General features: G+C 48.1%; 2 protein-coding genes across 2 annotated transcripts in view; one reads left to right on the top strand and one right to left on the bottom strand.

Annotated features, from left to right (window-relative positions):
* MNAT1 (MNAT1 component of CDK activating kinase) overlaps positions 1 to 45,161 on the bottom strand; it is a 213,285-nt gene extending 168,124 nt beyond the window's left edge. The window contains exons 1-2 of the mRNA XM_060262868.1: positions 44,974 to 45,161; positions 44,032 to 44,257 (exon numbers count right to left, since the gene is read on the bottom strand). Coding sequence (XP_060118851.1) covers positions 44,032 to 44,120 — 89 coding nt within the window. The 5' untranslated portion in view covers positions 44,121 to 44,257; positions 44,974 to 45,161. The remainder of the gene's footprint in view (positions 1 to 44,031; positions 44,258 to 44,973) is intronic.
* Positions 45,162 to 61,516: 16,355 nt separating this feature from the next.
* Positions 61,517 to 114,501, top strand: LOC132589008 (homeobox protein SIX4-like). Its single transcript, XM_060261521.1, is given in 8 exon segments — positions 61,517 to 62,364; positions 98,722 to 98,764; positions 98,766 to 99,155; positions 99,157 to 99,202; positions 99,205 to 99,260; positions 99,263 to 99,377; positions 99,380 to 99,427; positions 113,679 to 114,501. Coding segments are annotated over 8 exon segments (2,343 nt in total). The 3' UTR covers positions 114,476 to 114,501.
* The last annotated feature ends 29,678 nt before the right edge of the window (positions 114,502 to 144,179 follow it).

The raw sequence follows: 144,179 nt of genomic DNA, 5'->3' as shown, positions 1-144,179 counted from the left end.
AGATGCTGACCTTTGACTTGGTCATAAGAACTTAAGAACATAAGAGAAGCCACGTCGGATCAGGCCAGTGGCCCATCCAGTCCAACACTCTGTGTCACACAGTGGCCAAAACCCAGGTGCCATCAGGAGGTTCACCAGCAGGGTCAGAACTCCAGAAGTCCTCCCACTGTTGCCTCACTACAACGTGCTGCTCGGTGCTCAGCTGGCACTTTCCACCCCCAATTCTCTTGGTCTGCTGCCCACGGTCCCGGCCTTGACCTCAGGGAGACCCTCATTTTGTTTCCTTGCCTTCCTGTCACATGGCTCGGATGTCATATCCTTGCGGCTAAGTGGGCCCCAAGTCTGGGAAGCCGACGACTATCGCTCAAGTTCAGCGAGAGGCACCGCGAAGTCTTGACAGTGAGCAAACCAGAGAGGTAAATGTCTTTTGAGTGTTTATACATATCCACCCTACAACTATTTGAAAAGAAACCGCTGGTACGTAAGAAAAATAAGACTTGCACAATAGGTGCGCCGTGCCAGGTTAAACACAGCGTTTACCCAAGGCGCAAGAAAGGCCACTTGAAAATCCATTAGCGTGCTGGGCAAATAGATACACTCGCACGCTTGCAGGGGGAGAGACATCATCTTTCAGTACATCTCTCCGGCTTGGGAAAGAGAGAGCCAGCAGCAGGCGGCCACTTTTGAAAACGAACCGAGGGAATGGCCCCAAAAAGACCTGCCCTTTCATCCCCGACACATCTCCCGACGTTCTGCTGAAACGCAGCCCGACGCTGATCGCCACTTACGCCAATGGGCACCAAGACAAACACAGGCTTGAGAAAGAGGCCCGTTTGACAACCAAGAATGCTGTTCCCAGCAGATGGCCAACTCCTTGTGTAACTTCCTGGCTGGCAAGAAAGACTCAGCCAGTTTCCCTGCCTCTCTGTGTAAGGCTCAAGAGCCCTACGGCTGTTTACTTATTTCGCCCGCACCACATGAGAAAACACTTTTGGCTCCCAAAGTCACCGATTTTAGTTTCAAAAGGAAAGGAAATCCATAACACTCATGACTCTCTAACTCTTTTTTTTTTTTCCTGGAGGGGGGAGAGAGATTTTGCAGGCCTGGACTTGTCTGCAAGCAAACACAGACCCAAAGCTAAAAGGTGTGTCTGCATTTACCTTTCTCAGTTCCCCAAAGCAATCACCTCTGGTTCTGGTCCTGGTTCTTCCTTCTCTGCATCTGTTTGGTGTACTGTAGGGGTCCCCAACCGCCGGTCCGTGGCCTGTTAGTAACCGGGCCGTGAGTTGTGTAATTATTTCATTATATATTACAATGCAGTAATAATAAGAAGTCAACGATGACATTGGATTTATATCCTGCCCTCCACCCTGAATCTCAAAGTCTCAGAGCGGCTCACAATCCTTTATCTTCCACCCCCAAAACAGACACCCTGTGAGGTAGGCGGGGCTGAGAGAACTCTCACACAAGCTGTCCTTTTCAAGGACAACTGTGCTAGAGCTATGGCTGACCCAAGGCCATTCCAGTAACTGCAAGTGGAGAAATGGGGAATCAAGCCTGGTTCTCCCAGATAAGAGTCCGCACTTTTAACCACTACACCAAAATAAAGTGCACAATTGTATCATCCCGAAACCATCCCCACCCCACAACCCGGTCCATGGAAAAATTGTCTTCCACAAAACTGGTCCCCGGTGCCAAAAAAGGTGGGGACCGCTGGTGTAGTGGTTAAGTGCGTAGAATCTTATCTGGGAGATCCGGGTTTGATTTCCCCACTCCTCCACATGCACCTACTGGTGTGACCTTGGGTCAGCCACAAGTTCTCTCAGGGCTGTTCTGCTCAAGGGCAGTTCTGGGAGAGCTCTCTTAGCCCCACCTACCTCACAAGGTGTCTGTTGTGGGGAGGGGAAGGGGAAAAGGAGATTTGTAAGCTGCTTCTGAGACTCCTTACAGGGCCTACTGGAAGCTCCAGAAGGATTGGCTACATCAGGGGTGTGTGGCCTAATATGCAAAGGAGGTCCTGCTAGAATTCCTTACAGGGCTCTTTGTACAGGGCCTACTGGAAGCTCCAGGAGGATTGGCTACATCAGGGGTGTGTGGCCTAATATGCAAAGGAGGTCCTGCTAGAATTCCTTACAGGGCTCTTTGTACAGGGCCTACTGGAAGCTCCAGGAGGATTGGCTACATCAGGGGTGTGTGGCCTAATATGCAAAGGAGGTCCTGCTACAAAAAAAAAAAAAGCCCTGATGGTCAGTATTGTTTTACTCAGACAGGCAGCGGCTCTCTGAAATCTCAGGCACGGGTCTTTCAAATCACCTACTGCCTGGTCCTTTTCACTGGAGATGCCGAGGATTGAACCTGGAACCTTCGGCATTCCAAGCAGAGGCTCTTCCGCTGAGACATGGCTCCTCCCACTGTGGCTCCTCCCTCCTCCTCTGCTGAGACGTGGCCTGAGGGACAGCATCCCACACCACACACTCCAATTAAAAATCCTCTAAATCAAAAGGAAATTGAGACAGAGAAAGGCAGCCATGAAGGACCTAGAAAAAAATTCTTATGGGCAGGGCTTTTTTTGTAGCAGGAACTCCTTTGCATATTAGGCCACACCCCCGTGATGTAACCAATCCTGGAGCTTACAGTAGGCCCTGGAATAAGAGCCCTGTAAGGAATTCTAGCAGGACCTCCTTTGCATATTAGGTCACACCCCCGGAGGTAGCCAATCCCCCTAGAGCTTGCAGTGGGCCCTGTACTGAGAGCCCTGTAAGGAATTCTAGCAGGACCTCCTTTGCATATTAGGCCACACACCCCTGGTGTAGCCAATCCCCCTGGAGCTTACAGTAGGCCCTGCATGAAGAGCCCTGTAACCTCTTGGAGGATTGGTTACATCAGGGGGTGTGGCCTAATAAGCAAAGGAGCTCCTGCTACAAAAATAGCCCGGGGTAAGGGCATGTTGCTGGTGACCAAGATCAAGTTAATTTGTCCTACAGTATTCCCCCCTGCTATGTATGTGGAAGTTGGACAATGAAGAATGTGGTGCTAGAGGGGAGTTTTACAACTACCCTGGGCCATCAAAAAGACAAAAGATCTGTGGTCAGGATGAGCAACACCTTCTAGCAAGAGGGGATTGGATAAGCATATGGTGCAGAAGTCCATCAGTGGCTATTAGCCACAGCGTATTGTTGGAATTCTCTGTCTGGGGCAGGGATGCTCTGTATTCCTGTGCTTGGGGAGGGGCACAGTGGAAGAACTTCTAGCTCAACTGGTGGACCTCTAGATGGCACTTGGGTGTTTTGGCCACTGTGTTCTTATGTGTGACACAGAGTGTTGGACTGGATGGGCCATTGGCCTGATCCAACACGGCTTCTCTTATGTTCTTATGTGTGACACAGAGTGTTGGACTGGATGGGCCACTGGCCTGATCCAACATGGCTTCTCTTATGTTTTTATGTGTGGCACAGAGTGTTGGACTGGATGGGCCACTGGCCTGATCCAACATGGCTTCTCTTATGTTCTTATGTGTGACACAGAGTGTTGGACTGGATGGGCCACTGGCCTGATCCAACATGGCTTCTCTTATGTTCTTATGTGTGGCACAGAGTGTTGGACTGGATGGGCCACTGCCTGATCCAACATGGCTTCTCTGATGTTCTTATGTGTGACACAGAGTGTTGGACTGGATGGGCCACTGCCTGATCCAACATGGCTTCTCTTATGTTCTTATGTGACACAGAGTGTTGGACTGGATGGGCCATTGGCCTGTAGCTGTTCTCAGCCCAGCAAAACCAAGCCTACCCAGAAGTTTTCTACAGCGTTCAGAAGGATCACATAATCCAGGGGTGTCAAACATGCAGCCTGGGGGCCAAATCAGGCCCCCAGAGGGCTCCTATCAGGCCCCTAAGCAACTGGCTGCTGGCTGCTTCCTTCTCCCTCTCTGTTGCTTCCTTCGGCACCTCAGCTTGCTTTGCCAGGTTTGCTCAATTGCCCAGGAGCTACAGAGCAAAGCCTCAATTCTCCCCATTGGTTGACACTCCTTCCCCTCCTGGTCCCCTGGGGAGAGAAGGAAAGAGCCAGAGCTTCCTTTGCCCAGTTCCCTGGATCCCAAAGAATAAATACAAAGAAAGCACCTTAAAGAGCAACAAGTGCTAACATTTTAAGCATGTTTTACTTTAAGGGGTTTTTTTAGTCATATTTGTCTGTGTCCTTTAAAAAGTTTACATCTCTGCTAAAGGTAAAGGTAGTCCCCTGTGCAAGCACCAGTCATTTTTTACTCTGGGGTGACGTTGCTTTCACAACGTTTTCACGGCAGACTTTTTAAGGGGTGGTTTGCCATTGCCTTCCCCAGTCATCTACACTTTCCCCCCAGCAAGCTGGGTCCTCATTTGACCCACCTCGGAAGGATGAAAGGCTAAGTCAATTGGAGCCGGCTACCTGAACCAGCTTCCGCTGGGATCGAACTCAGGCCGTGAGCAGAGGGCTCCGACTGCAGTACTGCAGCTTTACCACTCTGCGCCACGGAGCTCTTATATCTCTGCTACCTAATCCTAAACAGATACACACATGGCCCGGCCTGACATAGCCTGGCTCGACAAGGTCTCATTTATGTCAGATTCGGCCCTCATAACAAACGAGACTGATACCCCTGACATAATCTCTTCCAGTATATTGGCACAAAGTGAAGTCCTCAAGCGGGCGGAGGTTACAAGCATCGAGGCATTGCTGTTGAAGACGCAGCTGTGCTGGGCAGGGCATATCTCCAGGATGGAAAACCACCGCCTTCCCAAGATTGCCCTGCATGGCGAACTTTCCACCGGCCATCGAAATAGAGGGGCACCAAAGAAGAGGTACAAGGACTCCTTGAAGAAATCCCTTGGCACCTGTCGCATCAACCATCACCAGTGGTCTGACCTAGCCTCAGATCGCAAAGCATGGAGGCACACCATCCACCAGGCTGTCTCTTCCTTTGAGAATGCACGCATAGCTGGTCTTGAGGACAAAAGGAGATCAAGAAAGAATCGCACTGCTACAGCACCAACCCCAAATCAGACTTTTCCCTGCAGCCACTGTGGCCGGACCTGCCTGTCCCGCATTGGTCTTGTCAGCCACCAGCGAGCCTGCAGCAGACGTGGACTATTGCACCCTTCTTAAATCTTCGTTCGCGAAGTCAAGCCGAGAGAGAGGGAGAGATATTGGCATAAAGTGACTGATCTCCCTACAAGTCCCTACTTTGGCTACAGCCCAGATGGGGCCGCACGGCCTGAATCCCCCTGCCCCTGACACCCAATAAGTCACCAGTTCAAGACCAGCTGGGGGCTCAGCTTCCCACAGATACCCCACCATTTTTTGTATAAACCTCATCATTTCACCAGTTTACCAAGGGCAGTGACGGCGGAAATAAGGAGGGTGGGGGTGGAATTACTGCAAAGGCCACACCAGCAATTAGGTCCAATCTTTTTATTTTTAATATTTGATACATCACATAATAGCTTATAAGTGCTTCAATAAAGAATTAATGACTACGATTATCAGGGTTATAAAGGGACACTAAGTTATTGTCTAATAGAACGACAGAGTGAGCCCAGGAAAACTGTTTCTGAACTCCCCTGCACATGAACACACAAACTTGCCTTATACTGAATCAGACCTCCGGCCCATCAAAGTCAGTATTGTCTACTGGTAGCAGTTCTCTGTCGACCTCAGTATTGTCTGCTCAGACCGGCCGCTGCTCTACAGGGTCTCAGGCAGAGGTCTTTCTCATTACCTCCTGCCTGGCACTTTTAACTGGAGATGCCGGGGATTGAACCTGGGACCTTCTGCATGCCAAGCAGATGCTTTACCCCTGAGCCACAGCCCTTTCTTTGTCCTGAGCCACAAGAGTGAACTCAATGCAGGAAGGTCTATGCAGAAAACTCCAGGAACCATGAGGTGATTGATCTCAGAGGTTGAATTATTTCAAAATGAAACTATATATTTCCGTATTTACAAAATTTATATCCTGCCCCTCTGCCCCCACAAGGACCAGCGGGTCGACTAACATATTATAACATACATGATAAAAGTATATTTTAAGACCGTTTCAAACCAACCCACCCAGACGAAAAGCACAAACCATTAAAAGAACTAAATCAAAGTTAACATGCGTGTAAAAGACATAAAAACAAAAACGAAACAAATGGAACCAAAAGAAATCTTTGACTGCTGGTGGCGGAGGGCAAAAGGAAGGGACAGGTGAGTCTCTCTGGGGAGAGACTTCCAGAGTTTGGTGCCGTGACCAAGAAGGCCCTGCATAATCTTAGAAAGCAAGAGCAACTGAAACAAAGCCTTCAAAGACGACTGTAGGTTCATATGTGAGCAGGCGGTTCTTCAGGCATGTTCATCTCAAACTCTTGTGTACAGCTTTGAAGGTCAACACCAGCAGCTTGAATTGTGGGGAGGGACGGTGGCTCAGTGGTAGAGCATCTGCTTGGGAAGCAGAAGGTCCCAGGTTCAACCCCTGGCATCTCCAAAAAAGGGTCCAGGCAAATAGGTGTGAAAAAACCTCAGCTTGAGACCCTGGAGAGCCACTGCCAGTCTGAGAAGACAATACTGACTTTGATGGACCAAGGGTCTGATTCAGTATAAGGCAGCTTCATATGTTCATATGTGCCCAAAGCAAATTGGGAGCCAGTGTAGATGGCCCAAGACTGGAGTGATAAGGTAACTAAAACCGTATTTCTTGACTTTGTTTATTAAAAAGGGATTGGAAAAAAATGACTGCTGGTATACATCTAAGCAGGACTTTTTTTGAACAGGAAGGTAAGAAGAACATAAGAAAAGCCATCTTGGATCAGGCCAATGGCCCATCCAGTCCAACACTCTGTGTCACACATAAGAACATCAGAGAAGTCATGTTGGATCAGGCCAATGGCCCATCCAGTCCAACACTCTGTGTCACACAGTGGCCCAACCCCCCCCCCCCCCAAAACCCAAGTGCCATCAGGAGGTTCACAAGTGGGTCTAGAAGCCCTTCCACTTTGCCCCCCCCCCCCCAAGCACCAAGAATACAGAGCATCATTACCCCAGACAGTTCCAATAATATGCTTTGGCTAATAGCCACTGATGGACTTCTGCTCCATATTTTTATCCAATCCCCTCTTGAAGCTGGCTATGCTTGTAGCCACCACCACCTCCTGTGGCAGTGAATTCCACATGTTAATCACCCTTTGGGTGAAGAAGTACTTCCTTTTATCTGTTTTAACCCGACTGCTCAGCAATTTCATCGAATGCCCACAAGTTCTTGTATTGTGAGAAAGGGAGAAAAGGACTTCTTTCTCTACTTTCTCCATCCCATGCATAATCTGGTAAACCTCTATCATGTCACCCCGCAGTCGACGTTCCTCCAAGCTAAAGAGCCCCAAGCGGTTTAACCTTTCTTCATAGGGAAAGTGTTCCAACCCTTTAATCATTCTAGTTGCCCTTTTCTGGACTTTTTCCAATGCTACAATAACCTTTTTGAAGTGCGGTGACCAGAATTGTACACAGTATTCCAAATGAGACCACACGATCGATTTATACAGGGGCATTATGATACTGGCTGATTTGTTTTCAATTCCCTTCCTAATAATTCTCAGCATGGCGTTGGCCTTTTTTATTGCAATCGGGCACTGTCTTGACATTTTCAGTGAGTTATCTACCACGACCCCAAGATCTCTCTCTTGCTCAGTCTCTGCCAGTTCACACTCCATCAACTTGTATTTGTAGCTGGGATTCTTGGCCCCAATGTGCATTACTTTGCACTTGTCCATATTGAACCTCATCTGCCACATTGATGCCCACTCACCCAGCCTCAACAGATCCTTTTGGAGTGCCTCACAATCCTCTCTGATTCTCACCACCCTGAACTATTTAGTGTCATCTGCAGACTTAGCCACTTCACTGCTTACTCCCAACTCCAAATCATTAATGAACAAGTTAAAGAGCATGGGACCCAGTATCGAGCCCTGCGGCACCCCACTGCTTACCGTCCTACACTGCGAAGACTGCCCATTTATACTCACTTTCTGCTTCCTATTAATTAGCCAGTTTTTGATCCACAAGAGGACCTGTCCTTTTACTCCATGACTCTCGAACTTGCTAAGGAACCTTTGATGAGGAACTTCATCAAAAGCTTTCTGGAAGTCAAGGTAAACAACATCTATTGGGTCCCCTTTGTCCACATGTTTGTTCACCCCCTCAAAGAAATCTAAAGGGTTAGTGAGGCAAGATCTTCCCTTACAGAACCCATGCTTAGTCTTCCTCAATAACTTGTGTTCATCAATGTGCCTACTCATTCTGTCCTTGATAATGGTTTCTACCAACTTTCCCGGTATTGAAGTCAGACTGACTGGCCTATAATTTCCCGGATCTCCTCTGGAACCCTTTTTAAAGATGGGGGTGACATTTGCTACCTTCCAGTCCTCAGGAACAGAGGCAGATTTCAATGAAAGATTACATATTTTTGTCAGGAGATCCACAAGTTCATCTTTGAGTTCTTTCAGAACTCTTGGATGTATGCCATCTGGACCTGGTGACTTATTAGTTTTTAATTTGCAGTTTTAAACGCAGTTCTGGCTGGCTTGGTGCCAGAAGTCAAGGTAAACAACATTAGGGGTGTGGCCTAATATGCAAATGAGTTCCTGCTGGGCTTTTTCTACCCCCAAAAAGCCCTACATTCAAGGATATTTAAGGAAGGGCTCCAACAGATTTAACAGAAGAAGATAGAAGAAGAAGATATTGGATTTATATCCCACCCTCCACTCCGAAGAGTCTCAGAGCGGCTCACAATCTCCTTTACCTTCCTCCCCCACAACAGACACCCTGTGAGGTGGGTGGGGCTGGAGAGGGCTCTCATAGCAGCTGCCCTTTCAAGGACAACTCACCGAGAGCTATGGCTGACCCAAGGCCATTCCAGCAGGTGCAAGTGGAGGAGTGGGGAATCAAGCCCGGTTCTCCCAGATAAGAGTCCGCACACTTAACCACTACACCAAACTGGCTCTCCAAATCATTTCTGCTTCCTATTATTGTAATACAATAATAATACAATAGCTATATTGTAAACTTTAAAAGTCTGCATGCCTTTTAATCCTATGCTATTCTTCCAGGAAACCGTTCTCCCGTTTTCCGATCTATCTTCAAAACAACGCTATGAGGCAGGTTGAAAATAGTGTGGCTGGCTCAAGGTCAGCCAATGAGTTGCATGGCAGAGTAAGGATTTGAAATGGGGTTTCCCCAGATGCAGTCCAATGTTCTAACGGTTAGAACAGTTAGAATCTAACCCCTACATTAGCTCTCTTAACCTGGGTTATTCAGCTCCAGTTGGTGGTGGTGCTGCCCGCTGGGTGACCTGGGGCCAGTTACGGTTCCCACTGAGCTCTCTCAACCCCACCTGCCTCACAAGATGCCTGTTGTGGGGAAAGGAAGGGAAAGAAAGGGAAAGGCAATTGTAATTCTCTTTGGGACTCCTTAGGGTAAAGAAACGCTGGGTATAAAAACCAACTCTTCTTCTACCTTCTCCATCAATGCAGGACTTAGGGCTCTTTTTGAGCAGGAATGCACAGGAACACAGTTCCAGCTGGCTTGGCATCAGAGGGTGTGGCCTACTATCCAAATGAGTTCCTGCTGGGCTTTTTCTACCCAAAAGTCCTGTGTGAAGAATGGTGCCATCAGGGTATGTGGCCTACTATGCAAATGAGTTCCTGCTGGGCTTTTTCTACAAAAAACCCTGCAAAATACAATGGTGCCACAAGGGGGTGTGGCCTAATATACAAATGAGTTCCTGCTGGGCTTTTTCTACCAAAAAGCCCTGTGTGAAGAATGGTGCCATCAGGGTATGTGGCCTACTATGCAAATGAGTTCCTGCTGGGCTTTTTCTACAAAAAAACCCTGCAAAATACAATGGTGCCACAAGGGGGTGTGGCCTAATATACAAATGAGTTCCTGCTGGGCTTTTTCTACCCAAAAGCCCTGTGTGAAGAATGGTGCCATCAGGGTATGTGGCCTACTATGCAAATGAGTTTCTGCTGGGCTTTTTCGAAAAAAAAGAGAAGCCCTGTGAGAAACAACGGTGCCACCAGGGGGTGTGGCCTAATATGCAAATGAGTTCCTGCTGGGCTTTTTCTTCCATGAAAGCCCTGCTTTTAAGGCAATGGATTTTAGAATCTCAGCCCATGAAAGGAGAAGAGTGTTTTTAAAAGGCAGGAAAAGAATTTCTAAAAAAATACAGTCAGCAGGCACAGCATTTCACAACACTCTGGACAAGGAACACGGTTATGACTCATTTGCCTCCGAAGCACCCTGCCAGAAAAGGAATCCAGGAAATGCCCCAAGCTTGAGAAAGTTTGGAGGGAACAATTTGCTTCAAAGAGGAAATAGATGGCAATCTCTCCACAAGACTGCAGGTGCTTTTCTATTCAGACCAAACCTGAGAAAACATTTCCATGGGACGCAACAGGTTGCCCAACCGGCGTCTTCTGCCTCCACCTCCGATGCTCTCCAACGGCACCACCGTAGATGATGCTAAAGGACATTTCTCTTGGAAATCCCTGCATCGCTGCCACTATATTGAATGCGGGTACAGTTGTGATGCAGAACATGACTAGTTACCAGGGTTACCAGGTCCAACGCAGGAAATATCTGTAACTTTGGGGTGGAGCCAGGAGCAAGGGTGTGACAAGCACCACTGAACTCCAAAGGGAGTTCTGGCAAATCAGTTAAAGGGACTGAATGTAAAAGCCACATAGAATAAATGTCAGATGACTGAGAGCTGCAAGACTTGAACGTCAGATATCTGAAAGCCACAAGTAGGAGGAGGGGGGGAGCAGGAGGAGGGATAGAAGGAGAAGGAGGAAGAGGAGAAGGAGGGGGAGGGGAAGAAGGAGGGGGAGGAGGAGAAGGAGGAGGAGGGGGAGGAGGAGGAGAAGAAGATTGCAGATTTATACCCCGCCCTTCTCTCTGAATCAGAGTCTCAGAGCAGCTCGCAATCTCCTTTTCTTCTCCCACAGCAGACACCCTGTGAGGTGGGTGGGGCTGAGAGAGCTCTCACAGAAGCTGCCCTTTCAAGGACGACTCCCGGGAGAGCTATGGTTAACCCAAGGCCATTCCAGCAGCTGCAAGTAGAGGAGTGGGGAATCAAACCCGGTTCTCCCAGATAAGAGTCCGCACACTTAACCACGACACTAAACTGGCAAAAGAAGGGAGGAAGGAAAGAAATATATATGGGGAAGAGAGAAAGAGGTAGAAAGAAAGCAACTTTCACTTTAAATGCATTCTCCAAGCCAGTTTAAAGAGACAAATGCCTTCTCCAAAACAGCCAGTGGAGCACTGGGGGCTTCAAGAGCCACACGATACGTGTGGAAGGGCCACATGTGGCTCCCGAGCTCCAGTTTGGCCACCCTTACCATAAAGTCCACCCTCCAAAGCCAGCTATTTTTGCAGGGAAACTGAGCTTGGTCATCTGGAGACCAACTGTAATACCAGAAGACGATGTTCAAGTGCCATATGGAGGTTGGCGCTCCTACTTGTGGGTCACAATGCGGTGCACCTGCTCTAACAGACCCCTCCAAACATCCCATCTCGCCAGAGGAAAGTGACTCTTATCAGCGTTTTGAACAGGTGGGCATAGGTTACGGAGTGCCTTGGGAGGTCCCTCTCCTCAGCAGCACGCCATATGTCGCCCGCCCTTGACGTAACTCCTTGCCTCAATTACCACAGGAGGCACCATTTCTGGCCATCTGCACAGCCCCTTCCCTGGGGGGGAAAGGGTGGGGGAAGAGAACGGACACCCTCCCACGTCCATCACAATTAGCCATCTCCAAACATCTCCTTTTATCTAACCGATGAGCTTTCAGCCTTTAAAAACCACAAGGGGGGGGGGGGGCAGGAAGGCAGTAAGAAAGGTGCGAGGATTACACTGTTGTGTCAGGCTTCTAAAAATGGGGGGGGGGGAACAGGGTGACGCTGGAGATCGGTCTGTCTGTACCTCGTGTACTTGCAAAAGGTCAAGGAAGCAGGGAACATTTTGAAAGGAGCCACGTGTTTCAAAAGCCAACGAACACAGAAAATCCACGTCTTCCGCTGAAGGCCACAGATCTCTCATCTTCTCTAGAGTAACGAAAGGGGGGGGGGTTGTTTTCTGCTGCTGTCGCCACATTGGCCGAAGGACAGAAGTTTTAAAAAATAGTAAAGAATCCAGTGGCACCTTTAACACTAACAGATTTAACTGTAGCATAAGTTTTCGAGAAACACAAGATTTAATTGTAGCATAAATTCTCTTCGTCAGACAAAGAGAGTTGTGTTTCAGCTTGCATCTGATGAAGAGAGCCGTGTTTCCCGAAAGCTTATGCGACGATAAAATGTATTAGTCTTAAAGGTGCTGCTGGTCTCTCGACTATTTTGCAGCAACAGACTAACATGGCTGACTCCTCTGGATCGATGACCATGAAGTTTTCAAATGGCTCTGAGGAGACCAAGGTTCAAATCCCCACTCTGCCCCAGAAACTCACTGGTTGACCTTGGGACAGTCATGCAATCTCAACCCTAACCTACCTGGCAGGGTTGTTGTCAACTCGTGTGTTTTTACATTTATTTTATTTTGATCCCACCTTTCCCCCTACTTGGGACTCAAAGCAGCTTAGAACACCATTCTCCCCACTTCTCACGACAACCGCGTGAGGTAGGCCAGGCTGAGCGTTTATGCCCGGCCCATGATCGCCCAGCAAGGCTCCGTGGTAAAAGTGGGGATTCTAACCTAGGCCTCCCAAGATCCTAGTCCACTATTCTTTCCACTGCACCACACCACTCTCCAGGGCTTTTTTTTGTAGCAGGAATTCCTTTGTGTATTAGGCCACACACCCCTGATGTAGCCAACTCTCCTGTAGCTTACAGTAGGCCCTGTACTAAGAGCCCTGTAAGCTTTTGGAGGATTGGCTACATCAGAAGGGTGTGGCCTAATATGCAAAGCTCAGAATCTCAGTCCAGCACCGGCAATAACTGCTAAGTCAAGGTCTGTTTCCCGCTAGCTGCACCTTCCAAACGTCGCTCATATTGATGGACCCAAAAATCCCCGATGCACTCAGGATTAAACATGTCATTAGCCATCACCAGATAGACCTGCCGGGGCACGGAGTTGTCTACAAAACAGCTTCTTGCGCTCGCGAGTCGGTCGGTGCTGGACGGGCCTGTAAATTTGCTGGGAGGGAGGTCGCCCCTTGGCATCGGTGGCATGCATGCCCAACCCCTGTGGGCAGAGACGTAACTCTGGCAGCAGTCTCTTCTCTCCGCCACCTGTGCCCGCCTCCCGCTGCCATCATGACCCATCGAGTCTTTTCCTGTTCCCAGAACAGCCCCTGCAGATAGAGAGGCCTCTTCCATCACTTGACTTCCCAGTTCTGCCAAAACCCACTTTAAAGACCTACGAAGAGGTCGGTCGCCCTTCTCCTAGACAGCAGCTGGGAGATTCTAAATTTCTAAATTTAGGATTCTAAAGGTTGGGTCACCCTTCTCTCAGACAGCAGCTTCCAAACATTCGACTCACCGGCCTTCAAGCAGCGCAGAGCTAGCCCGGCAACAAAACTAGAAACTTTGTAGAATCTGGGGTTCAAATCAGAACCTGGGCCTAAGCTTGCCAATCTCCAGGTGGGGCCTAGAAACTTCCCAGAATTATAACTGCCCTCCAGATGACATAGATCAGTTTTCCTTGACAAAATGGCGGCTTTGGAGGGCGGACTCGATGGCCTTGTACACTTGTTGAAGCCCCTCCCCAAACTCTACCCTCCTCAGACTCCTCCCCCCAAATCCTCAAATCTGGCCCCCAATATGTGTATCAAAAAATCCACACAACTGAAAGAAACACAGATGAGAGAGAGAAACATAAAATGCTTTGTGCTGAGATCTCATGAGACTATAGCAGGGGGGGTCAGATCAGGACCACGAGCAAATCAAAAGTAGGTCTGCGACTTACAGATATACACCTGAACAACCCCTGAACAGCATACTCAAGATTGCTACAGCACAGACATAGTCTCCAGTTTTTGATATGATGAACGAAAGGTGTCAGTTATCAGACTGTTAAATAAACAAAATATTGCAAGAGTACTAATGCGTTATGCCTGTGTTATTTTAAGTTTTTTTAAAAAGATATTTAATTGTGTTTGTCTGTGTCCTCTACCTGCCATTACATTTCATGATACACAGGGCCCGGCCCGATAAGGTCTCATTTTATGTCAGATCCATCCTTCATAACAAATGAGTTTGACACCCCTGGGCTATAGGGTTGCCAAGTCCAATTCAAGAAATATCTGGGGACTTTGGGGGTGGAGCCAGGAGACATTGGGCTGGATCCAGGAGCAAGGTTGTGACAGGCGTAACTGAACTCCAAAGGGAGTTTTGAAACCTGGTGGTGTTTTGAGGAGAGGTACCAGATGCTGTGCTGAAAATTTGGTGCCTCTACCTCAAAACACAGCCCCTGCCCCAAATACTCACGGATCAATTCTCCATTATACCCTATGGGAATCGGTCTCCATAGGAAATAATGGAGTGCCCAGCTGACATTTTGCTCCCTCCCTCCTGCTTTCTGATGACCCTGAAGCGGGGGGAGGGCCTCCATACCGGGGGATCCATGCCCCCACCTGGGGATTGAAAGAAACAAATACTGTGATGTACTGGCCAACAATGTTAATCAGCCAGTACCATAATGCCCCTGTATAAATCGATGGTGCGGTCTCATTTGGAATACTGTGTGCAATTCTGGTCACCGCACTTCAAAAAGGATATTATAGCATTGGAAAAAGTCCAGAAAAGGGCAACTAGAATGATTAAAGGTTTGGAACACTTTCCCTATGAAGAAAGGTTAAAACGCTTGGGGCTCTTTAGCTTGGAGAAACGTCGACTGCGGGGTGACATGATAGAGGTTTACAAGTTTATGCATGGGATGGCGAAGGTAGAGAAAGAAGTCCTTTTCTCCCTTTCTCACAATACAAGAACTCGTGGGCATTCGATGAAATTGCTGAGCAGTCAGGTTAAAACAGATAAAAGGAAGTACTTCTTCACCCAAAGGGTGATTAACATGTGGAATTCACTGCCACAGGAGGTGGTGGCAGCTACAAGCATAGCCAGCTTCAAGAGGGGATTGGATAAAAATATGGAGCAGAGGACCATCAGTGGCTATTAGCCACAGTGTGTGTGTGTGTGTGTATTTTGGCCACTGTGTGATATAGAGTGTTGGACTGGATGGGCCATTGGCCTGATCCAACATGGCTTCTCTTATGTTCTTATGTTAAATAAAAGCATTTATAATAATAATAATAATAATAATAATAATAATAAATTTTATTTCTATCCCGCCCTCCCCACCTCAGCAGGCTCAGGGCGGCTAACAACATTTAAAAACCTTGTTAATATCTATTTGTACTTCACTAGAAATAACTATTTCACATAACAATATTATCACAAAGGTCCACTCCCACATTCCAATATTACAAAAAAGGTCCTATGAGCACCCGGATTGGCAACCCTATGATGCTATCTCACAAGACTGTGGCAGCCATTTTGGGGTTCCCTAAGCAACCAAACAACAAAGGTCAATAGGCAAGCATAATGATAGGAGGGGTGGGGGCGTGAAGAGTAGGAAGGAAACAGAGTGAAGAGAGAAGGAAAATTTGAACAGAAGACCAAGAAACCTCTTACTGCCTCCAAACACGCAACAGGCAGATTCCACGCAGCATTTTTACGTTTGACTTCTATCTTTCCTCAGTTGAGTTTTCTACGCCAAGATCGAAGACTCTAGCCCTCACATTTGTGCTTCTAAAATAAATCCTCAGCTATCAGCAGGCGGAAGACTATTTTCCTGAAAGGCCCCCTCCTCAGACCTTCTAGGGGCCCCCAAGGCACAGCTTTTAAGTTCCCATTCCCAGCACTAGACCTTCTCCCTATTCCCCAGAGTGTTGTATTTGTCTTTGAAAGAAATCTACTCCACAGCACATCTATTCCTCCGCTTTAGAGGAGGGAAAAAATATTACTTTGCACAACCCATTTTGGTACATTCAGCTCCTCCGCTCCCTTATTGATTGCCCTTTTTTATTTAGGCTCCAAGTAGTGGTCCGAGGAGACAGGCTTCGCATTCAATCAAGACGACTACATTTTGCTCAGGGCTGATTTAGACGCTCGCCTGGATCAAAATGGACAACCCCTGGTAGGAATTCTACAGATCTTACCCCACACGAGTGATCCCACTGCAAGGGGGAAGTCAGGTGTGACCCCAGCTTGGGCACTGGGCCCTAATTTAGCACCTTGAGCTCACAAAAGCCACAAAGCTTTATTTCCCACATCTGTCCAACAACTCACCTGGATTCCCAGGATGATAAGAATATAAAGGGGCTTGGCCTGCATTCTGGGAGTGCTGAACAGAGCTGCCAACCTCCAGGGGGTGCTGGAGCTGTGAGATGACAGCTGATCTCCAGGTGACAGCGATACGTTCCCTTGGAGAACATGGCTGCTTTGGAAGGTGGACTCTAGGGCAGGGATGTCAAACATGCGGGCCGAGGGCCAGATCAGGCCCCTGGAGGGCTCCTCTCAGGCCAGCAAGCAACTCACTGTCCTCTGCATCCTTCTCTCTCTCTCTTGCTTCCTTCTGCATCACAGCTTGCTTTTCCAGGCTTGTTCAATCGCACAGGAGCTACAGAGCAAAGTCTCTCTTTTCTCCATTGGCTGGCCAGCACATGAAGCAACTTATGTACGAAAGCTCGCAATGCCCAGCCATTTCATGTTTTCCCCTGGATCTTAGGCTCAAAGCACTGACCATTAGATTTCCGCAATGAATACCAATCAATCAAAAGTAGGTTTGCAACTTACAGGCACGCACCTGAATGACACCTGAACAGCATACTCAAGATTGCTACAGCTCAGACATTATCTCCAGATTTTGATGCAATAATTCAGAGCAAGGGGTGTCAGTTATCAGAAATTGTTAAATAAACAAAATATTGCAAGAGTGCTAATCTTTTTAGCACATTTTAAGGGGTTTAAACAATAATTGTGTCTGTGTCCTTTTTAAAGTTTATATCTTCACTACCTAGCATTACATTTTAAGGCAGGCATGGCCTGGCCTGACAAGGTCTCATATATCTCAGATCCGGCCCCCATAACAACTGAGTTCAACACCCCTGATCGAGGGCATTATACCTTGCTGAAGTCCCCCCCTTCTCCGAACTTCAACCTCCTCAGGCTCTACCCTCCAAAGCTCCAACCCAAAGCTGGCAATCCTAAAGAGTCCAATGGCAACTCTGTGGCTTTAGGGTTCCCAGTCTTCAGGTGGAGCCTGGAGACTGCCTAGGATTACAACAGCAGATGACAGAGGTTGATCTATTCCATTCACTTCATTTATATCCCACCTTTCCCCCCAATGGAGACCCAAAGAGCCAGTTTGGCATAATGGTGAAGTGCCCGGACTCTTCTCTGGGAGAACTGGGTTTGATTCCCCACTCCTCCATTTGCACCTGCTGGAATGGCCTTGGGTCAGCCATGGCTCTGGTAGAGCTGTCCTTGAAAGGGCAGCTTCTGGGAGAGCTCTCTCAGCCGCATCTGCTTCACAGGGTGTCTGTTGTGGGGAAGGGAAGGGAAAGGAGATTGTGAGCCACTAGGAGACTCCCTTGGCTAACAAAAGTTAAGGTATAAATCTAATCTCCTCCTTCTCCTCTTCTTCTGTTGTTCTCCTCTCCTCCACTTTATCAGTTCCCCTGGAGAAAATGGCTGCTTTAGAGCATGGGTTCTATGGCATTGGAACCTGCTGAAGTCCCTCCCCTCTCCAAACCCCGCTCTCTCCAGGCTCCACCCACAAATCTCCAGCAATTTCCGAGCCCAGAGTTGGCAACCCTACTGCAACAGATCCTCCTCCCTTTGACAGGATACCAGTAGATTCTGCCTGAAGTAGGACACGCCCTCAGGCTCAAAGGGAGAGAGGGAGAGACGGCAAGAATTCTGGGATGTGGGGGAAGCCATCTTAGACTTGGATACAGGCAGGGCTTTTTTAAAGAAAAAAGACCAGCAAGAACTCATTTGCATATTAGGCACACACCCTGGTGTCACCATCATTTCGCACAGGGCTTTTTTGTAGGAAAAGCCCCGCAGGAACTTATTTGGATATTAGGCCACACCTCCTCCTCCAAAATGAATGGAGGACTGCCAGTTATAATTATGAGAAACAATACAAAGGCTGGCAACTAAGTAACGCACACAATGCAGGGCCGAAAGGATTGCATTTTTTCATTTTAAAAACGGCGAGGGGAACAACCCAACTGCAATCCTTCACATGGCAGTGCTGCTGGTAAATTAAAAAAAAAGATTTTTTTCCCCCTAGGGTTAACATAGTTTGAAAAGCGAAAAAAAAAGAGACATGTTTCCCAACTGACTACTTCCGAACAAGTGATGGCTAGAACAAATCTCATTTTAAAGACCCCCTCCTATTTAAGCTGCGACCATTGCTCCTAACTAGGAATATTCCTAACTTCTCAAACCCAAAAGATGATATTTTCATCAGTTTTTTCTTTAAAGAGCCCAAAGGAGGATTCTAAGGAGGAAGAGATTGAGTTTATACCCCGCCTCAGAGCGCCTTACAATCTCCTTTCCTTTCCTCTCCCCACAACAGACACCTTGTGAGGTGGGTGGGGCTGAGAGAGCTCTGAGTGAACCGCTCTCAAGAGAGCTTCTCTGAGAGAACTGTGACTGACTCAAGGTCACTCAGCAAGTGCATGTGAAGGAGTGGAGAATCAACGCGGGTTCTCCTGGACTAGTGTCCGTGCTTCCGCACCATTACATCAAAATGGCTCTCTGTTCATCTCATAAAACCAAAAATACTGGAGTGACGGTAAAGATCAAATTTAAACAGCAACCCAACAATTATGAATAAAAGCAATTATGAATAAAGATGCCACGCAGTGGTTCAGCTCAAGGTCTGTTCCAGACGAAGACCCCAGGATTTATTATCTCCGTTTCAATTTTTTACATCTTCAACAGTGGAATGAGCTTAAATGAATTCTTCTGGACTTCAATGTTCGTGGAACTTACTCCTGAATTTTTACTTCGTATTTGTGAAATGCCACTATTAATTTTATGGCGCTTTCCACCCAATTTCAATCATTTCCCATTTTAAGTTAAATTGATTTCATAGGAATCAATCCTTCATTCTATGTCACACACGCCCCCAAGCTGGCTTCAACTTAAGAGCGCCTTCTGCTACCTAAGCGGCAGACAGGTGTGTTTGGTCTTTACGGCACCTGCCCTTTCTCCTCCCCCCTGACTTTTATGGGGAAGGCTTTATACCACAATCGCCCACCTGATGAATATACTGCAATAACCCTCCTAACGTTTAGCTCCGTGCTGGTGCCATAAAAGGAAACGCCCACTGAAAGCCGGCTTGTTAAGAATAAATGGTTACCATACGCACGCTAAGCTTTCTCCACAGTCTCAAGTGTTTGCCAACGGAACGAATGCCAGGGGTGTGTTTTAACATGCCATCCCAGAAAAAGAAGCACCTGGTGCCCAGGCACAAAAGGCTGACTCACCTGCCTTGCATTCGCTACCCTTTCAAAAGGAGAGATGGAGGACATGGTGTTCTCTCCAGCCAAACAACTTTCCCATGCCATCCCGAACAGGTGCGCATACACACAGTCATTTCTAAGAAAGGGAAACCTTCCCAAAGCAGAGGAGAAAGGCACACAACCTGCCTTTTGCCAAGCAGCATGGGTGTCCCCAGTGTTCTCTCTAACCTGAGTTCGTGTGAGCTAGCTCACCGTATTTTAGCCTCTGGCTCACACATTTTAGTCTTAGCTCAGCCTGCTCAGGAAACATGTCCCCTGAGCACACTAATTTATGCAATAGCTCACAACATTAAAGCTGGTAGCTCGCAAAGCAGAATTTTTGCTCACAAGACTCCACGGCTTAGAGGGAACATTGCTGGAGAAGCACTGTGGTGTAGTGGATAGAATGGGGAACTAGGACCCTGGGCCACCTGGGTTCAAACCCCCATTTCTACCATGGAAACTCACTGAGTGACCTTGGGCCTGTCACAAACACTCAGCCCAGCCTACCTCACGCTTTGGTGTAGTGCAGGGGTGGCCAAACTGTGGTTCAGGAGCCACATGTGGCTCTCGAAGTCCCCATCGCCCTGTCAGCTGGCTTGGAGAAAGCATTTCTCTCTTTAAATCACTTCACCAAGCCAAGTCAACCTGTGGTTTGGAGAATGCATATAAAGTTAAAGTTGCTTTCTTTCCATCTCTCCCTCCATCCTCCCTCCCCCATCTACCTTCCTCCCCCCCTCCCTTGTGGCACTCAAACATCTGACGTTCATGTTTTGCGGTTCTCAAAACATTTGACATTTATTCTATGTGGCTCTTATGTTAAGCAAGTTTGGCCACCCCTGGTGTAGTAGTTATGAGCAGTGTTCCCTCTAACCTGAATTAGAGTGAGCTAGCTCACAATTTTTCAGTCTCCAGCTCACACATTTTTGTCTCAGCTCAGGAGAAATGGTCCTTGAGCAAACTAACTGATGCAGTAGCTCACAACTTTAATGCCAGTAGCTCACAAAGCAGAATTATTGCTCACAAGACTCCACAGCTTAGAGGGAACGTTGGTTATGAGTGCGAACTCTAATCTAGGAGAACGGGTTTGATTCCCCACTCCTTCTCCACATGCAGCTGCTGAGTGACCTTGGGCAAATCACGTTCTCAGAGCTGCTCTCTCAGAGCTCTCTCAGCCCCACCCAGCTCACAGGGTGTCTGTTGTGGGGAGAGAAAGGGAAGGAAATTGTAAGCTGTTTTGACACTCCGTGTGAGGGGCAGAGTATAAATCCAATCTCTCCTCCCCCTCTTTTGTTGTGAGAGACTAGAGGAGAGAGAACGGTGTTCTAAAAGCCACTCTGAGGCCGGAGGAGAAACACAAGATATGAATAAATAAATGCAAATTTAAAAGATTTTTAAAAATAAACAAGGCTGGGAAGGGCAGCCATGAAAGAGCTAGGAAAGATACCTATGGGTAAGGATATGTCACTGGCAACCAAGTTCCAGTTACTTCATACCAGGGCGTTTTTTGTAGAGAAAGCCAGCAGAACATAAGAACATAAGAGAAGCCATGTTGGATCAGGCCAATGGCCCATCCAGTCCAACACTCTGTGTCACACAGTGGCAAAAAAATTTATATATACACATATATATAGCCACTGATGGACTTGATAAGAACATAAGAGAAGCCATGTTGGATCAGGCCAACGGCCCATCCAGCAGGAACTCATCTGCACATTAGGCCACACCTCCTGATGCCACCATTGTTTCACACAGGGCTTTTTTTGTAGAAAAAGCCCTGCAGAACCTCATTTGCATATTAGGCCACACCTCCTGACACCAAGCCAGCCGGAACTGCATTCCTGTTAAAAAAAAAAAAAGCCCTGCTTCATACCATAAAATTCTCTATTCCCTCTATAGATGTGAAAGTTGGATAACGAAGAAAGCTGACAGAGGAAAAAGTTGATTCCTTTGAAATGTGGTGTTGGAGGAGAATTCTATGAATACTGTGGACCACCCAAAAGGACAAATCAGTGAGTTCTAGATCAAATCAATCCTGAACTCTCCCTGGAAGTCAAAATGACCAAATTATTGTACTTTGGTTACATCATGAGAAGACAAGACTCCATGGAAAACACAATCATGCCAGGCAAAGAGGAAGACCCAACATGAGATGGATGTTCTCTGTCAAAGAATCCACAAGGACTCTCAGTTTGCAAAGATCTGCTGGTTTGGTTTGTTGGTTTCTCGAAAACATCTGGTTGGTCACCACAGAAAATGGAATGCTGGACAAGTGAGTGCCGAGGTCATAGTTCACCTGGGTCACCAAAAAAACCCTGGGGCCAGACCTGGATGGGTCACCATACCAAGAAAACATGGACTTCTGGGTCACCATACCAAAAAAGATTGGGAACCGCTGGGGAAACCATGTTAGCCGCTCTCACCTCCTTACAGGAAGGAAAGGATAAAAACGTAGAGTTTGTTTTTTTAATACACGAACTGGAAGAAACCGTGGCAGTAAAACGCTTTAAAATCTGCAACTCAGATTCCCCTGGCCTCCCCACAGCCGAAGGACCACACTTCGAGACCCGCTGCAAGCAGACACGTTTCAATACATCTTTTTAAACGTATTTATAATAAAATACAAGTGGCGAGCTTGCGTCTCTCCTTAATGCCTCATTCGTCTTTTTTATACCTACGCCAAAAAAGGGGAAGGGGAGGGGGGGGGTGAGTGCTAGGCAAGTAGAAACATATGTCCAATTTCTGCTAAGAATGAACCTCCCTTTTTTCTAGATCGCCCTTCAGATACCAACACAGGCTACGTTCGCCCAGAACGTTTCTGGTTGTTAAGTTTTATGTTGCTGTGCTCGCCGGCAGCGCCTTATATGGGGCCCCCTCTTCTTGAAATCTTTCTCGAAAATGCAAATCGAATAATGAATGGAGGTCTGCCAGTTATAATTATGAGAAACAATAAGAAGGTTGGGAACTAAATAATGCACACGCTGCGGGACCAAAAGGGTTGCATTTTTTCATTTTAAAAACAGGGAAGGGGACCAGCCCAACTGCGATCCTTCATGCGGCGACACTGCTGGTAAATTTTTTAAAAAGATTTTTCCCCTTAGAGTTATCCTAGTTTGAAAAGCGAAAAAGAAGACATATTTCCCAACTGACTACTTCCAAACAAGCGATGGCTAGGACGGATCTCGTTTTAAAGACCCCCTCCTATTTAAGCTGTGATCATTGCTACTAATTTGGAATATTCCTAACCTCTCAACCCCAAATGACCATATCTTATCAGTTTTTTAAAAAGAGCCCAAAGGAGGATGGACAAACACAAAAAAGAGGTAAAAGGTACGGTAGTCCCCTGTGCAAGCACCGAGTCGTTTCCGACCCATGGGATAACGTCACAACACATTTTCTTGGCAGACTTTCTACGGGGTGGTTTGCCGTTGCCTTCCCCAGTCATCTACACTTCCCCCCCAGCAAGCTGGGGACTCATTTGACAGACCTCGGAAGGATGAAAGGCTAAATCAACCTGGAGCCGGCTACCTGAACCCAGCTTCCACCGGGATCAAATTCAGGTTGTGAGCGGAGCTTGGACTGCAGTACTGCAGCTCAACATTCTGTGCCACGGGGTTCACTATTAAAAAAAGCACAGGCTCCTATTAGCTATGGGGTTGCAAAGAAGAAAAAGACTGCAGATTTATACCCCGCCCTTCTCTCTGAATCAGAGACTCAGAGCAGCTTACAATCTCCCGTATCTTCTCCCCTCACAACAGACACCCTGTGAGGTGGGTGGGGCTGAGAGGGCTCTCACAGCAGCTGCCCTTTCCAAAGACAACTCCTGCGAGAGCTATGGCTGACCCAAGGCCATTCCAGCAGCTGCGAGTGGAGGAGTGGGAAATCAAACCCGGTTCTCCCAGATAAGAGTCCGCACACTTAACCACTACACCAAAGAAGTATTTTGTTTTTCATTTTCATCTGGGATTTGATTCTACAAAATGATGAGACCGAGCCAGTTTGGGCTATGGGAGATCCATGTTCAAACGCCTGCTTTGCTGCAAAGCATGCTGGGAGACTGCTCTCACAAAGTATTTGAAAGGCTGTTCCAGTTGGCAGCAGAGGATACAACTTTTATATAGGGTTGCCAAGTCCAATTCAAGAAATATCCGGGGACTTTGGGGGTGGAGCCAGGAGCAAGGGCGTGACAAGAATAACTGCACTCCAAAGGGAGTTCTGGCCATCAAATTTAAAGGGACCGCACACCTTTTCAATGCCTTCCCTCCCTTGGAAATAATGAAGGATAGGTGCACCTTCTTTTGAGGCTCACAGAATTGGACCCCCTGGTCCACTCTTTTTGAAACTTGGGAGGGTATTTTGGGGAGAGGCACCGGAGGCTATGCTGAAAATTTGGTGCCTCTACCTCAAAAAACAGCCCTCCCAGAGCCCCAGATACCCGCAGATCAATTCTTTGTCGTACCCTATGGGAATCAGTCACCATAGGGAATAGCAGAGTGTCCAGCAGACATTTCCCTCCCCCGCCCTCTGCTTTCTGATGACCCTGAAGTGGGGGGAGGGCCTCCAAACTGGGGGAGCCTCTTCCCCCACATGAGGATTGGCAACCCTAACAGGTTTAAATGTCAGCCTTCTGTGTCCTCCCCATCTTGTCTCACCTTGTGGGTTCCCCGCTTGTGTGCTCGCAATACACAAGCTACTCCAAGAGCCAATCTGACGGCAAGATCGATATTTTAAAATCAATAAACGCGCAGAGTGCCAAGATGAAAGGCCAAGGGCAAGCTGGGACTCCTTGGTGTCTTCGGTCACGACTGCAGGTTGTAAGGGGAGGGACGGTGGCTCAGTGGTAGAGCATCTGTTTGGTAAGCAGAAGGTCCCAGGTTCAATCCCCGGCATCTCCAACTAAAAAGGGTCCAGGCAAATAGGCGTGAAAAACCTCAGTTTGAGACCCTGGAGAGCCGCTGCCAGTCTGAGTAGACAATACTGACTTTGATGGACCAAGGGTCTGATTCAGTATAAGGCAGCTTCATATGTTCATATAAATTGCTAGAGCATCCAGGAAAACCACAGAGTTTTACTGGAAGCTCCTAGAGTGGCCAGCGCGCAACGTCACCGGCACAATGACGTCACTACGAGTGATGTCATCGTGCGATATGCACAGTCCCCCGCCGGAGGATGCAAGCAACTTGGCATCCCTATTTACAACTGATCTCTAGCCAATGGAGATCAGTTCCCCTGGAGAAAGCAGCTGCTTTTGAAGGTGGACTATGGCAGAAGTGTTGAACTCATTTATCACGAGGGCCGAATCTGACATAAATGAGACCTTGTCAGGCTGGGTCATGTCAGGCCGGGCCATGCGCGTACCTGGTTAAGATTAGGTAGCAGAGATAGAAACTTTACAAAAGACACAGACAAACGCAATTAAAGATTTTTTTTTTAAGAAAAAACCCTTAAAAAATAAAAACAGACTTAAAACATTAGTACTCGTTGGTCTTGAAGTTGCTTTCTTTATATTTCTCCCATGGGATCCACGTAACTGAGCAAAGGAAACTCTGGCTCTTTCCGGCCTTCCCTAGGGGACCAGGAGGGGGAGGAGCCTCAAGCAATGGAGAAAAATCAAGGTTTTGCTTTGTATCTCCTGTGCGATTGAGCAAGCCTTGCAAAGCAAGCTGAAATGAAGGAGGAAGCAGCCAGCAGCCAGTTGCTCAGGGGCCTGATAGGAGCTCTCTGAGGGCCTGATTTGGTCCACAGGCCACATGTTTGACACCCCTGCTCTGTGGCATTATACCCTGCTGAGGGGTTCCCCCTCCGCCCCACCCCTCAAATCCCCACAATGATGTGAAAGTTCAAGACTTCATGTTTGAAAGGAATGATTCAGGTGGGAGAAACAAGCAGGGCCCAGTTTTCGTCCGGCAAAGGATTGGGTTCGGTTCAGTATTTTGCTCCTTTCTTTTTAAAAAAAGCCAAAGACATTTGGTGCAGGGGGGAAAAAGGGAAGAAATGCTGAACCAGGAGAATGAAATAAACCCTGAATGTTGCTTCGCTTCGCTTAAAAAGCGGGGTGGGGAGAAGAGAGAAGCCAAATATGGAAGTAGTTAATACTGAAAATTTAATGATGAATCCATCAATATGGTGCAGAGCTTCTGCATTTCGTAGCCATTTATTTATATTTAATGAGCCTGCGATTGCTACTTTTGGGTAAAAGGAGTGCCTGCATTTGGCTATTGCTAATGTGTTTGTAAAAAGTATGTCCCCCCCACCCCGGTATGTAATTTAAAGTTACATACAAGACATAGCCCTTGGTTCCCCCTCTCAAACACCCATGCTAATTTCCTACAGCAGCTTGATTTAAAAACAGACCTTATAAAAACCCAAGTTTTTTAAAGCTATTTGTGATAAATCAAAGTACTTCTCCAGTGGATCAGACCAGTCCTTGCTTGAATTAACTCTGCAGACCTTGCTGAACTGACGAAACAGTGCATTGGAGCCACTGAACATTCTTTGTAGTCCTCACAACAGTCTTGTTTGATAAGCCTTTGATTGTGTGGATCACAACAAACTGTGGCAAGTCCTTAAAGAGATGGGAGTACCAGACCACCTTACATGTCTCCTGAGCAACCTGTATAAGGGTCAAGAAGCAACTGTCAGAACAGGATATGGAACAACTGATTGGTTTAGAACAGGAAAAGGAGTTCGAGAAGGATGCATATTGTCACCCTGCTTATTTAATTTATATGCAGAGCACATCATGCGGAATGCCAGCCTGGATGAATCACAAATTGGAATTTAGATTGCCGGGAAAAATATCAACAACCTCAGATATTCAGATGACACCACTCTAATGGCAGAAAGTGAGGAGGACCTAAAGAAACTCTTGTTGAGGGTGAAAGAGGACAGCACAAAAGTTAACGGAATCGCAAAGAGTTGGAATAAACTGTGCGACTGAGCAATAACAAATTATTTTCTTTTAGCAACTGGCTTGGGACAAGGCTAGGGAAACTGTGCTTTCCTTAAGACCAATTAGTGCAAGAGTCCCCAACCTTTTTTAAAGCTGCCGGCACCTTTGGAATGTTCAGAAAGGGTGGTGAACACCAGCCCAAAATGGCTTCCACGGGAAGTGGAGCTGAACTCAAAATGGCTGCAGCGGGAGGCAGAGCCAAACGGAATCCCTTTCTCCTCGTACCTCCTGGGAAGAAAGAACACCTGAAGGGAGAAATGAAACCGCACACCACCTAATAAAATCCAGGTGGCTTACCAGTCCTCCTCATCCTTTCATTTGAAAGAGGAAAGCAAATAACTAGTCCTGCCTTACAATGCCATTCCCCACGCCCCATGAACAGCTTGATGGGTGCCAAAGGAAGTCCTGGCAGGTGCCACAGTGTCCACAAGCAAGAAGAAGAAGTAAGAAGAAGAAAGAAAAAGTAAGAAGAAGAAGACTGCAGATTTATACCCCATCCTTCTCTCTGAAGCAGAGACTCAGAGCGGCTTACAATCTCCTCTATCTTCTCCCCCCACAACAGACACCCTGTGAGGTGGGTGGGGCTGGAGAGGGCTCTCCCAGCAGCTGCCCTTTCAAGGACAACACCTGCCAGAGCTATGGCTGACCCAAGGCCATTCCAGCAGCTGCAAGTGGAAGAGTGGGGAATCAAACCCAGTTCTCCCAGATAAGAGTCCGCACACTTCACCATTACACCAAACTGAAGAGTGGGGTATAAACCCAATCTTTTCTTCTTTTTCTTAACCAGAGTTAGGGCAACCTCAGATTGCCTAAAATCTCAGATTGTGACAGGCATGGTAGTCACTTCTTGCTACTCCTGGATCTTTTCCTCTATCCCTTGTGTGCAGTATATGAGGAACATCTTTTCTGATTTTAGAAGCTATCTGGCAGACTTGGGGTTGCCAGCTTTGGGTTGGGAAATTCCAGGAGATTTGGAGGGTGGAGCAGGCGAGGGCGGGGTCCTCAGAAGGGCATAGTGCCATAAGAACATAAGAGAAGCCATGTTGGATCAGGCCAGTGGCCCATCCAGTCCAACACTCTGTGTCACATAAGAACATAAGAGAAGTCATGTTGGATCAGGCCAATGGCCCATCCAGTCCAACATTCTGTGTCACATAAGAGAAGCCATGTTGGATCAGGCCAATGGCCCATCCAGTCCAACACTCTGTGTCACATAAGAACATAAGAGAAGTCATGTTGGATCAGGCCAGTGGCCCACCCAGTCCAACACTCTGTGTCACATAAGAACATAAGAGGAGCCGTGTTGGATCAGGCCAATGGCCCATCCAGTCCAACACTCTGTGTCACATAAGAACATAAAAGAAGCCGTGTTGGATCAGGCCAATGGCCCATCCAGTCCAGCACTCTGTGTCACATAAGAACATAAGAGAAGTCATGTTGGATCAGGCCAGTGGCCCACCCAGTCCAACACTCTGTGTCACATAAGAACATAAGAGGAGCCGTGTTGGATCAGGCCAATGGCCCATCCAGTCCAACACTCTGTGTCACATAAGAACATAAAAGAAGCCGTGTTGGATCAGGCCAATGGCCCATCCAGTCCAGCACTCTGTGTCACATAAGAACATAAGAGAAGTCATGTTGGATCAGGCCAGTGGCCCACCCAGTCCAACACTCTGTGTCACATAAGAACATAAGAGGAGCCGTGTTGGATCAGGCCAATGGCCCATCCAGTCCAACACTCTGTGTCACATAAGAACATAAAAGAAGCCGTGTTGGATCAGGCCAGTGGCCCATCCAGTCCAGCACTCTGTGTCACATAAGAACATAAGAGAAGTCATGTTGGATCAGGCCAGTGGCCCACCCAGTCCAACACTCTGTGTCACATAAGAACATAAGAGGAGCCGAGTTGGATCAGGCCAATGGCCCATCCAGTCCAACACTCTGTGTCACATAAGAACATAAAAGAAGCCGTGTTGGATCAGGCCAATGGCACATCCAGTCCAGCACTCTGTGTCACATAAGAACATAAGAGAAGTCATGTTGGATCAGGCCAGTGGCCCACCCAGTCCAACACTCTGTGTCACATAAGAACATAAAAGAAGCCGTGTTGGATCAGGCCAGTGGCCCATCCAGTCCAGCACTCTGTGTCACATAAGAACATAAGAGAAGTCATGTTGGATCAGGCCAGTGGCCCACCCAGTCCAACACTCTGTGTCACATAAGAACATAAGAGGAGCCGTGTTGGATCAGGCCAATGGCCCATCCAGTCCAACACTCTGTGTCACATAAGAACATAAGAGGAGCCGTGTTGGATCAGGCCAATGGCCCATCCAGTCCAACACTCTGTGTCACATAAGAACATAAGAGGAGCCGTGTTGGATCAGGCCAGTGGCCCACCCAGTCCAACACTCTGTGTCACATAAGAGGAGCCGTGTTGGATCAGGCCAATGGCCCATCCAGTCCAACACTCTGTGTCACATAAGAACATAAAAGAAGCCGTGTTGGATCAGGCCAGTGGCCCATCCAGTCCAGCACTCTGTGTCACATAAGAACATAAGAGAAGTCATGTTGGATCAGGCCAGTGGCCCACCCAGTCCAACACTCTGTGTCACATAAGAACATAAGAGGAGCCGTGTTGGATCAGGCCAATGGCCCATCCAGTCCAACACTCTGTGTCACATAAGAACATAAGAGGAGCCGTGTTGGATCAGGCCAATGGCCCATCCAGTCCAACACTCTGTGTCACATAAGAACATAAGAGGAGCCGTGTTGGATCAGGCCAGTGGCCCACCCAGTCCAACACTCTGTGTCACATAAGAACATAAGAGAAGCCATGTTGGATCAGGCCAGTGGCCCATCCAGTCCGTGTCACACAGTAGCCAAATAAACCAGGTGCCATCAGGAGGCCCATCAGTGGGGCCAGGACACTAGAAGCCCTAGAAGTTTAAATGACTAGATGCTAGAAGTTTAAATAACTGAAGGTATTGTACTTTGGTCACATGATGAGAAAACAAGACTTCCTGGACAAGACAGTCAAGCTAGGAAGATTCGAAAGCAGCAGGAAAAGAGGAGGACACAGTCCGAGATGGATGGACTCCAATTAGGAAGCTGTGGTCCTCAGTTTGCAATAAGAACATAAGAGAACCCGTGTTGGTTCAGGCCAATGCCCATCCAGTGCAACACTCTGTGTCACATAAAAACATAAGAGAAGCCGTGTTGGTTCAGGCCAATGGCCCATCCAGTGCAACACTCTGTGTCACATAAAAACATAAGAGAAGCCGTGTTGGTTCAGGCCAATGGCCCATCCAGTCCAGCACTCTGTGTCACATAAAAACATAAGAGAAGCCGTGTTGGTTCAGGCCAATGGCCCATCCAGTCCAACACTCTGTGTCACACAATGGCCAAAAAAACCAAGTGCCATCAGGAGGTCCATCAGTGGGGCCAGAACTCCAGAAACCCTCCCACTATTGTCCCTCCCAAGCACCAAGAATACAGAGCATCACCTGCCCCCGACAGAGAGTTCCAACAATACACTGTGGCTAATAGCCACTGATGCACCCCTGCTCCATATGCTGCCATAGAGCAGACATGTCAAACCCACAGCCTGGGAGCAAGAACCAGCCCATTCAGGGCTCTTATCCGGCCCACAAGCAACTGGAGGCTGCCAATCCTGATTCTGATAAAGTCTCGCTCAAGGTTGTGCATTGGGTCTCTGCATGTCCTGCTGCTTTGGACCTTTGGTGTAGTGGTTAAGTGTGCGGACTCTTAACTGGGAGAACCGGGTTTGATTCCCCACTCCTCCACTTGCACCTGCTGGAATGGCCTTGGGTCAGCCATAACTTTCATAGGAGTGGTCCTTGAAAGGGCAGCTGCTGTAAGAGCTCTCTCAGCCCCACCTACCTCACAGGGTATCTGTTGTGGGGGGGAAGGTAAAGGAGCTTGTGACTGCTCTGAGACTCTGAGATTCAGAGTATAGGGCGGGATATAAATCCAATATCTTCTTCCTCCTCCTGGCGACAGAGATGGGCTTCACTTTCATGCTCTAAAAGCAAACTTCAATTTTAATTAAAAAAAAAATTAAAGACGTTTCAGCATTCAGAAGATTTAAGGAGAGGGGCCACCTCGATATTGTATTCCTTGAAGGTCGAACACATTGCCGGTAAAATCAATTGTAACACATTTGTTTTTCTGCAGAAGCTTTATCAGTTGCGAAAGTTATCCAGCAAAAGAGAGAAAGAGAGACACAGTCTTTGGGAAATGTAGGTTTAAAAATAGGCGGCTCAATTGCCTTGACATCTTCCCCGGCTCTGTGCAGCTATAAAGAGAGAAAAAGGACTGCGATTTGGCACAATTACCCCAAATGCAGAAATCTTAGGGGCTGAGAGATTGGGGGGGTGACAGCTATTGCTGAAATTCAAAGCCAGGGCTGCTTACAATTACTTTGTCCGGATCGCTTCTGCTGTCACTCCGTTGAGACCCTCTTTAACTGTTTCAGTTGATTTGAACGAAGACGTGCCGCAGAAAGCGTTTCAGGATTGAGGTCTAAATTGCCACTGGAGATTATAGTCTCCATCTCTGAAAAGCTTCATGGCCTCATTCATTTTCGTTCCTCAGCTATTCCTCTTCTGCTCTGTGTAGTTTGGCACGCAGGGACAAACCAGGTCTGAACTTCAGTCTCTTTCAAAACATGGTAGCAATTTTCTAGTCCTCATGGTGCGTTTGATCAGGGAAAGTTGAGGGAGTTTGCCAGAACCAGAAAGCATCACTTTAGAAGGACATTAGAAGTCCCTACACCATTGTCCCTCCCAAGCACCAAGAACACAGAGCATCACCGCCCCAGACATAAGAACGTAAGAGAAGCCATGTTGGATCAGGCCAATAGCCCATCCAGTCCAACACTGTGTCACACAGCGGCCAAAAAACCACAGGTGCCATCAGAAGATCCATCAGTGGGGCCAGGACACTAGAAGTTCTCACACTGTTGCCCCTCTCAAGCACCAAGAATACAGAGCATCACTTGCCCCGGAATTAAGAACATAAGAGAAGCCATGCTGGATCAGGCCAATAGCCCATCCAGTCCAACACTGTGTCACACAGCGGCCAAAAAACCACAGGTGCCATCAGAAGATCCATCAGTGGGGCCAGGACACTAGAAGTTCTCACACTGTTGCCCCTCTCAAGCACCAAGAATACAGAGCATCACTTGCCCCGGACATAAGAACATAAGAGAAGCCATGCTGGATCAGGCCAATGGCCCATCCAGCCCAACACTGTGTCACACAGTGGCCAGAAAAACCAGGTGCCATCAGGAGGTCCATCAGTGGGGCTAGGGCACTAGGAGTCCCTACACCATTGTCCCTCCCAAGCACCAAGAATACAGAGCATCACTGCCCCAGACAGAGAGTTCCATCAGTACTCTGTGGCTAATAGCCACTGATGGCCCTCTGCTCCATATGTTTATCCAATCCCCTCTTGGAGCTTGCTATGCTTGCAGCTGCCACCACCTCCTGTGGCAGTGAATCTCATGCGTTAATCACCCTTTGGGTGAAGACGGACTTCCTTTTATCAATTCTAAGCCAGCTGCTCAGCAGTTTCGCGGAGTGCCCACGAGTTCTTGTATTGTAAGAAAGGGAGAAAAGTACTTCTTTCTCTGCCTTCTCTATCCTGTGCATAGTCTTGTAAACCTCCATCACGTCACCCCCCGTGTGCAGCAAAAGAATGCATAAGAAAACACAGTTCTGGGGCCACCCTTGAACACATGGATCCGTCTATTTGGAATCAGACTCTCGGTCCATCAAGGTCAGTCTTGCCTATTCGGACTGGCAGCAGCTCTCCAAGGTCTCAGGCAGAGGTCTCTCCCGTCAGCTACTGCCTGGTCCTTAATGGGAGATGCAAAGGATTGAACCTGGAACCTTCAGCAAGCTAAACAGATGGTCCACCCCTGAGCCACAGCCCTTCAAGTTATGCTGTTGTTCAGTCGCACAGTCGAGTCCGACTCTTTGCGACCCCGTGGACAAAGTAACGCCAGGCCCTCCTGCCTTCCACCATCCTCCAAAGTCTGCTCAAATTCGAGTTTGTTACATCAGTAACGCTGTCCAGCCATCTCATCTTTTGCCGTCCCCTTCTTCTTTTGCCTTCTGTCTTTCCCGGCATCAGGATCTTCTCCAGTGAGTGCTCCCTTCTCATTGGGTGGCCAAAGTATTTGAGCTTCTGCTTCAGCATCTAACCTTCCAGAGAACAGTCTGGGTTGATTTCCCTTAGGGCTGACGGATTTGATCTTGCAGTCCAAGGGACTCTCAAGATTCTTCTCCAGCTCAAAAGCATCTATTCTTCTGCACTCGGCCTTCCTTATGGTCCAGCTCTCACAGCCATACATTACTACTGGGAATACCATCCCTTTGACTATACGGACTTTTGTTGCCAGGGTGACGTCTCTACTTGTCACGGCTGGGGCTGGGTCATTGGATAGTGATGGATAGCCAGTTTGGTGTAGTGGTTAAGTGTGCGGACTCTTATCTGGGAGAACCGGGTTTGATTCCCCACTCCTCCACTTGCACCTGCTGGAATGGCCTTGGGTAAGCCATAGCTCTGGCAGAGGTTGTCCTTGAAAGGGCAGCTGCTGTGAGAGCCCTCTCCAGCCCCACCCACCTCACAGGGTGTCTGTTGTGGGGGAGGAAGGTAAAGGAGATTGTGAGCCACTCTGAGACTCTTTGGAGTGGAGGGCGGGATATAAATCCAATATCATCATCATCATCATCATCATCTTCTTCTTCTTCTTCTTCTTCTTCTTCTTCTTCTTCTTCTTCTTCTTCTTCTTCTTCTTCTTCTTCTTCTTCTTCTTCTTCTTCTTCTTCTTCTTCTTCTTCTTCTTCTTCTTCTTCTTCTTCTTCTTCTTCTTCTTCTTCTTCTTCTTCTTCTTCTTCTTCTTCTTCTTCTTCTTCTTCTTCTTCTTCTTCTTCTTCTTCTTCTTCTTCTTCTTCTTCTTCTTCTTCTTCATGTGCTGATCAGCCAATGGAGAAAACAGAAGCTTTGTTCTGTAGCTTGACTGAGCAAGCCTGGCAAAGCAAACTGTGATGAAGAAGAAACAAGAGAGGGAGTCAGAAGCAGACAACAGTGAGTTGCTCACGGGCCTGATAGGAGCCCTCCTGGGACCTGATCCAGCCCACGGGCTGCATATTTGACACCCCTGGCCTAGCCTTTGACAGTGACACCCATGTGACACCCGAGCTCCGACCAAGTTCTCTTCTTGCTTTACCATCACAGCTGTTTTTGGAGGGCTGGTCCAATCATCTCTACGCATTCCAGAGACAACTACAGACTGGGCGGAGTCATGACTAATGAAAAAAGAAGGTCCTCCTCTGGAGTGGTCTAGCATGGATGAGTAATCGAGGGGATGAGTTATATCCGAAGCAACATTGGCAGGGTTGAAACCTTTCAGGGATATGCTGAATTATGGTGCCATTGGGACACGAAAGTGTTAGTGAGCAGAATGGAATTCTTGTACGATTCTCCAGCATGCTTGCCGTAATTTACACACCATTTCATTGATCGGGTGCTCATTGCTATTAGTGATTACTTTAATTAAATAGCCGTAAGCTGTCCTGACCTTAAGGGATAAGGTGTGTGGTGGGGTTGCATTTTGGTATACACATTTGTGTCCTCGCCAACTCATTGCTGAGGGACTCTACTTTTCTCAGACAAAATTAAGATTCCAAGATAGAGCCATTAACCCTATGTTTTGCCTTAGAATAGGATTGCCAATCCCCAGGTGGGGGCAGGAGATCCCCCCATTTGAAGAAGAAGAAGAAGATATTGGATTTATATCCCGCCCTCCACTCCGAAGAGTCTCAGAGTGGCTCACAATCTCCTTTACCTTCCTCCCCCACAACAGACACCCTGTGAGGTGGGTGGGGCTGGAGAGAGCTCTCACAGTCGCTGTGCTTTCAAGGACAACCTCTGCCAGAGCTATGGCTGACCCAAGGCCATTCCAGCAGGTGCAAGTGGAGGAGTGGGGAATCAAACCCGGTTCTCCCAGATAAGAGTCCGCACACTTAACCACTACACCAAACCGGCTCTCCACATTTGGAGGCTCTCCCCCCGCTTCAGGGTCATCAGAAAGCTGGTGGGGGAGGGAAATAGCTGCTGGGAACTCCATTATTCCCTATGGAGGCTGATTCCCATAGTATAATAGAGAATTAATCCGCAGGTATCTTGGGCTCTGCGGGGCTGGTTTTTTTTGAGATAGAGGCACCAAATTTTCAGCATAGCGTCCAGTGCCCCTCCCCAAAATACCCTCCAAGTTTCAAAAAGATTGGATCAGGGGGTCCAATTCTATTAGCCCAATTCTAGTTAAAAGTGCCCCTATCCCTCATTATTTCTAGTGGAGGGAAGGCATTTAAAAAGTGTGTGGTCCCTTTAAATATGATGGCCAGAACTCCCTTTGGAATTCAATTATGCTTGTCACAACCTTGCTTCTGACTCCACCCCCAAAGTCTCCTGGCTCCAGCCCCAAAGACCCCAGATATTTCTTGAATCGGACTTGGCAACCCTAGCTGTAGCAGCTGCCATAGAAACAATCCCCAGTGGCCAGCCAGAAGCCCTACTGAGCAAGTGCCCCACCTGGTCCCATCCACTGCTGGGGTATACCCAGGGGTGGAATTCTAGCAGGAGCTTTTTTACATATTAGGCCACACACCCCTGATGTAGCCAATCCTCCTGGAGCGTACAGTAGGTCCTGTACTGAGAGCCCTGTAAGGAATTCCAGCAGGACCTCCTTTGCATATTAGGCTATGCCCCCCTGATGTAGCCAATCCTCCCGGAGCTTCCAGTAGGCCCTGTACAAAGAGCCCTGTAAGGAATTCTAGCAGGAGCTCCTTTGCATATTAGGCCACACACCCCTGTAGCCAATCCTCCTGGAGCCAATCCTCCTGGAGTTTACAGTAGCCAATCCTCCTGGAGCTTCCAGTAGGCCCTGTACAAAGAGCCCTGTAAGGAATTCTAGCAGGACCTCCTTTGCATATTAGGCCACACACCCCTGATGTAGCCAATCCTCCTGGAGCTTCCAGTAGGCCCTGTACTAAGAGCCCTGTAAGGAATTCTAGCAGGACCTCCTTTGCATATTAGGCCACACCCCCTGATGTAGCTAATCCTCCTGGAGCTTCCAGTAGGCCCTGTACGAAGAGCCCTTTAAGGAATTCTAGCAGGACCTCCTTTACATATTAGGCCACACCCCCTGATGTAGCTAATCCTCCTGGAGCTTCCAGTAGGCCCTGTAAGAAGAGCCCTGTAAGGAATTCTAGCAGGACCTCCTTTGCATCTTAGGCCACACACCCCTGATGTAGCCAATCCTCCTGGAGCTTACAGTAGGCCCTGTAAGAAGAGCCCTGTAAGCTCTTGGAGGATTGGCTATATCAGGGGGGTGTGGCCTAATAGGCAAAGGAGCTCCTGCTAGAATTCTACGCCTGGGTATACCATTGCCTTCAACAAGTGCTTTGTTCATGCTGCTCTCAAATTCCGCAATCTTGGTTCTATTGCACCGTTCGCTGGTTACAAATAAAGTGAATAAACAAATAAAAAACTGCAGAGTTCAGGAAAAGCTAAAACAGGTTCCTGTTTCGCTCAATTTGCACCATGCATACTAATGGCCGAGGACCCTATATGGCCGAGGACCTGTCTACCTTAGGGACCGTCTCTCCCCATATATTCCCCAGAGGGTACTTAGATCTGGATCACAGAATCTATTAGAAATCCCCGGGCCGAGGGAGGCGAGATTGAAGGCTACCAGAGAACGAGCCTTCTCTATTGTGGCCCCCCACTGGTGGAACCAACTCCTAGATGATGTTAGAGCCTTGCGGGATCTTGCCCGATCCCACAAGGCCTGCAAAAATTATTTGGAATGCCTTCAACGAAAGTACAGAGCTGCTTAACATCAGGGTGTGGAACTTAGCACCAAAACTGCTGTTTTAAAATTGTATGAATAATTTTAAAGTGCAAATTGTTCAATTTTAACGGATATTATTGTAATTGTTTTTACTGCTTTGTGGTTTTATTGTTTTATTGTTGATATTTAATGTTGTTAGCCGCCCTGAGTCTGCTTCAGCGGGGAGGGCGCAATATAAACACGAAAAATAAATAAATAAACGGCAGGAATCTGGTTTCCCGTAGCACAGAATTCTCCTGAGTACACCCAGCCCTGATCTACCGCCTCTGGAAACCTCCACTAACATTACAGAGTTGCCTTCCTTCTGTTCTCCGGTATGGGGGAAGAATGAGGGACACGGGATAAAAGGTTTACTGTTTGTTAAAAAAAAAATATCTGTATTTCGCTTGTGAGGATTTGGTGTCTGCCTAACAGAGACCACATGTCACGGTTTACAGCTAAGCCATAAACCTCTTTTCCACAGTCTTGTTCACAATAACTGTCTTTGCATTGAATGAATGCATTTATTTTTCCTCCCTTGGGCAGGTATTTCCTTTCATTTATGCCTAAAAGGCGTGTGATAACCTTAAACTTTCCCAATTGAGATTCATGGCAAGCAATGAAACTTAATCCCAGAGTGATAAACTTCATCTAAAAAGCCAGGAAGGGGAAAAAACACAGACCGAGATTGCACACCAGGAACTGTCAAAGCAATTTCAAAATCATGGTCATATAGAAAAGTTGTAATGCAGAAAGAGAGACCCAGGGCACGATCCGGCCAAAGGAAACCACATTCAAGTCCCATTAGTTTCAAAGGGAGACGTCTGAGGAAATGTCTGACGCTTTGATTGAAACCAAACATACCTTGTCCCCTATTGACTGAAACCAACCGTACTTTGGGCTTCAGTTCTATAGCATGACCCTAATTCGTGCCTGAACAAGAAATGTACTTTACTAATGCGGTGGTGAGGGATGAATAGATCCCAGATTAAATCCTAGAAATAACACATCTTGGGTTTGCACGGAGCGTAAGAGGAACCCTTCTGGACCAGACCAGTGGTCCATCTAGACCAGGGGTGGCCAAATTTGCTTAACGTAAGAGCCACATAGAATAAATGTCAGATGTTTGAGAGCCACAAGACATGAATGTCAAATGTTTGAGGGAGGGAGGGAGGGAGGGAGGAAGGAAGGAAGGAAGGAAGGAAGGAAGGAAGGAAGGAAGGAAGGAAGGAAGGAAGGAAGGAAGGAAGGAAGGAAGGAAGGAAGGAAGGAAGGAAGGAAGGAAGGAAGGAAGGAAATAGATGGTGGGAGGGAAAGAGAGAGAGATGGAAAGAAAGCAACTTTACCTTTAAATGCATTCTCTAAGCTGCCAGCTGGGTTGGCTTGGAGAAGTGATTTAAAGAGACAAATGCCTTCTCCAAGCTGGCTGATGGGGTGGTGAGTGCTTCAAGAGCCACACAATGTGTGTGAAAGAGCCACATGTGGCTTCTGAGCCACAGTTCAACCACCACTGATCTAGACTAGCATCCTGTTTCACACGGCGGCCAAAGAGAACGTAGAGGCCGAGGCCTTTCTTTGATGCCGCCTCCCAGCGCTGGTATTCAGAGGTTTACTGCCTCTGTATGTGGAAGTTCCCTTGGCTTGTTATGATGGATGGAGCTTATCCTCCATCATATCATCTAATTTCTTTTCTAAGCCATCTATGCTTATGGTCATTGCTGTGTCCATTGGCAGTGAATTCTACAGCTTAATTATTTATCGAGTAAAGAACTACTTCCTTTTGTCCATTCTGAAACTATTGCACATCATCAACTTCATGGAAGAGAAAGAGAATTTTTTGCTGTCCACTCTCTCTAGACCAGGGGTGTCAAACATGTGGCCCAGGGGCCGAATCAGGCCCCCAGAGGCCTCCTATCAGGCCCCCAAGCCACTGGCTCTTGTCTGCTTCCTTCTCCCTCTCTCTTGCTTCTTTCTGCATCTCAGCTTGCTTTGCCAGGCTTGCTCAATTGCACAGGAGCTACAGAGCAAAACCTCAGTTTTCTCCATTGGTTGAGGCTCCTCCCCCTCCTGGTTCTTTGGGAGGGGAGGGAACTCGAACTCGTTCATTAGGAGGGCCGGATGTGACCTTGTCAGGCCAGGCCATGTGTGTCATAAAATGTAATGCCAGGTAGCAAAGATATAAACTTTATAAAGGACACAAACACAATTAAAGGTTTTTAAAAACTTAACAAAATAAAACATGCTTAAAACATCAGCACTCGTTGGTATTAAAGGTGCTTTGTTTGTGTCTCTCCTGTGGGATTGAGAGAACTGGGCAAAGGAAGCTCTGGCCCTTCCCTTCCTTCCCCAGGGGATCAGGAGGGGGAGGAGCCCCAGCTAACAGAAGGAAGAGAGGCTTGGCTCAATCGCTGTGCAACTGAGAGAGCCTGGCAAAGTTAGCTATCCCTCTCCCCCTTCCTCCCCAACGGAGGAGCCTCAGCCAATGGAAAATATTTATTTATTTATTTTGATTTATATCCCGCCCTCCTAACAGAGGCGTTGCTCTGTAGCTCCTGTGCGATTGAGCAAGCCTGGCAAAGCAAGCTGTGATGCAGAAGGAAGCAATAGAGAAGGAGAAGGAAGCAGATGACAGCCAGTCGCTCGGGGGCCTGATTCGGCCCCCGGCCGCATGTTTGACACCCCTGCTTAAGCCTTTTCGCATAGGAAATATGAACTGTCCCCCCCCCAACCATCTTGGCCGCCCTCCCCTTCTGTCCTTCCTCTAGCTCTGCAATATCTTTTTTTTTAAATATAGTGCCCAAAACTGTATGCAGCATTCTAAAATAAAGTTTGAGCCCAGTGCCGTCTTTAAGAACAACAACCGCCGGACTCAAACTTTGTTCTGTCGCTTCATGCCAACGCAGCTATTCAGCAGAATTTATCTTCGCGGTATTCTAAAAGAGGTCACAACACAACGCTACACAAGGGTTTCACAATGTTGGCTGATTGATTCTCAGTCCTTTCCTATTAATCCTCAGCACAGAGTTTGCTTTTTTCCCACAGCCACACACCAAGTCAACCTTATCGTGCAGCAATTCCCTACCACCTTGAGACCTTCACTCTTTGGGTGAAGAAGGACTTCCTTTTATCTGTTCTAACCTGACCGCTCAGCAATTTCATCGAATGGCCACGAGTTCTTGTATTGTGAGAAAGGGAGAAAAGGACTTCTTTCTCCACCTTCTCTATACCGAGCACAATCTTGTCAACTTCTATCGTCACCCCCTCAGCCGACGTTTCTCCAAGCTAAAGAGCCCCAAGCCTTTTAACCTTTCTTCATAGGGAAAGTGTTCCAATTCTTTAATCATTCTAATTGCCCTTTTGTGCACTTTTTCCAATGCTAAAAATGCTATTTTATTGGTTTTAGCCCAGTTTTCCATCATGTCAAGATCATCTTGTATCCTGTCTGTTTTCTACTGTATTTGCTACGCCTCCCAATTTGGTAACATCTGCAAATTTAATAAGCATTCCCTCTATGCATTCATCTAAATCATTTATAAAGACATTATACAAAACAGGCCTTAGGACAGATCCTTAAGATACTCCACTAGTCACTCCTCTCCAAGAAGAAACCATTAACAAGCACTCCTTGGGTGTGATCTGTTAACCACTTACAGATCTACCAAATTGTAACAGGATCCAAATCATATTTTACGAACTTGTCGACAAGAATACTATGTGGAAGCATAACAAAAGCCTTACTGAAATCAAGATAAACCATGTCTACAGCATTCCCCTGATCCAGCAAGGTAGTAACTTTCTCAGAAAAAGAGATAAGGTTAGTCTGACATGACTTGTTCTTGAGAAACCTACGCTGGCTCTCAATAATCACAGCCGTCTTTCCTAAATGCTCAAGGTCTGACTGTTTGATTATTTGTTCTAATTTTTTTTCCAGCAATAGGCAGCTGACAGGCGGGGAGTTACTTGGATCTTCCTCTTTTCCCCTTCTTAAAAATGCAGACACTGTTTGCCTGTCTTCAGCTGCCTGGCTTGAAACCACTCAAATAGATTTACACAAAAGCATCAAAATAGTACATCATCTCCATCTTCACAATGGCCTTGCAGGAGAAGACAATGTTAGTACACCACACATGGTCCTTAAACGGTTTGTTCCCTATCTTTTGCCCATAGCTCAAGCAGCCTACAACTTCGTATGCAAGAAAATAAAAATACAGTCAAGCTGCCCTGACCTGGATAGCTCTGGCAAGCCCAGTCTCATCAGATCTTGAAAGCTAAGCAGGGTTAACTCTGACAAGGACTTGGATGCGAGACCTCCATGGAATACCAGCAGTTGGGAGGGCGGGGGCAAGCTTTATTCAGCCACCTCTCTGAACATCCTCCAGGCCCCCAATAGGGGGTCAATCACCAGAGGTCGCCATGAGTTCCAGGTGTGCATATGCATACTGAAAAATACCACACCCCCAAAAAAGAACAGAACGCTTTTTGTCACCCTGTCTTAAAACAGTGTCTCAGACTTGCTATAATTTCTAATAGTGCAACAGGATCCACTTTTTAGAAACTTCAAGCGGCTGATTTCAACAAGTTGTATTCTGCTACATCCCTCTACTGTAGGGTTCCCTGCTTTGGGTTGGGAAATTCCTGGGGATTCTGGGGGTGGAGTCTGGGAAGGGCACAGTTTGGTGGGGGGGACCTCTGAGAGGTATAATACTATCGAGTTCACCTTCCAAAGTAGCCATTTTCATCAAGAAAACTGATCTCTGTAACAGGGAAGCCAGTTGTAATTCTAGATCTCTAGTCACCACCTAGAGACTGACTACCCTACATGTCTTATACTTTGGACCATTTCTTCCTGTATTAGTTGTTGTTTATTCTGCTTAGTTACACTCCAGTTTATCTGCAACCCATAACACAGAGGCTGGAATGTCTGACCTCTCTCATCCTGAGTTATATGGAATAACCCACTTCAGTGTCTTCCATTTGCAGGGTTGTGACCCGGTAGCGGGCCACGCAAGCATCAATACCAGGTCACCAGGGGCAGCCCAACAGCCACTGCCCCCCTCTATTTATCTTCGGCGCTGCATGCGGTGCTGCGCTTCAGACCCTGGCCCCCACGCCACCGCCGACTGTAGCACTCTCTGAGCATCCTTCAGGCAGAGGATGCTAAGAGAGCGCTACAGAGACTGCGCACTGGCCAGAAGCCCTCCCTCATCCCTCTCTGATGTTCAGAAACATCAGAGAAGGACGAGGAAAGCTCCTGGCCGGCACACAGTCTCTGTAGCACTTCCTGAGCATCTTCCACCCAGACCATGGGGAAAAAACTGGGCCATGGAGGGGGGGAGGAGTTTGGGAAACCCTGACCTATTCCATTCCAGTTTCTTACAAAAAGAATCACACCAGATTTAGGACAGGATTTACACTGGGGTTCCAGGTCCAGCCTGGTAACCAACAGGAAAATGGGGGGAAAGAGAAGGGGGTAACCATTGGTAATAATGTGCCAGAAGAGATGTCATGCCTCCCTAGGAATCACCGAACACTCTATGGTAAAACCAGTTTTCCCCAGAAGTGACATCACACCACAGGCAATCACAGGCCATTTTAAAATTTTATTTTTCTCTCACCACGACTCTGGGTGGCAAAAGGAAGCAAAAACTGGGGTCAGAAGAGAACTGGCCACAGTAGTTAACACCAAGCCTCTTTCTACCACAGTTCTACCCCCTTTCTCCCCTTCCATTCTGCAGTTTTATTTATAAATGCAAGCAAAACGGTTTCCTTCTAATGTGCATCTGAAGAAGCGAGCCCTAACACAAAATCTCATGCTTGAAAAAAGTGAAGTCTTTAAGGTATTTAGCTCCAACAGACTAACACACCTACTCACTCTAGTCTCATATTTAAACACTTGCTAAATTTCTAGACATATGATACATTTCACAGCTTGTTTTTACGCGCACCTCTACCGGACTAAAATTGAACACGCTCTCTTGGCTTAGACCTGCAAACGTACACAAATAAGAGATGTGATGTATTTACTTTACTTGCCTGTCTCCCGAACAGGGGCTTAAAGCAGCTACCTCATTCTCCTCACCACAATCCTGAGAGGGAGGTGAGGCCAAGAGTGTGTGACTGGGCCAAGGCCAACCAGCAAGCTGCCATGGCAAAGTGGGGATTCAAACACAGGCCTCCCAAATCTTGACACTAATTTTGGTGCAATATATATATATTTTCAAATTTACCTTATGGCGATATGGTTGCCTGATCCCCCTGGCCACTGTTGGAGGGAGGACAGAGTTGCCAGCTGCAGGATGGAAAATTCCTGGAGATTTGGGGGTGGAATCTGGAGACGTCAGTGGGATACAATGCCACAGAGTCCTCCCTTCCTCCAAAGCATCCATTCTCACTAGCGGAACTGATCTCTATAGTCTGGAGATGAACTGTCATTCTGGGGATCCCCAGATCTCACCAGGAGGCTTCCATCCCTCAAAGAAAGAACATGGATAGAGTGTACTTATATACTAGGGCTGCCAACTTCCAGGGGGTGGCTGGAGATCTCCTGGGATTATGACTGATTTCCAAGTGACAGAGATCAGTTCCCCGGAGAAAATGGCTGCTTTGAAAGGTGGGCACTATGCCATTACAGCCCACTGAAGTCCCTCCCCTCACCAGCCCCTCCCCAAATTTCCAGATATCAGGGGTGCCAGGCTCCAGGTGGGGCCTGCAGATCTCCCTCTTTTACAACTGATCTCCAGCTGGCAGAGATCAGCTCCCCTGGAGAAAATGGCAGCTTGGAAGGGTAGACTCTACGGCACTGTACCCTACTGAAGCGTCTCCCCTAACCCTCCCTTTCCTGGATCCACCCCCTAAGTCTCCAAATATTTTATAAGGTTGACAGACTCGAGGTGCAGCCTGGAGATCTCCCACTTTTACAACTGATCTCCAGCGGGCAGAGATCAGCTCCCCTGGAGAAAACGGCTGCTTTGAAGGGTGGACTCTATGGCCTTGTGTCATGCTGAGGTCCCTCCCCTTCCCATACTCCCAACCTCTCCTGGATCCACCCCCAAAGTCTCCAGGTATTTTCCAACACAGATCTGGCAACCCAACCAGATATTTCAACCCTATTCCATACTCACAATCTGATACTTTACCTTTTAAAATGATGCAGCTTCTAGACCAGAAGCGGCCAAACTGCGGCTCGGGAGCCACATGTGACTTTTTCACACATATTGTGTGGCTCTTGAAGCCCCCAACACCCCATCAGCTATCTTGGAGAAGACATATGTCTCTTTAAATCACTTCTCCAAGCCAAGCCATCTGGCGGCTCGGATAATGCAAGTTAAAGTTGCTTTCTTTCCACTTTTCCCTCCCTCCTGTCATCTATCTGCCTGCATGCCTGTCTTGGGGCTTTCAAAATCTGACACCCATGTCTTGCGGCTCTCAAACATCTGACATTTATTCTTTGTGGCTCTTACTTTAAGCAAGTTTGGCCACCCCTGCTCTGGACATATATAAACCCCACCGTCACCTATTTTGTTCTTTAAGGAAAACTGCTACAAATTGGCAGACTGAAACAACCCCTTTGCAGCACTTACAGCGTGTGCCCGCAGACGTTGACCATCAGCTTGAGGGAGGGATTCCTGTACTTGGTGGTCTTGCAGCGGGGGCAGCCCTGGTCGTCCATGGCGGGTTCCCAACTCGAGCGGGTGATGCTCTCTTCTCCTCCTCGGCTTATTTTTCAGCCCCTCCGCTTTGCTCCGCGGAGACGTTCCCCCATAAAAGCGGCGTCCCCCAGCAAACACCGCCCGGGCGGATCTTCAGCTGCGAAACAAGAGTTCCGGATGGAGATTCTCGTGCAACCCCATGATTTAGCATTGCATTCGTGGGCGTTTTGGGGAAAGGGGAGGCAAGCTTGGAAGGGGAGCGGAGTTGTCAGTCAAGGGTCCTTGAGTTTCGCGGAGAGTGCGGGACGGAGGCAGTTAGACCTGCCCGGAGTGGGGCGTGCAAATGTAAAGAAATCGAGCAAGTTGCACTGTTGGATTGCTAAACCTAACTTTTTAAAGGGCACAGTTGAAGTCCCGTGCAGTGTTCCCTCTAAACCAGGGGTAGCCAAACTGTGGCTTGGGAGCCACATGTGGCTCTTCCACACATACTGAGTGGCGCTTGAAGCCCTCACTGCTCCATTAGCCAGCTTAGAGAAGGCATTTGTCCCTTTAAATCACTTCTCCAAGCCAAGCTAGCTGGTAGCTTGGAGAATGCATTTAAAATTGTTTACTTTCCACCTCTCTCTCCCTATTTGCTTTCCTCCCTCCCTGTCTTACGGCTCTCAAACATCTGATGGTCATGTCTTGTGGCTCTCAGACATCTGACGTTTATCCTGTGTGGCTCTTAAGTTAAGCAAGTTGGCCACCCCTGCTCTAAACTAAGTTAGTGTGAGCTAGCTCACATATTTTTAGCCTCCAGCGCACAGATTTTTGTCTTAGCTCAGAAAGGATGGCCCCAGCCCCCAGGCGCCGATAATTAATGCAGAAGCTCACCACTTTAATGCCAGGAGCTCACGACTGTAATGCCAGTAGGTCACAAGGTAGAATTTTTTTCTCACAAGATTCTGCAGTTTAGAGGGACCATTGGTCCCGTGGCACCTTTAAGACTAGCAAAATTTAATCCTCCGCATAAGCCTTCGCATGCGTTGTACACTTCATTAGATAGCTGGAGAGGTGAGCATGCACACGAAAGCTCATGCCCCAAATTAAACTTTGTTGGTCTTAAAGGTACCACCGGACTGAGACTTTGTTTTTTTGCTTCAGATAAACAGAGCTACCCGCTTGCATCTTAAGATCAGCCGTTATCTCGACCCTCCCAGATGCAAAAGGGTTTCAACAGTCGTTACAAGACTAGAGCCACCACGAGACCCATGACTTGGGTTGCCAACTCCAGGTTCAGAAATACCTGTAGATTTTAGGGTGGAGCCTGGGAGGGGTGGGTTGGGGAGAGGGGTTTAGTAGGGAATAATGCTGTACAGTCCATCTTCCAGATGGTTGCCATATTTTGAAAAGCAAACAAAAAAGAGGACTTAGGATCCCGACTGACTACTTCAAACAACTGATCGCTATGGCAAACCTCATTTTAAAGACCCCCTCCGATTTAAGCTGAAGTTTGCCTCCACAGGGGGCGTAGAGGGCAAAACAGGCTCAGCCTTCCAACCCAAAAGGAGAACATTTGCATTAGTTTTTTTTTTAAGAGCGCTAAAGAGAATGGGCTTTAAAAAAAAAAAAAGAGGACTTCTGGTACCCCTACAGAACAGTCATAGAATCATAGAGTTGGAAGGGACCTCCAGGGTCATCTTGTCCAACCCCCTGCACAATGCAGGAAACTCACAAATACCTCCTCCTAAAAAGTCCTTTTCTCCATGGAAAGTGGGGAATGAATGTTTTAAAGAATAAATAAATAAGCTATCTATGTAATCTGGGAGGGAGGCATTGTAATTCCGGGAGATCTCAGTCTCCACCTGTTAAATAGACACCCAACCCAGACCTCCTACGGAAACCAAGCACACGATTTGCCCAGTTGTATGACTGGCCAGAATTCCCAACATTTGTAGAATCCCTTAAGTCTTTTATAGTAACCATTGTATTTTATTGTAATCATGGTATATACCATGTCCTGTGAGCCGCCCTGAGCCCGCCTCGGCGGGGGAGGGCGGGATATAAGAATACAATTATTATTATTATTATTATTATTATTATTATTATTATTATTATTATTATTATTATTAGGGCTGCAGCCTGGGTTCACCCGGGGCAATTTTTTTTTAGAAGGAGCGCGCAGGAACGCAGTTCCGGTTGGCTTGGGGTCAGGGGGGGTGGTAGAAAGAAAGCAACTTTCACTTTAAATGTATTATCCCAGCCGCCAGCTGGCTTAGCTTGGAGAAGTGATTTCAAGAGAAATGCCTTCTCTACGCTGGCCAGATGGGGCAGGGGGGGGGGTCGAGACCCGCCACCCCACCCCGCAAGTTCAGTCCAACACGCCCTCGGATCTAGCTGTGGATATAAATATGCAATTAATGTATACAGTTCTTGAATAAGTGAAGCTGCCTTATCCTAAAAGGATAAAAGGAGGTACTTCTTCACCCAAAGGGTGATTAACATGTGGAATTCACTGCCACAGGAGGTGGTGGCGGCTACAAGCATAGCCAGCTTCAAGAGGGGGGTTATATAAATATATATATATTTTTGGCCACTGTGTGATACAGAGTGTTGAACTGGATGGGCCATTGGCCTGATCCAACATGGCTTCTCTTATGTTCTTATCCTGAATCAGACGGCCCTGGGTCCGGCAAGGTCAGAATTGCCTACTCCAACTGGCAGCGGGTCTCCAAGGTTTCAAGCCGAGGTCTTTTTGAAACTTGGGTGGTATTTTGGGGAGAGGCACTGGATGCTCTACTGAATATTTGGTGCCTCTACCTCAAAAATAGCCCTCCCCCAGAGCCCCAGATACCTGCGGATCAATTCTCCATTATTTCCTATGGAAATTAGACTCCATACAGAATAAGAGTTCCCAGCAGACATTTCCCTCCCCTCCCCGCACTTTCTGATGACCCTGAGGCGGGGGGGGGGGGTCCCCTGCCACCACCTGGGGATTGGCAACCCTACTCCTCCTGCTTGGTCGTTTTAAGTGGCGATGCCCGGGATCGAACTTGGGACCCTTTGCATGGGATGTCCAGCAGATGCTCGACCACTGAGCCCCGGCCCCTCCCTTCCTGTCTGCTTCTACTTAGTTAGGTGCGCTTCACTTCCAGTCTTCTAAGGGTCGAAGCTAAAACTGAAAGGCGAGAGAGGAGTGGGCCTTTGGACTGAAGTCATCATAGTCCACATTCAGCATTTTAAATCGTCATTAACTCTCCCCGCCCCCTTAGCCATTTCCTTGGAGGTTTTTCAACAGAGGCTAGATGGCACTCTGGCAGCAATGAATTTAGGGGGAGGTGTTTGCGAGTTTCCTGCATTGTACACGGGGTTGGACTAGATGACCCCTGGAGATCCCTCCAGTTTGGTGTAGTGGTTAAGCGCGCGGACTCTTATCTGGGAGAACAGGGATTGACTGCCCACTCCTCCACTTGCACCTGCTGGAATGGCCTTGGGCCAGCCATAGCTCTCGTAGGAGTTGTCGTTGGAAGGGCAGCTGCTGGGAGAGCTCTCTCAGCCCCACCTACCTCACAGGGAGGACTCTGATCCAGAGAGAAGGGTGGTGTATAATTCTGCTTTCTTCGAGTTGGCATGTTCTTAATTACCTCCCGCTCTGATTTCTTTATCGTATGGGGCAGAGTTACACGCTCTCCCGCTGCAATCACGTTTCCTCGAGAGTAAGGTTCATTGGCGCCCGCTCCCCAATCGATCCCCTTGAACCGGCCGCTCCGACCCCCCCCCCTCCGTTTCGCTGCAACGTCAACTCAGCCCGCGCTGCATGCCTGCATTGCAGCAGGTCTTCCTCGCGAGTAAACGCACTGCTCCCTGACAGCCGTTTGCGTGCGCCGCCTTGCACCCGCCTTTCCTAAGGGAAACAGTGCTCCAGACTCTCCAGTAACACGCGAAAGCGTAGGCTGCCCGCCTGGATCTATGGGAAGCGCAATCACGGAATCAGAGCTGGAAGGGACCTCCAGGGTCATCTAGTCCAACCCCCTGCACAATGCAAGAAACTCAGACGGGCTCTAGTCTGAGGCACTGACGTTCATGGAGAGGCGAATCACAAGCCAACAAAGGCTTTTAAGAATGTCCTTCCCCTGGGAGGAGCTGAGCTCATGCCACAGCAACGGAGGGGTTAAAAAAAACCCACCCGATCCTGTTGCTAGATTGACGTGGGTGCCTCCGTTGGTCTGTAGACTCAGAAACGAACTTGGTGGGTCTTAACGGGTGCCGCATTGGACTCCAACTTTGCTCTGTTGCTTCAGAGGTGGCCAAACTTGCTTTAAGGTAGCAAACTTGCCACATAGAATAAATTCCAGATGTCTGAGGGCCGCGAGACACGCAGACAGGCAAATAGGGGGGAGAGAGGGAGAAAGAAAGCCACTTTAACTTTAAGCGCATCCTCCCAGCTGCCAGCTGGCTTGGCTTGAAGAAGCGCTTTAAAGAGAGAAAATGCCTTCTCCGAATCAGCCGATGGAGCAGTGGGGGCTTCAAGAGCTGCACAATATGTGCAAAAGAGCACATATGGCGTGAAAGAATCACACATATATTGGCCACTGCGCGACACAGAGTGTTGGACTGGATGGGCCACTGGCCTGATCCAACATGGATTCTCTTATGTTCTTATGTGACACAGAGTGTTGGACTGGATGGGCCACTGGCCTAATCCAACATGGATTCTCTTATGTTCTTATGTGATACAGAGTGTTGGACTGGATGGGCCATTGGCCTGATCCAACATGGCTTCTCTTATGTTCTTATATGACACAGAGTGTTGGACTGGATGGGCCACTGGCCTGATCCAACATGGATTCTCTTATGTTCTTATGTGACACAGAGTGTTGGACTGGATGGGCCACTGGCCTAATCCAACATGGATTCTCTTATGTTCTTATGTGATACAGAGTGTTGGACTGGATGGGCCATTGGCCTGATCCAACATGGCTTCTCTTATGTTCTTATATGACACAGAGTGTTGGACTGGATGGGCCACTGGCCTGATCCAACATGGATTCTCTTATGTTCTTATGTGACACAGAGTGTTGGACTGGATGGGCCATTGGCCTAATCCAACATGGATTCTCTTATGTTCTTATGTGACACAGAGTGCTGGACTGGATGGGCCATTGGCCTGATCCAACATGGCTTCTCTTATGTTCTTATGTGATACAGAGTGCTGGACTGGATGGGCCATTGGCCTAATCCAACATGGATTCTCTTATGTTCTTATGTGATACAGAGTGCTGGACTGGATGGGCCATTGGCCTAATCCAACATGCCTTCTCTTATGTTCTTAAGTGTGACACAGAGTGTTGGACTGGAGGGGTCATTGGCCTGATCCAACATGGCTTCTCTTATGTTCTTATGTGACACAGCGTGTTGGACTGGAGGGGCCACTGGCCTGATCCAAAATGGCTTCTCTTATGTCCTTATGTGTGACACAGAGTGTTGGACTGGATGGGCCATTGGCCTGATCCAACATGGCTTCTCTTATGTTCTTATGTGACACAGAGTGTTGGACTGGAGGGGCCACTGGCCTGATTCAAAATGGCTTCTCTTATGTTCTTATGTGTGACACAGAGTGTTGGACTGGAGGGGCCACTGGCCTGATCCAACAATGGCTTCTCTTATGTTCTTATGTGACACAGAGTGTTGGACTGGAGGGGCCACTGGCCTGATTCAAAATGGCTTCTCTTATGTTCTTATGTATAACACAGAGTGTTGGACTGGAGGGGCCACTGGCCTGATCCAACAATGGCTTCTCTTATGTTCTTATGTGTGACACAGAGTGTTGGACTGGAGGGGCCACTGGCCTGATCCAACAATGGCTTCTCTTATGTTCTTATGTATGACACAGAGTGTTGGACTGGAGGGGCCACTGGCCTGATCCAACATGGCTTCTCTTATGTATGACACAGAGTGTTGGACTGGATGGGCCACTGGCCTGATCCAACATGGCTTCTCTTATGTTCTTATGTGTGACACAGAGTGTTGGACTGGAGGGGCCACTGGCCTGATCCAACATGGCTTCTCTTATGTTCTTATGTGACACAGAGTGTTGGACTGGAGAGGCCACTGGCCTGATCCAGCATGGCTTCTCTTATGTTCTTATGTGACACAGAGTGTTGGACTGGAGGGGCCACTGGCCTATCCAACATGGCTTCTCTTATGTTCTTATGTGTGACACAGAATGTTGGACTGGATGGGCCATTGGCCTGATCCAACATGGCTTCTCTTATGTTGTGTTCCCGCTTGCTTGCTTGCTTGCTTCCTGTTTGGTGTAGTGGTTAAGTGCCCGGACTCTTATCAGGGAGAACCGGGTTTGATTCCCCACTTGCTGCTGCTGGAATGGCCTTGGGTCAGCCATAGTTCTCGCAGAGGTTGTCCTTGAAAGGGCAGCTTCTGGGAGAGCCCTCTCAGCCCCACCCACCTCACAGGGTGTCTGTTGTGGGGGAGGAAGGGAAAGGAGATTGTAGGCCACTCGGAGACTCTGTCCTTGAAAGGGCAGCTTCTGGGAGAGCCCTCTCAGCCCCACCCACCTCACAGGGTGTCTGTTGTGGGGGAGGAAGGGAAAGGAGATTGTAGGCCACTCGGAGACTCTGTCCTTGAAAGGGCAGCTTCTGGGAGAGCTCTCTCAGCCCCACCTGCCTCACAGGGTGCCTGTTGTGGGGGAGGAGATTGTAGACTGCTCAGAGACTCTGAGATTCAGAGTGGAGGGCAGGATATAAATCCATCATTCTCCTCCTTCTCTTCTTCCGTCCTTCCCTCCTTCCAGTCTTGCGGCTCTCAAACATCTGACATTTATTCTGTGTGGCTCTTACATGAAGCAAGTTTGGCCACGCCTGCTAAACGGCGGGAAGCGCTTGGGGCGCGGCTAGCGCTGCATGCTAACAGGATGATTTACTCAAGACCCTGTCCTGATCCAGCCGCCTTGCCCCTATTCAGGAATTCATAAAGGGCTGGGGAGGGGGGGGTTGTGGGGGGGGTTGTGTGTGGGAGGGGGAGTTCTTTGTTTTTGGAAAGACTGCAATAATCCTAAACGGGTGTTCTCGGAAGGAAGCCCCCACTGAATTCCTTTAGGCTTACTTTGGAGTAAGCATACCGCCTTCATGAAGGGTTGTGGTCTATACTACTTTGGATGGCTTGTTGAATCTCACCGCATGGCATTTGGTATTCTTCAAGGGGCCGGGTTCATACTTACGCTGCGCTTCAGTGGGGTGGTTTTTTTAGCTTTCTGGTTGGTTCATAGGATCATAGAGTTGGAAGGGACCTCCGCGGTCATCTAGTCCAGCCCCCTGCACAATGCAGGAAACTCACACATTTTTGTTGTTCAGTCGCACAGTCGAGTCCGACTCTTTGCGACCCCATGGACAAAGTCACGCCAGGCCCTCCTGTCTTCCACCACCCTCCGAAGTCTGCTCAAATTCGTGTTTGTTACATCAGTAACGCTGTCCAGTCATCTCATCTTTTGCAGTCCCCTTCTTCTTTTGCCATCTGTCTTTCCCAGCACCAGGATCTTCTCCAGGGAGTGCTCCCTTCTCATTGGGTGGCCAAAGTATTTGAGCTTCAGCTTCAGCATCTGACCTTCCAGGGAACAGTCTGGGTTGATTCCCCTTAGGACTGACTGACTGGATCTTCTTGCAGTCCAAGGGACTCTCAAGAGTCTTCTCACAAACACCTCCCCCTAAATTCACAGGATCTTCAGTGCTGTCAGATGGCCATCTAGCCTCTGTTTAAAAACCTCCAAGGAAGGAGAGCCCACCACCTCCTGAGGAAGCCTGTTCCACTGAGGAACCACTCTAAACTCACAAATACCTCCCCTTAAATTCACAGGATCTTCATTGCTGTCAGATGGCCATCTAACCTCTGTTTAAAAACCTCCAAGGAAGGAGAGCCCACCACCTCCTGAGGAGGAAGCCTGTTCCACTGAGGAACTGCTGTAAACTCACAGATACCTCCCCTTAAATTCACAGGATCTTCATTGCTGTCAGATGGCCCTCTAGCCTCTGTTTAAAATCCTCCAAGGAAGGAGAGCCCACCACCTCCCAAGGAAGCCTGTTCCGCTGATGAACCGCTCTAACGGTCAGGAAGTTCTTCCTAATGTTGAGCCGGAAACTCTTTTGATTTAATTTCAACCCACTGGTTCTGGTCCTACCTTCTGGGGCCACAGAAAACAATTCCACACCATCCTCTATAGGACAGCCCTTCAAGTACTGTCTACTACAATCCGGATTCCTGGAGCACCGTCGTTAAACGTCCCACCCTGTCCATAGAATTCACTCATGCTCTGTAACCCGCCTTGAGGCCAAAGCGAGAAAGACGGACTATAAATAACATAAATGAATAACGTAAATTAATCCAGGGTGGGGTTGCTGAGGCTACATGGAGGCGACCGTGGGGAGACAGGATGCTGCAGCCCGTTTAAGCCGATCTGCTGATTAATTAAGTCGGAGCACGACTCCTTTTTTTTTTTTCTTTTACCTGGAGAGATCCGTAACTCTCCTGGCTCACAACACGGTCAGAACAAAGCTAGAGTCCAGGGGCACCTTTAAGACCAACAAAGTTTAATTCTGGGTATAAGCCAGGGGTGGCCAAACTTGCTTATCGTAAGAGCCACATAGAAGAAATGTCAGATGTTTGAGAGCCGCAGACGTGAATATCAGGTGTTTGAGAGGAGGAGGAGGAGAAGAAGAAGAAGAAGAAGATATTGGATTTATATCCTGCCCTCCACTCTGAAGAGTCTCAGAGCCGCTCACAATCTCCTTTACCTTCCTCCCCCACAAGAGACACCCTGTGAGGTAGATGAAGATATTGGATTTATATCCTGCCCTCCATTCCGAAGAATCTCAGAGCGGCTCACAATCTCCTTTACCTTCCTCCCTCACAACAGACACCCTGTGAGGTGGGTGGGGCTGGAGAGGGCTCTCACAGCAGCTGCCCTTTCAAGGACAACCTCTGCCAGAGCTATGGCTGACCCAAGGCCATGCCAGCAGGTGCAAGTGGAGGAGTGGGGAATCAAACCCGGTTCTCCCAGATAAGAGTCCGCACACTTAACCACTACACCAAACTGGCTCTCCAGGAAGGAAGGCAGGCAGGCAGGCAGGCAAATAGATGGGGAGGGAGAGAGAGGTGGAAAGAAAGCAACTTTAAATGCATTCTCCAAGCTGCTGGCTGGCTTGGCGAAATGATTTAAAGAGACAAGTGCCTTCTCCAAGTCAGCCAATGGGGCCGTGGGGGCTTCGAGAGCCACACCGTATGTAGGAAAGAGCCATCGTTTGGCCACCTCTGGAATAAGCTTTCGTGTGCACCCACCCACGCACGAAGTTTTGAGTTACTAATGCCTATACCGGGGGTGACCAAATTTGCTTCAATGCAAGAGCCACACTGAAGAAACTGCGTCTGAGAGGCGCAAGACAGGAAGGAAGGCGAATAGATTGGGGGGGGGAGAAGTAAAAAGAAAGCAACTTTAAATGCATTCTCCAAGCACTGGCTGGCTTGGAGAAGTGATTTAAAGAGACAAATGCCTTCTTCGAGCCAGCTGACAGTGTGGGGGGGGGGGGGATTTGAGATCCACATCTGCGTAAAAGAGCCTCACGGGGCTCCTGAGCCGCAAGTTTGGCCACCCCTGATTCAGAGCCGTCTTTAAGACGGGAAAGGGAGATTTGCCTAAAGGAATCTCACGACAGACCCAGGTCAGGATTTGAACCAGGGGCCCGGGCGGCTCTCCCCCCGTCTTGCTTCCCAAGGAGCGAGGAGTCGCCCCGGCTGCTTAAGGGACCGCAGTTTGCATCCTCTTTCGCGGACGTTCGAAGACGGCGAAGCCTAGAAAACTAACCCAGGAGAAGCGCAGTTTCCAAAGAGATGTTGGGGGGTTTCTGGGCCCAGCAATTGTAGCCCTTTCCGAGTGTGAGAAGGGCACGTCTTTCTGTCTCCACGGAGTGAAGTTAGACAGGCTTCCTCGGGAGGAGATTCCTTGGAATTCAATCCACTCGGCAGCTATCTGTCGTTCTAACTCAACGCGGCGCAGCTCAAACCCCTGTCTAAGCCTAAGGCTATGAAGATTTCTATGGGGTTTTGTTAGGGCTCCCAACCCCCAGGAGGGGGCGGGGGATCCTTCCGTTTCCAGGCCCTCCCTCTGCTTCAGGAGGAAGAGGAAGAAGAAGATATTGGATTTATATCCCGCCCTCCACTCCGAATCTCATAGAGTGGCTCACAATCTCCTTCACCTTCTGCCCCCACAACGGACACCCTGTGAGGTGAGTGGGGCTGAGAGAGTGCTTGCAGAAGCTGCCCTTTCAAGGACAGCTCTGCGAGAGCTGTGGCTGACCCAAGGCCATTCCAACAGCTGCAAATGGAAGAGTGGGGAATCAAACCCGGTCCTCCCAGATAGGAGTCCGCAGGCTTAACCTCGACACCAAACTGGCTCTCAAGCGTGGGAGGGGGGGATGTCTGCTGGGCATTATTCCCAATGGAGACCGATTCCCATAGGATATAATGGAAAATTGAGCCGTGGGTATCTGGGGGTCTGCGTGGGGGAGGGGTTTTTGAAGTAGAGGCACCGAATTTTCAGCATAGCATCTGGTGAATCGTCTCAAAATACGCCCCCCCCCAAGTTTCAAAAAGATTGGACCAGGGGTCCAATTCTATGAGCTCCCAAAGAAGGTGCCCCGATCCTTCATTATTCCAAATGGAGGGAAGGCATTTAAAAGGAGCGTGGTCCCTTTAAGTGTGATGGCCAGAACTCCCTTCGGAGTTCGATTGTGCTTGTGTAGTGGTTAAGTGTGCAGACTCTTATCTGGGAGAACCAGGTTTGATTCCCCACTCTTCCACTTGCACCTGCTGGAATGATCTTGGGTCAGCCATAGCTCTGGCAGAGGTTGTCCTTGAAAGGGCAGCTGCTGTGAGAGCCCTCTCCAGCCCCACCCACCTCACAGGGTGTCTGTTGTGGGGGAGGAAGGGAAAGGAGATTGTGAGCCGCTCTGAGACTCTTCGGAGTGGAGGGCGGGATATAAATCCAATATCTTCATCTACCTCACAGGGTGTCGTGTGGGGGAGGAAGGGAAAGGAGATTGTGAGCTGCTCTGAGACTCTTCCGAGTGGAGGGCGGGATATAAATCCATTATCTTCTTCTTCTTTAACTGGGCCTAGGGAGAATTTTTTTTTAAAGAAATACAGTCGCTCTCTTGGCCCATCAATCCTCTGCATACTTTCTCCATGACAACAAGTCCCGTCCCTCCAAATGATCAGCAGATATAAAAGTTTAGCTTTAAAAAAAAAGTTCTGCCTCGGTTGTTTTAGCTCAGGGGTGGCCAAACTTGCTTAACTAAGAAGAAGAACAGAAGAAGAATTGCAGATTTATACCCCACCCTTCTCTCTGAATCAAAGACTTACAATCTCCTTTATCTCCTTCCCCCACAACAGACACCCTGTGAGGTGGGTGGGGCTGAGAGGGCTCTCCCAGCAGCTGCCCTTTCAGGGACAACTTCTGCCAGAGCTATGGCTGACCCAAGGCCATTCCAGCAGCTGCAAGTGGAGGAGTGGGGAATCAAACCCGGTTCTCCCAGATAAGAGTCCAGGTACTTAACCACTACACCAAACTGGCTCTCATAAAATAGAATAAACGTCAGAGAATAAACCGCATAGAATAAACATCAGATATTTGAGAGCCAAAAGACACGGAGGGGGGGGAGGGAGATAGATAGATAGACGGGGGAGGAGGGAAGGAGAGGTGGAAAGAAAGCAACTTTAACTTTAAATGTATTCTCCAAGCTGCCGGCTGGCTTGGCAAAGTGATTTAAAGAGACAAATGCCTTCTCCAGATTGGGAGGGAGATGGGGGCTTTGAGAGCCGCACAATATATGGGAAAGAACCGCATGCGGCTCCAGAGCTGCAGTTTGGCCACCCCTGTCTTAGCTGGAACTCCAGTCGTTCCTACTCCCTCGCCTATTTCTTCCGGTTCACCACCAGGCCCGGCGCTGCACTGAGAACAGAAATGGACAGAACTTTCCCGGCTTTGAAAACCACCCACTTGCTCAAAGATTATTCTTCGCAGCGGTGGCCCCGGGGCCCCGATCCTAAAAGATAAAATCACAGCTGCCTTTGGACTGGAGTTGCAACCCCATGGGATCCTTCCCGGTTTCCGGCTTACTCGCGAGTAAACGCGCGCTGACTCGCCCTGCGCTTCCCCAGAGAGGGAAGACGATATTCCCAATTCCCTCTCGGCAGATAACTGGCTCCGATTCTTTCTTTCTTTCTTTCTTTCTTTCTTTCTTTCTTTCTTTCTTTCTTTCTTTCTTTCTTTCTTTCTTTCTTTCTTTCTTTCTTTCTTTCTTTCTTTCTTTCTTTCTTCCTTCCTTCCTTCCTTCCTTCCTTCCTTCCTTCCTTCCCTCCCTCTGCCTCAGTCGATCCATCTGGAAAAAGGGTGCAGTGACCTGGGCTTTTTTTGTAACAGGAACTCCTTTGCATATTAAGCCATACCCCCATGATGAAGCCAATCCTCCAAGAGCTTGCAGGGCTCTTCCTACAGGGCCCACGGTAAGCTCCAGGAGGATTGCCTACCTCAGAGGGGTGTGGCCTAATAGGCAAAGGAGCTCCTGCTGCCCAAAAAAGCCCTGGGCGTAACAATGACCTTTCCTTGGGAGGCCTTGCCTGAAGGTTGCCAGATCCTTGAAACGGCACAGAGGCGTGATGGGATGCACGTTTCCTCAGAAGTGCATCCCACTGAGCCATAAATAGGAAGCCTCAGTAATTGTATGCCAATACCACACCATACCCCCAGCTTTCATTCACTTCATTACCTCTGGTCCTTTTTTTAGTTTGTAAGCCGCTTTGGATCCCCGTTGGGGGTGAAAGGTGGAATATAAATAAAGCAAAAAATTAAAATAATAATATAATAATAATGTAAATGAAGTACCTAGCGGCTGCATGGTGATTTGGCGCCGCCATAGTTTCCCGCAGAGCTTTTGGGTAGAAAAGCCCGGCAGGGATTCATTTGCATATTAGGCCACACCCTCTGATGCCAAGCCAGCCGGGACTGCGTTCCTGTGTTTTCCTGCTAAAAAAAAAAAGCCCTGCATATTTGTATGCTGGTTTGCTTCCCTTCAGGAATCTCCTAGCAGTCGCACACATGGGTGGCAAGTGTCCCGAAGCTTCCTCCGCCAGTTAAGAACGTAAAGCCATGTTGGATCAGGCCAATGGCCCATCCAGTCCAACAGGGGCCATGCCAAAAAACTCCAAGTGCCATCAGGAGGTCCACCAGTGCGGCCAGGACACTAGAAGCCCTCCCACTGTTGCCCCCCAAGCACCCAGAATACAGAGCATCACTGCCCCAGACAGAGAGCTCCTTGGGCTAATAGCCTCTGATGGACCTCTGCTCCACATGTTTATCCAGTCCCCTCTTGCAGCCGCCACCTCCTGTGGCAGTGAATTCTACATGTTAATCACCCATTTGGGTGAAGGACTTCCTTTTATCCATTCTAACCCGCCTGCTCAGCAATCTCATTGAATGCCCACGAGTTCTCGTATTGTGAGAAAGGGAGAAAAGTGCTTTTTTCTCTACCTTCTCTATCCCATTCAGGGGTGGCCAACGGTAGCTCTCCAGATGTTTTTTTTTTTTTTGCCATGCTGGCTGGGGCTGATGGGAGTTGTAGGCAAAAAAAAAACCATCTGGAGAGCTACCGTTGGCCACCCCTGAATGGGATAGAGAAGGTAGAGAAAAAAGCACTTTTCTCCCTTTCTCACAATACGAGAACCCGCGGGCATTCAATGATATTGCTGAGCAGACGGGTTAGAATGGATAAAAGGAAGTCCTTCTTCGCCTGCATGATGTCACCCCTCGGTCGACGTTTCTCCAAAGAGCCCCAAGCTCTTTAGTTCCCTGTTTGAACCGTCCCATTCCAGCGCTGACGACCCCGCCCAGATGGTTTAGCAGCGAGAAAGTCACAGAATCGTAGAGTTGGAAGGGACCTCTAGGGTCATCTAGTCCAACCCCCTGCGCAGTGCAGGTCAACCCATAAATACCAACCCCAAGTCAGATTGGAACTGGGGACGACACATCCCCCGCCCCCAACCCTGAAGTTCAACAGATAACCTTGAGCATGCGCGCGCACACCCTTCCGCCCCTGTCGAGTCACAATTGACTCAGGGCGACCCCGAAGGGTTTTCAAGGCAAGAGATGTCCCGAGGTGGTTGAACATATGAAGCTGCCTTTTACTGAATCAGACCCTTGGTCCATCGAAGTCAGTATTGTCTGCTCAGACTGGCAGCGGCACTCCAGGGTCTCAAGCTGAGGTTTTTCACTCCTTCCTTTTGGTGGGCTCCCATCCAAGGACTACACCCGAGGCTGACCCGGCTTAGCTGCCGAGATAGGACCAGATCGGGCAAGCCTGGGCTATCCAAGTCAGGGCAGAAAGGCCCCCGCGATCTGTCATTCAGCCTAACCTTCCTCACGAGGTTGTTGTGATGAGGAAATCAGGGAGGGGACAGTCACGTTTTGGAAAGTGGGAGGCAGGAGATGCACAAACGCCAGAGGCTCACGATTCTCTCTCTTCCGCCCCTCCCCCCCTCCCGTCGTACATTGGCTATCTTCAAGATTCTCTAACTGGAGTATAAGAACATAAGAGAAGCCATGTTGAATCAGGCCAATGGCCCCTCCAGTCCAACACTCTGTGTCACACATAAGAACATAAGAGAAGCCATGTTGAATCAGGCCAATGGCCCCTCCAGTCCAACACTCTGTGTCACACATAAGAACATAAGAGAAGCCATGTTGGATCAGGCCAATGGCCCCTCTAGTCCAACACTCTGTGTCACACAAAAGAACATAAGAGAAGCCATGTTGGATCAGGCCAATGGCCCCTCCAGTCCAACACTCTGTGTCACACATAAGAGAAGCCATGTTGGATCAGGCCAATGGCCCCTCCAGTCCAACACTCTGTGTCACACATAAGAGAAGCCATGTTGGATCAGGCCAATGGCCCCTCTAGTCCAACACTCTGTGTCACACATAAGAGAAGCCATGTTGGATCAGGCCAATGGCCCCTCTAGTCCAACACTCTGTATTACACAGTATTATTATTATTTTATTATTATTATTATTATTACACAGTGGCCAATGCACACACACACACAGCCACTGATGGACCTCTGAGTATAAATTTCCTTCTTCCTTGACCCTGCTGCGATTCTCCCCCTCCCCCCCTACCAGCTGAAGAAAGGCGCGAGTTTATGCAGGGGATAGAGAAGGCAGAGAAAGAAGTCCTTTTCTCCCTTTCTCACAAGACGAGAACTCGTGGACACTCCATGAAATTGCTGAGCCTTCGGGTTAGGACGGGTAAAAGGAAGTCCTTCTTCACCCAAAGGGTGATTAACACATGGAATTCGCTTTCACAGGAGGTGGGGGCGGCTACAAGCACAGCCAGCTTCAAGAGAGGATTGAATCAACATCTGGAGCAGAGGTCCATCAGTGGCTATTAGCCACAGGGTATTGATGGAGCTATCTGTCTGGGGCAGTGATGCTCTGTATTCTTGGTGCTTGGGGGGGCACAGTGGGAGGCTTCTAGTGTCTTGGCCCCATTGATGGACCTCCTGATGGCATCTGGGGTTTTTTGGCCCCTGTGTGACACAGAGTGTTGGACTGGATGGGCCATTGGCCTGATCCAACATGGCTTCTCTTATGTTCTTAAGGTGGGCGCAAGAAGCGCGCAAACGAAAGACATCAATGCCCACCGGATGTGATTTTATTTTAAAGGTAGCCGCGGCACAAGGCACCTTAAAGTTTTCCAGATTTGTTCCGCTTTTAGAGTCTTGATTGGGTCCACACAATCCTGATCCTATTGTCTCGCTGATCGCATACCCTCATCTCGCCCTATTGTATCGATCCACTCTGTGTATTCCGCCTGGAGTCTCTCAATAAGAGAGGCGGACTAGGAATGACGTCAGCAGAACAAGGTAAAACAAAGCAGGAGTCAAGTGGCACGTTGAAGACCAACAAAGTTTTACTCAGAATGTAAGCTTTCGTCTGCATGCCTACTTCTTCAGACGAGGGGATGGGGTACAGTGAGCTGAAACACATACAGCTGGTGGTCTTGACTCCTACTTTGTTCTACTGCTTCAGACCAACTGGGACCAAGGTAAAAACAAACTTCAAGGGCCCCGCAAAGTTTAAATGAGCATAAACTGTCATGCGCAGGCGAGACTTCGCCTACCCAGAATCAAACTTTGTAGATCTTTAAAAAGCGGAGAGCAACTTTTATCTAGCTTCGGGCCGACACGGCGACCCACCTGAAAGCAAAACTTTAAAAAAAAGTTTATTTGAGTTGCAAGACGCCAAAGCAACTTCTCTGCGGGAAGTGGTGTGTGTGTGTGTAGAACAAAGCAGGAGCCCAGTAGCACCTTTAAGACCAACGCACTTTTATTCAGGATGTAAGCTTTCGTGTGTGCATGCACACTTCTTCAGACGAGGAACGAGGTATAGCACGCAGAGCTACAGATAGCTGGTGGGGTTGGGAATGCAACGTGGTGCAAAGTTAAAATCCAATAGCAGAATAGTAAAATCAACACATTCAGAAAACCTTGGATCTGGGTTGCATTAGCGTGTGTGTGTGTGTAGGGTGCTTTTAAAATGTCCGCACCCACTACGAGAAAAAGAAAAAAGAAACCTCTTTCGATCGGGGCATTGTTTCCTCCACCTTGGAGCGCCGCGCCAAAGCAGCGCGCCGCAGCTCCTTCCAGGTATGGCTTTTTCACGTGGAGCAGCGAAGGGGAGGAGCGAGAAAGGAAAAACTCCATCTGGGGGAGTGGAGAGTGAGAGAGAGAGAGAGGCGGGAGGAGGAGTTGATTGACGGTTCCCATAGAAACCCCCTCGCACGCCCCGCCCCGCGATGCGAACGGACCAATAAGCGCGCCGGCCAGCCCGCCTGGGCCATTCAGACTAGGTAGCAGCCGGAGAGGCTTCGCTGGAATCACGTTGCCGGGAGGGGGGGGGGAGAAGGAGGGAAGAGCCGGGGGGGGGTGCACCAAAGAGGAGCCGCGCTTGGACGTTTGCACGAGTGTGCGTTTTTTGCAAGTTCGGACGTTTGCACCAGTGCGTGTTTTTTTTTTTTTTTGCAAGCTCGGACGTTTGCACGAGTGCGTGCGTTTTATTTAATTTTTTTTTTGCAAGCGCCGTCTAAGCGCTTCCTGCGTGGCGCAGGAGAGGAGGAGGAAACCTGATCGGCTGGAAAGGGGAGCCGGCTGCAGGAGGAGGAGGAGCAGGGGAGAGGTGTGCGCCCTCTCCGGCCCGGAGCGGTGGAGGGGGGAAAGAGTTAGAGGGGGGGGGGAAGGAAAATCCAGAAAGGGGGGGGGGGTGAGAGGAGAAACTCCTCCAAGGGAAGGAGGAGGGAGGGGTGAGGGGAGGCCGAAAATGTCTTCGGCTTCCCCGGCGGCCGGGAAGCTCCCGATCAAGCAGGAAAGCGCGCTGGAAATGCTGGCGCAGGAAAGTTCGACGGCGCCTCCGCCTCGACTGGCTTTTGCAAGAGGGGACGAAGAAGAGGAGGAGGAGGAAGAAGAAGCGGCGGCGGCTGCAAGAAGCCGGGATCGGGCCCTTTTGCAAGTCGAGCTGCTGGCCGCCGCTGCTCCCCCCCGGGCGGGCGCGCCGTCGGCGGCTTCCCCCGCGCCCTCCCCGTCGTCCGGATCGTCCTCGTCGGCGTCGCCGCCGGGCCTGCTGGCTTTCTCCCCCGAGCACGTCGCCTGCGTGTGCGAGGCGCTGCAGCAGGGCGGCCACCTGGACCGGCTGGCGCGCTTCCTCTGGTCGCTGCCGCCCGGGGAGCTGCTGCGCGCCGACGAGAGCCTGCTGAAGGCGCGGGCGCTGGTGGCCTTCCACCGGGGCCTCTACGCCGAGCTCTACGGCATCCTGGAGAGCCACAGCTTCGGCGCCGCCAGCCACCCGCTGCTGCAGGAGCTCTGGTACAAGGCCCGCTACAGCGAGGCCGAGCGCGCCCGGGGGCGACCCCTGGGCGCCGTCGACAAGTACCGCCTGCGCCGCAAGTTCCCCCTGCCGCGCACCATCTGGGACGGCGAGGAGACCGTCTACTGCTTCAAGGAGAAGTCCCGCGCCGCCCTCAAGGAGCTCTACCGCCGCAACCGCTACCCCTCGCCCGCCGACAAGCGCCACCTGGCCAAGCTCACCGGCCTCTCCCTCACCCAGGTCAGCAACTGGTTCAAGAACCGGCGCCAGCGCGACCGCAACCCCGCCGAGCCCCAGGCCAAGAGGTGAGACCCGGGATGGGGGGGAGGGAAGGAGGAGCCGGGATGCTGGGCGCTCTGCACGCGCTCAGAGGCACCCTCGGGGCCCGAGCTTGGCTGTCTGGTTCCTGCCTGGCTTGGGACACACCCCCTCTCTTCCCCAAAGCACATTTCACCTTCTCTTTCCCCTTCTTTTCTTTTATGCCTTCTCCCTTTTCTCCTTTTCCTTGTTCCGTCTTCCATTCCTTTTTTCCTTAGTACCTTCTAGCTGTTCTTCCTTTCCTCCTTTTTCTTTTATCCCTTCTCCCTTTCCTCTTTTTAATTATTCCCTCTTTCATTTCTTTTTTCCCCTTTTGATCTTCTAACTGCTCTTCCTTCCTCTTTCCTTTTTTTCTTCTCTCCCCCCTCCCATCCCTTTTCTACTTATCTTCTAGCTGTGCTTCCAGCCCTCTTTTTCTTTCTCTTTCCCCTCCCATGTCATTTTTCCTTATTATCTTCTAGCTGTTCTTCCATTCCAACTTTTTTTTTCCTTCTCCCCCCTCTCCCATTCCCTTTTCCCTCATTATCTTCTAGTTGCTCTTCTCTTTTTCCTATTTTCTTCACTTCCCTCTCCTGTTCTTTTCCACCTTATTTTCAAGCTCCTCTTCCATTCCTCTGTTTCCTTATTTTCTTCTACCCCCTTTCATTTCTCTTTTCCCGTTCCCCCTTTTTTCTCTCCCATTCTCACGCCTTATTCGCCACTTTCTTCTATCCCCTAGTTCTTCTTTTTCCTTTTTTGACCTCTTTCTCCCTCCTCGCCTTTTGTTTCACTACTTCCTGGTCAACCTTATTCCTTTCTCTCTCTCCTCCCTCCCCTTCTTTTTTTGCCTGCTTCACTATAAAGTATGAATTCTTCGGATTCTTTGAAGTACTTCAGGTCTGGGGCCAGCCCTGTGTAGTCGGTATTCCCGCTCTTTCAGCTTGAAGAAAATAATGGTTGAGGCTGCCTTTCGACCTCAGGTGGTTTACCAGCACAGGAAAGTCCTTCGTTTTGTGCAACGTCATGGGCGACATTTGAACCCAGGGCTTCTCTGCTGGAGCCTTCAATTACCTCAGGGTGTCTCCTTTAGCCTCCTCTCCATCCTTTCCTGCCCTGCTGTCTGACTTCATTTCCCATCCCCCGCGCATACCCTAACACCTTCCCGGCTTTCTTACCATTTTGCCTCCCTCCCTCTTTCTCCTGGCTTTCCCCCTCCCCCCTCCCCTTTCCTGAGTTTCCTTTCTGGACAAACATGGCGTTTACCTTCAGCCCTGTTCTTTCTCCGCCACCCCCTCTTCTCACACTCACTCAAAACACACCCACTCCTTGGCTTGCACGCAGAGTGTGTGTGTGTGTGGGGGGGTGAAGTGTTTCCAGCAGGAATAAGAGAGTCTACTGGCTCCTCTCTCCTTAGACACATTTCTCCCCCCCATCTCTCCCCATGCATACTTCCCCCCCCATCTCTTCCCCGCAGGCTTTTCCAAAATCCAACCCCTTTGAACCCTGTCAGTGACTTCCATAACAAACCAGGTCCCCCTCAACCCTTCCCCCCCCCCACATTCTAACTCCATTCCTCCTCTTGTCAGGGTTATGCATAGGACTCCTTCCCTCTTCCCCCCTCATGCAAATTCCCCTTTCCCTGGGCCTTGTTAGAGGATTCTTGTAACAGCATAAGGGCTGCTTCCAGCTATCCAACTTCTACGTTTAAGCTGCCCCAGGCCTCCCTGGTCATTCTCCCTGGTGTGTTCTCAAAACATCTCAACGACACTCTCTCCTGAGCTCCTCCTTATCTAGAACCCAAGGAGACTTTTCTCTCTCTCTCTCTCATTTTATTTGACAGCGTTAATCATTTGCCAGGGTTTTATGTCACCGAGGGAAAAAAGAGAAACACGAGCGCATGGCTTGGCTTGGAGGGTAACCGTCCCCCCCCTCCCACGATTCCTTGCTTCTCTTGTTATGAAACTTGATTCTGTCCTGACGGAGATTGGGTTTCCTTTCCCCAGAAGAGAGGAACAAGAGGAGGGCTCCGGCCTAAGCCACCGGCCTGCGGCCCGAGAAGATCCAGAATAGATCTCCTTTTAGCCAAACACCTCTCACTGTGTTGAGTGCATTTGTGGGAATCACCACAGATGGACATTTCCCAAGTCCCACTGTGTAGAGAACACATCTTAGAAAAGACAAGCGGGGTACCTACAAGGACTCTCATTTTCCCTTTCTGCCTCTCTTTTCCCTTCCCCAAGCAGCCCCTGTAGCTTCTCCCCTTTTCCTGCTTCAGTCACTCCTTCCCACCCAGTGACTGTACCTTTATCTGCCCCCTCCTCTTCGCCTTTCCTTTCTTCTCCCTTTCTCTCATGCTTGGGAATGTTTCAAAAATGCCAAACCCTGTTCCAATGACCGCAGAAGTTAGTCTGAAAAATTCAACAAAAGCGCTTGGATTTTTCTGGATCTAGTCTACCACCCGGCTAGGCCGGGCCCAGGTGTTGCTGAGGCAACGGTAGGGGGGTGAAAGTGCTGGAGAAAATGCGGGAATTGTTCTGAGCTGGCCCCTTTTGGTTCTTGACGCATGTACATCAGAACCGCAAATGGGTGGGGGAGGGGGAAACTGGGCAGACCACTCAGCAAAATCCATCCGGACTGAGGTGTTATGGGGGGGAAACAAAGTTCGATTGAGCAAGTTGAGGTTTTCTTTTTCCACTCGCTTGGGGGAGGGATGGTGGCTCAGTGGCAGAGCATCTGCTTTGGTAAGCAGAAGGTCCCAGGTTCAATCCCCGGCATCTCCAACTAAAAAGGGTCCAGGCAAATAGGTGTGAAAAACCTCAGCTTGAGACTCTGGAGAGCCTCTGCCAGTCTGAGTAGACAATACTGACTTTGATGGACCGAGGGTCTGATTCAGTAGAAGGCAGCTTCATATGTTCCTATGTTTCTTTTGCCAGTGGTGTCGACCGCAAGAGGTATAAACTCCCAAAACCATTAAATTACAGGGTGGTTTGAAAAAGAAACAACTGCCATTGTTTGATTCCTGGTTCTTGACCCGGATGGGGGAAAGAAAATGTAATTTTTTTCTCTCTCTGGCCCAGCCAGGGGTCATTTTGTAGAAAAAGAGGTGCCAGAGTTCGTTAGCGCAATTCAGTTGTATATGCCACACACCCTGGACATCGCCGGAAGGTGTACAAAATTATATCCACTCAGCATCTACCTTAAAATGCTTCTTGAATTATAACAGTCATCATAAAACCTTAACTCCCATCATACCCTTTGAATCAGCGGTCCCCAACTTTTTTGGCACCAGAGACCAGTTTTGTGGAAGACAGTTTTTCCAGGGCGGGGGGTGGGGGGATGGTTTCAGGATGATACAATTGTGCACTTTATTTCTATTAGTTTGGTGTGGTGGTTAAGTGTGCGGACTCTTATCTGGGAGAACTGGGTTTGGTTCCCCACTCCTCCACTCGCAGCTGCTGGAATGGCCTCGGGTCAGCCATAGCTCTTCCAGAGTTGTCCTTGAAAGGGAAGCTGCTGTAAAAGCTCTCTCAGCTCCACCCACCTCACAGGGTGTCTGTTGTGGGGGAGGGAAGGTAAAGAAGATTGTGAGCGTCTTTGAGACACTGAAATTCAGAGTGGAGGGCAGGATATAAATCCAGTGTTGTTGTCATCGTCTTATTATTATTGTTATTACTACATTGTCGTATATAACGAAATAATTATACAACTCACGGCCTGGTTGCTAACAAGCTGCGGAGGTTGGGGACCCCTGCTTTAAATGACTTTCCCCTGTGTAGCCACAGTGGCATGATGAAGATTTCCATCTGTCTGTTTTATGCGTTTCGGTTTATTTTCCCTTTTTTATATATAGGGGGAAAATATTAGAAAGTTTGTCAGATCTTAAAGTTCTCTGCTGGAGCCTTCAAAGTTCAGCAAAATTCTTGCAGCGGGTTTGAACAACGGAGCCCTGAAACAAGTATTTTGGTGGGGTTGTAAGAATGAAAGCACGCAACAAAATTTAGCGGTTCCTGAGCTTCGATCCTGTGAGCTCCTGCCCCCAATGAGGCCTGGTCCCAGCACTTGGGAACAACTCCAAATAAAAGCAAAACCTTTTGCCCTTGATCCACCATTGTGGGCTGCCTTGTTACAGTACTCTTTGTCCTATTCTGCGTCCTGCCGGGCTCAGATGTGATGTAGCAGGAAGTCATAATCCAAGTCGCTCAGAATCTTCCTTTCTCTCTCTCTCTCTTTACGGCTGTGTTCCACTTAGGGAATGGGAAAGCATAAATATGTTGTCCGAAGCCATGTGACTCAGGAGCACCTGTGTTTCTGGCGACTTCCGTGCTCTGACAGCCTGTCCTACTGTTGCGACATAAACAGCTAAATTGACTTTACCTACCGAGTCAAAGGCATAGACTCCTCTCTGCCCTACTGCTTTTCCTTTTTTTGTTTGTTTTGCGATGCCAACTATGATTCTTTGGCCTGCACTGGAAACTGAGAGGCGGCGTGGTGGGGTGGTTAAAAGTGTTGGTCTAGGTAAAAAAAGGTAAAGGTAGTCCCCTCTGCAAGCACCAGTCGTTTCCAACTCTGGGGTGACGTTGCTTTCACAAGGTTTCCACGGCAGACTTTTTACAGGGTGGTTTGCCGTTGCCTTCCCCAGTCATCTACATTCTCCCCCCAGCAAGTTGGCGACTCATTTGGCTGACCTCGGAAGGATGGAAGGCTGAGTCAACCTGGAGCCGGCTACCTGAACCAACTTCTGCTGGGATCGAACTCAGGCCGTGAGCAGAGGGCTCCGACTGCAGTACTGCAGCTTTACCACTGTGCGCCACGGAGCTCTTATATCTCTGCTACCTAATGGCCTGGCTTGACAAGGTCTCATTTATGTCAGATTCGGCCCTCATAACAAATGAGATTGACACCCCTGACATAATCTCTTCCAGTATATTGGCACAAAGTGACTGATCTCCCTGCAAGTCCATACTTTGACTACAGCCCAGATGGGGCCGCACGGCCTGAATCCCCCTGCCCTTGACACCCAATAAGTCACCAGTTCAAGACCAGCTGGGGGCTCAGCTTCCCACAGATACCCCACCATTTTTTATATAAACCTCATCATTGAACCAGTTTACCAAGGGCAGTGAGGGTGGAAATAAGGGGGGTGGGAGACTCATTTTACTGACCTTGGAAGGATGGAAGGCTGAGTCAACCTCAAACTGGCTACCTGAACCCAACTTCCATCGAGATCAAACTCTGGTTATGAGCAGAGCTTAGGACTGCAGTCCCCCTATGCAGCAGCTTTACCACTCTGTGCCACAGGGCTCTTAAAGGGAACCCAGGATTAGGACCCCAGTTCAAATCACCACTTGCACCCCCCCCCCAAAAATACTTGCTTTTGAGCTCCATTGTTCAAACCCCCTGTGAGAATTTTGCTGAGCTCTTAAGATCTGAAGAGCCCGGTGGCTCAGAGTGGTAAAGCTGCAGTACTGCAGTCGGAGCCCTCTGCTCATGACCTGAGTTCGATCCCTGGTGGAAGCTGGGTTTTCAGGTTGCTGGCTCCAGGTTGACTCAGTCTTCCATCCTTCCGAGGTCGGTAAAATGAGTCCCCAGCTTGCTGGGGGGGAAGTGTCGACGACTGGGGAAGGCAATGGCAAACCACTCCGTAAAAAGTCTGCCATGAAAACGTGAAAGCAACATCACCCCAGAGTCGGAAACGACTGGTGTTTGCACAGGTGACTACCTTTACCTTTTTTACTTAAGATCTGACAAACTTTCTGATGTTTTCCCCCCGCAAAAAATGGGGAAATAACCAAAACATATCAAGCAGACAGATGGAAATCTTCTTCATGCCACTGCGGCTGCATAGGAGAAAGAAAGTTAATAAGTATGATAGGAGTAAGGTTTCAGAATGACAATTATAATTCCAGAAGCATTTTAAGGTAGATGCTGAGCTGATAGCATTGAGTACACCTTCTGGTGATGTCGGGTGTGTGTGGCATGTGCAATTGAGTTGTGTTCAGGACCGCATCTACATGTTTTTTAGGGGCAAAATTTAAAAAATGACACCCCCTTATGGGGTCATTCTATCTTATAGGCCCATAGAATACAGTGGACTCCATATCCAATTTGGCACCCCCCCACACACATATCGGTGCCTGGGGCAAGCATCCCCCTCTGCCCCCCTCGATCCGGCCCAGGTTGTGCTCATGAGCTCCGGCACCTCTTTTTCTATGGAATGACCCCTGCTCACAATTAAATTTCACAAAGGGAGAAAGAAGATCTGTAAGCTGATTGACAGAGCTTCACTGACCTAGATGGACCAAGGGTCTGACCTAGATGGACCAAGGTGGGTGGGGCTGAGAGAGCTCTCACAGAGGCTGTCCTTTCAAGGACAACTCCTGCGAGAGCTGTGGCTGACCCAAAGTCATTCCAGCAGCTGCAAGTCTTCTCCCTCCCCCAACTGAAATGCTGTTGTTTCCTCTGGACACAAGTCTGAAATATTTTGCTCTCGGCTATAGCAGCCGAACTAGTGGTGGTCTGAGCTTCCTTGGAATGCAGGTGGCTTGTTCCCCCTGAACATCTTCTTTTCAAGAGGCCTTGCCGTTAATTAGTGTTTACGTTAATTCTCCTAAGAACACATTTCCTTTTCTTCTAGGGCAGGGGTGGGGAACCTCTGTCCCGAGGGCCGTAAACAGCCTTCGAGATCACTTGGTGTGGCCCTCGGGAATTGCTGGACCGAACCGAGCCATGTGGCAGCCTCTCTGGGGCCTGGCTGGCCAGCGAGGATTATGGGGCCCAGCTGTGCTATGCAGCAGCCTCCCCAGGGATCACAGGGCCCAGATGTACTGTTCGGCAGCCTCCCTGGGGCCTGGCAGGCTGGCCAGAATTGCTGCAGGGCCTGGAAAAGTTACTGTCACCTTTCAGTTTGCACTTGATTATCCCAGATGGTGTGGTCTCATACGCTAATGAGTGTGTGACCTGATATGCTAATATTGGGGGATGTGGTCTAATATGCTACTGAGTTCCTACTGGGCTTTTTCTACAAAAAAGCCCTGGACCTAGGCATTTGCCTAGGGCAGTGGGTTGTGTGTGTGTGCGCGTGCGCCAGATTAGGCTCTCCCCACATGACTTCAAATAGAAAAACAATTATTTGCATTAATTTTGTTGGCCTGAATCATTCTCCCTCGGTGAAGTACTGTTTTTTAAGTTGATAATTTTTTATGGCCCGCGAATGATGTTATAAATATCCATATGGCCCTTGGCAGAAAAAAGGTTCCCCACTCCTGTTCTAGGGCTTGCCTCTCCAACTTATTAATTCTGTTCATTAATTCCCTCCCCCCCCCCCCATCCTTTTTAGCAATCATGGTTTGTAGCGCAGAAAGGACGAAGGCTGTAAAAATATTCTTAGCAGGAGCAAAAGTGCTACTTAAATGATAGCGATCTGAAGAACAAACAACCCAATCCTGTTTGCTTATTTGCAGGAATGCCTGACCCCCACCACCAAGCTTTGGTTCCCTTGCTGCCATAAGCTTGGGGTGCCTTTTCTTTCGTTTCCCCCCACCCCAGGGTGGCGTTTTCCTCTCCTTGGGATGGACCAGGAATAGAAAACATCTGACGCATTTTGGCTACAGTTCTCACACAGGTGGTAAATTTGTCAGTTCATATAGCCTTTTGCAGGCTGTTGTGTCTGAGAACAGCCAGCCAAATGCCATTTGGATCTGGGTATCGCTTTACGGCCTGCCTCGTTGTTTGATGTTGGGGCAGCCATGTGCCACGTCCAAGACCTTTCCGTCTGTCTCTGCTCCCCTCTCTGAAGCCTGTTGGCTTGCATCTAAAACTGGAGAGGCACTAAAAATTTTAACAGACTCTTTGGTGTGAACGTATATCTCCTTTCTCCTGTATTTTGTATTATAAGATTGCCTTTGTTGGAAATGTCAATTTGAACAGGTATTTTAACAAGAAGACTTACAATATAAAAATATCAAAAATGTCGATGATGTAAAGTTAAGAGATAATATGTGACAATTTATGTATTTAAAGAAAGTATGTTAGATGCAGACTAAGATTGATTTGTAATTATAATTTCTTACCCTTTACCCTTCTAGAAAACTAATAAAAACTTTTAAAACATTTTTAACAATTGAGACCTTGTAAGAACGTAAGAGGAACCATGTTGGATCAGGCCACCGGCCCATCCAGTCCAACACACTGTGTCACACAGTGGCTGAAAAACCAGCTTTCATCAGGAGGTCCACTAGTGGGACCAAGACACTAGAAGCCCTCCCACTGCTGCCCCCCCTAGCACCAAGAATACAGAGCATCACTGCCCCAGACCTAAGAACATAAAAGAAGCCATGCTGGATTAGGCCAGTGGCCCATCCAGTCCAACACTCTGTACACATAGGGGCTGAAAAACTAGGTGCCATCAGGAGATCCACCAGTGGGGCCAGGACACTAGAAGCCCTCCCACTGTTGCCCACCCCCACCAAGCACCCAGAATACAGGGCATCATTGCCCCAGACAGAGAGTTCCATCTATACCGTGTGGCTAATAGCCACTGATGGACCTCTGCTCCATATTTTCATCCAATCCCCTCTTGAAGCTGACTATGCTTGTAGCTGCCACCACCTCTTGTGGCAGTGAATTCCACATGTTAATCACCCTTTGGGTGGAGAAGTACTTCCTTTTATCTGTTTTAACCCGACTGCTCAGCAATTTCATTGAGTGCCCACGAGTTCTTGTATTGTGAGAAAGGGAGAAAAGGACTTCTTTCTCTACTTTCTCCATCCCATGCATAATCTTGTAAACCTCTATCATGTCACCCCGCAGTCGACGTTTCTCCAAGCTAAAGAGCCCTAAGCGTTTAAACCTTCCTTCATAGGGAAAGTGTTCCAACCCTTTAATCATTCTAGTTGCCCTTTTCTGGACTTTTCCCAATGCCATAATATCCTTTTTGGGATGCGGTGGCCAGAATTGTACACAGTTTTCCAAATGAGACCGCACCATCGATTTATTCAGGGGCATTATTATACTGGCTGATTTGTTTTCAGTTCCCTTCCTAATCATTCCCAGCATGGCGTTTTTTATTGCAATCGCACACTGTCTTGACATTTTCAGTGAGTTATCTACCATGACCCCAAGATCTCTCTCTTGGTCAGTCTCTTGCCAGTTCACACCCCATCAACTTGTATTTGTAGCTGGGATTCTTGGCTCCAATGTGCATTACTCTGCCACGTTGACACCCACTCACCCAGCCTGAACAGATCCCTTTGGAATGCCCCACAATCCTCTCTGGTCCCACCGCCCTGAACAATTTAGTGTTGTCCGCAGATTTGGCCACTTCACTGCTTACTCCCAACTCCACATCATTAATGAACAAGTTAAAGAGCATGGGACCCAGTACTGAGTCCTGCGGCACTCCACTGCTTACCATCCTCCACTGCAAAGACTGCCCATTTATACTCACTCTCTGCTTCCTATTAATTAGCCAGTTTTTGATCCACAAGAGGACCTGTCCTTTTACTCCATGACTCTTGAGCTTACTAAGGAGCCTTTGATGAGGAACGTTATCAAAAGCTTTCTGGAAGTCAAGGTAAACAACACCTATTGGGTCCCCTTTGTCCACATGTCTGTTCACCCCCTCAAAGAACTGTAACAGGTTAGTGAAGCAAGATCTTCCCTTACAGAACCCATGCTGAGTCTTCCTCAATAACTTGTGTTCATCAATGCGCCTACTCATTTTGTCCTTGATAATGGTTTCTACCAACTTTCCCGGTGTTGAAGTCAGACTGATTGGCCTGTAATTTCCCAGATCTCCTCTGGAACCCTTTTTAAAGATGGGGGTGACATTTGCTACCTTCAAGTCCTCAGGAATGGAAGCAGATTTCAATGAAAGATTACATATTTTTGTCAAGAGATCCAGAAATTCACCTTTGAGTTCTTTCGGAACTCTTGGATGTATGCCATCCGGACCTGGTGATTTATTAGTTTTTAATTCGTCAGCCAGTTGTAGGACCTCCTCTCTTGTCACCTCAATCTGACTCAGGTGTTTCAACACCCCTTCCAAAATTAGTGGTTCTGGAGTGGGCAAACACTTCTCATCTTCCACAGTGAAGACTGAGGCAAAAAATGCATTCAGCATTCTCAGCCATTTCCCTATCCTCCTTCAGTAATCCTTTGACCCCTTGTTCATCCAAGGGCCCCACTGCCTCCCTGGCTGGTTTCCTGCTTCTAATATATTTGAAGAAATTTTTATTGTTGGTCTTTGTTTTTTGCAATATGCTCCTGATGGTCACTTTTTGCCTGCCTGATCACAGTCTTGCATTTGATTTGCCACAGCCTGTGTTCCCTTTTATTAATCTCACTTGGACTACCTTTCCACCGCTTAAAGGAATTCTTCTTACCTTTTACAACTTCCATTACTTTGTTAACTATGCAGGCCTTTTCTTATACCTGTTTGTGCCTTTTCTAACTTGTGATATATATTTTATCTGAGCTTCTAGGATTGTAGTTTTAAATAGCCTCCAAGCTTCCCTAAGGGTTTTGACTGTATTTACCTTTCCTTTCAGTTTCCTCTTCACATGCCTCCTCATCTCAGAGAATTTACCCCTTTTAAAGTTAAATGTGGTTGTGCTGGTCTTTTGGGGCAACTCCCTATTTATACAAATGGTGCAATCAATAACGTTATGATCACTGCTCCCAAGCGATGCAGTCACTTTTACATCTCTCATCAAGTCTTGGGCATTACTTGGGACCAAATCCAGGATCGCCCCACCCCTGGTAGGTTCTGTGACCATCTGCTCCATAGCACAGTCATTGAGAGCATCTAGAAACTCAAGCCTCTTTCTCTCGACTGTAACAGGGAGAAAGAAAAGGTGGGTGGAGGCAGGATGGAAGTTTATGAATGATTTTGGGCAGGGTTGTGGGGGTTTTTTTCTGTCTAATCATGCCAGAACTTGGGACTCATCTATGGGAAGGGAAAACGCTGTAGGCTCAAGGCAGTAAAAAAGAGGGGACTGGATAAGCATATGGAGCAGAGGTCCATCAGTGGCTATTAGCCACAGCATATTGTTGGAACTCTCTGTCTGGGGCAGTGATGCTCTGTATTTTAGTGCTTGGAGGGGCACAGTGGGAGGGCTTCTAGCCCCACTGGTGGACCTCTTGATGGCACTTGGGTTTTTTGGCCATTGTGTGACAGAGTGTTGGACTGGATGGGCCATTGGCCTGATCCAACATGGCTTCTCTTATGATCTTCTTCGTGGTCTCTGTGCATTCACACATATGGGTATTCCTCCGGAATGGCCCTGACCTCGGAGAGTTCAAAGCAATCTTGATCGTAGATCTGGCGCGCCTCCCCCTCGTCCCGGGGCGGAGCCACCGTTTGCGCATGCGCGGACGAGGAGGGAGGCGTCTAGCCACTCAGTTTCTTCCTTACCGCTGACCCGATCGCACCTACCTCGTTGATCTCCAACTTCCTCATTGCAATCTACCAGCGAACCTACTTCTTTCTTCAAATCTTCCAACTTCAGTCTTTCATCTTCACGATACTATAGGGCGAAAGATATATTCGCTCACTACAGCTGCAACAAAGATACAAAACTACACGGCATGCTTTTCAGCATATGCATACAATCTAACCACCTATCTCAACACCCTGATACCCTCCTTACCCGAGGAATCACGAAAACCAGCCACTAACGCCCTTCAGGAATTAGCAAGACTGAGCAAGCAGCAGATTAACACAGCTCGCCATGCTGCACAGTGCTCCTCCAAAGCCTTGGCCTCAGCTATAGCCTTACGCAGACATGCGTGGCTTAGGTCCTCGTCACTCCAACCGGATATTAAATATAAGATTGAGGACCTACCCTTCGACGGCCTTGGCCTGTTTAACGCGGCCACAGACGACATCCTCACATCAGTCGATGACGGCAGGAAACGGGCGAAACGCTTGGGGGTCTCCCAACACCAACCCCAGTTCAACAGGCAGAGGAACTGGAAGTCCACCTACCATAAGGGTACCAAGTCTCCCAGACAGCAAACCTCATGGAGACGAAAAACCCCCCAGCCCAAACTGTCATCCCAATACAGACCACGCACTCAAACTTCCAAAAAGACCGCAGCTACCTCAAAACCGTCTCTTTGACCACCCTGCCACGAGACGTCCAGTTCCCCTCCTTCAGCCAAATCCCCACTCATACACCCGTCTACAACAGTTTTACCCCGCCTGGAGAGACATAACATCGGACGCTTGGGTCCTCGCCATCATACAGAGAGGATACCTAATAGAATTCACATCCACCCCGAAACATCACAGATTTCTTACCACCCCATCGTCCGCACCTCTACAGACAGAAATCGCGTCCCTGCTAGACAAGAACGCGATAGAACCAGTCCCACCCCGATACCATCGCACCGGGTTTTATTCCCGCTACTTCCTGGTGCCGAAAAGAGATGGAGGTCTCCGCCCGATCCTCGACCTTCGCAAACTAAACCTCCACATCACCTACAAGAAATTCCGTATGATCACACTCCAGGCAATCCTTCCACTTATTCCAGAACGCTCCTGGATGGCATCCATAGATCTACAGGATGCCTACTTCCACATCACAATCAACCACCATCACAGAAGATTTCTCAGATTCGCCGTCGGGGAGCAACACTTCCAGTTCCGTTCTCTCCCATTCGGCCTATCGACGGCCCCGAGAGTCTTCACCAAATGCATGGCAGTAGTTGCCGCATCACTACGCCAACGAAGCATATCAATATACCCATATATAGACGACTGGCTGATCGTCGCCCATTCAAGGGAACAACTCCAACTGGACGTCTCCACTACCCTCTCCCTCTTGGCCACTCTCGGCCTCCAGGTCAACTTATCAAAATCCAAACTAACCCCTACTCAGAGAATTCAGTTCATAGGAGCAGACATCTCCACAGTCTCCCAGACAGCTTCTCTACCGCACGACAGAGTACTCAGCATACAGTCTCTGGCCAACACCATCATTGCCCGGCGCTCCCAGACAGCTCTCACGTTTCAGAGGATGCTAGGCCTAATGGCAGCAACCACCGCAGTCCTATGCTTCGCGAAACTTCACATGCGACCCCTGCAGATGTGGTTCGTCAGGACCTTTCATCCTCACACACAGCACCAGTCCACACTCTTGACCCTCCCATCGCACATCGTAACATCCCTCAGATGGTGGACGATGGAACATCATCTCCGCACGGGCATGCCGTTCAAACAAGCCCCTCCCTCAGTGATCGTCACCACGGACGCCTCCAGGTGGGGATGGGGAGCCCACTTAGGAACCCTCACAGTCCAAGGCCAATGGTCGGACTACGAGCGGTCCCTCCACATCAACTGCCTAGAGCTCCTGGCAGTACACAAAGCGCTGAGATCCTTTCTCCCATCGCTACGGAATCAGCACGTCCAGGTCACCTCCGACAACATCGCCACGGTCTTCTACATCAACAGGCAGGGAGGCACCGCCTCCATCAGACTCTGCAAGAGGGCCTTGGCATTGTGGCATTGGAGCATCACCCAGGGCATCTTCCTCACGGCCGTTCACCTACCAGGGAACGAGAATACCCAGGCAGATGCCCTGAGCCGCCACTCGACCAACAACCACGAGTGGTCTATCAGCACTCAATACATCCGACAAGTCTTCAGAACCTTCGGAACCCCGAGCATAGATGTATTTGCTTCACCATCAAATGCCCAGTGCACCCACTTCTACATGAGAGGTCCACCATCCCAGCTCTCCAGAGGGGATGCATTCCTCCAAACCTGGAAGGGAAAACTACATTACCTGTTTCCCCCCATCCCACTCATCACAAGGGTCCTGCAGAAAATCCAAACAGACCGCACGAACTGCATCCTCATAACCCCATGGTGGCCACGCCAACCCTGGTTCACCACCCTCCTGTCCCTGTCCAACAGGACATTCCTAATCCTCCCACAAGCACAGGACCTTCTCTCCCAACAGGACGGAAAGGTCCTACACCACAACCCAGCATCCCTCAAATTGACGGCCTGGAGAATCAGTTTTTAGAATTTCCCCCGGACGTCCGCCAAGTCCTAGTGAACTCTAGAAAACCATCCACTAGGAAAGCCTATCTACTAAAATGGAAGCGCTTCACTCGCTACGCCTCTCAACACAACTTTGACCCTAACTGCGCTACCATCTCTCAGGTACTAACCTACACCTTAGCACTTTCAAGGACAGGCCTCTCATACTCCTCCCTGAAAGTACACCTCGCAGCTATCTCTGCCTTCCACCCCCACATCGGGGGAACAACTGTCTTCTCTCATCATGCCACGAAGGCATTCCTCAAGGGCATCATTCGTCTACACCCTCCAGTCAGACAACTCCTCCCAACCTGGAGCCTCTCTCTAGTGCTCAGCCAGCTCATGAAACCACCCTTTGAGCCCATGGCATCTATTCCACTGCACCTGCTATCGTGGAAAACAGCACTACTCACGGCTCTCACCACAGGCAAGAGGGCTAGCGACATCTGTGCCCTGAGGGCGGACCCACCTTACACAATCTTTCACAGTAACAGGGTGGTCCTTCGCCCCGACCCGACCTTCCTACCAAAGGTCGTTTCTCCATTCCACCTAGGGAAACAGTCAATCATACCAGCCTTTTTCCAGCACCCCTCGGACGCAGGCCAGAGGGCTCTCCACAACTTGGACGCGCGCAGAGCACTAGCTTTCTACATAGACAGAACTCGAGAATTCCGTAAGGATCCGAGACTCTTTGTTACCTACGCCACCCATAATAAGGGCAGCAAAATATCTACTCAGAGGCTCTCTAAGTGGCTCGTTGCCACCATAGAACTCTGCTACCAACTGGCGAAACAACCAGTCCTGCAACACATACGAGCTCATTCTACCAGAGCCGTCGCCACCTCGTCAGCCTTCACGAAGGGCATCCCTATAGAGGACATCTGCGATGCCGCGGTCTGGTCCTCCACGTCTACCTTCGCCTCGCACTACGCTCTTGACGTTCGTGCCCGGCGTGATGCCTCCTTCGGACAGGCTGTACTTCGCTCCATCTTCGACTGACCACCGTAAGTACCACTCTCATTACATTCTGGTCTAACCTTGCATACTTTTTACAGATCCAGCACCCGCCTCCGAAGGGATAGCTCGCTAATCACCCATATGTGTGAATGCACAGAGACCACGAAGAAGATGGACAGGTTTCTTACCTGTAACTGGTGATCTTCGAGTGGTCATCTGTGCAATCACACAGACCCACCCAGCCTTCCCCGCTGCTGGACACTTACCTAGCACGTCTTCCACCTGTCCGGTGGCGGGAAGAAACTGAGTGGCTAGACGCCTCCCTCCTCGTCCGCGCATGCGCAAACGGTGGCTCCGCCCCGGGACGAGGGGGAGGCGCGCCAGATCTACGATCAAGATTGCTTTGAACTCTCCGAGGTCAGGGCCATTCCGGAGGAATACCCATATGTGTGATTGCACAGATGACCACTCGAAGATCACCAGTTACAGGTAAGAAACCTGTCCTTCTTAAGAAACTTTAGATTCTGTGCAACAGCTAGTTTATTTTGTCAAATTTATATCCCGGCTGGGAACCCGAAGCGGCTTGCATCCTTTTCCTCTCGTCTATCTTAATCCTCACAACAAACCTGTGAGGTAGGTCAGGCTGCAAGAGCATGGCTAGCCCAAGGTCACCCAGCAAGCTGCCGTGGCACAAGTGAGAATTCGAACCCAGGTCTCTCATATCCTAGCCCAACACTTTTAAGCTGCTACAGGAAGAATCTGTCGGTGCATGCCCAGGGGAAGTCTCTCCTTTGGCGTCTTCTTTCCCAAAGCCAAATGCCAACATTATAGGCGATACATTGCTGGTGAGACGCAGCCCCATTTTAAGTCCACACCATAAGTTTAAATCAGAAGAGTTTCCGGCTCAACATGAGGAAGAAGAAGATGATGATATTGGATTTATATCCCGTCCTCCACTCCAAAGAGTCTCAGAGCGGCTCACAATCTCCTTTACCTTCCTCCCCCACAACAGACACCCTGTGAGGTAGATGAAGATATTGGATTTATATCGCTCCCTCCACTCCGAAGAGTCTCAGAGCGGCTCACAATCTCCTTTACCTTCCTCCCCCACAACAGACACCCTGTGAGGTGGGTGGGGGTGGAGAGGGCTCTCACAGCAGCTGCCCTTTCAAGGACAACCTCTGCCAGAGCTATGGATGACCCAAGGCCATTCCAGCAGGTGCAAGTGGAGGAGAGGGGAATCAAACCCGGTTCTCCCAGATAAGAGTCCGCACACTTAACCACTACACCAAACTTGCTCTCCTGACAGAGTGGTTCCTCAGTGGAACAGGCTTCCTCGGGAGGTGGTGGGCTCTCCTTCCTTGGAGGTTTATAAACAGAGGCTAAATGGCCATCGGGCAGCAATGAGGATCCTGTGAATTTAGGGGGAGGTGTTTGTGAGTTTAGAGCGGTTCCTCAGTGGAACAGGCTTCCTCAGGAGCTGGTGGGCTCTCCTTCCTTGGAGGTTTTTAAACAGAGGCTAGATGGCCATCTGACAGCAATGAGGATCCTGTGAATTTAGGGGGAGGTATTTGTGAGTTTCCTGCATTGTGCAGGGGTTGGACTAGATGACCCTGGAGGTCCCTTCCCACTCTATGATTCTACAGCTAGTCTGCATGTCCACTTGCCATAAAAATGCACGTCTGCAAACTATCCTGTTTGAAGTCCTTAGCCGGAGGCGCTGTAAACTTAACCGCTCCTTCTACCACCCCCACTTTGCCAGGGTTTTCCTTGCTCATCCAGATTTCCCGCCTCCCTAAAACCCGGTCTTTCCTGTTTCTTTTGTTTGTGGTTTTTTCCCCTCTCCCCCTTCTTTCGCCAGGATGTAAGCATCACTCTGCTAACCAATACTCCCTCTGAGCTGTGGAGTCTTGTGAGCAAAAATTCTGCTTCCTGAGCTACTGGCATGAAAGTTGTGAGTTACTGCATAAATTAGTTTGGTCTGGGGCATTTTTCCTGAGCCAAGACAAAAGTGTGTGAGCCGGAGGCTAAAAAAAGCCTGTGAGCTAGCTCACACGAACTCAGGGGAACGCTGCTAACAACTCGATTCCTTGTAGGATTAACCCATTCTCTGAACTAAGTTTGTACTGGCTGAGTCTGCCCCTCTCTCATTGGTTCTGTGCAGGGCTTTTCTTTGTAGCAGGCACTCCTTTGCATGTTAGGCCTCATCCTCTGATGTAGCCAATCCCCTAAGAGCTTACAGGACTCTTTGCCTAATATGCAAAGGAGTTCCAGCAACAAAAAAGCCCTGGTTTTGTGGATCCAGAAGTTGGTCATCCAGGGTGTGCATTTATACCAGAGAGATTAAGTTTCTCTGGAGCTTTCCAGTTTCAGGTTGCACATAGAAGTTCAGCTTGCATGTTTGAAAGCTAACCCCTCCCCCCAAATGTTTTACTTGTGTAGACGGGCAGGGGGGAGGGATTAGATGGAACCCCTATCTCCTGGTTTGTTTGGAGGGGAGGAATTGTTGGAACTCTCTGTCTGGTACAATGATGCTCTGTATTCTTGGTGCTTGGGAAGGGCTACAGCGGGAGGGCTTCTAGTGTGAGCAAAAATTCTACTTCGCGAGGTACTGGCGTTAAGGTTGTGAGTTACTAGATAAAGTCATTTCCTCTGGGGCCATCTGTCCTGAGCCAAGACAAAAGTGTGTGAGCCGGAGGCTAAAAAACTGCGAGCTAGCTCACACTACCTCAGCTTAGAGGGAACACTGCTGCTAACAACCCAGTTCCTTGTAGGATTAACCCGTTCCCCACTGATGGACCTCCTGATGACACCTGGGTTTTTTGGCCACTGTGTGACAGCCCACTATGTTGGGCGGGATGGACCATTGGCTTGATCCATCATGGCTTCTCTCATGTTCTTATGTCTGGGGCAGTGATGCTCTGTCTTCTTGGTGCTTGGGAAAGGCAAATGTGGGAGGGCTTCAAGTGTCCAAGCCCCGCTGATGGAACTCCTGATGGCACCTGGGTTTTTTTGGCCACTGTGTGACACAGAGTGTTGGCCTGGATGGGCCACTGGCCTGATCCAACGTGGCTTCTCTTATGTTCTTATGTGACACAGCGTGTTGGACTGGATGGGCCATTGGCCTGATCCAGCATGGCTTCTCTTATGTTCTTATGTGACATAGAGTGTTGGACTGGGTGGGACATTGGCCTGATCCAACATGGCTTCTCTTATGTTCTTATGTGACACAGCGTGTTGGACTGGATGGGCCGTTGGCCTGATCCAACATGGCTTCTCTTATGTTCTTATGTGACACAGCGTGTTGGACTGGATGGGCCATTGGCCTGATCCAACATGGCTTCTCTTATGTTCTTATGTGACATAGAGTGTTGGACTGGGTGGGACATTGGCCTGATCCAACATGGCTTCTCTTATGTTCTTATGTGACACAGTGTGTTGGACTGGATGGGCCATTGGCCTGATCCAACATGGCTTCTCTTATGTTCTTATGAATCCAGCATCAGTTTCGTCCACTGACAGCTGCAGTCTTGGTGGAGTCGATTCTGTTAGAAGTGTCTTGTCTTTTTTTCCCCTTTCCCTTCACAGCATTCTGAAGCTAGGCTGACTTTCTTCGAGAATTGTTTCTTTTTGTAAAACCTTCCCTTTTATTTGTTGACTTTCTTGACCAATGGTCTTCAGCTCAGTATAAAGCAACACATTGAATAATAAAACTACAAAAACAAATTACAAAGCAGAATATAGAAGTAAATTGAAACCAAAGTAAATGAACTAAAGAGAAAGAAAAGCCAGTAGTTACAAGACATAATTAAATATCCTAAAAACGAGGGGAATAACCTAATGTTAATATAAAATTCCATAAAATCCCTTAACATTATAAAATTAGATTTTAAAATCTTGATACATGATAATAGCACAACAGATTTCATATTTTTTAATTGGGGGAAAAAACTATTCTTGCTTACAGCAAGCTTTTACGTGTGTGCCTCCAGCAACTGTTTTCTTATTTGTTTTCATCTCGTCAGTTTTCTATATTTCCTTGTGTGTTTGTAAGGCGCTGTCATGTTGCAGCCAGCTTACGGCAACCCTCAAGGGGTTTTCAAGGGAAAAAGTGCAGAAAAGGGCAACTAGAATGATTCAAGGGTTGGAACACTTTCCCTATGAAGAAAGGTTAAAACACTTGGGGCTGTTTAGCTTGGAGAAACGTCGACTGCGGGGGTGACATGATAGAGGTTCTTCAAGATTATGGATGGGATAGAGAAGGCAGAGAAATATGGACTTTTCTCCCTTTCTCACAGTACGAGAACTCGTGGGCACTCCATGAAATTGCAGTCAGGTTAGAACAGATAAAACAAAGTCCTTCTTCACCCAAAGAGTGATTAACACATGGAATTCACTGGCACCGGAGGTAGTGGCAGCTGCAAGCGTAGACAGCTTCAAGAGGGGACTGGATAAGCACATGGAGCAGAGGTCCATCAGTGGCTGTTAGCTACAGCATATTGTTGGAACTCTCTGGGGCAGCGATATTCTAGGTGCTTGGGAGGGGGCAACGGTGTGAGGGCTTCAAGTGTCCTGGCCCCACTGATGGACCTCCTGATGGCACCTGGGTTTTTTGTGTTGGGCTGGATGGGCCTTTGGCCTGATCCAACATGACTTCTCTTACGTTCTTAAAGGTTTTTGAGCAAGAGATTAGCAGAGGTGGTTAGCCATTGCCTGCCTCTGTGTAGCAACCCTGGACTTCCTTGGTGGTCTCCCATCCCAATACTGACCAGAGCTGGTTCTGCTTAGCTTCTGAGATCTGTTGGGATCACACTAGCCCTGGGCCATTCATGTCAGGGTGTTTTCTTTGTTCCCTTAGAACATAGCACATGTTCTATTTTGCGTCATCTACGCCTTTCTATTAAAATCATTCTTGATTGATGAATCTGGAATAACCGGCAGTCATAAGAGTTTGCATACTGATAAATTCGACTTATGAATTTGGGGAGGCAACTGTATAGAAAAGCAAACACCTTTCCTCTCTCCACACCTAAAAAACCTGGCCTGAAATAGTCGAAGGGACAAGTTCAAAGAATAATGTAGCTCAGCTTTAATGTGACGCTTTTCATGCTAACGCATGTGCAATGCTTTTATCTGGACCAGGGGTGGCCAAATTTGCTTAACTAAGAGCCACATGGAGGGGTGACATGATCGAGGCTTACAAGATTATGCATGGGATAGAGAAGGCAGAGAAAGAAGCACTTTTCTCCCTTTCTCACAATACAAGAACTCGTGGACATTCAATGAAATTGCTGAGCTGACGGGTTAGAATGGATAAAAGGAAGTCCTTCTTCACCCAAAGCATGATTAACACATGGAATTCACTGCCACAGGAGGTGGTGGCGGCTACAAGCATAGACAGCTTCAAGAGGGGATTGGATAAACATATGGAGCAGAGGTCTATCAGTGGCTCTTAGCCACAGAGTATTGTTGGAACTCTCTGTCTGGGTAAGTGTATTCTGGGTGCTTGGGGGGCGGGGGCTACAGTGGGAGGGCTTCTAGTTTCCTGGCCCCACTGGTGGACCTCCTGATGGCATTTGGGGATTTTTGGCCACTGTGTGACACAGAGTGTTGGACTGGATAAGCCATTGGCCTGATCCAGCATGGCTTCTCTTATGTTCTTATGCGACACAGAGTGTTGGACTGGATGGGCCATTGGCCTGATCCAACATGGCTTCTCTTATTTTCTTATGTGACACAGAGTGTTGGACTGGATGAGCCATTGGCTTGATCCAACATGGCTTCTCTTATGTTCTTAATAAACATCAGATGTTTGAGAGCCACAAGACAGGAACATCAGATGTTTGATAGATCCAAGTAGTCAGCCGTGTTGGTCTGAAGTAGTAAAACAAAATAGGAGTCAGGTGCACCTTTAAGACTAACCTAGTTTATTCAGAACGTAAACTTTCGTGTGCTCTCTAAGCATACTTCATTAGACGAGGAATCCCGTACAGTGAGCAAAGCCACACATAGCTGGTATTCAGTGGCTCAGAATGCAAACTGGTACAAATTTAAGATCCAATAACAAAATAGATGGGGGGAGAGAAAAGTGGAAAGAAAGCAACTTTCACTTTAAATGCGTTCTCCAAGCTGCCAGCTGACTTGGCAAAGGAACCGCTCTAAAGAGACAAATGTCTTCTCCAGGTGGGGTGGTGGGGTTTTTGACAGCTACACAATATATATATATGAAAGAGTCACATGTGGCTCCTGAGCCACAGTTTGGCCACCCCTGGTCTGGAAAATCCTGATGACGTACCGTATGGTAGGCCAGCACTATTGTAGGGCTGAGGTTAATTCTTACTTAATCCATTTATACCCTGCCTTTCTCCCCAAAGCTTCTTATATCTTTCTCCTCTCATCCACTTTATCCTCACAACGATCTGGTGAGGTAGGTTAATCTGCGAGTGTGTGACTGGCCCAGGATCACCCAGCGAGCTTCCATGTCACAAGGCGGGATTCAGACCCAAGCCTCCCCAATCTTTTTCTGATGTTCTTAACCACTGCACCAGGGGTGGCCAAACTGTGACTCGGGAGCTACGTGTGGCTCTTTCACACGCATTGTGTGGCTCTCAAAGCCCCCGCCACCCCACCTGGAGAAGGCATTTGTCTCTTTAAATCACTTTGCCAAGCCAGCTGTCTTGTGGCTCTCAAACATCTGATGTTTGTGTCTTTCAGCTCTCAGACATCTGGCATTTATTCTATGTGCCTCTAACCTTAAGCAAATTTGACCACCCTTGCGCCACGCCATTCTGGCTTGAGCAGCAGCACCTAAGGCCCCCGCAGGGAACAGATCAGGTTCAAACTGGGGGCTTTGAGTTCATGTCTCAGTCACTTGGCAGTGATGCTACGCGGATCAAAGGACTCCACCTCTAGTTCCAGGTGTTTGGCGGGGCTTTGAACTTGGTGCTTTGGGTAGCTCGTAGCCCTGACATGTCCTGTAGCACGTCACTTTTGGAAAATCAGGGCCTCATCTTCTATTCAGAGGCACACAAAACTCTTCTCTGGGTGCAATGTAGCCCCTGGGCGTGCCTAAAGCAGCTTCCTTTGTACAGAAAAGCACACCTGATGAGTAGCGATTCCTCATTAAGTGATTTGGAGCCTTTGCCAGCATGCAACAAAGAGAAAAGCTAACTAAAGATTCTCCCAGAGAGAGCTGTCTTAAGCAAGTCTGTGCAGAATCCTACTCAGGTCTGTTCCATGGGGCTTACAAAACCATGGGGTAAAAACAAAATGACCATCCCTGGGCCGAGAGAGGCCAGGTTCCAAAGCACCAGGGTGCGAGCCTTTTCAGTTGCGGCACCTGCACTGTGGAACCAGCTCCCGGAGGAGGTGCGGGCCCTGCGGAACCTCGACCAGTTCCGCAGGGCCTGCAAGACTGCCCTTTTTAGACGCGCCTATGATGATACGGACTGCTGAGTTGCAATGAACGAAGAACCGCCATCTTTAACACCATTTAAACTGGCAGAATCAGCGCCAGAACAGCTATTACTGCCAGATATATATATAATGTAATGTAAATTAAGTATTTTAATTGAACTAACGGGTTTTTATGTGTAATTTTAATTGTTAATCTAATGTTTTACTATTTATGTTAATATATTACTTACTGTTAGCCGCCCTGAGCCGCTTTGCGGGGAGGGCGGGGTAGAAATAAAATTTATTATTATTATTATTATTATTACTCCCAGGAAAGTTTTCTTAGGGTAGCACTGTAAAGTGACTTTCATAGAATCATAGAGTTGGAAGCCTGTTCCACTGAGGAACCGCTCTAACAGTCAGGAAATTCTTCCTAATGTTGAGCCGGAAACTCTTTTGATTTAATTTCAACCCGTTGGTTCTGATCCTACCTTCTGGGGCCACAGAAAACAACTCCACACCATCCTCTCTAAGACAGCTCTTCAAGTACTTGAAGAGGGTGATCATATCACCTCTCAGCCACCTCCTTTCTAGGCTAAACGTGCCCAGCTCCTTCAACCTTTCCTCATAGGACTTGGTCTCCAGACCCCTCACCATCTTCGTCACCCTCCTCTGGACCCGTTCCAGCTTGTCTATATCCTTCTTAAAATGTGGTGCCCAAAACTGAACACAATACTCCAGGTGAGGACTTACCAGAGCAGAGTAAAGCGATACCATCACTTCACATGATCTAGACACTATACTTCTGTTGATACAGCCAAAAATTGAATGTGCCCGTTGCGTCTTTGTGCGAGTCACTGTTCCGACCGCCTTCTCCCAGTCAGCATCTGCTTGGGGAAGGGGGAGTTAATTCTGCCACATCTTTCCAAATGGTGTGGAATAGTGGTTAGAACAACCACTCTGGGATACCTGGGTTCAAATCCCTGCTGTATCTGAAAGCCAGTTTCACACTTTCCATATAACCTACCTCACAGGGATATGTTACGAGGATAAAATGGTAAAAGGAGCAGCATGAATTCTTCCCTGAATGCCTTTAGGGAGGGGCACGGTTTAAAATAATTCAATAGGCATGATTTTATTTTTTCTCCCATACTGCAGTAAAATCAGCGCTGTCCTTGGATGAGGCTGCCAGGCGTGCCTCTGCATGAGTTCCTGTATCAGTAGGAGGCAGGTCCAGATCAGCAACTCTTGAAAGGACACAAAGCATGGATTCCCTCAAGAAGTGGGCCGTTGCTTCAAGAGGGGATTGGATCAACATATGGAGCAGAGGTCCATCGGTGGCTATTAGCCGCAGTGTATTGTTGGAACTCTCTGTCTGGGGCAGTGATGCTTGGTGCTTGGAAGGGCCGCAGTGGGAGGGTTTCAGTGTCCTGACCCCACTGGTGGACCTCCTGATGGTGCCTGGTTTTTTAGCCATTGTGTGACACAGAGTGTTGGACTGGACGGGCCATTGGCCTGATCCAACATGGCTTCTCTTATGTTGCATAATCTGAAGCTAAGCCCTATTGCAGGAGGCAAGAGTGAATTTACTCTTCCAGTTTTTATTTGTTTTATTAGACTTTTAGCCCTCCCCTGGTCCTCAGGGCTGGTAATTTTAATTTGAATGTTGGTCTACAGGAAAAACAGGGGCAGTGCAGATGGATGTGGCTTGCCTTGACAGCGCCGGCCAGCTACTTCCAGAGTAAGCTGAATGTCAGGGCTGCAAATGGCTTTTGGTGCCATCAATCAATCTCCGTCTCCTCCCCTTCAACCCTGGTCATCACGGAATTATGTAGTTGGAAGGGGCCATGCAGGCAATCTAGTCCAACCCTCTGCTCAACACAGGATCAGCCTAGCAGGGGTGTCGAACACTCATTTGTTATGAGGGCCGAATTTAACACAAATGAGACCATGTCGAGCTGGGCCATGTGTGTACTTATTTTAGATTAGCTAGCAGAGATATAAACATTTTAAAGAACACCAACACAATTAAAGATTTCTTTTACAAAAAACTTAAAACACGTTTAAAACTTAATCTCTTGTTGGCCTTAAAGGTGCTTTCTTTATCTCTCTCCCGTGCGACCCAGGGATCTGGGCAAGGGAAGCTCTAGCTCTTTCCTTCCTTCCCCAGGGGACCAGGATGGGGGGAGCCTCATCCAATAGAAGGAAGAGGGGCTTGGTTTAGTAGTTCTGTGTGGTTGAGGGAGCCTCAGCCAATAGAAGGAAGAGGGGCTTGGTTTAGTAGTTCTGCTGTGTGGTTGAGGGAGCCTCAGCCAATAGAAGGAAGAGGGGCTTGGTTTAGTAGTTCTGCTGTGTGGTTGAGAGAGCCTGACAAAGCAAGCTCTGCCTCCCCCCCCCTTCCTCCCCAAGGGAGGAGTCTCAGCCAATGGAGAAAACAGAAGCTTTGCTCTGTAGTTTCTGTGTGATTGAACAAGCCTGGCAAAGCAAGCTGTGGTGCAGAAAAAGAGAGGGAGAAGGAAACAGGTGACAGCCAGTTGCTCGGGGGCCTGATACGGCCCCGGGCCTCATGTTTGACACCCCTGGCCTAGAGCAGCCCTGACATGTGTTTGTCCAACTGCTGCTTAAAGACTGCGGGGGAGCCCACCACCTCCCTTGGGAGCTGAGTCAACTGTTGAACAATTCTGAGTGTAAGAAAGTTTTCCCTAATATCCACCTGTTATCTCCCTGCCCTTAATTTAGACACATTATTGCGATTCCTCTCCTCTGCAGTCAACAGGAACAGCTCCCTGCCCTCCTCTAAGTGACAGCCCTTCAAAGACTTCAAGAAAGCAAGCCTGTTCCCCCTTCAACCTCCTCTTCTCCAGACTTCCCAAGTCCCTCAGCCTTTCCTCCTAGGGCTTGGTCTCCAGGCCCCGATCATCCTCATCGCTCTCCTCTGCACCCGCTCTATTCTTTCCACATCTTTTTTGAAGTGAGGCCTCCAGAACTGCGCACACAATTCCAGATGCAGCCTGATCGATGTGGTGTACAGCTTGTGATTTGGATGTTATGCCTCTGTTGATACACCCCCAAGATCACATTTGCCTTTTTTGCTGCTGCATCACACTGAGTGCTCATATTTAGTTTACAGGTTGTATTCATGGATTTCTAGACAAGGAATATCAGATGGGACTCGTTAGGCAGAGCTTTAGCAAGTGAATCATCAAAGTCTTTGCAGCAGTGTCCAAAGCCAGGTCAGTTGCAGAGAATTTTGCAAATGTGATCGGCCCTATTGGCAGCCAGACTGGCTGCTGGCATTGGCTTCCTCCTTTAATGGAGTTACAAGCTTTAGTCAAAAGTGAATTGTTGGAGATCATTCAAAGGGAGCTTTTTAAATTCTTCCAACCCCAAAAGAAAAAGGCTTGTTTGTGTTTAACCATCTCTTGACACTCCTGTGGAAGGAGAGGTATTCCATTTGTACAGCGGTCAAAAGAGCTCCTTCCAGCTTGCCTACCAAAAGCTTGCAAACACCCAGTGCAGCTCTTAAGTCTTCTTTGCCAGGAACTGCAAAGCGCTCCCCGCACGGTTCTTGAAGTTCTTCTTCCCCATCCTTCCAAGTTACAGTGGTCACTTGCATTGCAAGAGTGAAATCCCCCCTCCCCCTCCAATCAAGGCGCGGCTGACATGGCCACCCCATAGAGCAGAGGTGGCCAAACTGTGGCTCGGGAGGCACATGTGGCTCTTTCACACATATTTTGTGGCTCTTGAGGCTCCCATCACCCCATTGGCTGACTTGGAAAAGGCATTTGTCTCTTTAAATCAATTTGCCAAGCCAAGCCAGCCAGCAGCTTAGAAAATGTGTGTAAAGTGTGTAAAGTTAAAGTTGCTTTCTTTTCACCTTCACATCCCCTCCCACCCTCCCTCCTTCCTCCTGGCTCTCAAACATCTGACATTCATGTGTTGTGGCTGTGGCTCTCAGACATCTGACGTTCATGTGTTGTGGCTCTCAGACATCTGACGTTCATGTGTTGTGGCTCTCGGACATCTGACGTTCATGTGTTGTGGCTCTCGGACATCTGACGTTCATGTGTTGTGGCTCTCGGACATCTGACGTTCATGTGTTGTGGCTCTCGGACATCTGACGTTCATGTGTTGTGGCTCTCGGACATCTGACGTTCATGTGTTGTGGCTCTCAGACATCTGACATTTATTCTATGTGACTCTTACATTAAGCAAGTTTGGCCACCTCTGGTCTGTACCTTGTGGCTAATAACCACAGATGGTGGACCCCTGCTCCATAAGTTCATCCAGTCCTCTTTGGAAGCTGTCCATGCTTGTAGCCGCTGCCAGTTCCTGCAGCAGTGAATTCCACATGTTCATTACTCTTTGGGTGAAGAAGTACTTCATTTTATCTGTTCTAAGGCTATCACTCATTAATTTCCTTGAGTGTCCACAAGTCCTGTGAGAAAGGGAGAAAAGCATTTCTTTCTCTACCCCTCTGTCCCCTGTATAATTTTATACAACAACAAGCCTTTATTGGCATAAAACAGATTTAGCAGTACGAATAACAATGTAAGTAATATAAAATCCTGGAAAATAGAGTACGCAGGGGAGCTAACTGGGATTTTGTAAAGGCAAAACTACTCTTGATCATTGTAATACCTTGTCTCATCTAATTTCCAAATATACTATTAGGAAAAAGATGAAATTGTATGTAGCCTTTTTAGACTTAAAGGGATCATTTGATTCAATTGACAGGGACCTGCTTTGGGCTAACCTTGAACAAACAAGTATTGATAAAAGACTTCTCATGCTTATTAAAAAATTATATACTTCTAACTTTTGTCAGGTCAAATGCTCTTCATCATGCAATCTTACGTCAAAAATCCCATTAAACAAAGGGGTTAAACAAGGCTGTGTGTTGGCCCCTTTTCTGTTTAACCTCTTTCTTAATGACCTTGCTCCCTTTTTGTCCGATATCGATCATCATAGTCCTAAACTCGGTGCCAGACATGTTCCCTTACTTTTATACGCGGACGATACAGTTTTACTATCTTGTTCCAGAATTGGATTAAAACGCTTGCTTGCCCGTTGTATCACTTTCTTTAACTACAAATAAGCTCCTTTTGAACTATGACAAATCTAAAATTGTTGTATTTTCCAAATCTTGGAAGCCAACTACATGGTCAATAGGTGGCAAAGAGATGGAACAAGTAAAATACTACAAACACTTAGGAATTCATTTCCAATATAACACACTTTGGACTAATCACCGTAACTGTATAATTAAGTCAGTCAATGTTAACATTGCAGCTATTCAGCGCTTCTTTTATTGTAGAGGCAATCTGTTTGTCCCAGCTGCGCTAAAAATCTTTAAGGCTAAAGTGATACCGCAGCTCTTATATGGGGTCCCAGTTTGGATCACAGCCTTGGACAACAACATTGAAGGTGTCCAATCAAAATTTCTACGGAAAATCCTGGGATTCCCGAAGTGCGTCCCATATGCAGTTCTATGTTTAGAAACAGGGATGAATCTTGTGGAAACACAAGCATGGCTAATGTTATTTAAATATTGGTTACGGCTACATTTCTACTCTGATTCGGAGAGCCTTCTATATCAACTGCTCTCAGAATCCAATATGTCAAATTGGTTAGTATTTATTGAGAGGAAAATTAAGTCTATGGGCATTGATATAGATTCACTTTTTATGCTATCCCTAAAAGATGCATTCTTGAAACTTAAGCTTAGAGTCTTGGATATTGAAATGCAAACATTATATAGCCTGGCCAACAAAACTTGCTCCCCGCTGAATTTTGAACTTCCTCTTTCTGTAGGGAAATTAGCGTCCTATTTCTCCTCTCTGCAAGCGCCACAACAACGGCGTGCTTTCTCATTAACGAGATGCAATGCATTACCATCTGCTATTTTATTTGGCAGATTTAACAGGATTGATTACTCTGCCAGACATTGTCTTTGGAATCCCAATTGTATCGAAACTATCTCCCATGTATTATTGAATTGTCCCCTTTATGATGATATTCGTCGTATATATTTGAAAGATATTTTAGCAGATATGTTGAGCTGTGCTGATTCAGGCAAAGTCTACAGACTTTTAAATGACAACCGCTCTGAGTTAACTTTAATGGTTGCCGAATTCCTTCAACAGGCCATGGAAATCCGACACAGATTGGCTCTGGAATGACCATATCTTATTTGTTTTATTCATTTAATTTTGTTAAACTTGAAATTACATATATTTTACTCGTTTTATGTACATTAGCTCCCCTGCGTATAATTTTGTAAACCTTTATCAAGTTACCCTTCAATCGTTTCTCCAAGCTATAAGAGCCTAAGCTTCTTTTAACTTTTCTTTGTAGGGAAGGTGTTCCATTCCGTTACAGCTTGGTGTAGAGTCAGTTTGGTGTAGTGGTTAAGAGCGTGGACTCTAATTGTGGAGAACCGAGTTTGTTTCCCCACTTCTCCACGTGCAACTCCTGATGTGACTTTCAGTGAGTCACATAAGAACATAATAGAAGCCATGTTGGATCAGGCCAATGGCCCACCCAGTCCAACACTCTGTGTTATACAGTGGCCAAAAACCCCAAGCGCCATCAGGAGGTCCACCAGTGGGGCCACTGTACCCTCCCCAAAGCACCAAGAATACAGAGCATCACTGCCCCAGACAGAGAGTTCCAACAATAGTTCTCTCAGAGCTGTTCCTCTCCAGAGCTGTTTCTGTCAGGCAGTGTTCTCTCTAAGCTGAGTGAGCGTGAGCTAGCTCACAGATTTTTAGCCTCCAGCTCACACATTTTTGTCTTAGCTCAGGAAAGATGACCCCAGAGCACAATAATTGACGCAGTAGCTCACAGCTTTAATGCCAGTAGCTCGCAAAGAAGAAGTTTTGCTGACCAGACTCTGCAGCTTAGAAGGAACATTGCTCATAGGTGTTTGTTGTGGGGAGGGGAAGGGAAAGGAGATTGTAAACTATTCTAAGACTCCTTTGGGTAGTGAAGGGCAGGGAATAAATCCAACTCTCCTCCTCCTTTTTGTCAGGATTTCCAAATCGTCCCCCAAAACAGGAATACAGGCAAGCTGTCCCCCCCCCCACACACACACACTGGTTGAAGGCGGTTTTTGAATTATTAATGCCTCTCGCATGCAAATGATACACTCTCACATCCCGTTGCTCCCAGCGGAAGAGTTAGGCACGTGTTTAAATCTCTTCCCATGGAGATCAATATGGAAGTGCTTTGAAAATACATACCCCACTTTTCTCCCCGATGGGGAATCCAAAGTGACTCACAGCATAATTCTTCCCTCCTCCATTCTGTCTTCAGAAGGCCACTCCGTGGACAGGTTAGGCTGAGAGAGAAACTGGCTAAAGGTCACTCAGCATAGTGGTGGTTTGAACCTGCGTCCCCCAGATGTTGGCCTGATGCTGTAAGCCCTAGACCAAGGGTGACCAGACTCGCTTAATGTAAGAGCCATACAGAATAAACATCAGATGTTTGAGAACTGCAAGAGCTGAATGTCAGATGTTTGAGAGCCGCAAGACAGGGAAGGAAAGAGGAGGGAGGGAGAAGAGGAAAGAAAGCAACTTTAAATGCATTCTCCAAGCCACCGGCTGGCTTGGCTTGGAGAAGTGATTGAAAGAGACAAATGCCTTCTCCAAAAGAGAGCCACACAATATGTGTGAAAAAGCCACATGTGGCTCTCGAGCTGCAGTTTGGCCACCCCTGCCTTTTCTGCTCTCATTTGGCTGAATTCTGCATTAATTAAAGCACACCCAGAGACAGATGCAAGAAACCACCCTCTCTTGTCACTTGCTGGGATGGCTGTAAGTCAGCTGCTACTTCAAGGCACTACACACACACACACACCCCTCCCTTCCTCTCCCCCCCCACCCCCCCCCCGTTGAAGCGTCAAACTGGAATTTGGGAAATCCAGGTTTGAATCCCCCACTCCTGCCATGGAAACTCACTGGGATGACCTTGGACCAGTCACGCATTCTCAGCCTAACCTACCTCTCAGGGTTGTTGTGAGGATAAAAGGGAAGAGAGGAGAAGGATGTAAACAGCTTTGGGGCTCCATTGGGGTGTAAATAGGAATGGGCACGAACCGATCTATGAATCTCGATCCATGCACAAATTGGGCCGATTCGTGGTTTGTTTCACACTGGTTCAGCCCTCAGTGATTAGTTTGGTTCGTTTTTGCAGTTTGTTCCCACTGCCCCTGACAGCCTGGCACTGATTCAGTCTATTCCCAGGCAATGCTGGGGGTGGACTTCTAGAAACGCCCATAGGAGTTGTCCATAGCTTGATTGGCAGCTCTGGGAGCCCATCACAGAGCTCCCATTTTGCTTTATGGGAGCAGACGCCCTGACTCAGCTGTTTTTACTTTGCAGCGTGAAGAGAGAGGAGGTAGTTGTCGTGAGAGCTGAAGTGGAGCTTTCCTGGGGGCACCTGCTTTGGGGGGCTATAACTCAGTCATTCAAAATCCGATCTTCGCCAGCATTAGGGGGTGGGTGGAGGAGAGCTTGCTGAAGACTCCCGGTGAATTTTACACCTCCCGAACCAAATGAACCAACGAACCATTAACTGGTTGAGCAGTCATACGAACCAACACAAACCACTATTTCCCCAGTTCATGCCCATCTCTAGGTGAAAGGCAAGATATAAGTAAAGAAACAATCAGCCAGTTCCATACTAGACCATTAATCCTGGTTCAGCCCTGTCCCCAGACTGACATTGTACACTTGGATCATGGAATCACAGAAACCAACTCTATGCGTTTACGATTCTAGTTTAGAAAATTAGTTTGGGGACAGAGTTGTACCAGGATTAAAGGTCTGGTGTGGAACTTGCCTAAACCAAGGGTGGCTCTCTCTTTAATGCACTTCGCCAAGCCAGCCAACAGCTTGGAGAACGCATGTAAAGCTAAAGTTGCTTTCTTTTTACCTCTCCCTCCCCCATCGATTTGCTTTTCTCCCTCCCTGTCTTGTGGCTCTCAAGCATCTGGCGTTCATGCCTTGCGGCTCTCAAACATTTGATGTTTATTCTATGTGGCTCTTAATGTTAAGCAAGTTTGGCCACCCCTGGACTAAACAAAACACATGAATTCAGAGCAGCGCTCATGAGAGCCAGTTTGGTGTAGTGGTTAAGTGTGCGGACTCTTATCTGGGAGAACCGGGTTTGATTCCCCTCTCCTCCACTTGCAGCTGCTGGGATGGCCTTGGGTCAGCCATAGCTCTCATAGGAGTTGTCCTTGAAAGGGCAGCTGCTGTGAGAGCCCTCTCCAGCCCCACCCACCTCACAGGGTGTCTGCTGTGGGGGAAGGAGATAGTGAGCCCCTCTGAGTCTCTGATTCAGAGAGATGGGCGGGGTATAAATCTGCAGTCTTCTTCATCCATCCCTGTTTGGTGTAAAGTGTGCGGACTCTTATCTGGGAGAACCGGGTTTGATTCCCCACTCCTCCACATGCAGCTGCTGGAATGGCCTTGGGTCAGCCAGAGCTCTGGCAGAAGTTGTCCTTGAAAGGGCAGCTGCTGTGAGAGCCCTCTCAGTCCCACCCACCTCACAGGGTGTCTGTTGTGGGGGGAGAAGATACAGGAGGTTGTAAGCCGCTCTGAGTCTCTGATCCAGGGAGAAAGGCGGGGTATAAATCTGCAGTCGTCTTCTCCTCCCTGCTTTCTGCATTGCTTCAACAGCTGGGATCCGCAGGCCAGGGCTGTAATTCCTGCATTTAGGCAGGATTGGGTCTGTTGTGTTCTCTGCTTACGGTAATAGCCGTGCCAAGGCTCCCAGAAGGCCTTAATTGCCTCTGCCAGGCTTGCCAAATGGCTGCTCTCTGGGCCTCTGCCCTCGTCATGCCTCCTCCCCAAGGTGTTTAAGCGGCAGCAGCCGGCAGGCAGGTCGGTCCTAGGTTTGATCATCCCTTGGATCAAAAGGTGCATTAAAACGTTTTTTGGACCTTGCTGGAAATCCGAGCTGGGAGGCATGTGTCGCTCTCTGTAATTAATATAACTTTGCGTATTGTTTTTGCAAATCATCCCGGTGCCAGCTTTTGCAGTTGATGGGCAGGTTGTGCTTCGCTTGCCTTGTAACGCTGCTGCTCCCAGGCGCGTGGAAGGAGGAGGCGAGAAGAGAGGGAAACAGTAGTGCTTGGGGGAAAAAAATCACAAGAATTGGAAAAATAGGTAGAACCTGTTTCGTTTTCCCAGCATGCACTTCCCTTTCCATTCCTTTTAGCAGGACTCTTTCTAATTTAGAAGATGATGATGATATTGGATTTATACCCTGCCCTTCACTCTGAATCTCAGTCTCAGAACAGCTCACAATCTCCTTTACCTTCCTCCCCCACAACAGGCACCCTGTGAATTAGGTAGAGCTGAGAGAGCTCTCCCAGCAGCTGCCCTTTCAAGGACAGCTCTGCGAGAGCTATGGCTGACCCAAGGCCATTCCAGCGGCTGCAAGTGGAGGAGTGGGGAATCAAACCCGGTTCTCTCAGATAATAGTCTGTGTACTTTTTTAGTCAGAGTAGTACAGAGGTGGAACCAACTGCCTAGGAAGGTGGTGAACTCCCCTTCATTGTCAGTCTTCAGAACACAGCTGGATAATTATTTGTCGGAGATGGCTTTAGGCTGATCCTGCATGGAGCAAGGGGTTGGACTAGATGGTCTGTATGGCCCCTTCCAACTCTATGATGAAGCAAGTTTGACCACCCCTGCTTCAAGGTATGAGCTTCATGTGCACACACACTTCCTCAGATACATAGTAGATATTAGATTTATGTCCCATCCTATACTCTGAATCTCGAGAGTCTCAGAGCGGTCACAATCTCCTTTACCTTCTCCCCTCCTCCCCCCCACAAGAGACACCCTGTGAGGTAGGTGGGGTTGAGAGAGCTCTTGACAGAAGCTGCCCTTTCAAGGACAGCTCTGTGGGAGCTATGGCTGACCCAAGGCCATTCCGGCAGCGGCAAGTGGAGGAGTGGGGAATCAAACCTGGTGGAAGATAAACAGTTCAAACAGCCTCCGTCTATAAGTTTGAACATTTATCTTTCATTTCTGTGTATCTGAGGAAATGTGTGGGCACACGAAAGCGCAGACCCAGAATTAAACTCTGTTGGTCTTAAAGGTGCCACTGGACTCTTAACTTTGTTCTGTTGCTTCAGACCAACATGGCTAGGTAAGACCTCACCTGGAGTCTTGTGTTCAGTTTTGGGCACCACATTTTAAGAAGGATATAGACAAGCTGGAACGGGTTCAGAGAAGGGCAATGAAGATGGTGAGGGGTCTGGAGACCAAGTCCTATGAGGAAAGGTTGAAGGAGCTGGGCAGGTTTAGCCTGGGGAGGAGGCGTCTGAGAGGTGATAGGATCACCATCTTCAAATCTTTGAAGGGCTGTCATATAGGATGGTGCGGAATTGTTTTCTGTGGCCCCAGAAGGTAGGACCAGAACCAGTGGGTTGAAATTAAATCAAAAGAGTTTCCGGCTCAACATTAGGAAGAACTTCCTGACCGTTAGAGCGATTCCTCAGTGGAACAGGCTTCCAACTCTATGATTCTATGAAAGTCACTTTACAGTGCTACCCTAAGAACTTCCTGACAGCGATTCCTCAGTGGAACAGGCTTCCTCGGGAGGTGGTGGGCTCTCCTTCCTTGGAGGTTTTTAAACAGAGGCTAGATGGCCATCTGACAGCAATGAGGATCCTGTGAATTTGGGGTAGATATTTGTGGGTTTCCTGCATTGTGAGGGGGGGGGGGTTGGACTAGATGACCCTGGAGGTACCTTCCAACTCTTATGATTCTATGGCTCCCCACCTGGGCCTATCCTAAACAGAGTTCTTGCCATTTAAAGCCTCTTGATTTCATTGCATTTAGACTGGGGTGCACACAGGTTTGCACAATACACGCTATGTTATTCTATTTCAACAGTAATTGAAAACATACCTTCCAAAAGAAGCAGGCAGCTACTATATTGTCCACTGCCTAAAACAGGGGTGTCAAACATGTGGCCTGGGGGCCGAATTAGGCCCCCGGAGGGCTCCTATCAGGCCCCCGAGCAACGGGCTGTCATCTGCTTCTGTCTCCCTCTCTCTTGCTTCCTTCTGCATCACAGCTTGCTTTGCAAGGCTTCCTCAATTGCATAGGAGCTACAGAGCAAAACCTCCATTTTCTCCATTGGTTGAGGCTCCTCCCCCTCCTGGTCCCCTGGGGAGGGAGGGAAAGAGCCCAGTTCCCTGAATCCCAAGGGAGAAATGCAAAGAAAGCACCTTTAAGACCAACAAGTGCTAATGTTTTAAGCATGTTTTATTTTAAGGTGGTTGTTTTTTTAAATCTTTAGTCCTGTTTGTCTGTGTCCTTTTAAAAGTTTATATCTCTGCTACCTAATCTTATATAGCTACACCCATGGTCCAGCCCAGCCTGACAAGGCCTCATTTGTGTCAGATCCAGCCCTCATAACAAATGAGTTTGACACCTCCGGCCTAAAATATCTCCATTTTTTTGAGTCAGAAAAAAAAACAAGCAGGCGAAAGAGTTGGGGGAGGGGAAAAAAGCCATCAAAAGGGTTGAAACCGAAGGGAAGATTTATTATTCGGCCCTAGAAGTGGTCCTTTCTCCATCTGGTCAGTGTTAGCGTTATTATCCAGCAATAAAGTAAAAAGCGTCAACGCTTGTTTAGCCGGGGCAACAGGGAGACAAGTTTATTTGCGTAGCAACCGTTCCTCTTTCAGACTATCTCCAGCCTTTCCTGGGTGCAAAAGCTAGCCTGTGTTTTAAAGATAACAACAGCCTTTTATGCAGAGTGTCTGCGTGTGAGTGTGAGCAGGGCATGTAAAGACGAGAGTGGGATCGTGTCCATTAGCCCCACCCTTCAGGGGTGTCAAACTCATTTCTTATGAGGGCCGGATCTGTCATAAATGATACTTTGTCAGGCCAGGCTATGTAGGGCTGGGCCATGTGTGTACCTATTTGAGGTTAGGTAGCAGAGATATAAACGTTATAAAGGACACAGACAAACACAATTAAAGTTTTTTTAAAAAAAAACTTAAAATAAAACATGCTTAAAACATTAGCACTCGTTGGTCTTAAAGGTGCTTTCTTTATATCGCTCCTGTGCGATCCAGGGAACTGGGCAAAGGAATCTCTGGGTCTTTCCTTCCTTCCCCAGGGGACCAGGAGGGGGAGGAGCCTCATCCAATAGAAGGAAGAGAGGCTTGGCTCAGTAGCTCTGCTGTGTGATTGAGAGAGTGGGGCAAAGCAAGTTCTCCCTCCCCTGGCCTTTCCAAGGGAGGAGCCTCAGCCAATGGAGAAAATAGAGGTTTTGGTTGAGCAAGGATAGCAAAGCAAGCTGTGATGCAGAAGGAAGTGAGAGAGAGGGAGAAGGAAGCAGATCACAGCCAGTTGCTCGGGGGCCTGATAGGAGCCCTCCAGGGGCCTGATTCAGCCCCTGGGCCAACACCCCTGCTATATATATTCAGTCCCACATCAGCACAGAGTCTGCAAGCATGCAAACAACACAACTGTTTTCACTTAGTTTACATCTTCTCCTGCAGACCAGCACAACTGGCCTCTGAAACTCTGTCCATGGTGGTTTCATTCTATTTTTGAATACCTGCAAACTGGAGAGCCGGTTTGGTATAGTGGTTAAGTGCATGGACAATTAGCTGGGAGAATGGGGGTTGATTCCCCACACTTCCACTTGCACCTGCTGGAATGGCCTTGGGTCAGCCATAGCTCTCGCAGGAGTTGTCCTTGAAAGGGCAGATGCTGGGAGAGCCCTCTCAGCCCCACCTACCTCACAGGGTGTCTGCTGTGGGGGAAGAAGATAAAGGAGCTTGTAAGCAGCTCTGAGTCTCTGATTCAGAGAGAAGGGCGGGGTATAAATCTGTAGTTCTTCTTTTTCTTCTTCTCCTTCTAAAGCCCTTTGTAGCCAACGGAGACAACCACTCAAGCCCACTGTCCCTTTCTCTCTTGCCTTGCAGCGAGTCGGACGGGAACCCCAGCACCGAAGACGAATCCAGCAAGGGGGCAAGAGGATTTATCCCCGCACTCCCTCGCCAACGCGTCTGACGGCGTCACCGGCTTAAGCCTCCCCAACCAGATGGAGCAGGTGTACATGCAGCAGCTCGGAAGCACCAAAATCTCCTTAAGCTCTTCGGGAGTTTTGCTGAACGGGAACTTGGTGTCCACCAGCCCGTCCCCCGTTTTCCTGAACGGCACCTCTTTCATCCAGGGTCCCAACGGGCTCATTCTCAACGGACTCAACATGGGGGCTTCGCCCACTGTGTCTTTAAACCAGCCCAAAGCATCTCCAGGGGCTTTGAGCAATGGGGTCCCCGTGGCCGACATCTTGACGCCTTCTTCCGAAGACGTGAAAGACTTCAAGCTCCTCCAGACCCCCATGTCCGGATCCGTGGGCTTCCTCCACCGCCACCACAACCTACAGCCCCAGTCCGGTGCCTGCCTCTTCCCGGGCTTGATCCCGACCATGGAAGTGAAGAAGGAAGAAAGCGAAGAAGCCACGCTTCTCAAGATGGTAGCTCCGTGGTGACGTTTACGGCCCCGTCCAGATAAACCAGTTACGGCATCGTCCAGATTCCCAGTTCGGCAACCAGCGGCCAGTTGCTTAATGGAGGGATTGGTTCTCTTCTCTGCAGCTGCCCTCGGTTTCAGTGGCTTCTTCCCAAGGTAAAAGCTGGTTTGTTTAAACAAATTTTTATTTGCTGAAAACAGAGTTTAGACAAGATATTAATCTTGCATCTTTTTTGCAGCTGTGTCTGTGTAGGATTGGATCCAGCGCAGCCATGCTGCCGAAGGTCGTGCCTTCCCCCAGTGTAAGGAGGTTTTTTTACACTGAGGGTAGGCACCAACATTAGCTAAACTAGAGCTGTAACATTCCTGGAAACTTGTAAGTTGTTGGTTCTCCCGAGGAACTGGTTGGCCACTGTGTGAGATAGGATGCTGGACTTGATGGACCACTGGTCTGATCCAGCAGGGCTCTTCTGATGTTCTAATGAAGGCTTCAGCCTCTATGCCCTGTTGTTGGCCCTCCAGAGGAACTGGTTGGCCAATGTGTGAGACAGGATGCTGGACTTGATGGACCACTGGTCTGATCCAGCAGGACTCTTCTGATGTTCTAATGAAGGCCTTGGCCTCTATGCCCTGTTGTTAGCCCTCCAGAGGAACTGGTTGGCCACTGTGTGAGACAGCATGCTGGACTTGATGGACCACTGGTCTGATCCAGCAGGACTCTTCTGACGTTCTAATGCAGTGGTCCCCAACCTTTTTGGCACCGGGGACCGGTTTTGTGGAAGACAATTTTTCCTGGGGTGGGGGCATGGTTTTGGGATGATACAATTGTGCACTTTATTTTGGTGTGGTAGTTAAGTGTGTGGACTCTTGTCTAGGAGAACCAGGTTTGGTTTCTCACCCCTCCAGTTGCAGATGCTAGAATGGCTGTGGGTCAGCCATAGCTCTAGCAGAGTTGTCCTTGAAAGGGCAGCTTCTGGGGAGAGCTCTCTCAGCCCCACTCACTTCACAGGGTGTCTGTTGTGGGGGAGGAAGATAAAGGAGATTGTGAGCCACTCTGAGATTTTTTGAGTGGAGGGCAGGATATAATCCAATGTCTTATTATTATTATTACTACATTGTAATATATAATGAAATAATTATACAGCTCATGGCCCAGTTGCTAACAGGCCATGGGCTGGTACCGGTCTACGGACCAGGGGTTGGGGACCCCAGTTCTAATGAAGGCCTCAGCCTCTGTGCCCTGTTGTCAGCCCTCCAGAGGAACTGGTTGGCCCACTCTTTGAGACAGGATGCTGGACTAGATGGACCACTGGTCTGATACAGCAGGGCCCTTCTTGTGTTCTTATGCCGGGGGTGGGGGAGGTACATGCCTCACTTCTGTTTTTCCTAGGAGTAAAAAGGAAACTTCAGGAAATGTTGAAATAATTGAAACATACAAAGTACTTTCCAATCAAAACTAAATTTGTCTCACTTGATTTAACAATGTAAAATGTTTTGTTTATAATTTAGCATAGGAAATTGTGCTGTTTGGCATGTTTATGGATTTTAAAGTATAAATGTCTTAGTTTTCTGGAAGAAAAATGGCAAGTACACCTAGTAGTTGAGAGAGTTACAAACTATGGCACCCTAGGTTGCCTCAGCACACAGATTTTAATGTTGACTATCTGAGAGAAAGCAAAGTTAAAAACTGAAGGGTAGAAACCAAAGTCTGTAGTACACAAAGTATTGTCATTGATATATCTAACCTTTGACATGGCCAGATCCATGAAAAATCCCAAGACTGGAACTATGAACAGACATGATAGATCAGGGGTGTCAAACATGCGGCACAGGGGCCAAATCAGGCCCTTGGAGGGCTCCTATCAGGTCCCTGAGCAATTGGCTCTTGTCTGCTTCCTTCTCCCTCTCTCTTGCTTCCTTCTGCATCTCAGCTTGCTTTGCAAGGCTTGCTCAGTCACACAGGAGCTACAGAGCAAAACCTCGATTTTCTCCATTGGTGAGGCTCTTCCTCTTCCTGGTCCCCTGGGGAGGGAGAGAAAGAGCCAGAGCTTTCTTTGCCAGTTCCCTGGATGCTGTGGAAGAAATACAAGAAAGCACCTTTAAGACCAATGAGTGCTACTGTTTTAAGCATGTTTTATTTTAAGTTTTTTTTAAAAAAAAATCTTTGTGTTTATCTGTGTCCTGTATAAAGTTTTATCTCTGCTACCTAATCTATAATAGGTACACATACGGCCCAGCCTGCCATGGCTCAACCCAAGAAGGTCTCATTTATGTCAGACCCAGACCCCATAACAAATGAGTTTGACACCCCTGCCATAGGTGGGGTTGCCAATCCCCAGCTGGGGCCAGGGGATCCCCTGCTTTGGAGGCCCTCCCCTCGCTTCAAGGTCATCAGAAAGCATGGAAGGGGAAATGTCTGCTGGGCACTCCATTATTCCCCTATGGAGACCGATTCCCATAGTGTATAATGGAGAATTGATCTGTGGGTATCTGGGGCCCTGGGGGGGCTGTTTGTTGAGATAGATGCACCAAATTTTTAGCATAGCATCCAGTGCCTCCCCCCAAGGTAAGCTCCAGGTTTCAAAAAGATTGAACCAGTGGGTCCAATTTTATGAGCCTCAAACGAACATATATGAACATATGAAGCTGCCTTATACTGAATCAGACCTTTGGTCCATCAAAGTCAGTATTGTCTTCTCAGACTGGCAGCGGCTCTCAGGGTCCCAAGCTGAGGTTTTTCACACCTATTTGCCTGGACCCTTGTTTGGAGAAGGCGTCCCTATCCTTCATTATTTCCAGTGGAGGGAAGGCATTTGAAAGTTGTACAGTCCCTTTAAATGTGATGGCCGGAACTCCCTTTGAGGTTCAATTATGCTTGTCACAACCTTGCCACCAAAGTCTCCTGACTCCACCTCCAAAGTCCCCAGATATTTCTTGAGTTGGATTTGGTCATAGGGTTTTCAAGGTGACCTAGAAATTGAGGTAGTCATTCTAGAATTCCTTGGTGGTTTCCCATTCAGATACTAACCAGCACCAACTCCACTTAGCTTCTAAGATCTGACAAGTTCAGGCTAACCTGGGCCATACAGGTTAGGACAGTACAAACTGGAATAAGGCATCATGAACCTTAGTTATAGAGCAAATGGCTTGTTCTACAGCCATGGGATTTCAAAGGCAGGGAAATGGTGCATTTTGCGGTTGTACTAATGAATGCACAATCGAGCACGCCCTGAAAAAATCTTAACTTTCATTTTTCAAAGAAAATGCACTTGAAAATTTGTGTAATGCTCCAAATTTTCAGAGGCCTGAGTTTTGTCCTTCTTTGCGGTGAGCAAAAAGCACCGTCATGCAAAACAAGCACCTATATCCACATATTCATCATTTTGCATAATTCTGCTTAGGTGTTCCCTCTGCTCCTAAGACAGGTGCAGCTATTTATATGTGATGCACAAACAGGGCTCAGAAAAACAGAGCCAACGTCAGCCACGAGGCTTTCAGGGTGACCTTGGGCTGGTCAGTCTCACGTAACTAGACCTACCTCACAAGGTTGTTGTCAGGGGTCATTTCGTAGAAAAAAAGGTGCTGGAGCTCATTGGCACAACTCATTTGCATATGCCGCACACCCCAACATCACCGGAAAGTGTACTAAATTATATCAGTTCAGCATCTAATTATTTTCTCCTTTGTGCCCCAGGGGCATGATTTTCATCTGTCTACTTAATATGTTTTGTTGTTTTCCCATTTTTTTGTGGGGGGAAATATTAGAAAGTTTGTCAAATCTTAAGAGTTCAGCAAAATTCTCACAGGGGATTTGAACAAATGGAGCCCAGAAGCAATATTTTTTTCTGGGGGGTGGTGGTGTTGGTAAGAAAGAAAGATCGCAATAAAATTTAGAGGTTGTGGAGCTCTGCTCCTGTGAGCTCCTGACCAAAATGAAGCCTGGTATTGTAAAGATAAAGAAATGGTGGGGGGGAGAAAGAGATTTTGTATGCCATTCTGAGCTCCTTAAAAGGGCAGGATAAACATGTAATAATAATATAAATAATAAATATCTCTTTATTATGCTGCATTGTGGCATAGAGACTATACAGTCCAACACTCTGTCACACAGTGGCCAAAGAAACCAAGTGCCATCAGGAGGTCCACCAGTGGGGCTGGAAGCCCGCCCACTGTGCCCTGCCCCGACCCCCAGGCACCAAGAATACAGAGCATCACTGTCCCAGACAGAGAGTCCCAACGATAAGCTGTGGCTAGTAGCCGCTGATGGACCTCTGCTCCAGACTAGGATCTGGTTTATACAAGCAAGAAAAATGGGGAGGGTAAACCCCCAAAGCAGTAGATTAGGCTGAATTTGTAGATCACAGTTACCAGTTCTGAATGTTCATGTCAACAACTCCATGCAAGCAGAAAACTAGTAGGGCAGAGTGGAATGCTTCTGGCCCCTTCATTATGCTTTCTGCGGTGATAGTTTGTGACAGAGAGAAGAGACTATCATCCCACCTGCAGCCAATGAGAATCAGATATACTGACAAGTGGAAGAACCACACGGACTTCATGCTTTTTTGCTTCTGCCCGCTATTTTCTTTTTCACCTCCCTGAAAGCCTCTACAGCCTTTCCTGCATTTTCCTGCCCTCTTCTCTCCCTCTCATCCTTCAGCCAACCTAACTCTCCTCCTTACGCCCCACACCCCAGGTTCAGTATGTCTTTCTTCCCGTACCTTGGCATTCCCTCCCTTAGGAAAGTCTGGCCAAGTTGCACAGCACCAACCGCCAGACCAGGCTGAGTTCTGAGGTGAGGAACCTGAAAGGATTTCTGAGGTGCACCTCGGTTTCCCCTGTATCTTCCTCCTCCCTGTATCCGGTTTGGTGTAGTGGTTAAGTGTGTGGACTCTTATCTGGGAGAACCGGGTTTGATTCCCCACTCCTCCACTTGCACCTGCTGGAATGGCCTTGGGTTAGCCATAGCTCTGGCAGAGGTTGTCCTTGAAAGGGCAGCTGTTGTGAGAGCCCTCTCCAGCCCCACCCACCTCACAGGGTGACTGTTGTGGGGGAGGAAGGTAAAGGAGATTGTGAGCCGCTCTGAGACTCTTCGGAGTGGAGGGCGGGATATAAATCCAATATCTTCTTCTTCTTCTTCTTCTTCTTCTTCTTCTTCTTCTTCTTCTTCTTCTTCTTCTTCTTCTTCTTCTTCTTCTTCTTCTTCTTCTTCTTCTTCTTCTTCTTCTTCTTCTTCTTCTTCTTCTTCTTCTTCTTCTTCTTCTTCTTCTTCTTCTTCTTCATTTCTTTCCCCCTCCTTCTGGCAGCCCCCATATCCTCTTCTTTCCCCCTCCTTCTGGCAGCCCCCATATCTTCATTCTTCCCAGCTTCCTTCTCTCCTTTCCAGCCACCACACCAACTTAACTTGTGTTGTCCTATACCCCGCCTTTCAGCAGTCCAGCAGTTCAGCTACCTGGGGTGCATCATCTCCTCAGATGCCAAGATTGACAAGGAGATTGACAACAGGCTGGCAAAGGCAAACCGTGCATTTGGCCGACTGCACAAAAGAGTGTGGAGCAACAAGCATCTGAAAAAAGGCACAAAGATCAATGTTTACAAAGCGGTTGTGATGACAACCCTCATCTACGGCTCCGAATCGTGGGTTTTATACCGTCATCACCTGCAACTCCTCGAGCGCTTTCATCAGCGCTGCCTTCGCACCATCCTCAACATCCACTGGAGTGACTTTGTGACCAACACTGAAGTCCTCAAGCGGGCGGAGGTTACCAGTATCAAGGCACTGCTGCTGAAGACGCAGCTGCGCTGGGCAGGGCATATTTCTAGGATGGAAAACCACCGCCTTCCCAAGATTGCCCTGTATGGCGAACTCTCCACCGGCCATTGAAATAGAGGGGCACCAAAGAAGAGGTACAAGGACTCCTTGAAGAAATCCCTTGGCACCTGTCGCATCAACCATCACCAGTGGTCTGACCTAGCCTCAGATCGCAAAGCATGGAGACACACCATCCACCAGGCTGTCTCTTCCTTTGAAAACGCACGCATAGCTGGTCTTGAGGACAAAAGGAGATTGAGGAAGAATCGCACTGCTACAGCACCAATCCTAAATCAGACTTTTCCCTGCAGCCACTGTGGCCGGACCTGCCTGTCCCGCATTGGTCTTGTCAGCCACCAGCGAGCCTGCAGCAGACGTGGACTATTGCACCCTTCTTAAATCTTCGTTCGCGAAGCCAAGCCGAGAGAGAGAGAGACCCCGCCTTTCTCCACAATGGGGACTTGAAGCAGCTGACGTTATTCTACGCTCCTCCATTTTAGCCTCAGAACTGTCCCATGAGGTAGATTAGGTTGAAAATGTGTAACTGGCCCAAAGTCATCTAGTGAACTTCTATGGCTATTAAGGCCTTGTACAAGATCATAGGAGTTGGAAGGAACCTCCAGGCTCATTCTAGTCCAGCCCCCTGAGATAGCAATGAAGGCCTTGTAAGAAGAAGATGATACTGGATTTATATCCCACCCTACACTCTGAATCTCAGAATCTCAGAGCGGTCACAATCTCCTTTACCTTCCCCCCACAACAGACACCCTGTGAGGTAGGTGGGGCTGAGAGGGCTCTCCCAGAAGCTGCCCTTTCAAGGACAACTCCTACAAGAGCTATGGCTGACCCAAGGCCATTTCAGCAGCTGCAAGTGGAGGAGTGGGGAATCAAGAAGAAGAAGAAGGAGATATTGGATTTATATCCCGCCCTCCACTCCAAATTTCAGAGTCTCAGAGCGGCTCACAATCTCCTTTAGAGCCAGTTTGGTGTAGTGGTTAAGTGTGTTGACTCTTATCTGGGAGAACCGGGTTTGATTCCCCACTCCTCCACTTGCAGCTGCTGGAATGGCCTTGGGTCAGTCATAGTTCTGGCAGAGGTTGTCCTTAAAAGGGGAGCTGCTGTGAGAGCCCTCTCAGCCCCATTCACCTCACAGGGTGTCTGTTGTAGGGGGAGAAGATATAGGAGATTGTAAACCATTCTGAGTCTTTGATTCAGAGAGAATGGTGGGGTATAAATCTGTAATTCTTTATCTTCCTGCCCCATAACAGACACCCGGTGAGGTGGGTGGGGCTAAGAGGGCTCTCACAGCAGCTGCCCTTTCAAGGACAACTTCTGCCAGAGCTGTGGCTGACCCAAGGCCATTCCAGGAGCTGCAAGTGGAGGAGTGGGGAATCATACCCGGTTCTCCCAGATAAGAGTCCACACACTTAGCCATTACACCAAACTAGCTCTCAAATCTGGTTCTCCAGATAAGAGTCTGCGCACTTAACCACTACACCAAACTGGCTCTTGTGAGGAGGGGGGAAGGTAAGAGATAGCCAGTAGCTTAAATTGAGCCCAGTTAACTGATGGGCAGCCAGTATGACTGCAGAATAGGAGTAATACGCAGGAGACAAGATCGCTGCTGTTTTAAGTCTTGACCATCACCTTCAGTATTTGTCCACTGCCAGTTGGATGATAAGGCTATGTTCTGTGCCATCGGTTGATTCTTGAATGGAAAGTGTGAGATGATGTGGCCCAGAGTAAATCATGCCTGAATAGCCATGACTGTGGTGTATCTCCCATTAAAGTAGACAGCAGATGAAAGTAGATTAGAAAGTTTAGTATGAGCAGGGTTCAGAGATGACTCTCCTTCCAAACGATAGACCAGGATTTTAGTTTTTAAACGAGCAGTAAAGCAGAATAAATCCATGTGCTGTGAGTGTGTAAATTTTGCACAGTAGGGTTTTTTTAATATATTAAAACGTTCACTGCGTAAGCGATTTAAAATGCAAACGGTAGCCAAAGTACCTCTGTGAGTGGAGTGAAACGTTGACATGCGGGTTCCAACATTCTCCGTGAATCCAATTTAAGCACATGGACTAATTTAGCTTCCAGGGGTGTTTTCTGTTACCTTGAGAGAGAACCTTATATGTACTTGTCAACTTTGCCATGTGGGTGATAGCTCCACATTTTTTTGTCCTGCCCAAAGGCAGTGGAATGCAAATTCTGTCCCCACAAAAACTCATCTGCTTATGACTCACTTGAAAGGAAGTTGTTTTGGCCTTTTGGCGGGGAGTCCTTTGCATAACATTTAAAAAGCAAAGGAAGGGGTGGATGGTTTAAATTACACTAAGTGCATTCTCATCACGGCTTTGGGGGGGGGGGGGTGAAAGGGAGGGGCCGTGGCTCAGTGGCAGAGCATCTGCCTGGTGTGCAGAAGGTCCTAGGTTCCATCCCCGACATCGCCAGTTAAAAAAGGGTTCTGGTAGGAAGTGATGTGAAAGACTTGGGCCTGAAACCCTGAAGAACTGCTGCCAGTATGAATAGACCAGGGGTGGCCAAAACTGTGGCTCAGGAGCCACACATGGCTCTCTCACACATATAGTGTGGCTCTCAAAGCCCGCAACACCCCCATTGGCCAGCTTGGAGCAGGCATTTGTCTCCAATATATATAAATCCAATATACTCATCATCTTTAAATCTTTGCCAAGCCGGCCAGCGACTTTGAGAATGCATTTAAAGTTACAAGTTGCTCTCTTTCCACCTCTCTCCCTCCCCACCATATATCTTCCTTCCTTCCGGCTCTCAATCATCTGACATTCGTGTCTTTCCGCTCTCAAACATCTGATGTTTATTTTGTGTGGCTCTTTTGGACACCCCTGGAGTAGACAATACTGACTTTGATGGTCCAAGGACTGATTCAGTATAAGGCAGCTTCATGTGTTTGTGCAATGAATCCACCTATGCACAAACTCTCATCTTTAGTGACCTTCTCAAGCCAGCGTTTGCTGGTCCCGGACACTTCCTCGTCTGCTGTCCCTCTCTTGTCTTAAGCTCTCCTGTTTCCCTCAGTCGATTGCCTTTTGAATCCTGGTTTTCCTTGTGTAGATGACGTTTCTACTCTTTCTTGCCCTGCCTTGCTCTAAAATGTCCTACATGGTCAGTGGCAGGATCGTCGCCTTGGGGTTCACAGCATATGGCAGCCAGTGACGATGCTTGGGGCCCTGGAAAGCTGCTGCCAGTCTGAGTAGACAATACTGACTTTGATGGACTGAGAGTCTGAATCAGTATAAGGCAGTTTCGTATGCTTCTGCCTGGCCCTACCCTCTGTGACCCTGGAGCAGCTCAGCCAATCTCTGCTAAGAACCTTCGTCGTCCCTTTCGCATTCGTACGTGAGATAGTAGTCACGCATAACTTGGGAAGATATTTGCTCCACTTCCTGAACGGGAAAGCCCAATATAAAAGTTGGGGCAGCTTATCCATAAGTGACAGGCTATGAATTTTAAGCATTTATTTTTTTCATTCCTTTATTTGTTATTTGTAGTCCCCTTCTCACTTGGACTCAACGCAGATTAGAAGATATAAGAAGAAGATATTAGATTTATATCCCGCCCTCCACTCCGAAGAGTCTCAGAGCGGCTCACAATCTCCTTTATCTTCCTCCCCCACAACAGACACCCTGTGAGGTGGGTGGGGGCTGGAGAGGGCTCTCCAGCAGCTGCCCTTTCAAGGACAACCTCTGCCAGAGCTATGGCAGACCCAAGGCCATTCCAGCAGCTGCAAGTGGAGGAGTGGGGAATCAAACCCGGTTCTCCCAGATAAGAGTCCGCACACTTAACCACTACACCAAACTGACTCTTACACAGAGTGAGTCAATGCAGTTGACAGGATGGGACATTCAGTGGAAAATGCAATAGGAATTGGGGTTGCAAAACTAACCCAGAAGCCTAAAACCAGAACGGGAGCAAAGCCTAAGTCTTAACATGACACATTAAATGATGCAAAATTCCATTGTTCAGCAAGCTGTATACAGCAGTCTAGACTATGGGCCTTAATCGGTTTTCTGAGTAACTTTGTGAATCATCTAGAACGGGTCCCCAACCCCCGGTTCATGGACCAGTAACGGTCCGTGACCTGTTAGCAACCGGGCCGTGGGTTATATAATTATTTCATTATATATTACAATGTAATAATAATAATAATAATATGACATTGGATTTATATCCTGCCCTTCACTCCAAATCTCACAGTGGCCCACAATCTCCTTTCCCTTCCTCCCCAAAACGGACAGCCTGTGAGGCCGATGGGGCTGAGAGAGCTGTCCCAGAAGCTGCCCTTTCAAGGACAACTGCTGCGAGAGCTATGACTGTCCCAAGACCATTCCAGCAGCTGCAAGTGGAGGAGTGGGAAATGAAACCCAGTTCTTCCAGATAAGAGTCCGCACACTTAAACACCACACAAAAGTAAAGTGCACTATTGCATCATCCCAAAACCATTACCCCCCTCACACACACACACACACACACACACGGTCTGTGGAAAAATTGTATTCCACAAAACCAGTCCCTAGTGCCAAAAAGGTTGGGGACCACTGATCTAAAACAGTCCAAATTTATCGCTTGCTTGGAAAAAACAAACCCTCTTAAGTGATTCTATTTTGCATAGTTTGGAATTCAGTGCCACAAGAATGGAATTCACCACCACAAGATGGTGATGGCTAAAAAGCATAGTCATCTTCAAGAGAGGACTGGATGGAGCAGAGGTCCATCAGTGACTATTAGCCACAAGGTATAGAGGGAACTCTCTGTTTGGGGCAGTGATGCTCTGTATTCTTGGTGCTTGGGAGGGGCAACGGTGGGAAGGCCTCTGGAGTTCTGGCCCCACTGGTGGACCTTCTGTGGCACCTGAGTTTCAGCCACTGTGTGACATAGTGTTGGCCTAGATGGGCCATTGGCCTGATCCATCATGGCTTCTCTGATGTTCTTATGTCTGGGGCCGCTATGCTCTGTTGTCTTGGTGCTTGAGTGACAACAGTGGGAGGGCTTCTGACCCTGCTGGTAGACCTCTTGATGGCACCTAGGTTTCAGCCACTGTGTAACACAGAGAGTTTAGTTTAGTTTATTTGATTTATATCCTGCCCTCCCCGCTGAAGCAGGCTCAGGGTGGCTCACAATACATAATAGAAGAACAATAAAAACATTTAAGTTAAACATTAGATTAAAACAATTTAAAACAATTTGGTGCTAATTGCCATATAGTTTAAAGATCTTAAACGTCCATTTGGATCTGATATCTTGGCGGTTGTCATGATCCTGGGCCTAGTGAGGCCTGCAGGCCCCAGGGAAGCCTGCTTAGGAGTTACTGGGAAAAGCCTACATCTCCCAGGATCCCCTCTGATTGGGTAGTGAGGGTTTTGGAGGGAAACAGGCACAGAGAGGGGTGGGGCCTGGGAAGAGAATATAAAGGCCAAGCCCAGGAAGTGGGGGTTCTTTCCCTGGAAGGCTTAGCTGGAAGCAGGCTGTAGCCTGGAGAGCTGGAAGCAAGGGAAAGGCCCTTACCCAAGGGGGTAAGTGCTGGTAAGAGTAGGGACTGTAAGATAGACACGTTAGGGCATTTATTTTCCCTTCACCCTTTTACTGTTTCATGCACCTTGTTAATTTATATTGCACTGGAATAAACCTTTCTGTTGTTGTTTACTCTGCCTGTTCCTCTCGCCCATTATTTGGCCTAGCTAAGGGAGGCCTGAAAGGCTTGGGAGGGTACTCTAGGCCTTCTCAAGGGGAACCCTTAACCCAGAGTGGTGGCAAAAATTTGGTAAGACCCCTCTGAGTCGTGACAGCGGTGGTCATCATTTTAGTTAAAAGCCAGCTGGAATAGCATTGTCTTGCAGACCTTGGGGAACTGGGCAAGGTTCTGCAAGGCTTTGACCGTCTCAGGCAGCTGGTCCCGCCAATGAGGCATAGCGATCGAGAAGGCTCTGTCTTGAGTTATTTTCAGTCTTGCCTCCCTCAGCCCGGGGATCAATAGTAAGTTTTGTGTTCCTGATCTGTGTATCCTCTGGGGGACATGTGGGGAGAGACGGTCCGTAAGGTAGGCAGGTCCTTGGCCATATAGGGCTTTAAAGGTAATAGCCAGCACCTTGTAGCAAATCCAGTATACCACTGGCAGCCAGTACAGCATCCACAGCCCAGGATGTATGTGCTCCCCCATGGAGAACCCCAAGTTGGACTGGATGGGACATCAGCCTGATGGCTTCTCACATGTTCTTATGCTTGCATAGTTTGCAGAAAGACGCAAGAATGGAAGCCCCTAGGAGAAGGCATATGTGTGTGGGCAGTTGTCGATTTTGCCCATTGCCACAAATGGCTTTGTGTGTTATAGCTAAAATCTTAAATTGAGCCTGGTACCTGATGGGCGGCTGGTGAAATGCAGGATGGGAAGTAATGAGTGTGCTGTTTCTAAAAGGTGAAGGTAGTCCCCTGTGCAAGCACCAGTCGTTTTCGACTCTGGGGTGACGTTGCTTCTGCAACGTTTTCACGGCAGACTTTTTACAGGGTGGTTTGCCATTGTCTTCCCCAGTCATCTACACTTTCCTCCCAGCAAGCTGGGGACTCATTTGACCGACCTTGGAAGGATGGAAGGCTGCGTCAACCTCGAGCCAGCTACCTGAAACCAGCTTCTGCCAGGATCGAACTCAGGTCGTGAGCAGAGCTTAGGACTGCAGTACTGCAGCTTTCCCACTCTGCGCCACGGGGCTTTTGTGCTGTTTCTAGCTCCCAATAATAGCCAAGTGGCAGCACTGTGCACCAAATGTAATTTCCAACTTGATTTTTTAAAATATTTTTAATTTTGAAATATACAAATAAATATGAATATGCATCTAAAATCTTATGGAAACAAGCTAATACAAGCACAAATATTACATATAATAAAATATCATAGGAGGACATAAAACTATATAGATGTATCAAAACACGCGGACTAATGATAAAATATATATTTTCCATTGAGAGAGGTCAGGATTTATGTAGAATTAAAATTATGGCAATCGTTTCTGTATCAAAATACAGCCAATCAAGAGAAAACATATATTACTATAAAAGAAGAAAATAATGCTAAGGCATTGGTATGAGTGTTTAACTAACTAAATATAGCATATACAGATTATTCCAAAATTACTGTTAGGTGTGGATCATGTCTAGCACAGCTAAAAGAAAAAAGAAGGTACAGAAAAAAGTAAGAGGAAAGAGAAAGAAAAAAATACATAAGTCAAGAAGATCAAGAAATTTCGGTTTGTGGGGTTGAATGTCGTTTGCTGTAATAAACTCAATAAAAGAAAACCATGGGCTTTTTTTTTTTTTTTTGAGCCGGAATGCCGTTCCGGCTGGCTTGGTGGTAGGGGTGTGGCCCAGTTTGCAAATGAATTCCTGCAGAGCTTTTTTGAGCCCTATGTGAAACAGTGGTGACATCATGGGGGTGTGGCCTAAGATGCAAATGAGTTCCTGCTGGGCTTTTTCTACCAAAAAAACCTTGGAGACTAGTGTGTGCGTTACGTGCCATCAACCTGCTTCTGGCTTACAGCAATCCTCCAAGAATGTCGTATCGTTCACAACCTTGCTCAGGTCTTGCAAGCTGAGGGCCGCAGCTTCCTTGACGGAGTCCATCCATCTCCTGTTGGGTCTTCCCAGGGGTCATTTTGTAGGGAAAAAAGTGCCGAACCTCATTTGCATAACTCATTTGCATATGCCACACACTCCTGACCTCACTGGAAGGTGTGCTAAATTCTGCCAGCTCAGCATTTACCTTAAAATGCTCCTTGAATTAGAATTGTCATCAAAAAACCTTATTCTCATTATACTTTTTAAATTTCTTTCTCCGAGGGCTTTTTTTGTAGCAGGAACTCCTTTGCATATTAGGCCACACAGCCCCGATGTAGCCTTTCTTCCTTGAGCTTACAAGGAAGAGCCCTATAAGAAGAGCCCTGTTAAGTTCTTGGAGGATTGGCTATTATCAGGGATGTGTGGCCTAGCAGGGGTGGAATTCTAGCAGGAGCTCCTTTGCATATTAGGCCACACACCCCTGATGTAGCCAATCCTCCAAGAGCTTACAAGGCTCTTTTTTTGTAAGCTCTTGGAGGATTGACTACATCAGGGGTGTGTGGCCTAATATGCAAAGGAGCTCCTGCTAGAATTCCACTCCTGTGGCCTAGTATGCAAAGGAGCTCCTGCTACAAAAAAGCCCTGTGGCCACAGTGGCATGATGAAGATTTCCATCTGTCTGCTTGATATGTTTTGGTTATTTTGCCATTTTTTTGTGGTGTGGGGGGGAAATATTAGAAAGCTTGTCTGATCTTGGAGTTCAGCAAAATTCTCACAGGGGGTTTGAACAATGGAGCCCAGAAGCAGGTTTCTGAGGGGGGAAAGGTGTAAGACAAAGATGTTAAGGTTCAGGAGCCCAGCTCCTGCCCAAAATGAGGCCTGGATCTTCCTCTTTTTCCTGCCACATTCGCCTTTTCTCATCATGATTGTCTTTCGCAGGGAGTCTTCTCTTGGTGTCGTTTGGCCACTGCACAGCTCAAACTCTTTCCCTCCCACCCCCTCTGTCTTTCACTGCAGGCAACATTTCAATAAGCCAGAGTTCATCAGACGGGGGCACGTTCACCAGCGACTCCACAGCCGCACAACAAGGGAAAGTGTTTTTCAGCTCTCTCCCTCCCAGCGCCGTGGTGTACACCGTCCCCAACTCAAACCAGGCGATCGGACCAGTCAAACAAGAAGGTCTCCAAACCGGCCTTGTGTTTTCCCAAGTCATGCCCCTCGGCCAGAATACCCAACTGCACGAAAACTTGCCTTCGGACAACCTGCCCAGTGGGGGCCTCTCTTCCGGAGCCTCCTCGTTAGTCAATGTCACCCTCTCGCCCAGTTTTTCCCTAGCACCACCCGCTCTCTTAAACGCCGAAGAGCTCGGCTCCGGGGTGCCCGGGAGCCCACCCCTGCCGTCCCCCGTGACAAGTGGGGCAACCGTCGTTTCCGTCAGCAGTGCCAACTATGCGACGCTTCAGAACTGCTCCCTCGTCGCCAGTCATGACCTGATGTCCATTTCCACGACGCAGCCGGGTCTGGAAGGGGTCAGCCCCGCCCCTAGCAACCACCCCGGACACCTGTCGGTGCAAGTACACCCCGGCTTTGGCAGAGAGCAACGGCTCCTCCTGCAGTCGGTGCCCCACATAAAGGACAGCTTCCTACCCGAGGCGGACAGCAAACCAGGCAGCAGCTTAATGATGTTGGATTCGAAAACCAAATATGTTATGAGCAATATGGTGGATGCGATCTGCGAAGAACTGGAAACGGACAAGAAGGAGCTTGCCAAACTCCAGACGGTACAGCTAGATGAAGATATGCAAGACTTGTAAATGTGTGTGGTTTGGGGTTTTTTTCCCCTCCCTTCCTTTCTTATTTACATTTCAGTAGACCTCCTCGTCGCGAGGGCCCTAGAAGCACAGAGTGTGATTCCCTCATCTAGTCAAAAATATGTATATGGGACAACCCAGGAAAAAAGCACACTATTTAAGTATCCACATTTTGAAATAAGTGGAGATCTCCATTAGCCAAATGAGGTTGCTGGTCATTGTTGTGCATGCAATATAGCCTTCAAGTAATAGTACTCTTCAACTTGTTTAGGAGGGAAGAAATCCCTCAATCCGGCATGGGATGGTTTGGTTTACAGATATAATCCAGATAGTTTCATCAGATGCACAGTATGTTAGTGTATTTTTCAGAGGTGATACCCTCCAAATATATGTATGTTATATATCTTATATCTATCTACATTTTTATCCTGCCCTCCTCCAGGGAGTTCAGGGCAATGAACATGGTTCTTCCCTTCCTTATTTTTTTCCCCTCACAAACACTTAGGGTTTCTAGTCTCCAGGCAGTGGCCTGAGATCTTCCAGCAACCCGTCTGGTCTCCAGGCGACAGAGGTCAATTCCCCTGGAGAAAATGGCTACCTTGGAAGGCGGGCTCGATGGCATTATACCACACTGAAGCCCCTCCCCTTCCCAAACCCCACCCTCCCAAGGCCCCACCCCCCAGAGCTGGCAACCCTATGAAACACTCCTGTCAGGTACGCTAGGCTGAGAGGGCGTGACTGGGCCAAGGTCACTCACTGAGCTATGTGGAAGGGTGAGGGTTTGGTTCTAGGCCCTCCCTGGTTTGAGTCTAATACCACTCCACCACATGTAATAGTCAGAAATGTCTTTGTTTGAAAAGCCTGAGACAAGTTCCTGGTTTGATGAAGGTTCACTTCTAGACTGCGGGCATTGAAAATGGATTGTGTCCCCTCCATTTTGCTCTGAGCAGAGCAGAGTGGTGAACACAGGCCCATGTGTGTGAATATTTTTTAGATACCTCATGAGTCTGGTTGCTAGCCTCCAGATGGTGGCTGGAGATCTCCTGGGGTTCCATCAGGTGACCAGAGATCAGTTCCCCTGGAGAAAATGGTCACTTTGGAAGGTGGACACTTTGGTACTATACCCTGCTTGAAATCCCTCCTCAAACCTCGCTCTCTTCAGGCTCTGTCAACCTCCCCCCCACCACACAAAATCTCTAGGTCATCCCCAACCTGGAGATGGCAACCATACTCATGAGCTACTGTTACGTGGAGGTATAGAAATAAGCACAATTGCAAGGAATCCTTTTTGCTGGTTGGTTCATCTGTTTCTGTCTTGGCTTTTCCCAAGGAAAATCCTTGTCATGCCCCAAAACCTTGCTTTGAAAAGATGCATTTCTCTTTCTAGGGATGTTTTGTTTTTCTGAATCAGTGTAGCCAGAGGGGTAAAAAACCTATTTGATAATTGGAAATGACACATCCCAGAATCCTTTGCTCTCCTATGTACGTCACCGATTCTATTCAACTGCTTTAAAGGGAATTTCCCGTTTTTATTAGCATGATGCCTTCTATTTATATTTACTGATACTCCTGATTGTTTTTAGACATGTTGGGTGGTTCAGTTCTTCAGATGCCTTAATTTATTTTAAATATCTCTGGACATTATTTCTGACTTTTTTAAACTTTGGGGTGGGAGGTGATTTAGAGGTTCCTTGACTGATTTATTTTTAATCATGTGAATCAAAAGTTTATGATGTTGAAGCTGACATATCAAATGATGCAATTTGTAGCCCCCAGGGCTTTTTTTTTTAGCAGGTACTCCTTTGCATATTAAGCCACACACCCCTGGTGTAGCCAGTCCTGGAGCTTACAGTAGGCCCTGGACTAAGAGCCCTGTTAGGAATTCTAGCAGGACCTCCTTTGCATATTAGGCCACACACCCCTGATGTAGCCAATCCTCCAAGAGCTTACAGGGCTCTTCTTACAGGGCCTACTGTAAGCTCCAGGAGGATTGGCTACATCAGGGTTGTGTGGCCTAATATGCAAAGTAGGTCCTGCTAGAATTCCTTACAGGGCTCTTAGTACAGGGCCTACTGTAAGCTCCAGGAGGATTGGCTACATCAGGGTTGTGTGGCCTAATATGCAAAGGAGGTCCTGCTAGAATTTCTTACAGGGCTCTAAGTACAGGGCCTACTGGAAGCTCCAGGAGGATTGGCTACATCAGGGGGTGTGGCCTAATATGCAAAGGAGGTCCTGCTAGAATTCCTTACAGGGCTCTCAGTACAGGGCCTACTGGAAGCTCCAGGAGGACTGGCTACATCAGGGAGGTGTGGCCTAATATGCAAAGGAGGTCCTGCTAGAATTCCTTACAGGGCTCTAAGTACAGGGCCTACTGGAAGCTCCAGGAGGATTGGCTACATCAGGGGGTGTGGCCTAATATGCAAAGGAAGTCCTGCTAGAATTCCTTACAGGGCTCTCAGTACAGGGCCTACTGGAAGCTCCAGGAGGACTTGCTACATCAGGGAGGTGTGGCCTAATATGCAAAGGAGGTCCTGCTAGAATTCCTTACAGGGCTGTAAGTACAGGGCCTACTGGAAGCTCCAGGAGGATTGGCTACATCAGGGGGTGTGGCCTAATATGCAAGGAGGTCCTGCTAGAATTCCTTACAGGGCTCTCAGTACAGGGCCTACTGGAAGCTCCAGGAGGATTAGCTGCATCAGGGGGTGTGGCCTAATATGCAAAGGAGGTCCTGCTAGAATTCCTTACAGGGCTCTCAGTACAGGGCCTACTGGAAGCTCCAGGAGGACTGGCTACATCAGGGAGGTGTGGCCTAATATGCAAAGGAGGTCCTGCTAGAATTCCTTACAGGGCTCTCAGTACAGGGCCTACTGGAAGCTCCAGGAGGACTGGCTGCATCAGGGGTGTATGGCCTAATATGCAAAGGAGGTCCTGCTAGAATTCCTTACAGGGCTCTAAGTACAGGGCCTACTGTAAGCTCTTGGAGGATTGGCTCCATGGATGGGGTGTGGCCTAATATGCAAAGGAGTTCCTGCTACAAAAAAAGCTCTGGTAGTCCCTGTAGGAAACCTTTTCACTTTCCCTTTTGGTTTTGTGCTTCGTTTTCATCTTACAGATATTGGTTTGTTTGAAACAAAACAAAAAAAACCCAGGTGCCTTTCTTCCTAGTGGCCTTATAGCCTCACTGCAAGAAGCACACCTAACTAATAAAATATTCAGTTTTGAATGTATCAAAACTTAAGGGCAGGTTCCTTCTTACCTTATATTTGAGTAGACCTGCTGAAACCCATGTAGCACCTCTGGTAAGAAAACACTGGGCTTCTCGCATTAGTACAACAGTGTAGAAATTAGACGCCTGAAAATCTGTAATAGATAACTAAAAATGAAATGCGCCCTCTCACCACTTGTGGATGTTATGAAGTGAGTTGATCTGCAATGCGTTGACAGAAGGAGGAGAGCCAGTTTGGTGTAGTGGTGAAGTGTGCAGACTTTTATCTGGGAAAACTGGGCTGGATTCCCCACTCCTCCATTTGCACCTGCTGGAATGGCCTTGGGTCAGTCATAGCTCTCACAAGAGATGTCCTTGAAAGGGCAGTTTCTGGGAGAGCTCTCTCAGCCCCACCTATCTCACAGGGTGTCTGTTGTGGGGGATGATAAAGGAGATTGTAAGCCACTCTGATTTAGAGAGAAGGGCAGGATATAAATTTACAGTCTTCTTTCTCTTCCTCCTCCTCCTCCTTCTCCTCCAATTCATAGAATCGGAAGGGATCTCCTGGGTCATCTAGTCCAACGCCCCTGCACAATGCAGGAAACTCACAAAGGCCTCCTCACCCCACCCCATTGACTCCTGCTCCATGCCCAGAAGATGACAAATCCCTGGCCTACTGCCCTGAAAAAAACTGGTTCCTGATCCCAAAGTGGCAATCAGCAGTTCCCTGGGCATGTAAGAAAGGGCCATGAGAACTGAGCACTGATGCAACCCTTCCCGCCCTCCTCACACCTAAGTTCACAGAATCAGCATTGCTGTCGGATGGCCCTCTAGCCTCTGCTTGAAAACTGCCAGAGGAGGAGTTCACCACCTCACAAGGAAGCCTGTTGTCAGGTCTATGACTATCTTCAGTAATAACTCTCCATTTCATCAGGATCAGTGTTTATTGTAAGACAGGATAGTAGTACCACTGGCAAAGCCAGTGACAAGATTAAGGTGAGCGAATATATATTGAAGCAGTTAGCCGTTGCGTGCACACCTAACTTTCTGGCACGAGATAAGTTCGAAACGCTAAATGGTTACAAGGCAGACATTCTCACATTATAATATTTGTTGGGAAAACACTCCTAACAGATAGTGATGACCTTGAGAGACGGACACTGTTAGAGGGCCCAAATACTTTAATTTTCCCAGCAGCATAGCAGGTGTCTCAGAACAGAACAGTGGTAGAACAAGAAGACAATAACATGGCAAGGGATTTCGACACCTGTTCCATTGAGAAGACGACGACATTGGATTTATATTCCGCCCTCCACTCAGAGTCTCAAAGTGGCTCATTATCTCGTTTATCTTCCTCCCCCACAACAGATGCCCTGTGAGGTGGGTGGGGCTGAGAGAGCTCTCACAGCAGCTGCTCTTTCAAGGACAACTCCTGCGATAGCTATGGCTGACCCAAGGCCATTCCAGCAGCTGCAAGTGGAGGAGTGGTTGGTTCAAATCAGACCCGGTTCTCCCAGGTAAGAGTCCGCACACTTAACCACTACACCAAACTGGCTCTCTAAGGATCTTGTTCAGAGGGACTGCTCTGTCAGGAAGTTCTTCCTAATGTTTAGCCAAAAATTCCTTTGATATAATTTCCACCCATTGGTTCTGGTCCAACCTTCTCGGGTAACAAAACAACTCCACACCATTCCCAACATATATAAATGGAGCACACTAACAATGCTATAAGAGAACTGCAAACTGGATAAGTTAAAGGATTCCATTACCTCCAAAGTTACTTTACCACAGGGAGGATGTCTGCTGTGTCTCTGCATGAGTCATTGCTCTAGCCTTTCCCCAGCCAATTAGGCTTCACTTCGGATACATCACCATTTTTGTGTCTCCACTTGGGATGCAACTGGATTGTTTGGTCAATCACAGTCCAGCCTGGGTTTGAAGTCGGGAGAAATACTTGAAATAGGAGTCTCACAGAAAGACAGGGTAAGGTTCTTCTGAAGGCAAGTAATCTTGACAGTAAAACTTGTAGAACATAAGAATGTACTCTGCTTTTGTTTCTCAGCTATCAGGTTATGGGGAAGAATAAACCCTGTTTAGTAGGAAATCGGCCTTTGATTGTCAGGAGTCACCTCTCCCCAAATCATGGCTTGTACATAGAATAGTGCAGAGATCCCCAACAGTTTTGAGCCTGTGAGTACATTTGAAATTTTGACAACAGCATAGTGGGCACAACAACAAAATGGCTGCCGGAAGAAGTGGAGCCAGCCACAAAATGGCTGCCAGAGCTTACCTTCAGTCACACAGTGCAGATATTTGTGCACAAAGATCTGCGCTATGTGACTGAAGGTAAGCTCTGGCAGCCATTTTGTGTGGACAACCCTAGAGTTTTATTGCTGTCCACTATTTCATTCCTTTGCAGGCAGCTTGGAGTTCACCCGTTGCCTATATTTAACAACCAAAGTGACATTTTTAAGCTTGAAGGAGATCAAAGAGAGCTTTGTGTTGGTTCCTCCGATGGAATACTTTTCACATGTGATGTTCTGGTATGTTTTTCTTTAAAGGGGCCTAGGATTCCTCTGCCACCACCTGTCCACGATAGAATACGCATGTGGCATCAATTGTGTGTGCGTAAGAGAGACTTCCCAGTGCCTTGTGGGGAAACTGTCCCACAGTCCCTACACTAAACACCCTCATGTTGTTCCTCCCAAGCTTGGTGAAGTTAATAGATTGGGGCATTTTTATTTCCCTGGGTGGAACAGGCAGCAGGCAAATCGGAGTTCAGCTCTTTGGCAGGGTGGGGAGAATTCCACTCAAGCATTGGTGGCAGAAAGGCTTTAAGTGTGGGCACCTGAGAGGGGTCCCTGTTCTGCAAATCTCTTTCAAAAGAGTTGTTGCGAATGGATTGTAGAACCAATTGCCCTCTGCCAGACTGGGACAATAGACTGAAATATACCCAAAAGGCATATATGCCAAACACCCCCAGCTCCTGTTGTAGGGTTGTCAACAAGGCTCTTTTTTTGTAAGCTCTTGGAGGATTGGCTACTTCAGGAGGGTGTGGCCTAATATGCAAAGGCGCTCCTGCTAGATTCCATCCTTGGTTGTCAACCTCCAAGCGGGGCTGTAGATCTGGAGTTCCGATGGGGTCTCAAGATCATTGTCAGTCTGGTAATCTCCTGGAGTTAAAAATGGCTTCCAGCAAAGAGATCAGTTCCCTTGCAGAGAATGGCTGCCTTGGAAGGTGAATTCTTTGGCATTATACCAGCTCTAACTTAGGAAATATATGGAGACTTTGGGGGTGGATCCAGGAGAGGCCAGGGTTTGGGGACCTCAGCAGGGTACAAGGCCCTAGAGTCCACCCTCTGAAGCAGCCATTTTCTCCAGAAGAACTTGGTTTGTCTGGAGATTGACTGTAATAGCAAAAGATGTCCAGCTACCTCCCTGGAGAAAAATGACTGTTTTGGAGGTTGGACTCTATGGCTATACCCTGAGGCTGGGCCTCCCCCAAATCTCCAGGAATTTCTCAACCATAGTCGTTGGCAACCGTAACTCATTGGCCTTCGCGCCGCCATTTTGTTTTGCTGTGAGCACAGGAAAGGGAGGAAAAGACTGAGGCGAGAGGGAAGTTATCTCAAGCACCTTTGGAAGAGATGGGAAGTGTTTGGGAAAGAGGATGGTTAGAAGTCGGAGTCTGGTCCGGCCTGCTCAGAATTCCCTTGTCAATCTGGGCAGGCCGTGGAAGTTTAAGATAAGATTTGTGAGCTGCGCCGTTCAAAAGCATACTGTGCACTCAGAGAAAAGCGGTGCTTTCTATGCAATCTGTCGGGCATACTGTTGCCATCCTCCAGGTAGGCCCTGGAGGTCTCCTGTTAATGACCACTAATCTCCAGACTCCAGAAAATGGCTGATCTGGAGGACGAACTGAGTGGCATTTTTGTTTGTGTGTGGGCATTAAACCGCCATCTATTTGTGTCTTCCAGATCGATTAGAATCCCAGTTCCAAATTGCTGTTTTTGAGGACAGTCTTTTCTTATGCAAAGGTGTCTCTGTCGGGGAGGGAAGGGCTAACAGTTCTGGGTGACTTGTGAAAAGTTATCTTCTGACTGGAATGCCTTTTGCAATCCCCTGGCGGGGTGTGGCACCGTGGACTTTTGTGTGACATCATCCTCTTGTGAATCATTTTACCAAAATTCCTACGGCCATGTTGCATGTCACAGATCAGTGTTGTGTTTCCTAAAGGTAAAAAAGGTAAAGGTAGTCCCCTGTGCAAGCACCAGTCTTTTCTGACTCTGGAGTGACGTCGCATCATGACGTTTTCACAGCAGACTTTGAACATATGAACATGTGAAGCTGCCTTTTACTGAATCAGACCCTTGGTCCATCAAAGTCAGCATTGTCTTCTCAGACTGGCAGCGGCTCTCCAGGGTCTCAAGCTGAGGATTTTCACGCCTACTTGCCTGGACCCTTTTGGGAGATGCCAGGGATTGGACCTGGGACCTTCTGCTTACCAAGCAGATGCTCTACCACTGAGCCACCGTCCCTCCCCTTTTTTACGGGGTGGTTTGCCATTGCCTTCCCCAGTCATCTCCACTTTCTCCCCAGCAAGCTGGTTCCTCTTTTTACCGACCTCAAAAGGATGGAAGGCTGAGTCCACCTGGAGCCAGCTACCTGAACCCTGCTTCTGCCGGGATTGAACTCAGGTTGTGAGCAGAGAGTACTGCAGCTTTACCACTTTGCGCCACGGAGCTCCGTTATGTTCCCTACAAGATGTTTTAGGGACTAGTAACTGGGCACGTGACCCCCCCCCCCCGCCCAATAACAGCGTTGTCATTGTGTGAATGGAGCAGAAAGTCACGTTGTCATAACTTTCCCCCTCATGGCCTGGCTGTGTGAATCCAACCCTCATTTGAAAATGCATGGATAGGGTTGCCAACTCCAGGTGGGGGGAATAGGTGGCGATTTTGGGGGTGGAGTCTGGAGAGGGTGGGGTTTGGGGACAGGAAGGACCTCAGCAAGGTATATTGCTGTAGAGTCCACCCTCCAAAGCAGCTATTTCCCCCAGGAGAATCGATGTCTGTCATTCAGAGGTCGGTTGTAATTTCCAAGAGATCTCCAGACCCCACCTGGAGATTGGCGACCCTGTAATAGCTGCAAGGACAGGGCAAGAGTGGTTTCTGAAATCCTATTAGAAACTGGTATATTTTCCATGCAGAAGTTTTCCAAAAACATGGGGTGCCTTCCAGTGTTTCCCCCCTAAGCTGAGTTAGTGTGAGCTAGCTCGCGAATTTTTAGCCTCCAGCTCACACATTTTTGTCTTAGCTCAGGAAGGATGACCCCAGAGCACACTGATTTGTGCAGTAGCTCACACCTTTCGTGCCAGTAGCTCACAGCTATAATGCCAGTAGTTCACAAAGTAGAATTCTTGCTCACAAGATTCTGCAGCTTAGAGGGAACGTTGGTGCCTTCACAAGCACGCTGGAGCACATGATGGAATGATAGATGCCGCGTATTAAGTTTCTGAAGCATCCTTTCCCCCAAACGAAATGACAGCTTTTCTAACATTTTATAGTTGTGGTCTAAATTGGCTTTGAAACCACGGTTAATTTATTGTTCCAAGAAATGACAGACTGGGGTAGGAATGTTTACATGTTGGGCAATTGCTCTAGAAGAGTTGTGGCAAAACAGGGCAGAAGAGAGCAGAACAAACCCATTGTAACAATTTTAAAATGTATTTCTCCCTGCAATTGGGAATTGCTTCAGGACTGTTTGAACTTCCTTACTCCGCTGTTCCAAACTGTCATAGGAGTTACTGATTTTGATCCACCAAAAGGCTTAGATTTTCCTAATGCACATTACAGTAAATTTTGGCACCTGGAGCAGGTAGATTTAAACCAGCTTCTTTGAGCCACGCTCAGACTGCCATCCCAATATGTGGTGTGCAGATTTTCCCGGCATTCCAAAACGAGACAGAATCTCCTTGCAGAAAGCTCTGCATAAATACTGGCACCTCAGCAGAGCGGTTTTGCAGCCTTCAAGTTACTAAAACTACATATGGAGGGACTGGGAAAGCAATTACTGTTGCACGCTAGATTCAGTTACTGAAGCACACTAGTTTAAAAACTCAAACACTGTAGGAAAATGAGCAATACTGCAAATCTAGGCAGGTTGAAGATTGCATAATCTGGAAGTTGCCCTATAAAGCCCCCTTCGTTTTAAGGAACCTTTTTGATTTGTGCGTCTGTCCGATTTTGTATCCAAGAGGATTTCTTATAACCGCAGAAGATGTGTTCTCCACGGATGCCATCTCTGAATGCATTATAGATGTTAGAAAGTACTAGTTCTTAAATTTCGTATACCCGTATAATTTATTGTGTGGTGGTGGTGTTTTTGCCCAATTTGTTGTTGTTTTTTTAAAAAAATACAGATAAATAAAGGGGCATTCTGACAATCAACTGAAGGACTTGTGACAATATAAGATGTATTTTATCATTGGCTTGCTTCTATGTTTACTTATTGGGTATTTTGCAAGCCTGTTTTCAAACTGCAGCTTGTTGCCCAGCTGAAACTGAAGCCGTCAAGGTGAACCTAACTTAAATTATTTACCAGTTACCAGTACTGTTTCAGGGGTGGGTGGAGTCTTGAAATGGAAAATGCCGAATATCACATCATCCCCTTTTCATACCTGTATCCTGGATCGACCCACTTTCATCCTGGATCCAGAGTCTGCTGGAGGTGGGAGGGTAGCATCTCTTCCTCTCTTGTTAGGGGGGTGCGGCCTAATATGCAAAGGAGTTCCTGCTACAAAAAACCCCCCGTGCTCAAGGGTAACCACAGAAGGTATGCTCAGACCTATGAAATAAAGCGTCCTGTATCTGTTCGTTGTCCTATCCCAAAATGTACATGTACATTTTGCAAACTTTTTTTTTTTAAAAAAAACCCCTTAACATCGCATTTTTTAGCTTGGGGAAAAAAGCACGGGAGTTTCTTTTATTGAAACGTCTTTGGTATTTATGTTGGGGAGCGCCCCCCTCCTTCTGTCCTGCGTCGCCTGGTGTGCCTGGAATGCAAGCTTCTAGCTGGAAATAGATACTTTTTTGATTGTGCCTTATGATAAAAGGAGGAAATCGACACAGAACATGGAGGTTAAAGGCGGAGACGTTTGCTGCACTGCTAAGGAATCGCGTAGCTCGCGAGAGGCTCCCCAACCAAAGAGATTGGAAAATATGTTATCGATGTCGTACTGTAATAATAGAGGTTTGTGCCTGGGGGGAAAAAAATTAAGTGTTTTTTTGTTTGTTTGTATTCTGAAATGTGAAGTTATTTTTCTAAACACTATATACTGAATAAACTTTATATTTATACATAGCTTGTGTCGCTGAATAACCATGTTTTTCTTGTCCTAGTAAAGGTAAAAGTAGTCCCCTGTGCAAGCACCAGGGTGACGTCGCATCACGAGGTTTTCATGGCGGACTTTTTACGGGGTGGTTTGCCGTTGCCTTCCCCAGTCGTCTACACTCCACCCCCCAGCAAGCTTGATACTAATTTTACTGACCTCAGAAGGATGGAAGGCTGAGTCAACCCTCAGCTAGCTACCTAGTAAGGCAGGATATGTAACTTTGGTTGCATTTTAGCAGGATGCCTTTTAGTCTACAGAGGCAATCAGAAACTCCGCTGGGCAAAAGTCCCACCTGGCCCTGCCCACTTTCTAAAAAAACCCTTGGGCTCCAGTCAAGGTGTTGGAGGGTGCCCGTGGATGTTGTCTTGGGCACGTCTGAATTTATCACAGCTAGGATTGTCAGGTCGGACTCAAGAAATATCTGGGGACTTTGGGGGTGGGGCCAGGAGCAAGGGTGTGACAAGCGTGATTGAACTCTGAAGGGAGTTTTGGGCATCACATTTAAAGGGACTGCCTTCCCTCCACTTAGAAACAATGGATAGGGGTGCCTTCTTTTGGGGCTCACAGAATTGGACCCTCTGGTCCAATCTTTTTGAAACTGGGTGTGTGTGTTTTGAAGAGCAGCACCAGATGCTATGCTGAAAATTTGGTGCCTCTACCTCAAGAAATGGGGGGCCCTCCCAGCCCCAGATCAATTTTCCGTTATACCCTATGGGAATTGGTCTTCATAGGGAACAATGGAGTACCCAGCAAACATCCCCCCCCCCACGCTTTCTGATAACCTTGAAGCGGGGGGAAAGGCCTCCAAACAGGGGGATCCCCTGCCCCAATCTGGGGATTGTATTTTTGTAATTTTTAATAGATATACTTTTCAGAACATTGTGAAATTCTCTACACATATACCGCAAGTTCTGCAAGATGCTCCCTGGAGGAAGGACATGGCGGTCCAAAATGGGCTTTACACTGCTAGCTGTCCATTGGAGCCCATTTTGGATTCATGTCTTGGATTTATTTATGATTTGGACTGATATATATATATGTTTGTGCATATATATATATGTTTGTGCATAAAATGATGAGGTTGCTGAATGACACTTTTTTCCTTGTATGAATCACATTTTGTAGATATATTTTTCACAGAGTGGTTTGGATTTATTTGGTCCCACCTGGGGATTGGCAACTCTATGTACTGTTCAAATGCAAACTGCAGGGGCCATGCACAGCCCTGCAACAAACTGGATGCCAGTGTGACAATAGCGGTGAAGAGTGTTGGAACAGGACCTGAGATGACTGGGTTTCAAATCCCTGGCTCAGCTGTGGAAGCACCCCCCCCCCACCGGGTGATCTGGGGGCCCTCCCATCCCAATCTCTCAGCCTAACTGACCCTCACAAGGCTGTTTAGAGAATTAAATGAAGGAAATAATGTGAAAAGCTGCTTCAGGTTCTCAGTCGGGAAGAAATGGGGATTTTAAAAACTGACTTATCAGGCCCCCAAGCAACTATTTGTTTCCTTCTCCCTCTCTCTCACTTCCTTCCGTATCACAGCTTGCTTTGCAAGGCTTGCTCAATCACACAGGAGCTACAGAGCAAAACCTCTGTTTCCACCAATGGCTGAGGCTTAGAGAGGAAGGGAGGAGAGATATAGCTTTCTTTGCCAGGCTCTCTCAATCGCACAGCAGAGCTACTGAGGCAAGGCTCTCTTCTATTGGCTGAGGCTGCTCCCCCTCCATTGGCCACCCCTGCCCTAGGCAAATGCCTAGTTTGCCTAGTGGGTGGGACCGGCCCTGAGCCTTCATAACATGAGTTCAACAATCCTGCTCTTGACCAGGGGTGTCAAACTTGTGGCCCGGCCCCCAGAGGGCTCCTATCAGCGCCCCCCCCCCCCCGAGCAACTGGCTTCCTTCTCCCTCTCTCTTATTTCCTTCTGCATCTCAGCTTGCTTTGCAAGGCTTGCTTAATCACACAGGAGCTACAGAGCAAAGCCTCTTATTTTCTCAATTGGCTGAGGCTCCACCCCTTCCTGGTCCCCTGGGGAGGAAGGGAAAGAGCCAGAGCTTCCTTTGCCCAGTTCCCTGGATCACAGGGGAGAAATACAAAGAAAGCACCTTTAAGACCAACCAGTGCCAATGTTTAAAGCATGTTTTATTTCAAGTTTTAAAAAACTCTCTAGTCGTTTGTCTGTGTCCTTTAAAAAGTTTATATCTTTGCTATAGGGTTGCCAATCCCCAGGTGAGGGCAGGGGATCCCCTGGTTTGGAGGCCCTCCCCCCGCTTCAGGGTCATCAGAAAGCGGGGGGGGGGGGAGGACATGTCTGCTGGGCACTCCATTATTCCCTGTGGAGACCGATTCCCATAGGGAATGATGGAGAATTGATCCGTGGGTATCTGGGGCTCGGGGGGGGGGCTGTTTTTTGAGGTAGAGGCACCACATCTGCAGCATAGCATCCAATGCCTCTCCTCAAAAGACCCTCCAAGTTTCAAAAAGGATTGGACCATTGGGTCCAATTCTACGAACCCCAAAAGAAGGTGCCCCTATCCTTCATTATTTCTGGTGGGGGTTAGGCACTTAAAAGGTGTGCGGTCCCTTTAAATGTGATGGCCAAAACTCCCTTTGGAGTTCAATCATGGTTGTCACAACTTTGCTCCAGCCCCACCCCAAAGTCTCCTGGCTCCACCCCCAAAGTCCCCAGATATTTCTTGAATTGGACTTGGCAACCCTATCTTAAATAGGTACACACATGGCCCAGCCCAGCCCAGCCCAGCAAGGTCTCATATATATCAGATCCGGCCCTCATAACAAATACGTTCGACGCCTCTGCTCTAGAAGCTCATTTTAAGCTAATAAGGCAGTGTCCATTGCGACCTCAGGTGCCTCTCTGAACCAAACCTGAGAAAATTATAATCTCTGATCTAAGGGTGTTGCGCGTAGAAGGCATTTGAGCAACACGGTTAGTCAATTTTCTAAAATGGCACTTAAGAACCACCGCAAGAGCGAGCCAGCATTTATGATCTTTTCGTTATCCACTATAAATAATCCATCCTCCTGGAGAGGAGCAAACGCCATTTAACTGCAGCCTTGGAGAAAATGAAAGCAAAAAACCTTGGCTCGGTGAGAAGGGCACTTAGCTCGGAGCTGCCGGTGGGCGGGGAATCCATAAAACCAATGACAACGGAATGGGGTTTTGAACCACAAAGTTTGACCTATATCGAGCTTTTTAAAAGCATTCAAGGCCTTCCTGCCAAGGCGGAGGGAGAGACAAAATCAAATCGCCGCCAGGAATGAAGCATACGGCAAAGCTTATCAAGTCCTGGAAGCTGCCGGAAAGTTCCAGAAAAGGCAGGTCTATGGCAGATGAGAACTGTCTGTCTCCTTTTGATTCTGGCTTTCCTCCGAGGAATTCTCTGCTCTCTCCTCACAAATGAGATCAGAGTTCCACATCATGAAGCTGAATCAGACCATCGCGATTAGCATCATCTACTCAGACTGGCAGCAGCTCACCAGGGTCCCAGACAGGTCTTGCATGTCACCTGCAGTCTAGTCCAGTGGCCAAACTGTGGCTCTTTCACACATGCTGTGTGGCTTTCAAAGCTCCCACCACCCCATTGGCCGGCTTGGAGAAGGCATTTCTCTCTTTAAATCACTTCTCCAAGCCAAGCCATCTGCGGTAATCACCCTTTCCCCTTCACTTGGGCTTCCTCTCCGCATGTTTGGCTCCACTTTCTGCAGCAGCCATCTTGTAGCTGTACTCACCCTGCTGTGTCATAAACTCCAGGTGTGCGATTCTAGCAGGAGCTCCTTTGCATATTAGGCCACACCCCTGATCCTCCAAGTGCTTACAAGGCTCTTTTGTAAGCTCTTGGAGGATTGGCTGCATCAGGGGAGGGTGGCCTAATATGCAAAGGAGCTCCTGCTAGAATTCCACCTCTGATAATCTCAAAGGTGCTCATGATAGGGTTGCCAAGTCCAGTTCAAGAAATATCTGGGGACTTTGGGGGTGAAGCCAGGAGACACTGGGGGTGGAGCCAGGAGCAAGACTGTGACAAGCATTATTGAACTTCAAAGGGAGTTCTGGCCATCACATTTAAAGGGACCGCACACCTTTTAAATGCCTTCCCTTCATTGGAAATAATGAAGGATAGGAGCACCATCTTTTGGGGCTCATAGAATTGGACCCCCTGGTCCAATCGTTTTGAAACTTGGGGGGTGTTTTGGGGAGAGGTACTAGATGCTATACTGAAAATTGGGTGCCTCTGCCTCAAAAAACAGCCCCCCCCCCGAGCCCCAGATACCCACGGATCAATTCTTCATTATTTTCTATGGGAATAAGTCTCCATAGAGAATAACAGAGTGCCCAGCCGACATTTCCCTCCCCTCCCCCTGCTTTCTGATGACCCTGAAGCGGGGGGAGGGCCTCCAAACCGGGAGATCCCCTGGGGATTGGCAACCCTAGCTCATGAGCTAAAAAACCCTTTTTTGGAGGGGGGGGCTGAATTAGACCTTTACTTGAGACCCTTCCCCTGAAAAGATTTATTTATTTTTTATTTCCGTAGATTTATAGGCTGCCCTTTCCCATAGTGGGCTTAGGGCGGCTTCCCACATAATAAAACAATCAAAACAGTTTAAAACAATTTGAACAGTTTAAAATTAGAACAATTAAGCCACAGTTCACATTAATTAAGGCAGCATGGATAATGTGGACAGATCAATTAGGCATACTTGTCCCAACCTAGATGTTCCAAAATCTCAAGCTATATCTGTTTTAAGCAATCAGTGCGGGGGGGGGGGGCGGCTTAGATGATAAGGACGTCTGTCTGCCTCAGCCTTAGGCCCCGGCAGAACAGCTCCATCTTACAGGCCCTCCGGAATGGTAACATAAGAACATAAGAGAAGCCATGTTGGATCAGGCCAACGGCCCATCAAGTCCAACACTCTGTGTCACACAGTGGCAAAAAATTTTATATACACACATACACTGTGGCTAATAGCCACTGATGGACCTGTGCTCCATATTTTTATCTAAACCCTTCTTGAAGGTGGCTATACTTGTGGCCGCCACCACCTCCTGTGGCAGTGAATTCCACATGTTAATCACCCTTTGGGTGAAGAAGTACTTCCTTTTATCCGTTTTAACCTGTCTGCTCAGCAATTTCATCGAATTTGGGAGGGCCTCAACCTCCACAGGGAGCTGATTCCACCAGGTCAGGGCCAGGCCCGAAAAAGGCCTGGCCCTGGTTGAGGCAAGCCGGACGTCTCTTGGGCCTGTGATGGTCAGAAGATGTTGGGTGGCCAATCATAATGACCTCCGGGGCTCATATGGGGAGATGCTGCCGGTCTGAGTGAACAATACCAAAGCTGAGGGACTGATTCAGTCTAAGGCAGCTTTTTGTGTCCACATGTGGGAATTACCCCTCCCCTCGTGTTGGAGGAAAATTTAATCTGGATCCAGCCCAACAAATAGAAGAACCAAAAGTCTCCTTGTTACTAATAGAAACTCTAAAAAGCCATTTGCTGAGCTCATGTTTCAAAGTTCATTGTAGAGTCTATGACTTATTAGCTGAATTAGAACATATATGGGACATTAAAAAAAAAATTGGCCTAGTTGTGACTTCCTAAATAGACCTCATAGTTCCTCGAATTATCTTGCTTTGTTCACGTTCTTGGGAGCTAAATTAAGTTGGGTTAGTCTGTCTGTAGCTGTAGGAAAGAGCAAGAGTTCAAGAGCACCTTAAAGACCAGTGGTGGCCATAAGAGCCACACAAAATAAATGTCAGATGTTGGAGAGCTGCAAGGAAGGGAGGGAGGGAAGGAGGAAGAGAGGGGAGAGAGGGAAGGAAGAGAGGGAGAGAAGGAGGGAGAGGGGAGGGAGAGGGGAGGGAGGGAGACAGGGGAAGGAGAGAGAGAAGGAAGGAGGGAGAGAGGGAAGGGAGAGAAGGAGGGAGTGAAGGAGGGAGAGAGGGAAGGAAGGGAGGGAAGGAGGGAGACGGGAGGGAGAGAGAGAAGGAGGGAGAAAGGGAAGGAAGCAACTTTAAATGCATTTTCCAAGCCACCAGCTGTCTTGCAGAAGGGATTTGAAGAGAGAAATGCCTTCTCTGGTAGGGGCTTGAAGAGCCCACAATATGTGTGAAAGAGCCACATGTGGCTCCAGAGCCACAGTTTGGCCAGCCTTGTTAAAGACTAACAAAATCTGTGGCAGGGGGTGAGTTTTCATGGCTCACGGAAGCTCACGCCGTGCCACAAATTTTACTAGAAGCGAACGCGAAGGTTCCTCTGTAGGATTTGATCACAATAAAGGCAGAAATGCCAGAGGAAATTATTTGTTTGTTCAATTTCTATCCCGCCCTTCCCGCCAAAGCAGGCTTATAGGGTTGCCAACTCTGGATTGGGAGATTCCTGGATATTTGAGGGTGGAGCCTGGTATGGGTGGAGACTGGGGAAAGGAGAGATCTCAGTAAAGGGACAAAGCCATACAGTCCACCTTGCAAAGCAGTCGTTTTCTCCAAGGGAGCTGGCCTAATGATGACTTCCTAAATTTACCTCGTACTTAGGGTTGCGAGTACAACTCAAGAAATATCTGGGAACTTTGGGGGGCGCAGCCAGGAGACTTTGGGAGTGGAGCCAGGAGCAAGGGTGTGACAAGCACAACTGGACTCTGAAGGGAGTTCTGGCCATCACATTTAAAGGGATCTCTCTCTCTCTCTCTCTCTCTCTCTCGGCTTGGCTTCGCGAACGAAGATTTAAGAAGGGTGCAATAGTCCACGTTTGCTGCAGGCTCGCTGGTGGCTGACAAGACCAATGTGGGACAGGCAGGTCCGGCCACAGCGGCTGCAGGGAAAAGTCTGATTTAGGGTTGGTCCTGTAGCAGTGCTATTCTTCCTCAATCTCCTTTTGTCCTCAAGACCAGCTATGCGTGCGTTCTCAAAGGAAGAGACAGCCTGGTGGATGGTGTGCCTCCATGCTTTGCGATTTAAATGCCTTCCCGCCATTTGGAATAATGGATAGAGGCACCTTCTTTTGGGGCTCATAAACTTGGACCCCCTGGTTCAATCGTTTTGAAACTGGGAGGGTGTTTTGAGGAGAGCCTTCAGATGCTATGATGAAAATTTGGTGTGTCCGCCTCAAAAAACAGGGGCCCCCCCAGAGCCTCAGATACCCATGGATCGTTTTTCCATTATAAAAAAAAAAAGGTAGTCCCCTGTGCAAGCACCAGTCGTTTCCGACTCTGGGGTGACGTTGCATCACGTTTTCACGGCAGATTTTTTTATGGGATGGTTTGCTATTGCCTTCCCCAGCCATCTACACTTTCCCCCAGCATGCTGGGTGCTCATTTTACTGATCTCGGAAGGATGGAAGACGCAGTCAACCTCGAGACGGCTACCTGAACCCAGCTTCTGCCGGGATCGAACTCAGGTCATGAGCAGAGAGTTTGACTGCAGTACTGCAACTTTACCACTCTGCACCACGGCTCTTTAAAAGGTAAAGGACATGTGCTAGCACCAGTCGTTTCTGACTCTGGGGTGACGTTGTTTTCACAACATTTTCACAGCAGACTTTTTACGGGCTGGTTTGCCATTGCCTTTCCCAGTCATCCACACTTTCCCCCTAGCAAGCTAGGTACTCATTTTACCGACCTCGGAAGGATGGAAGGCTGAGTCAACTTCGAGCCAGCTACCTGAACCCAGCTTCCGCTGGGATCGAATTCAGGTCGTGAGCAGAGTTTAGGGTTTTGCAGCTTTACCACTCAATGCCACGGGGCTCTGTTATACTCTATGGCGGGGTTCCTAAACTCCCTCCCCTGCCCAGTTATTTTTACACTTCTCCTTCATGGCCCACTAAAATTCAGGGGTGGAGTCAGGAGACTTTGGGGTGGAGCCAGTAGGCAGGAAAGCCTGTCTCTTTCTTCTGTAGAGGTCTCCAAGGAAAATGGAGCTCAGGCTTTGCAGCATGTGTCGGTCTTCAAGCCTTTTATCTGCACAACACAGAGACGTTGGGGGATGGAAGGAAGGAAAACGGAGCTCAGGCTTTGCAGCCTGTGTCAGTCTTCAAGCCTAGCATTTATCTGCACAACACAGAGATGTTGGGGGATGGAAGGAAGGAAAACAGAGCTCAGGCTTTGCAGCCTGTGTCAGTCTTCAAGCCTAGCTTTTATCTGCACAACACAGAGACGTTGGGGATGGAAGGAAGGAAAACGCTCAGGCTTTGTAGCCTGTGTCAGTCTTGAAGCAGAGCAGAGCTCATGCTTTGCTGGGGGCGGGGCTAGCTTTGGCTTTTCTTGTGACCCAGTATTGAGGCTTCCGTGGCCCGGTACTGTGTCGTGACCCCGCAAATGGGAAACACTGCCCTATGGGAATTGATCTCCATAGGGAATAATGGAGTGCCCAGCAGACATTTCCCTCCCTCCTCTCTGCTTTCTGATGACCCTGAAGCGGGGGGGAGGGCCTCCAAACGGGGGGATCCCCTGCCCCCACCTGGGGATTAGGTAAACTAGGAAAATAACACTGTGAAATTAACAAGCTTTGAAGCAAATGCACATAAACACTTTATATAGCCAATTAATTGGAACTAAACAAAGGCAATCATCAAATAAAAATCAAAATGGCTCAACAGAACTCAAAGTTCAGCTGTTATTTCTCTTGTTCCAAAGAAGTTGGAGAACCGTTTGTACAAACAAGAACGTAAGCTATACAAGTGAGCTGTTGCCTTAGCACGGGTTCCTGATAAAGGTACAGGCGGCCAGTGGAAGTGACAGATGAAACATGAACAGAAGAAGATATTGGATTTATATCCCGCCCTCCACTCTGAAGAGTCTCAGAGCAGCTCACAATCCCCTTTACCTTCCTCCTCCACAACAGACACCTTGTGAGGTAGATGAAGATATTGGATTTATATCCCGCCCTCCACTCTGAAGAGTCTCAGAGGGGCTCATAATCTCCTTTACCTTCCTCCCCCACAACAGACACCCTGTGAGGTAGATGAAGATATTGGATTTATATCCCGCCCTCCACTCCGAAGAGTCTCAGAGCGGCTCACAATCTCCTTTCCCTTCCTCCCCCACAACAGGCACCCTGTGAGGTGGGTGGGGCTGGAGAGGGCTCTCACAGCAGCTGCCCTTTCAAGGACAACCTCTGCCAGAGCTATGGCTGACCCAAGGCCATTCCAGCAGGTGCAAGTGGAGGAGTGGGGAATCAAACCCGGTTCTCCCAGATAAGAGTCCGCATTTGTCCCAGTTGTTATATGGGATCCCCATTCGGGTTTGCACCCTCAATTTTCAACTTGAGCAAATTCAGGCAGCGTGTTTATGCCATATTTTGGGGGTCCCCAACTGTGCTGCAATGTGCCTAGAGACTGGAAACCATTTGATTGAAACCAGGGCATGGCTACTAAGCATAAAGTTTTGGCTACACCTACATTTGAGGGCATAGGAGCCAAGTGGCCAGCCTTCTGTGTGGGTTTTCTCGCCAATCAGCTGATCGACGGTGGGGGGGTCACCTTTTAAAGAACCTGGAGCAGTGCTTCACCACCCTTTCCCTGGGCCTTAAAAGTGTGAAGGAGGGAGGAGGAGGCGCCGTTTGGGGTGCGGAACAGAAGGGGAGGGGGGCAGCAGCCGCTGCAGCAGCATTTTACTCCCCCCCCCCACCTAAAAATTTATCCGCTGGGAAAGGAAAGGTCCCCCGTGCAAGCACCAGTCGTTTCCGACTCTGGGGTGATGTTGCTTTCACGTTTTCACGGCAGACATTTTACGGGGTGGTTTGCCATTGCCTTCCCCAGTCTTTTACACTTCCCTCCCAGCAAGCTGAGTACTCATTTTACCGACCTCAGAAGGATGGAAGGCTGAGTCAACCTTGGGCCGGCTACCTGAACCAGCTTCCGCTGGAATCGAACTCAGGTCGTGAGCAGAGAGCTCAGACCACAGTTCTGCAGTACTGCTGCTCTACCACTCTGCGCCACGGGGCTGCTTTATCCGCTGGACCCCCCCCCCCTTCAATCAATTTTTTTCTGGCTACAAGCCTGCCTGGGATTACATTTTATGACATATGTGGCCTGCCCTGACAAGCTCTCATTATTGTCAGATCTGGCCCTCATAACAAATGAGTTCGACACCCCTGCTCTAGGGAAATTGCTCTCAGTCATCTGAAAATCAGGAGCAGGGTTTCTTTTGAGCAGGAACGCCCAGGAACACAGTGCCGGCTGGCTTGGTGTCAGGAGGTGTGGTCTAATATGCAAAGGAGTTCCTGCTGGGCTTTTTCTGCAAAAGGCCCTGTGTGAAACAATGGTGATATCAGGGGGTGTGGCCAAATATTTAAATGAGTTCCTGCTGGGCTTTTTCGACAAAAAAGCCCTGATCAGGAGTAATGCTGGGAGAAATCAAAGCCCCACCTGGAGGTTGGCAACCTTAGCTGAGCTCCCTCCCCTCCCCCAACCCCACCCTCCTCAGGTTCCACCCCCAAAATCTCCAGGCATTTTACAACCCAGAGGTGACAATCCTATAGGGTTGCCAATCCCCAGGTGGGGGCAGGGGATCTCTCGTTTTGGAGGCCGTCCCCCCACTTCAGACTCATCAGAAAGCGGGGGGCGGGGGGAATGTCTGCTGGGAACTCTATTATTCCCTATGGAGATTTATTCCCATAGAAAATCATGGAGAATTGATCCGCGGGTATCTGGGGCTCTGGGGGGGGGCTGTTTTTTGAGGTAGAGGCACCAGATTTTCAGTATAGCATCTAGTGCCTCTCCCCAAAGTACCCCCAAGTTTCAAAACGGTTGGACCAGGGGGTCCAATTCTATGAGCCCCAAAAGAAGGTGCCCCTATCCTTCATGATTTCCTATGGAAGGAAGGCATTGAAAAGGTGTGCCGTCCCTTTAAATGTGATGGCCAGAACTCCCTTTGGAGTTCAATTATGCTTGTCACAGCCTTGATCTTGGCTCCACCCCCAAAGTCTCCTGGCTCCACCACCAAAGTCCCCAGATATTTCTTGAATTGGACTTGGCAACCCTGCAATCCTATGACTAGCAATGCCTTCCAGTTTTTGCATCAACCCAACTCGAGGTTTTTGTAAGATCCCGTTAGTTCGATGGGGCTTGTTTGTTCCAGGGCCATCAGACCGAGAATAGTTCTGCCTGGGAGCAACTGTTTTATTTAGTTCCCCTCCTACCGCATCAGACGGGCTTTGCAGGACGCAGTGGTATGTGCTCGCGAGCAGCTGCCGCTGATGCCACTCTAGGCCGGCAGAGGGGAAGGCGGAAAGGTCAGGGGAGATTATATCAGAGAAGAGGCCTCAACCGGGATTTGCCGAAGGGCCAGATTTGGCAAGCTGAAGGCCTGCTGCTGTGGAGGCCGAGAAAACATCATGTTCACTGCCACCAAGGAGACGTCAGCTGTTTTGCTATTGTGGGCCCTTTGCAGGAGTTAGCATTTGGAAAAGAAAGTACCCGTTCTGCTTTCCACAAGGTGAGAATTAGGGTTGCCAATTCCGGATAGGGAAACACCCAGAGATTTGGGGGGGGGGGGGGGCGGTGTTAGAAGAACAGACTGGCGATTTCTCGTACTAAGTCCTCCAGGACTACAAACACTGTAGAGCAGGGGTGTTAAACATGTGGCCCAGGGCCCGAATCAGGCCCCCGGAGGGCTCCTATCAGGCTCCCGAGCAACTGGCTGTCATCTGCTTCCTTCTTCCTCTCTCTTGCTTCCTTCTGCATCGCAGCTTGCCTTGCAAGGCTTGCTCAATTGCTCAGGAGCTACAGAGCAAAGCCTCTATTTTCTCCATTGGCTGAGGTTTCTCCCTTGGGGAGGAAGGAGGGGGGGAGGTAGAGCTTGTTTTTCCAGGCTCTCTCAATCGCACAGCAGAGCCACCGAGCCAAGCCTCTCTTCCTTCTATTGGCTGAGGCTTCTGTCCACCCCAGTCCTCTGGGGAAGGAAGGAAAGAGCCAGAGCTTCCTTTGCCCAGTTCCCTGGATCCCATGTAAAAGATACAAACAAAGCACCTTTAAAACCAACAAGTAGTAATGTTTTAAGCATGTTTTAAGGGTTTTTTTTTTTAAAAAAAAATAGTTAATTGTGTTTGTCTGTGTCCTTTATAAAGTTTATATCTCTGCTACCTAATATTAAATAGATACACACACGGCCTGGCCCAGCATGACCCAGCACAACAAGGTCTCATTTATGTCAGATCTGGCCTTCATAACAAATGAGTTCAACACCCCTGCTATAGAGCAAACTAGGCGGCTAGGTTGATATTAGTCCTACTCAAAAACTACCTGGGAACTTTTGGGGTGGAGCCAGGAGATTTTCCCATTCCCTAAAATAAATAATAATAAGAAGATATTGGATTTATATCCCACCCTCCACTCCGAAGAGTCTCAGAGCGGCTCACAATCTCCTTTACCTTCCTCCCCCACAACAGACACCCTGTGAGGTGGGTGGGGCTGAGAGGGCTCTCACAGTAGCTGCCCTTTCAAGGACAACCTCTGCAAGAGCTATGGCTGACCCAAGGCCATTCCAGCAGGTGCAAGTGGAGGAATGGGGGAATCAAACCCGGTTCTCCCAGATAAGAGTCCGCACACTTAACCACTACACCAAACTGGCTCTCCAAAAATACAGCAGTGCTATTTCCCTGAATAGTCTTCATTTCCTTGTCCCCAACACCAGTAAATGCAAGTGAATGCAAACTAACAAAGCAGTCAAAATAAACAGAGTTTATTTTGCAAGCACACACTTTTGTGATCTCACTGGGGCTTTATACACAGGAGCTGCTGTATTTCCAACCAACTTCAGGCTAACACAGGCAAATGAAAAGAAAGAGAGGTGGAGTTGTCTTCCATCCCATAAAAAGGTCACTATACAAAGAAATCTGAAATGAATCCAAAACAAGCACAGAGACTGCGCTCTCACTCTCTCTCTCAATATTCTTCATAACATTTAATCCAGACGCATAGTTTCTACCACAACTCTCAAACCAGCTTTTGCTCAGAATGGCTCAAGTGTTATTAAGAATCCTGTTTAATGTTTTTGACAAACTGGAATTCTCATGAAGGGTTGAGATATTGTTCATTGAAGCCTTTTCATATGCAGATATAAATGGTGGAGTGTCCCTTGCTGGGAGAATATCCGGAGTAGGAGCATCAAGTCGACTTCCTGTCCATTGGGACTTTACAGTATATGGATTTATATATGAACTTTTGCATTGGACTGTGTTTGCTTTGATGAAATAGTGATTGTTTCCTGTCTACAGCAATTTTTGTCTTTACCTTTAGAATAAATTATTGTGGTATAATATATTCCATAGTAATCTTGGTCACTATAACTTAGGCTACTACTGAGAGGTATGCATTGATTTGATTGAAGAGACTTTGTATTGTTGTGGTGTTCACACCCTTGTATCCGAAATGGACTTTTGAAGCTTGAAAGAGCAATAGTGAAACAAGGCATTAGTACATCCTTGTTGCAATGACTGGACTGCTGGCTACCTTATGAATTATGAATTCAAAGTTGGACTAAATATGACATCAATCTTCATCAATCTTCTCAAGATATCATTGGACTTTTTGGCTAAGAATACAGCATTGGACTGGAGAAGAATCTTGAGAGTCCCTTGGACTGCAAGAAGGTCAAATCAGTCAGTCCTAAGGGAAATCAACCTTGACTGTTCCCTGGAAGGTCAGGTGCTGAAGCTGAAGCTCAAATACTTTGGCCACCAAATGAGAAGGAAATACTCCCTGGAGAAGATCCTGATGCTGGGAAAGACAGAAGGCAAAAGAAGAAGGAGACGGCAAAAGATGAGATAGCTGGACACCATTACTGAGGTAACTAACACGAATTTGAGCAGACTTCAGAGGATGGTGGAAGACAGGAGGGCCTGGCGTGACTTGGTCCGCGGAGTTGCAAAGAGTCGGACTCGACTGTGCGACTGAACAACAACAACAAAGGTGGACTTTATATTCTATGATTGTTTGGTGACGTTCCAATTTGTGTAATTTTTTTGCATTGATTTTGCTTATCGTCTGGTTCACAATATAGCAGTTTTGATAATATTGTTATTTGTGGCATTTGATTGAGGCTGGTAATCACAGAAGAAGAAGACGACGACATTGGATTTATATTCCGCCCTCCACTCAAGAGTCTCAGAGCGGCTCGCAATCTCCTTTATCTCCCTCCCCCACAACAGACACCCTGTGAGGTAGATGAAGATATTGGATTTATATCCCGCCCTCCACTCCGAAGAGTCTCAGAGCGGCTCACAATCTCCTTTACCTTCCTTCCCCACAACAGACGCCCTGTGAGGTAGATGAAGATATTGGATTTATATCCCGCCCTCCACTCCGAAGAGTCTCAGAGCGGCTCACAATCTCCTTTACCTTCCTCCCCCACAACAGACACACTGTGAGGTGGGTGGGGCTGGAGAGAGCTCTCACAGCAGCTGCCCTTTCAAGGACAACCTCTGCCAGAGCTATGGCTGACCCAAGGCCAGCAGGTGCAAGTGGAGGAGTGGGGAATCAAACCTGGTTCTCCCAGAGAAGAGTCCGCACACTTCACCACTACACCAAACTGGAAGCTTTGTGCTTATTTCTTTGCTCCATCTGGAGGCTGGCAACCCTGTGGAAAATACCTGGAGACTTTGGGGGTGGATCCGGGAGAGAGCAGGGTTTGGGGAGGGGAGGGGCCTCAGCGTGGTCCAATGCCACAGAGTCCCCTCTTCAAAGCATCCATTTTCTCCAGGGGAGCTGATCTGCCAGCTGGAGATCAGGTGTAAAAGCGGGAGATCTCCAGGCCTCACCTGGAGGCTGTGCAAACCAAGAGGGATGAACACAGGGAGGTTAGGAACAGGAGAGAACCGTGTTCTACTAAAGAATAAATTAGTTATGTGAAGTTGTTTCTGAACAATGCTGAAACCCTTTGCAGAATATACTTCTGAAAACTAGATGCAAGAAATGCAGGATGTCTCGTTATCTTCAGTGCTTAGCACTGCATAGTTTATAACGTACAGCAAACATTCTTGCAGTTTACCTCAGAGGGTGTCTGCTGTGGGGAGAGGAAGGGAAGGAGATTGTAAGGTGCTCTGAGACTGAGTGAAGAGTGGAGTATAAATCCTCCTCCTCTTCCTCCTCCTCCATCACTGATCAATTAATTGACTGTCCTTTTTCTTATTCTGCACTTTAAACTTGAGTACATTCAAGAGTTAACCTTTCCATTCTTCTTAAAACAGTGTTCCCTCTGCCTGACTGGAGTCAAAACCAATGTTCCTGCTTTCCTAATCGTCTATATTTTAAAATTCTGAATTATTCTTAGGCGAGTGCCAAACCACAGTGAAATGATGAGAGGGTGGGGGAAGGATCGGTTGACCCATGGGAGGCGTTCACGGGAAGGAGGCATGGCCTCCTTCCGTCTTTCCCATTGTTTCCCAATTTCTTGTCAAGAGCTACATCTATATTTTCATCACAGAAGGATCTTTGAGATAGTTTTTGGTTCTCAGCATTCGTGCATGGCCCAAGGAGAAGCCTCTCCCCTACACATACCTATGGAAATTGATCTCCATAGGGAATAATGGAGCGCCCTGCAGATATTTCCTCCCCCCCCCCTCCTCCGCTTTCTGATGACACAACAGGTCAAAAAACCTCCCCAGAAACCAGCCTCCAAAGGCAATGATAAACAAAACACTTAAGCGAATATCAAAAAATCTTATGTCGATACAAATTGGAAAAATAATACATTCAGAACCTGCAAACCCACACCCAAAGTCATTCCAAGGCAAATTCATGTCCAAACATTCATAACATGCAGGCAGTAGTTCTATGGGTAGAGTTGTCCACGGAGACTGAAATTCCAAAAATCCCTTCCGTACAGCAAGGCACAGTGAAGAGAACACGATGCGTATGGAAATTGACCGTACCAGATAGAAACGACTACAAGCATATTGGATAAAAGCGATTGTGAGCATCGGCGTGTAAACTGTATAAGACTTTCTGTAAGCTCGTAGAAGCCTTTGCGAAACGTGGGATCAAGTACTACCGCGTCACCTTCTCTTCACTTGGAGCTTTGGTCTCCAAGGACAACTCTAGCCATAGAACTACCACCCGCACCTGTGGTTTGGACATTAATTTGCCTTTGGGTGTGGGTTTGTAGGTTCTGAATGTATTACTCTTCCAATTTGTATTGACGTAAGATTTTTTTATATCCACGTCAGTGTTTTGCTTATCGTTGCCTTTGGAGGCTGGTTTCCACGGAGGTTTGTTGACCTGTTTCCCTGCCCCACCTGGAGATTGGCAACCCTAGCACACATGGGGACTGGCAGCTGAGCGTGGCTGGTGAGAAGGCTTGTGAAGAGTCAAAGGTTACACAGGAAGGTGGGGGGCACACAGGTGGGGACGGAAAGGGAGGCATGAGGGGAGACCAGGTGGTAAGCAGATGAGGGCCCTGGGCCCTTTTGGCCTGAGCGCCTCCCCCACCTTGAACCAGCCCTCTGTGCATGCAGTATTAACTCGAGCAGACAAGAGAACTTCTAGAAACATCTACCAACCATTAGTTACCTCAGTAACGCTGTCCAGCCAAAGGCCTGCGTTCAATTATGCTTGTCACAACCTTGCTCCTGGCTCCACCCCAATGTCTCTTGGCTCCACCCCCAAAGTCCCCAGATATTTCTTGAATTGGACCTGGCAACCCTACTGTGTGCACGCCCTTTTCCCGACAGCACTGGCCGATATATGCAGCTGGCAGTGCTGCTGCCATGGCAACCCAGAGTGCCATCACTGTGCACCACCCCCATGCCCTTCTCCGATGACACTGGACAGCTGGAAGCATAGGTGCAGAACAATGGCACCGTTGTTTAGCACAGGGTGCTTTTTAAAAAGCAGGAATGCAGTTCCAGCTGGCTCGGCGCCAAAGGGCGTGGCTTAATATGCAAATGCATATTAAGCCACACCCCTGCCACCAAGCCAGCTGGAACTGCATTCCTGCTTTTTAAAAAGCACCCTGCGCTAAACAATGGTGCCATCTGGGGGTGTGACCTAATATGCGAAAGAGTTCCTGCTGGACTTTTTCTACCAAAAAAAAAAAAAGCGCCCTGCATAAGAGAATGGAAATCATTTGGCTGGAATGCAGCCCTAATAGACATGGGTCACACTGCCCCACCCAGAAAAAGTTTCCAACAAAGAAGAATGCAGCATCAAAAAGTTCAATAGACAGAAGAGCCAGAGAGGGTGAGGGACACAAAGTATTTTGGCAACCAGCCTGCAAAATTAAATGGGTGGAGGACTACAGTGCATTATAAATTGCATATTGTATTCCTCCTGTTACCATCAATAAGCTTCCATCCACCAGGGGGAGCTGTAACAAATATGTCACCCACGAGTGGTCAGTCTGTGACATGCACCATAGAACAGGGGTCCCCAGCCCCTGGGCCATGAACCGGTACCGGTCCATAGCCTGTTAGCAACCAGGCCATGAGTTGCGTAATTATTTCATTATATATTACAATGTAACAACAACAACGACATGACGACACTGGATTTATATCCTGCCCTCCATGCTGAATCTCAGTGGTTTACAATCTCCTATATCTTCCTCCCCCACAACAGACACCCTTTGAGGGAGATGGGCCTGAGAGAGCTCTCACGGAAGCTGCCCTTTCAAGGACAACTCTGCGAGAGCTATGCCTGACTGAAGGTCATTCCAGCAGCTGCAAGTGGAGGAGTGGGGAATCAAACCCCGTTCTCCCAGATAAGAGTCCACACACTTAACTACTACACCAAACTAATAAAAATAAAGTGCACAATTGTACCATTTCAAAACCATTGCTCTCCCCCACCCCACCCCCGGTCCGTGGAAAAATTGTCTTCCACAAAACCGATCCCTGGTGCAAAAAAGGTTGGGGACCACTGCCAGAGAAGACTATGGCGGCACTCTTGTACCAAAGCAGGAATGAGTTGGGCTTATACTCCTGCATTGTCTCTTCTCTGTCATGTATTGGTTCTCAAACTGTGTGGGTCAGGAACCATAGGTGGGCCACTGCTTTCTCAGAGGCTGAGCAGGAATTTATTTTTGAAAACTCCCTTCCTCTGAGAAGACAAGGTTTCACTCACAAGGCCAGGTGTGCAATAACAACAGCAGCAGCAATCAGAAATTCATGGGAGCACAAACCAGACAAGACCAGTGTTCCCTCTAAGCTGAGTGAGCGTGAACTAGCTCACAGATTTTTAGCCTCCAGCTCACACATTTTTGTCTTAGCTCACAATACAGCTTAGAGGGAACATTGGACAAGATCGTTGAAAAGATGACACAAAGATTCTTTGAGACTTCCCACTGTTAACAGATAAACACCTGGAACATAACACCCCCAAATATCACAACTGTAAGAAAAAAAGAGAAATAGAGTTTGGATCATTAACGTTGCAATCCCAGGAGACAGCAGAATAGAAAAGAAAGAACAGGAGGAGATCACCAAATACCAAGACCTATCAATAGAGTTAGAGCACCTCTGGAAGAAGAAGGTGACCGTTGTGCCTGTTGCCCTTGGAGCAGTGCCTAGAAGCCTCAAGAAACACCTGGATATTCTGGACATTGAGCAAATAACACCAGCTCAACTCCAGAAGACAGCGTTGCTTAGAACAGCAGAAATCCTGTGAAGATAAATCTGCAGTTCCCAAGAACTTGGCTAGATCTTGAAATGTAGAACACCATCTATCAGTCAACTATCTCATTTGTACTACCAGGCCTCATTTTGGGCAGGAGCTCACAGGAGCAGAGCTCCAGAACCTCTAAATTTTATTGTGCTCTTTCTTTCTTATCCTTTCCCCCCTTCCTCACCCAGTACTCACTTCTGGGCTCCATTGTTCAAACCCCCTGTGAGGATTTTGCTGAACTCTTAAGATTTGACAAACTTTCTACTATTTTCCCCTGCAAAAAAAGGAGACAGATGGAAATAAAGCAGACAGATGGAAATCTTTATCATGCCACTGTGGCAACAAAGGAGCAAGTAATTTAAAAAGTATGATGGGAGCAAGCTTTTATTATGACAATTATAATTCATAAGGCTGCCAAACTCCCAGGCCGGGTGGGGGTTCTCCCGCTCAGGAGGTCCCTAACCCACCGGCCCACATTGGGCCGGCGGGGGAATCCCCTCCCA

Source organism: Heteronotia binoei, chromosome 21 (genome assembly GCF_032191835.1).
Source record: "Heteronotia binoei isolate CCM8104 ecotype False Entrance Well chromosome 21, APGP_CSIRO_Hbin_v1, whole genome shotgun sequence".
In the NCBI taxonomy this organism is placed as follows: Eukaryota; Metazoa; Chordata; class Lepidosauria; order Squamata; family Gekkonidae; genus Heteronotia; species Heteronotia binoei.
The sequence above is the reverse complement of the archived record's forward strand: the minus strand, read 5'-3'. Positions and strand labels throughout refer to the sequence as shown.